This window comes from Molossus molossus, unplaced genomic scaffold (genome assembly GCF_014108415.1).
Source record: "Molossus molossus isolate mMolMol1 unplaced genomic scaffold, mMolMol1.p scaffold_m16_p_15, whole genome shotgun sequence".
In the NCBI taxonomy this organism is placed as follows: Eukaryota; Metazoa; Chordata; class Mammalia; order Chiroptera; family Molossidae; genus Molossus; species Molossus molossus.
The window spans coordinates 73,058,289-73,176,154 of record NW_023425350.1 but is presented as its reverse complement, the minus strand read 5'-3'; the positions used below and the strand labels follow the sequence as shown (position 1 = coordinate 73,176,154).

Sequence of the window (117,866 nt, the reverse complement as noted above, 5' to 3'; positions counted from 1 at the left end):
CTTCTGATAGCCTTCCAGTGATTTCCTTTATTGCGTATGTTTTCCAAAATTGGTCACTTTTGCTGGCAACCAAAAAACCATGACTAATTTCGGTCCTATTGTTTATCTTCAGCCATGGTTTATGGGGAGCCAATCCTTTAAAAGAGTATGTGGCAGAAACTACTGAAAATTCAGGAAAAGAAGCTGAGCCCTGGGTCTTCAGGAAACAAGAGAAAGCAGCCCAGGAGGTAGTGCGGGTCTGAGGGGTGCGGGGTACAACCCTTCAGGAAGGTCCGCTCCATCACTGCAGCTGTCAGTCACCCGGGGCGGACTTCCATCCAGGGCTTGTCCATTGTCCCACAGGTTGGCTGGCTTGTGATCAGGCATTTCTCACAAGCAAAGCCCTAGTGGTTCGGGCAGATACTGGGAAAAGGACAGAGGCTCAAGTCAGACTCTTCTGTTAGCAGTTCTGGTAAGACAGCGAGTAGGTGGGCATTGAAATCATGGGCTACAATGAGGCCTCACTGAAATAATCTAGCCATCACTTACCATGATATTTACTGTTACTACAAAATAATTATGCATATGTCATGTACATTTCATAGAAAATATATTGTGAACTGGGTAGATTTTTTTTTTTTTTTAATGCTTACTTGCATTCAAAGAATTAGGAAATACATTTTCTGTCATAATTGCAACCGTTCCTTTGGCAGTGTTGGTACAACACATCATACCAAACTCTCAAAAAAGGACCAGCTGAGCAGCTACCAACCTGGCCCACCTAGAGCTTTGCCTAGAAGCCCTGGCTTTTGTAGAATTTAGCTCGGGTGAGAATATCACTGACCAAGTCAGACTCTATGTCCATGGGGGTGACAATGGCTTTGCTTCCTGACTTAAAGGCTGAGAGACCACCTGAAATAAAACACAGAGGTTCAGATTGAAATATTAACTTTCAGCAAAAATAAGATATGACCATTCCCAGAATGTCAGCCCTCCAGGCAAATCTTCCCAAGCAGGCAGTCCCAGGCCCTCCCCCCCCTCCCTCCCTCCTGAGCACACCTACTACCTCAGGAACCACTGGGGAAATCCAGATCGCTTCCCTTCTCTCTCTCTTAAAGACTTTTACTGTTCTTGCTGCAAAAGTCAGATTTGCTTCTTATTTCGTCCAAGCCTGCAAAACTAGATCCCCAGCAAATCCTCAGTCTGAGAATGCTGATAATATTCTCTCAGTCATGTCATATTCCACTCATTTATTCATCCCATAAGTGTTTCTAAGCACCCACTCTGTGCCAGGATGGGTGCCACACTGAGTGCAGGGTGCAGAAAGCTACCCAGGTCGTCATCTCTCGGTAGGGATACGTATGTGATAAGCATGTGTGTGCATAAGTGTACTAAACCCTTGAATCTTCATCTTTAATAGTTATTTATGTATTTAACATAATTATGCTCTACTCTGATGTCTAGAGAAAAAGGTCCCTGCTCCTGATTCCTGCCTTCAAAGACCTTGAAATATAAATTTTTTTCTAAATGAAGGCCATGAAGTGTGGAGGGAGAGGTATGTACACACATGGGTCTTAGTAGGTAAGAACTGGTGGGGTTGGATACGAAGAGAGAAGGAACCAGGGAGCCTAAGGAAACAGTCTGGTTTTCTGTCTGAGAGGACGGGATATGTGATGGCACCTGTCACAGAGACAGAAAATGTAGAACAAAGCGCAGATTCACTGTGGGAGGCTAGTGACTTAATGCCATTGGGACATGGTGAACTTGCGGAGGTCTGTGATCAGCCAAGCACGGATTTCCACTTGGACATATCGTGGTACCTGAAGCCCGATGTCACTAAGAATGCTGACAGAGTAAACGTTTGTTCACACAATTCAGGAACTGATTAGTAGCTCCTTTTATCCGGAAAGACACCTGTCAGAGGAAGGCACACATTCCTTTAAGCTGCTGCATAACTTTCAAGGCGTCACTCGGGGGCTCACTAACCAGTGAGAGGTGTGCTGAGAGCTCCAGCATCCAGTAGGAAGGAAATGAACGCTGGGCAGGAGGACCACTCAAAGTAACTCAGGGTTTCCGAGGGCACCGTCAACAGTCCTTCCCAGGGAGGTCCACACACATCTTATCTTCAGGGGTCTCGCTCTCAGCTCTTTTAAAGAAAGCACCACAAATACGGCCTACCTTTGAGGTGTTGAGCCACACTCCAACTGGGGAATTTTCTCTGGATCGCCTTAATCCTGTCTGCTAGAATCCCAGCAGCCTGCAGCAGGTGTTCTTCGCTGTCCCAGGAACCAACGGGGCGATACATTTTCTTATCAAGCTAGAAAATTCAAATAGTAATGTCAGCATCCGAATGAAGCAACACACTTTTCTGCTGTTCCTGATTTCTCCTGCTTGTGTTCAAGTCCATAGCACTGGCCTTGGCCCCTGTCACCATACCCTTCTGACACCATACACAGTTATTACAATGTTCTTGCCTATATTCCCTGTGCTGTACTTTACCTCCCGTGACTGTCCAAGTCTGTCTACTAAAGGCGATAGAGAGCCTTTGCGTAAGTTGAAAAGTTTATTCTAACAGTTCTAGTAGTTCCTGGGATTATTGAGTTGTACCTTAAGACTACAGATATTTGTTGTAGGAAATTTTATTTCTTCAAATGATTAGCATAAAAAAAAAAGTGTTCTTTCACTTGGTTTTATAAATCCTAATAGAGGGGTGGGATTTCACCCATTCACCATAGACCTAGTTCTGATCAACTTCACAGTGTAAAGAGACTCTTAGAATTCGGCACACAAACAATGGAGCTCGTCCTTATCAATATTTATTTTAAAAGGAAAACAAAGCAACTTTAAAGATTAACTTTGAAAAACTATTTAATTGTTAAAAAAGACAAACTCACTGCTGGTGGGAATGCAGACTTGTGCAGCCATTATGGAAAACAACATGGTGTTTCTTCTAAAAATTAAAAATTTAACTGGCATTTGACCCAGTGATCCCACTTCTAGGAATATACCCTAAGAAGCCTGAAACACCAACCAGAAAGAATATATGTACCCCTACGTTCATAGCAGCACTATTTACAATTGCTAAGATCTGGAAACAGCTCAAGTGTCTGTCAGTAGACGAATGGATAAAAAAGCAGTGGTACATATACACAATGGAGTCCTATGCAGCTGTAAGATAGAAAGATCTCTTATCCTTTGAGACGACATGGAGGGACCTGGAAAGTATTATCCTAAGTAAAACAAGCCAAACAGAGAAAGACAAATATCATATGATCTGACTTATTTGTGGAATATAATGAACATAACTGTCTGAGGAATGGGGTAATCCCAGAGACATGGAAGTGGGGTACAGATTGACAATCCCCAGAAGAGGGAGTTGGGGGGAGATAAACCACAGAACTTATATGCATGTGTGCATGAACAATGGACATGGACAACAAAGCTGGGGACAGGGTGGGGAGAAAGGAAGAGGGAAGAATAAGTAAGGGTAAAAGAAGAAACATCTGTAACAAAAATAAATAAATTAATTAAAAATAAAATAAGTGTACATTATATATATTTTTAAAAAGCTGTGGTACATATACACAATGGAATTCTATGCAGCTTTAAGACAGAAATATCTCTTATCCTTTGAGAAGACATGGAGGAACCTGAGAGTATTATCCTAAGCAAAACAAGCCAAACAGAGAAAGACAAATACCATATGATCTCACTTATCTGTAGAATATAATGAACAAAACAAACTGGTAAACAAAATATACTCAGAGACATGGAAGTGGGGTGCAGACTGACAAACTTCTGAACAGGTGGATGTGGGGGGAGGGAAGAGATAAACCACAGAACTTTTATGCATGTATGTGTAAACAAGGACATAGACAATAATGTGGGGGAGTGAGATTAGGAGGAAGATGTCAATGAGGGGGACAAAAAGAGAAACATCTGTAGCAAAAATAAATAAATAAATAAATAAATAAATAAATAATTTTTTTTTAAAACTAAAAAACAAACAGGCAGTCTCATCACTCTGCAGGGGGTTTTGCAATAGGCTGTTGTTTCAGCATCATTTGTAACACGGAAGAATTGTAAACGATGCGAATATCATTACTATAGGGACTGACTGAACAGGGTAAGTTACCTCCACCCAACAGAGTACTACACAGCCATCAAAAGGAAAGAGGAAGAACTCTATACACTCCTAGGACATTATCTCCAGGAACAGAACATTATACATAGAATTATACTCTTTGTTTAAGAAAGGAGAAGAAATATGATTGTGTGTGTGCATGCATGTGTGTATGGGTGTGTGTGTGATTTGCTTATATTTTCAAAAGAAGCAATACAAGGATGAACCCAAACTAACAAAAATTGTTATTTATGGTGGCAGGTAGGAAGAGGGTACAGGGAACAAGGATAGAGACTAAAGCTCCCTAAATGTATCTTTTTTATAGCTTTTATTTTGGAGCCATGTAAATATTTTCATAATTTAAAAAATTAAATCAAATAGAAAAAAGATATCCTTAAAAATTTTTTAAAACACATAAACCTAACAGCATGTCAAACTGAAAACTTAACATATAGAGGAGATCTATTTCAAGTGACTTTAAACTATGTCAATGTAAGTATATACCGCTAATGGAACGCATCCTATGAACATACATAATCACAAGAAAAGCTTAAATGATATTCACAGTCTCGTTGGCTGGTAATACTGTCACAGTTATTTTGAAACTATTATATATACATAAGCAATTATGTTAATGTCATTAGGAACCAAGATATTTAGTGTAAGACTGCAGAGGTACAAATATAAAACCAACATAAAACTCTTGTACTCTTAAATATAAAAGCAAAATATCCATATGAATGCAGAATTATTTTTCTCTTTAAAAAATATGAATTTTCACTTCCGGTCAAGATGGCGGGTAGGTAAACGCGGTATCGCGTCCTCCCACAACCACATCAAAGTTACAACTAAACTAAAGAACAACCATCATTCAAAACCGCCTGAAATCAAGCTGAATGGAAGTCGTACAACTACGGAACTAAGGGGAAAAAAAGCAGCTACATCCAGACCGGTAGGACGGGCGGCGGCGCGAGGCAGGGCGGCGGCGCAGCGGAGACGGGCTGGTCCCACACCCACGTGTGGTGGATAAAAATCAGGAGGCTCCGGCGGCTGGGAAGGTCCTTCCTGAGGACTGAGGGGTCCCCGTCCCACACCAGGTGCCCCGCTCAGGGTTCCAGTGCCAGGAAGAAAAGTCCCCATAACTTCTGGCTGGAAAAACCAGCGGAAACTGAGGCTCAGGGAGGCTGAAGCGGCTGGAGCCCCAGGCAGCTCCCTAAAGGGCCCGCGCACGGACTTATCGGACTCTCTCCCTCTAAGCTTGGAGGGGAGGCAGCTCGAGGGGCGCCAGAGACATACAGGGAAGAACTGAGCTGTTTGGCACTGGAGCGAGCGCGGGAGAGGGGGGCTTCCTCGGGGACAAACGTGCTGTCAGAGGCCTTTGTTCCTTTGGTGAGCCCTTCCCGGGGCGGCAGACGGAAGCCATATCTGGGACTCCAGCAACCTGGCTCACACTGGTAGCCCCGCCCTGCTGACTCCCTGAGGCCCCGCCCCGCCCCGCCCCACACAACTTTCAAGCTGTTGCCACTTGCTTAACCATAGGATTGGCCTGTGTTGGATCCTGCTTCAGGTTTTTCCTAAATTCTTTCAAACGAGCAGCACCAGGTCTCAGCGAGCCCCATACCTCTCGTTAAGTAATACACAGAAACAAACACAGGGAGGCAGCCAAAATGAGGAGACAAAGAAACAGGTCCCAAATGAAAGAACAGAACAAAACCCCAATAAAAGAACTAAGCGAAAGGGAGATAAGCTACCTAACAGATGCTGAGTTCAAAATACTGCTTATAAGGATGCTCAATGAACTTAGTGAGAACCTCAGTGAACTTAGGGAGGGCCTCAAGAGCATAAAAAAGTACCAGTTAGAAATCATGGATATACAGTTAGAATTAAAAGAGGCATTAACTGAAATAAAGAATAATTTACACAGCCTCAATAATAGAGTATGTAGATCCAAGGAGCAAACCATCGATTTGGAATATAAGGAAGCAAAAAATGCCCAATCAGAACAGCAAAAAGAAAAAAGAATCCAAAAAAATGAGGATAGTGTAAGGAGCCTCTGGGATAACTTCAAGCGTGCCAACATTCGCATCTTGGGGGTGCCTGAAGGAGAAGAGAGAGAACAAGAAATCGAAAACCTGTTTGAAACAATAATGGCAGAAAACTTTCCTAACTTGGTGAAGGAAACAGACATACAAGTCCAGGAAGCACAGAGAGTCCCAAACAAGATGAACCCCAAGAGGCACACACCAAGACACATCATCATCAAAATGCAAAAGGTTCAAGACAAAGAGAGAATCTTAAAAGCAGCAAGAGAAAGGCAGCTAGTTACCTACAAGGGAGTACCCATTAGGCTGTCAGCTGATTTCTCAAAAGAAACTTTGCAGGCCAGAAGGGAGTGGCAAGAAATATTCAGAGTGATGAAAACCAAGAACCTACAACCAAAATTACTCTATCCTGCAAAGCTGTCATTTAGAATCGATGGACATACAAAAACTTTCCCAGACAAGAAAAAGTTAAAGGAGTTCATCACCACCAAACCGTTATTATATGAAATGATGAAGGGTCTTTTTGAAGAAAAAGATAAAATGTATGAACAAACAAAATGGCAATGAATACATATCTATCAACAATGTAATCTACAAACAAAATGAACAGGAAGAACAGAAACATTCTCATTGATACAGAGAACATTTTGTTGGTTGCCAGTTGGGAAGGGGGTTGGGGGAATGGGTGAAAAAGGTGAAGGGATTAAGAAGCACAAATTCATTGCTAGACTGACAAACCTCAAAGGGAAAGGGGTTGGGGGGGTGGGAAGAAATAAACCAAAGAATTTATATGCATGGCCAATGGACACAGACGTGGGAAAAGGTGAGAGGGGGGCGGGAGTGGGGAGGAGGGGGTCAATGGGGGAAAAAATGTGGAACATCTGTAATACATTTTACATCCAACAATAAAGATTTGGGAAAAAAGAAAAAGAAAAAAAAAAATGAATTTTCTAGTCCTCTCCAGTGGAAAGACCTGAAATGACAACCCCTAACACCCAAAGTGTGGTCTCAATCCCGTATCCTACTAAAAGGGATCCGTGCTCCTCAGGAAAAGGTCTGATTCCTGCTCCAGGGCAGAAACTGTTACAGATGAACCAGAAACATCTTGTGCCAGGCTGGTCCCTTTGTGTTACAGACACATACTGAACATTTGCAGGGGAAGTGTGTGATGTTCTGGACTGCTCTGAACATTCCAACACCGCCCCTTCCCAAGCAGGAATGAGGGACAGACTAAATAAGGTGGCACACTGTTACAACCATAGGAACTGGATGATGGCAACATGGGCGTTTATTATACTATTTCTCTGCCCACTTTGTAAGCTTGAAACTTTCTATAGCGAAGTTTATTTTAAGTTACCTTACTGGAAGGTCTTTCTGGTCTACTTATATTAAAAAGGCAACACACTCATGCCTCATTGCTTGTCTCCCATTACCTTACATTTTTTTTTTTTTTTTTTAAATATGTTTTTATTGATTTTTTTTTTAGAGAGAGAGAAAGGGAGAGACAGAAACATCGATGTGAGAGAGAAACATCGATCAGCTGCCTCCTGCACCATGATTGAGCCCATAACCCGGGCATGTGCCCTGACCAGGAATCGAACTGGGACCTTTCATTTCAGTCCATGGGATGATGCTCAATCCACTGAACCACACCAACCGGGCCTTTTTTATTTTATATCACTTGTCACCACCTGATATTTCTTTCTGCCTTTCTCTCCCTCTCTTTCTTTCTGCCTGTTCCCCTCACTAGAGGATGTTTTTCTCTGCTGTATTCTCCTCAGTACCTAGAATAGTGCCTGGCATGAAGCAGATATTCAGTAAATATTGGTGGAATGGATAAACAAATGGGTAAGTGAATGAATGAGAGGGAAAGAAATTATCTAAATTATGTGGATCAAGTGTCCAGATATCAACATGTTCAGTGTCCTTTTATGGGAAGGCAGGCTTTGCCATGCTCAGTGCGTAACCCACAGACCCCAGGCATCAGAGGGTCTTGGGATGCCTATTAAAAATGCATATCTTGGCCTGGCCAGTGTGGCTCAATGGATTGAGTGTCACCCCATGGACTGAGAGGTCCCAGTTCGATTCCCAGTCAGGGCACAAGCCCAGGTTGTGGGCTCAATCCCCAGTGAGGGGCGTGCAGGAGGTGGCCAATCGATGTTCTTTATCTCTCTCTCCCTCTCTCTCTCTGAAATCAATAAAGAAAAATACTTTTTAAAAATGCATGTCTCGGTCTCCTGGTTGAAGGCTGAGACTTCAGGACTCTCTTCCAACACGGCTTAAAGCCAACTCTCCAAACAAGACTGTAGCAGTGAATCATAGATGAAGCCTCTCCAATCTCACAAACGGTCAGCTGAAAATCCTCATCAAAGCATTCGACCAAAAACCTTACCCATGGTGCCAAACCAAAGCTTGCTTTAGAAATCAACTCTGAAAAATCTAGAATCCAGGGTTGGTTTCAGATAGAAAATCGAGGCACTGAGTCCAGAGAAGATCAGGACGTGAGGAGGACCTGGCAGCAAGCCGAGACCAAGCTCACCCTGTGGAGCAGATTCAAAGTAGAGAAGATAGACGGTGTGGGACCTGTCACACTTCCTGCCGATTACACACCTTCATCATGTCCTTTGCAACAACCCTCATCCTGGGATTGACTCCAGAGAGTAACTTGCCAGGGAGATTGGGATTCCAGAGGCAAGAGTCCAAACTTGGTTTCAAAATCAGAGATCTAGAGTCCATGTCCAGAGAAAAAGAGAACCTAATGAAACTAGAGTAGAAACAAGACCAGGAACAAGATCCCTGACATGAGAGAGTTCAAGAGAAAGAAACTGCACACCTGACACCAGTCTCATCAGCAACCGTCTTATTTCTTTGAAGCCAGAACAAGATGGACCAAGAGACCAATCAGTGTGTTTGATGTCACCAGCCCGAACTCCAAATCTCTCTCACTCTTCCTGAGAACAAACCCTTCTGAACACTCTCCAGAAGCTGAGCCCCTGCAGGTGGTAAACAGGACGTCAGGAGGCAGACGGAGACACGCACCACCACCGTCCTGCCAACAGAGCCTGCTCCGGAGTCCAGCAGATGTCAAGGACCATGAGAAAAACTTACTCATATTATTTTTAAGTGATCTTAGCATTGGCTGATTCAGGCAAAAGTCATAAAAGGATTGTGATACTGTGATTTAAATATCTGTCTATGTGGATGTAGATCTAGATATTTGCTCTTCACCAGCAGAGCTCCTACAGCCCGTGGAGTTTCCCATGATGAGAGCAGTAAAGTCTTCCTTGTTATGTAAATAAAAAAAAGAAAAAGGCTATTTCAGGGCTCTCACACTAGGTCTATTGAGCTAGAATCTAGGTATAAGGCCAAGGAATCTGCATTTTAACCAGCATCCCCAGCAGAGTCTTCTACATATTGAAGCTTGGGAACCACTGCTCTAAGGGGACTGGAAATGACATGGACTTAACCCTGCTTGTGTTGGCATCATAAGCAATTAGCTCCTTCTTAATTATAGTTACCTGTCGGTTAAACACAGCTAGCATGGAGGCTCATACCTGGTCTACTGGCTACACAACTCTGCTCCCACCTGAACGGAAGAAGGAGGAAAAATTTGAATCTATGTTTCCCTGTCTTTGACTATAAGTAACTGGAAATTATCACTTTGCAGTAGCATCATTTTTACAAATCGAGAGTGAAACATTAACATTTTTAGATTTAGAATTAAACATTAAACATTCTAGAAACACTTTCTTCTCAATCTTCACTTTATTAATTAAAGGCAACTTGAACAGTGTTTACAGCAGCTTTTCTTTTTATTTTTTTAGGCTGACGTTTCAATCTGTTCTTACTCAAGGTCCCTTACCATCTCACCAGCCTGCCTTTCCAGTCTTCCCCTCAGAAATCCAGCAGGTTAACACGGAGTCTGTGTGAGTGTCCTCTTCCCCCGAGAGCTGTCCTGGAGGCCTGTGCACTGCCCACCCAGCCCTCTGAGCACTGGGCTCCTGGACTGAGGACTGAGACAGGGTGTGAGCAGCCTGCTCCCCACGTCCTGTTCTGGGCCTGGCGATGGTGGTCAGGGGAGTGGGTGCAGAGAAAGCAGGCAGCGCAGGATGGTCTGTGGTGGGGATGGGACTCCTAGGGACAGCTCACCCAGCCTCCCCTCTGGTTATAAGAGGCCAGGAAGCCCACCCATAGTGCTCTCTGACCCTGTCCTCCTGGAGTGGAAGCCACCAGACCTCAGCCCTCCCTTGGGAATCAGCAGACGTGTAAGATCAGGGTTCTGCCAGCCCCTGTCCGCCCGCAGCCCCTCATCCTGTTGACACAGGAGGCCTCCTTCTGGACCCAAAGACCACTCACATTTTAAAAATTAATTAATTAATTTTTGTTACAGATGTTTCTCCTTTTTTCCCAACTGATTTCCTCCTCCTCCCTCCCCGCCCTGTCCCCAGCTTTATTGTCTATGTCCATTGTTTATGTTTACATGCATATAAGTTCTGTGGTTTATCTCTCCCCACAATGCCCTCTTCTGGGGATTGTCAGTCTGTACCCCACTACCACGTCTCTGGGACTATTCCGTTCCTCAGACTGTTGTGTTCATTATATTCTATAAATAAGTGAGATCATGTGATACTTGTCTTTCTCTGCTTGGTTTGTTTTACTTAGAATAATACTTTCCAAGCCCTTCCATGTTGTCTCAAAGGATATGAGATCTTTCCTTTTCTTACAGCTGCATAGTACTCTATTGTGTATATGTACCAAAGCTTTGTTATCCATTCATCTACTGATGGACACTTGGGCTGTTTCCAGATCTTAGCTATTGTAAATAGTGCTGCTATAAACATGGAGGTACATATATTCTTTCTGACTGTTGTTTCAGGCTTCTCAGGGTATATTTCTAGAAGTGGGATCACTGGGTCCAATGGAAGTTCAATTTTTAATTTTTTGAGGTAACACCATATTGTTTTCCATAGTGGCTGCACCAGTCTGCATTGCCACCAGCAGTGTACTAGAGTCCCCTTTTCTCCACACCCTCACCAACACTTGTTGTTTGATGATTTGTTGATGGTGGCCATTCTGACAGGTGTGAGGTGATACCTCATTGTTGTTTTAATTTGCATCTCTCTGATGATTAGTGATGTTGAGCATTTCTTCATATGTCCCTTGGCCATTTGTATGTCCTGTTTGGAGAGGTGTCTATTTAGTTCCTCTGCCCATTTTTTAATTGGGTTCTTTGTCTTCCTTTTGTTGAGTTGTATGAGCACTCTATACATATTAGAAATTTAACCCTTTATCTGATATGTTATTGGCAATTATGCTCTCCCATAGAGTGGGTTGCCTTTCCATTTTGATGATTATCTGATATGTTATTGGCAATTATGCTCTCCCATAGAGTGGGTTGCCTTTCCATTTTGATGATTGTATCTTTTGCTGTGTAGAAACTTTTGAGTTTGACCTAGTCTCATGTGTTTATTTTCTCCTTTGTTTTTGTTGCCTTAGGTGATGTATCAGTGAAAATTCTGTTGCGTATGATGTCTGAAATTTTGTTGCCTACATTTTCTTCTAGGATTTGTATAAATTCATGGGTCACATTTTAGTCTTTTATCCATTTTGAGTTTATTTTTGTATATAGTGTAAGTTGATGTCTAGTGTCATTTTTTTTGCAAGTAGTTGTCCAATTTCCCAACACAATTTATTAAAGAGGCTGTCTTTACTCCATTGTATGCTCTTGCCTCCTTTGTCAAATATTATTGAACTTAATGTCTTGGGTCCATTTCTGGGTTCTCTGTTCTGTTCCACTGGTCTATATGCCTGTTATTGTGCCAGTACCAGGGTGTTTTGATTACAGTAGCTTTGTAGTATAACCTGAAATCCGGTATTGTGATCCCACCTACTTTGTCCTTGTTTTTCAAGATTGCTGTGGCTATTCAGGGTCTATTTTGGGTCCATATGAACTTTTGAAGTATTTGTTCTAGTTCTATAAAATATATTGTTGGTACTTTGATGGGGATTGCATTGAATCTATAAATTGCTTTGGGTAATATGGATATTTTAATGATGTTAATTCTTCTAATCCATGAACAAGGTATGTGCTTCCACTTTTTTATATCTTCCTCTATTTCTTTTTTCAATGACTTGTAGTTTTCTGCAAATAGGTCCTTTACTTTTTTAATTAAGTTTATTCCTAGGTGTCTTAATTTTTTTGCCACGATGGTAAATGAGATTGTTTTTTCCGTTTCTCTTTCTGTGAGTTTATCATTGGTGTATAAAAATGCCATCAATTTCTTGATGTAAATTTTGTATCCTGCTATTTTGCCAAATTTATTTATTAAGTCTAGTAGATTTTTGATGGAGTCTTTAGAGTTTTCTATGTATACTATCATGTCATCTGCAAATAATGACAGTTTTACTTCCTCCTTTCCAATTTGGATTTCTTTTATTTTTTCTTCCTGTCTGATCACTGTGACTAAGACTTCCAGTACTATGTTAAATAGAGTGGCAAAAGTGGTCATCCTTGTCTTGTTCCTTTTCTTAAAGTAAATGCTTTTAGTTTTTGCCCATTGTGTATGATGTTGGCTGTAGGTCTTTCATATATGGCCTTTATTATGTTGAGATATGATCCCTCTATTTCCACATTGCTGAGCGTTTTTATCAGAAATGGATGATGGATTTTGTTGAATGCCTTTTCAGCATCTATTGATATGACCATGTGGATTTTATTCTTCATTTTATTTATGTGGTGTATTCCACTTATTGACTTGTAAATAATGTACCAGCCTTGCATCTCTGGGACAAATCCCAGTTGGTCATGGTGAATAATTGTTTTGATATATTGCTGGATCTGATTTGCTAGTATTTTGTTCAGGATTTTGGCGTCTATGTTCATAGACGGGATACTGGCCTGTAGTTTTCTTTCTCTGTAGTGTCATTTTCTGGTTTGGGAATTAGAATTATGCTAACCTTTTAAAAGGAGTTTGGAAGTCTTCCTTCTTCTTGAATATTTTGAAATAGTTTGAGGAGAATAGGTGTAGTTCTTTTTTGAATGTTCGGGGTAACTCCCCCGTGAAGCCATTTGGGCCTGGGTGTTTGTTTTGCTGGGAGAGTCTTGATTACATCTTCAATTTCCTTAGATGTTATTTGTCTGTTCAAGTTTTCTATCTCTTCCTTGTCCAGTTCTGGAGACTATGTGTTTCTAGAAATTTGTTCATTTTACTTAGATTGTCGAGTTTGTTGCCATATAATTTGGTCATAGTAGTTGTTAACAATCTTTTGTATTTCTGTGGTGTCAGTTGTTACTTCTCTTCTTTCATTTCTGATTTTGTGTATCTAGGTTCTCTTTGTTGTTTCTTGGTGAGTCTAGCTAAAATTCCATCAATCTTGTTTATCTTTTCAAAGAACAAGCTCTTTGTTTCATTGATCCTTTGAATTGCATTTTGGTCTCTATGTCATTTATTTCTGCTCTGATCTTTACTATTTCCTTCCTTCTACTTGCTCTGGGGTTTTCTTTTTGTTTGCTTTCTAATTCTTTAAGTTGTGAGGTTAGATAGTCTATTAGAGATTTTGCTTGTTTCTTGAGGTAGGTTTGTAGTGCTATGAACTTCCCTCTCAAAACTGCTTTTGCTGCATCCCATAGATTTTGTGTTGTTGTGTCTTCATTTTCATTGGTTTGCAGGAAGTTTTTAATTTCCTCTTTGATCTCCTCGGTAACTCATTCATTGTTTAATAACATGCTATTTAGCCTCCATGTGTTCAAATGTCTTTGCATGTTCTTGTTGCAATTGATTTCTAGTTTCATGCCATTGTGATCTGAGAAGATGCTTGATATGATTTCAATCTTCTTAAACTTGTAGAGATTTAGTTTGTGTCCTACCATGTGGTCTGTCTTTGAGAATGTTCCATGTGCACTTGGGAAGAATGTAAATTCTCTAGTTTTGGGGTGTAATTCTCTGTAGATATCTATTAAATCCATTTTGTCTAGTGCTTCATTTAGGGTCTCTGTTTCCTTGCTAATTTTTTTTGTCTAAAGGATCTATCCAGTGATGTCAGTAGGGTGTTGAAATCCCCTGCTATGATTGTATTGCTATCACATATCGTCCAGAATTTACAGTTGTCCCCACTGAGTAAGCTGTTTTGAGAGGAGCTTACTCAGCCACTTTAGAAGCAAGTAGGGTCTCATGAATCAGTTTTACAAAAATGCTTTTTATTTGTAGCAAAGCTTAGATTTATTAAGGAAGTACCCAAGTCAATAGTGTTAGTATTTATTCTATAATTTCTCAATTTGGAAAGTTGATGTAAATTAGTTTCATAAATTCTATTATTTTTATGTAAAATAACTTATTATTCAGAATAAAATTCCAATCTGTGTTTTATGTTCTCATATATGAGAACAGGGAGAGGTATAGTGAAAAGTATCAGACCAGATCCAAGGGAAAGAAGGCAGTTCATCTTTTCTCGGTCACTGGCGCCACCTACTGCTCATTTGTGGCAGTGGCAGGTACTGCGCAGAGCGTGGACGTGAGGGAGGGTCCCTGGAACACAAGTCTCCTCACCTACTCCCAGGCAGGAGGAAAGGAGGGCACTTTGCTCCTGCCAGGAGTCAGAAGTCTACCCGGAAGCAAAGCAGAACCCACCAACTCCTCCAGACTGATCTGCTTTCAGAGTCCGACCTCACTGAAGGTCAGCACCATGGAGACAGACCCGCTCTCCCTCACCGGCCACATCCAATCCACCGCCAAGTGGGGCTGGTTTTACCTCTCTCGTCTCTGCCTCCACCTCCCTGACCTAAGTCATCACCATCGTCTCTCACACACCCACGATGTTCTATGTGATTTTGCTAACTCGTTAACTAGCCCTCCCGCTGAGCCTGACGGGTGTGAACCGAATGAGGAAAGTGAGGCGAGGCCAAGTCCTTGGTCAGCGACCCACACTCGCAGCCCGTGGAGCCGGCCAAGCCGAGGCAGCATATATCCTCCTAGCAAATTCTCTCTCTCTCTCTTTTTCCTCTGGCTCATCCTTGCTGTGTCCTGCTTCCTCCCCTCTGCTTGGTTACTGGTAGGACTGTGCACCTGCTGCCCCTCTGCCTGGAACACTGTGACCCAGATCATTATGTGGCTGACTCCTCATCAGTCAAGTCTCAATTCAAATGTCAATTCCTCAGAGAGGCCTTCCCCAACCATTCATCCTAGCATATCAACATATTCCCTTGTCACTGTAAAAAAAAAAAAAAGTCATTTTGCCAGGCCAGTGTGGCTCAGTGGATTGAGCATCGTCCCATGAACTGAGAGGTTCCAGTTTGATTCCTGGTCAGGGCACACCCCCAGGTTGCAGGCTCAATCCCCAGTAGGGAGAATGCAGGAGGCAGCCAATCAGTGTTTCTCTCTCACATTGATGTTTCTATCTCTCTCTCATTCTCTCTCTAAAAAATCAATAAAAACATATTTTAAAATTTGTTTTGCTCATCCACCTGTTTCTTGTTTATCATCCGTCTCCCCACCAGACTCTGCTCACTCCATCTGACAGCAGGGCCCCTGGGTCTAGTTCACAGTGATATCCCCAGCGCCTGGCACAGTGCCCGCTCCTTGTTGAAGCAATGAGTGACATTACCGTTGATTAAAATGCAGTTATCTGGCCCTGGTCAGTTTGGCTCAGCGGTTAGAGCGTCGGCCTCCAGAGAGACCCAGGTTCGGTTTCCGCTAAGGGCATGTACCACGGTTGCAGTTTGTCCCCGGCCCTGGTTAGGTCGTGTGGGAGGCAGCCACTCAATGTGTCCCTTTCACGTCGATGTTTCTCTCTCTCTCTTTCCCACTCTATCTGTACAAAAAAATAAAAAAATATCCTCAGGTGAGGATAAAAAAACAATACTTTTGGCCTCATACATGAGGAACAAACATGAATACCCTAATCTGTCAATATATAATTTGTAAATGTTATACAACAACCCATATCATAATGAATACTGATTTAATGTCTATTACCCTAGACAAAATAAGAATGTAACTTTTGAAACCAGGGAGATGTGAAATTAGATTCTGACTGTGCTGTTTACTATGTGACTATGGCCAAGTTACTGAATTACCTAAGCTTGCATTTCTGTACTATTTAGACAAACCACCAACTCATTAGTCATTGTGAGGATTAAATGAACAGTACACATCAAGTCCCTAGTGCAGTGCCTGGCATTTCAATAAATAAAAAGTTGTCTAGTTTCCTTTCTCAACCAAGAAAAGACATGCATAAGAACTATGAATCTGGTCTAGCAGTCTAAAAAAACATTTTGCTTTCTTCTCAGCCCAACTTCTCGTAAGTATTATCTGTACCTATTATGTCAGCTTTCTCTCCTCCCACACTCCGTCTGTGGCAGATGGGCAGAGACTGCTACCTCAGTATTTTCCCTGCCCCTCTATGTAACAACAACGTGGCTGGGATGAAATGACCCATCCTCCTTGGCACACTGGTTATTCTAGAATGACCATATGATTAGAGGTGATCCACCAGAGGGGGGCCCGGAAGTGTGGTCTGATGGTTGAGGGAGGTGATCCACCAGAGGGAGGCCCAGAAGTGTGGTCTGATGGTTGAGGGAGGTGATCCACCAGAGGGGGGCCCAGAAGTGTCGTCTGACAGTTGAGGGAGGTGATCCACCAGAGGGGGGCCCAGAAGTGTGGTCTGAAGGTTGAGGGAGGTGATCTACCAGAGGGGGGCCCAGAAGTTGATCTGAAGGTTGAGGGTGGTGCTTGATGCAGGTGTGGTTTCTGGAAGTGCTGCAGGTGTCATCTGCTGAGAGGACAGCCGGCCTGAAGGGGAAACTGACAGGACAGAGTCAAGACTAGAGCTGAGTGAAGGAGTCAGATTCATATCATGTTGCAACTAAAACCTGCCTGATTGCTGTACTTTTAAGTAATGTGAATCATAAATAAACTTTTTCCTTTTTTTGGTACATGCCCCTAGTGGGAACCAAACCCGGAACTCTCTGGTCCACAGGCCAATGCTCCAACTGCTGAGCCAAACTAGCTAGGGCAAAAATAAACTTCTTTATTTTTATTTTATTTTACTTTAAAAAACCTTTTCCCAGATTTACTGAGGTATAATTGACAAATAAAAATTGCACATATTTAAAGATGTACAATATGATGTTTTAAATTAACTATACATTGTAAAATGATTACCATAATCAATTAACACACCCATCACCTTACATAGTTATCATGTGTGTGTGTGTGTGTGTGTGTGTGTGTGTGTTGAGAACACCCTTAGCATATTTCAAGTATACAATAAGTATAATGAACTATGGTTACCATGCTGTATATTAGATCATCCTACATAACCAAAACTTTGTTCCTTTTGACCAAAATCTCCCTATTTCCCCCAGCCTCTAGCACCTAACAACCACCATTAAATTCTCTACTTTTGTAAGTTTGACATTTTTTCACACATGTGAGACCATGCAGTTCTTGCCTTTCTTGTCAGGCTTATTTTACTTGGCATAATGTTCTCAAGTTTCATCCACGTTGCCACAAATGGTAGGATTTGTAATTTTTTTTAAGGCTTAACAATATTCCTTTGTATATATACATATACCACAGTTCTTTTTCTTTTTTTATACCATATTTCTTCATTCATTCATAGGTAGTCACTTAGGTTATGTCTATGTAGGCTATTGTGAGTAATGCTGCAACAAACATGGGAGTGCTGATATCTCTTTGAAATACTGAGTTCAGTCCTTCAGGTATATACCTAAAAGTGGTACTGCTAGATCATACGGTAGCTCTATTGTTAAATTTTTGAAGACAATCTATAGAATTTTTCATTATGACCGCACTAATTTACATTCTCACTAAGGCCGTGGTTCTCAACCTTCCTAATGCTGCGACCCTTTAATATAGTTTCTTATGTTGTGGGGACCCCCAACCATAAAATTATTTTTGTTGCTACTTCATAACTGTAATTTTGCTACTGTTATAAATCGCCATCGGAAATATGTGTTTTCTGATGGTCTTAGGCGACCCCTGTGAAAGGGTTGTTCGACCCCCAAAGGGGTCACGACCCACAGGTTGAGAAACGCTGCACTAAGGGTTCCCTTTCTCCATATTCTTTCCAACACTTGTCTTTTGATAAACTTTTAAATTTAATTTTATTTTGATAAACTTTTTTATTTTACAGGTAGCTTTTTGTTTTCTTTTTGCTACCTATAACCAAAAGCATTTTAACTTATCAATATTTCTATTTACTTTGATCAGAATTACTCTGTCACTCCACCAATACTGCTGTGGTAAAGGGCATCCAATAGGCAGCATGGTGGAGAATTCAGCAGATAGTTTTCCTGCTTCTCCATCTCACTTAGCCTTTGAAGGTTAAAGTTTCCATCAGATATGCAAGTGTGCTCCAGAATATTCGCTGTAGCACTGGGAATAATAGTGAAATGTTGAAAATAACCTATTGATATATTGAATACTGAAAATAAGCTGATGCACACAACTTTTATTTTATTTGTTTTTTATTATTTTTATTTCAAATATATTGTCATTTTCAAATGTATATTTTATACATTATTAAATTATTTTATTTATATACTATTTATATTTATTTTTATTATTTGTATATTTAAATTTTATTTGATATGTGCATTTATTTAATTACTAATTTAGTCATCAGTAGGAGACTGAATAAAATAAATTACATGTTTATTTTATGGAATGCAGCCAATGGAAGAGTAAAACAATTCTGCACATAATAATATGAAGTGGTTGCCAAGATATATTAAGTTAAAACAGCAACAAGGAGAACAGCATGAACTTGCATGCTAACATTTTAATTTCAAAAGATGACATTAGTGTTTGTGTATGTACAAAATAACTTTGAAAGAATTCATAAGGATCCATTTGGTTGCCTCTGACAAAAAAACTACAGGGTGGGAGGTTATGACAGTGGTGTGAGGAAAATTAACTTTGCACTGCATACTGTTTCTTAACTCTTAAATTTGTGTTGTGGCTACATAGTACCTATATTTAAAAAAAAATAAATTTAGGTTACTTTTAAAATAAATAAACACCCAATTTTCGGCAGATTATTACTGTTTATTAAAATTCCATCTTAAAATCTTTCATAGTCTTTTTCATACTCATGATTTTAGGAAATTTTTAATGCTAAAAAATCCCATGACTTTATATCTTCTCTTTCTTCAAACTTGAGATGTAATTGACATACACCATGTATTGTTTTTAGGTGTACACAATGATTTAATATATGCATATACTGTAAAATGATCACCATAGTATGTTTTGTTAACATCTATTACTACACATAATTACTGTAACTTCTCTTTTGAGTTTCAGACTCATTTACCTGTGGCCTCCTTGAATATCTCACAGGTATTTCAAAAACTGGCATAAGTGAGCAATTCTTCTTACCCTTTCTCACAAAACTGTTTCTCTCCAAGTCTTTCCCCATCTCAGTAAATGTTGTCACCCAGAAGCCTTATGCTCCAGAAAATTATCTGGGAATAATTCTCTCTTGACTCCATATCTAGTCAGCTGTGGAGTCCTATGGTCTATCCCATGTATCTATTTTCATTCTTGTCTCTGACTCTCCAGTGTGACCACTACAGTCCAAGCCATCAATCAGTCCCTTCCCCTAGTTTCCACACCTCCTAATGCCATTCCCTCAGAACTTTTAGTAAAACCACTTAGTTCAAAGTAAATCCTTCTATTATTCTAACAAGGAAGTAATTTTTTTATGTCTTTTTAAATATACAATTGCACGTATGTGTTTGCTGTTACTTGCGAATATTCTTTCTTGCTGGATTATAGTCTCAGTGAGGGCAGGGCTGTGTTCATTTTCTCAGCCTCCTATGCCTACAACCTAACACAATGCCTGGCACAGAGAATATGATTGATTAATGGCTCTACTCAAATTGATAAATATGTTAAAGAGTAGACGAGCTTTTACTGTGTAAACAGGTGATATTCTAGACATGGTCCTTAGGGGTGTAAATCTGCCTTAGGATAAGCATTTGCCCATAGACTTCTAGCAGGAACAGATACAAAATGAATGTGAGAGAAGAGTTTCATGTGTGAATAGGGTGATATGAGCAAGTTAGTTTGCTACGGCAGGAAGGGGCTCCACTGAGGGCATGTAGAGGTAAATGGAAAAGATGACGAATTCCCCACCTGAAAAATGAGGTGTGTGAAGTAGGTGATTTGCTATAATTATAAAGTTCTGCTTCATAATGTTTCCCAGACCCTGCCCTACAAGGTCACAACTGCCTTAAATCTTTCTCCTAGGGTGCGTCAGGAACACGCGATGCCTGGGTGGTGGGAATAAACATCCTGTTTGTAGGGCACCTGAGAAGGGCAAGTGGCGAATTGTCCTCAGTTCTGGATGAGCCCACGTGAGGCCGAAGCCATGGAGACCCCATCCCTCCCACCTCCAGGGGCTGAGCATCCCCGGCTCTACTGCTCAGGCCAGTGTGCCCCAGGCTGTAAGAGCAACTTTGTTTTTAAACCAACCAACCAAACAAACAATAAAATAAAATAAAACAATAATTGACAAATCCTCTTTATTAAATAACAAGCAAATAATCTATATACAGTCCCTGGCGTGTTGCACATGAGCACCCCTGTTCTCCTGGGGACCAAAGTGCAGAGAAATGCGAGCTCTGCAGCTGGCGCGAACGCCTGTGACACCTGCGAGGCTGACGGTGAGACCCAGTTCACACTCACAGTCCAAGTCACTGCGTGTGCAGGAGGAAACGCACCACTGCGATTCCCAAAGACTCTGTGGAGAATGATCAGCTTCATTTAAAATGCCTGTGTTGTGCCTTCCTTGCCTCTCTCCTAACAATTAAACCAGCTGTTACTCTTCAAAATATGTGTCACTTTCTTTGCATTTGGGTCAAACTCCAACTGTGAAGATCCACCGAAGAAATAGGAAAACCCTGCAAATACAGACAAGGGAAATAGTAAGATATTTTTTCAAATTTGGCAACATATAGAACTCAGAAAATAGATGACTAGAAATGGAAAGTGTTTATAGAATTTACTATGTGCCAGGGGCTATGTGTTAAGCATTTTACATGCTTTTTTTTTTTTCTTTCTTATTCATTTATTTCTGCAGCAGTCCTTTGAGTTAAGTATTGCTAACTCCACTTTACAAATGCAAGCTGAGGCTCAGACAGAGTTAAATGCTTGCTAGCAGTCACTCAACAAGAACAGGAAGGAGACAGCAGTCCATTCCAGCTCTGTTAGACAGCAAAGCCAGCCTCTGGGTTATTAGGTTATTCTGCTTCCAATCGGATACAATCCTCTGCTTCTTAGGAAATTATAATCTCTTTATTTTCTTTCTTCCTAGTAACTTCTCCTCCCTTTCCCTCACAGGGCAGCCTGATGGGCATTTCTGGCTTCTGAGGACCTGCTGTGCCTCTTCCTTCACGGTGCTCTGGTTAGTCTGCAGTAAAGAGCATCACCTCCACCCACCTATCCTTGAGCAGGCAAAACAAAAACAAAACAACCTTTTTAAAACGTTGGGTACATGGAAACGCAAGTATTTGCAACTGACTAATGTGGTCAACGACTCAAGAAAGGTAGAGAAAATGTCGCTGGGAGTTAGAAGGAGCAATAGCCTGGAGTGGAGGAGGAGCCAGCCAGATTTCAGTTGGGCCATAGCACAGGAGGGCGCTTTTATACTGACATGTCGTTTGCAAGGTAATAGCTCTAGATGTAAGGAAGTGGCACTTGACAACTTTGATTTTATCTGGATGTATAAAGTTAAGTACAGAAATTTGTGTTACATATTTTTATGATTTAGAAAAACTTATTATATAAAGTAGTTGTATGATTGGTTAAAAATTGGTAAATTTAAATTTGGGGAGGGAGGAGAGAACTGGTTAAAGAAAAGTTGTTATTAAAAGTTATTTTAACTCTTTTCCCTCTAATGCCATAAAATGTTTCAAAAGCCCCATTGCTAACAGAATCAGTATACTCTTACCAAATGTTTCAAAAACAGCACCAACCTTTGGGCCAACTCCTGGAAAGTGTTCCATTATTTGCCTGAAAAAGCTGGGATCCATAGACTGGTTTTTCTAATGAAAACTGCACTAAATAAAAGAATGCAGCTCAGCATCGCATAGAGGCCAACATCAGCAAAATTCATAAATCATGTTAGGTTTAATGTGGAATTCTAGTAAACTGTCCAGTTACTGCAAATAAATGTCAAACATGTATAGTACTATAGAAATAGGTGACTTTAGTGGTACTGCAAACTTAGCTCTTTTTTTAAAATTATTTTTACCCGGAACAAAGGCAACACTTGGGTCTAGATTAGAAGATGTTATTTGTTACTATATTTCTTAAGCCAGAGCAAAAAGAACCTTGAAGACATGAATGTGTGAACAGATAGATAAAATGAGTTGAATCATTCATCTAAATACAAATTTCAAGTTGTCCATCATACTTGGCTCATATATGCCCTCCCTGCCCTGCACAAGTGGATTTTCTATGCCAGTCTCTTAGAAAAAGGGATTAGAACACGAAGCAAAACACAGTGGATGCATTTTGGACTTCTTGGGTGAACTTGGTTGGTCTGCTCATATGTCTCAGAGTCTGGGCAGATTTCTCCTGTTGCACGTTGCACGCAAAGCAGAGGAGCTCACGAAACGCCTGTTAGCAGACGCTGCTGTGTTTCGGGCGAGCAGTCCCCACAGTCCCTAAAGCCCCGTTCTCCCTACTGAGAGGGGAGCAAAGCTCAGTGAGGCAGGCAATTTCCTTACAGAAAAATAATAATTTCCCTAGTTAGGACTGGTACAAAGTCATTCTGATCGCATATTATCTCCAGTATTTGTCCTCTACAAAGAAGTATGTTTTCTTCTTTTCCTTATCAAAAACAGCTACATCTATTTTCCTTACTGCTGACGGAAAACCCAGTGTTTGGATGTCGTAGGGTAACCTGCTTGTACTTCACTTCCTCTGATGGCCCAGAACTGATTTTCTGTTAAAAAAATAATAATTCAACCAAAGAACTTATATGCATAACCAATGGACACAGACAATAGTGTGGGAAAGGGTGGGAGGGGGGCGGGAGTGGGGAGGAGGGGGTCAATGGGGGAAAAATGTGGAACATCTGTAATACATTTTACATCCAACAATAAAGATTTGAAAAAAAATAATAATAATTCAGAGTCCCATTGAGTTTATAACAGTTAAACCTCTGAGCTTTAGAGATACTTTTTAGCACCTTTGATTTTATAGTAGAAAGGAAGACAGAACTTTATATTTAGCCACCAGCTCAAAGTGGACACTTAACAAAAATTTGCCCTTGATTGAATAAGCATAGATCAAATGAGGGAATATATAACTCTGAGTAATTTATATTACTGTGTTCATTTGTATCATCTATAAGATATATAAATAAAACAATACCAGTTTTGGTAATTTCATCATTACCTTAGAGTAACAAAGTTACAGGTGTTCTCAAAACAGAGAAAATTAAAGTCCTAATCCATTTTCCTGGGAGAGGGTTTATTTCAACAAGTTAAATAAATTATTGTATAATAATTACGTTTAAAAATGAAGACAGTGTCCTTGCTAGTAACTTCATACGCAGCATCCACTCCTGAAGGAAGGGATGGCCAAAACAGAGATCAAATAAAATCCAGGTTCAAGAGTCCTTAGGGATTTGTGCCAAAAATGTCTGGAATATATGAAAATCAAAAAATAGTCTTCTATCTTTAGCATGGTCTCCTCATTTTTCTGCCTCTCCCATTTTCCTTCATTCCTTTATCCTCTAGGCATGATGACAGGCAGAAATCAGATACATTGCAACTGGAAAATATATATATATATATATTTTCTTTACTTCAGGAAACTGTACTGGGCCTCTTGCCATAGGATTACAGAGTAACATCTTCTGTGAAATGACAATTATCCTACAATGCAAGTTAGTTAGCTGAGTGTAAACTTTAAATACTTATAATTCATGTAAAACAGTGTATATGTTATATCGTCCTTTACATTTTCACAAAGACAGGCAGATGTGTAAGTATATGAACTATGTAAGTATGTTTCCGTCCATGCATGGAACAATTCTGGAAGGAAAAACAAGGGTCTTTGACTACAGATGAGTATGGAGCGAATGAGGGAACTGAGGGTCAACGATGGAGGGAGACTTGCTTTTAACTGTCCTCCCGTTTGTGCAGTGTACACGTTTACCACGTGCATATTATCCAGCAGTGAGCAAACTAACTGATTAAATGTAATGCTATTCCGGTGTCCTTTTTAAGTCAGTAAAGACAACATTCTGACTTTAAAGTTCTACTTGTGCCTTTTGGAAACTGACCATGACTTATAATGTATGAAAACAATTAGAGGACAAGAATTAAATCATGCTATGTAAGTCTTCAGAAAAGAACTTGACGATCTTAGGAAAATGTGAGAATTGGAACAGATCTAATTAATTTCAGTTCAGAGGAATCAGTTTTGTTTATAATGTTTAAAAGCGCCTATTAAGTTTCTCTTCATTTTCATTTCTAAGCATTGTACATCAAAAGAATAAATAAGAAAGTATAACTTTCTGGTCTGACCTGTCTTTAAAGAACAGGATTTCTCCCCTCAGAGTGCTGACTGCGTCGAAGGACAAAGTGGGATCACACACGGCTGGTGTCTCGGGAGGGGCGGGTTCTGTGGGCACCACAGGTTCGTCAGGGGAAGCAGCGGGAAGTCCTAAAGAGAACACATGTGAGGGTGCAAACATTAGGAGAAATGTGATGCTCTGTCAGTGTATATACTTTCCAAACATGCTCAGAGTGCTTTGACCAGACTGCAAATGCTCTATGCAGCATTTTAAAGTTTTCCTGAAGATCATCATTGCAAAGCTACGGTGCCTCATTTCCCAGCATCACTCCCCATACAGGGACCGACTGCCATTCACATCATCTTGAGAAAGGCGGAACCTGGCCAGGTTTGTGAATGAGTTGTACATTGGGAACATCAAAGTTTCAGAGTTGTCTGGGTGATGGAGACTCAGGGAATGGCCAGGTTCATGAGCAGCAATGAGGAATAGATTGGTCCCTTTAAGAAATCACAAATAAGAGTTACTTATTTCTTAAATAAATGTACACCACACAAATTAGTTGTGTATTATATTTGTTTACTTTCAGGAAGCACACAGGCTTTATTTGCCTTGAGTTTTGTTTAACTGATCAATTGACTGATTACACACTTAATGTAAAGCCAACTGTTTTCAAGGACCATTATTGATATCAATCTTTGGAACAAAGGGTCCAGCCATATCCAACTACTCCTCTCTCTCTTTTTTTTTTCTTTCTTTTAATTCTCATCTGAGGACATTTTTTCATTTTTTGTTCAGATAGAGAGGGAGAGAGAGAGAGAAACATCGACATGAAAGGGACACATCGAGTGGCTGCCACCGGCATGACCCAACCAGGGCCGGGGACAAACTGCAATCGAGGTACGTGCCCTTAGCGGGAACTGAACCCAGGTCTCTCTGGACCACAGGCCGAAGCTCTATCCACTGAGCCAAACCGGCCAGGGCCAACTACTTCTCTCTCAAGAGCCTATAAACTTCATGAGAACCAAGTCCCTTTTCTTGTGCTCTGGAATAGAATGAACCTACTGGTTTAGCACATCAATAAATATTTCTTGTCATTTGTCAATGAAAAGCTAAACACTTTTAATATATTGACATTTGTTGGTTATAGTATAAATTAAATGATTCACAGTTTATTTATCTCAGTTCTAAAATCCTTAATCAATGTTGCTGCTATTTACCATTGGAATATTGCCTGCATAACTTTTCAGCCTCATGATGATTATTTAATACATACTTGGTCCAAAAATATTAATAGTGATAGATGTCATAAAACTTGTAAAATTGGTTTAAGATATAATGTACCCAATAGTGTCTAGCATTTGTCACAAAAGAGATTTTGGCTACACAAGCACTAGCTGTGTTCAGATTTTTTTCTTTATAGTATAAAAATAAATTAGAATGCTGAAATTGGAAGGCAAGAGATAATTGGGATTGAAATGCCAGGTAAGTTGACTTTACTTTTAAAGTTCTCATTTGAGACTTTGCAGGAAAGTTCCTTTGAAGGAAGAAGTTGTAAATTCAACCAACTAACCTCACATTTGTAATCTCTACAGGGATTCTGTTTGCATTTTTACTATAAATCTCAACTAAATTTTAGAAGTAGTATTATTTGTTTTAGCCAATTGTTTGAATCTTTAGAAGCCATACCTCAAAGTATCCAGTTATAAATTGAGAAACATTCTTCTACCTTAAAAGTTTGGGCTATTTGCCCAACCAGTGTGGCTCGTGGCTGAGCATTGACCCATGCACCAAAAGGTTGCCAGTTGATTCCTGGTCAGGGCACATGCCCAGACTGTGGGCCCGATCCCCAGTGGGGGGCTTGAAGGAGGCAGCCAATTGATATTCTGTCTCATTGATATTTCTATCTCTTTCTCTTTCTCTCCCTCTCCCTTCCTCTCTCTCTAAAATCAAAAACGAAACACACATTTAAAAAAAAATTTTGGACATTTTATTTGGGGGTTAGTCCTTTTTTTCAAAACAAGTCCATAATAACCCTTCTTAACCTAGAGAGAGTAAAATGTTATTCTAACCAGAAAACCTAAACTGAAACCTCAGTTTCTGGAATTTAATTCTCATTTCTATTTGGAAAAGTAAAGAAGTAATTGGGGGACATTTTCCCCAGGTGGATATAAGCAATATTCAAAGCACATGTTGGTGTAGATTCAAAACACAATACTACAAACTTGATATCTACAATTTGATTATATGAGAAATTGTTCTTAATGATGGTCTAAGATCACACAAGAATGAGAGTCAAGAAAGAAATGCTTGATGATGCTTCCTACATTGTTCTTACCTAGATAGAAAATAAACATTTTAGACATTTAGAAATGTTTTTAATATTGATTAAAACAAAAATATATTTTGCTGGTCCTTGACCCATTGGGAAATCCAAAACAACACATTTCTTGAATGTTCTTAGTTATTAAAAATTTTCCAAATATAGAAAAACACCAGAATCATTCCAGAGAGACATAACTAACCTGATATATCCTTTGTCCATTGTTCATCATCATCAAAGTGAGCATCTCCGTGAATCCCCAGCCCGGCTGGATAGGCGTGAGCCAAAACCTTTCCAGGTCCATCAAAAAGGTAAACGTCTCCATGAGCCAACAGAGAAAAAATAAAATTACTGGAAAGATAGGTAATTACAGTTTCTTTGGAAACTTTTTCAATAAAACACCATCAAGTAAATAGATGCATTTCATGTTTTTGTCGTTAATGTTGCTTGATTTTGTTTCTACCTCTAACTGCAAAAGTGGTCATTATGTCGGCCTCTCCTTCATAAATCCTGGAGAATGTTAGTGGAGTCACCTCTTCCCAGACTTGCAGAGCTTTCTCAGTGGCAGAATCAACAGCATCTCTTGGCAAGTCCAGGGTGTAATCCACAATCCTGAATGAGAACAATTGAAGATAATATTTTCTCCTGGGTTCTTAGTGTGAGAAGTCTCAGTATTATGTGAAAACTTCTTGGGACCCACTACCTGTAAGTAAGGTGAGTTCGCCTCCACCTTGGCATGCCAGGAAAGGTAGCGAAGGCTCCAACGTCAGGAACTCCGCACCTGGGCTTGTGCATCACCTCCAGCATGTCTGAGTCCAGCTTCCCCGTCACCGTCAGCCCCAGGAACCTCTGCATTTCTTGGATTTTTTTAACAACAGGGCTACTGTCCTTTCTTCTAACAAACTGATCTACATCTTTTGCAAGACTGTAGTAGTTCTCTAGGTAATGCTATTGAAATAATAAGTATAGTTTTCAGGTCATACTTATGATACTGTAGTTTTTATAGTATATCCGTGCAGTTGCACACAATCCATGTAAAGCATTCCTTCAGTTTGCTGAAATCAAAATATGTCATATTCTGTTTAATTTTTTAATTACAGACTCTTCACTTTTGTTTTATCTTTGTAACTAAATAACATCTACAGCTTAGTTTACTACCAAAGCAATTGAAATGAAGTAGAAAATTTAAATATATATGTAGTGAATTTAATGGAGAAAAAACAAACAGACTTCTTTGGCCATAATTGTATATTTTAGGTATATATATCCAATTTCCTCCATTTTCTATTTTATGTTTTTCATAAGGACTTGGCTTAAGAAAAGAAAGTGGTACAAATCACTGTGTCTAAACATGACACTGGCAACATAAAAATCTAGCTAATCTTACATTGGATTAAAATGCCCAAAGAAGTTCCCTGTGGAGGTCCAGAACAAATCACCCCAAGACTGCTGGTGTGCAGATTGTTTTGAGCTAAAGGCAACTTCAGTCACAAGCTCACGAGAAACTTCTGCCCCTCCTGCTCCCAACTCCCTGGAAGAATTTGAATTAGAGGGCTTGCCTGTAGGGGATTGTCAGCAATAACCTTTTGACCCTTGCTGCATGGCAGGGCATAGTTTTATTTACTAATCATCTCCTCTTCTCATCCTGAAAGGATCCTTTGAAGCTCCCAAGGTGCATTCCCCCACCCCCAGCTCAGGATGTCTTCTATACATACCTCCATCTCCCGTTCTCTCTCTGAGCCTCTTCCGCATGTGGGGTCTGTAAACCTGTCATGTATGCAGGGTTCCCATACATATGTATGTGTCAAATTTAATTATTTTCTCTTAACTAAAAATAATAAATACCTAAAGAAATCCCAAAGCAAGATACACTTCATGCACTCTTCCCACTGTGCTGTCTGTGACCTCAGGAAACATCCAATCCCCCTGGCCTTTGTTTCATCCTACATGTGAGTAGCCCAAATAGTGTGAAACTGAGACCCCTTGCCAACCAACACTTTATATAACTGTCCTGGCACCAGCCCTGCACTATAATTCGAGCCATTCTGCATGAGTGTTATGAAAGGGAAGCAGAGGTGGTTTCCCGCCTGGGCCTGTGAATTAACGTCAGGGCTGCTCCCTTGACTCCCGACCCCGTGCACCTGGTCCCCCCGCAGCTCCGTCCAGCGGGTGGGCGGAGCCAACTGCCGCCCCAGCAGCAGAGCAGCAGGGTCTTCATTTCTGCGGCCTCACTCAGATCCCAGCTGTCTTAATGCCTTGCTCTTTGCCCACCTTCTTCCAAGTCCACCCTCTGGAGCCCGACCTTTATAGGGTGACGATGTTTGTTTAGATCACCCGCAGCTTGACTCACGACTGCTGTCATCCGACTAGCAGAAATTCCAAAAATCCCAAATCTAAAATGGGATGATACAAGCTACTTTACTAATTTCTCTGAACCTTTCCAATTTTGCAAGTCAAAATAGTGATTAAGCTTCAGGAAATGCTTCCTGTCTTACTAAGGAGAAAACTGGGGCATTTTTTTTAATTCACATTTGTGTGTTTGAGAGAAGTAGGCCGACTTAGTAAAAAGTCAGAATTACACAGAATTTTTCAATGAAGTTTTAAAAAGAACATATTTAAAATCTAATGTTATAAGATGTAAGTTAAAAGATGTACATGTATAGCTATAGTATATGCTGTTTGATTTCATAAAAAAAGAAATAACATCTAGAATTAAATTGGAAAGGAGAATTATTTTTTGTGTCTTTGATTTGAAATACCTACTGCTGCTTTCTGGCTGGATTTGTTAGCCTTTGCGGAGGAAAAACTCATAGTATGGAGAAAGATTATGAAGAAGTAGTGTATCCATTCTCTTCGGTTGGTCTTAATTCTGTACCCAGTTTATTAATGGGCAACAGACCTGTAATAGCTGCTTGTTGAAGCTAGGAGAATTAAAATAAATGTGATTGCTCACTGGACTGAAATTCTCTTCTTTCTTTATCTTCTATACTTTAATTTTTTCTTTCAATTTCTTTTCCTTCACTGTAAATTCAAATTAGTAGATACTTTGAAGTAAAAAAAAAAAAAAAGCCATCCTAGATTCTTATTTCATGCTGTTCATCCCTTTTCTCTCCTCTCCTCTCCCTCCCCCTTCCCCTTCCCCCTCCCCTCCCCCTTCCCCTTCCCCCTCCCTTCCCCTCCCCTCCCCTCCCCTCCCCTCCCCTCCCCTCCCCTCCCCTTTCCTTCCCTTCCCATTTTCTTTGTCAAGTAGAGTATTGCTCTCATCAATTGTATATAATAAATGCCTGTAGGAAAAACCCTGAACATTCTAAGAGAAAGAAACTTTGTTAAAGTTTGTTAAACCTTTAACAATCCTCTCACCCCCTGCCACCCACCCACCCCTCCCACCAACCTCACCTTCCTCACCTTACACAATTAAAGGAAAAAAAAACAGGAAAGAAAAGGAAATGCAAAAGGACAGTAAATCAGAGGAGCAAAACTTACATTTATTAAATATTCAGTGAGTGCACATTTTTGTTCATCATCACACTTCATTTTTTCTTTGTTTACTTGCTTGATTATTTGTGTACTAAAGAGCAGAGCAACCTGGGAGTGAGCGTTAAATAACATGATAATAAAAATGTACACTTAATAAACATTTAATAATGTAAGTTTTTCTCTCTCCCACTTGTGTCCCTTATAAATTTCATTTTTGCACGTTTTTTTTAAAATAAATATTGATGAGATCTCCTCCAATATGTACGAAAGATGGACTAGGATTCCTTAGTGATAGTAAGATCCCTATAATAGAAGGTATCCAAATGCATAATGACCACTTGGCAAGGACTATACTTCTAACTTAAACATCTATTTTCACAGTAGATTCTGTCTAAAGACACTTCAAATCGGTGTTCTACATTCCTTTGGGGGAGAAAAATCTGTATCTTGTCTTGATTGAAATAAAGGGAAATATTTGTCCCACTGATATCAGGCTAGCTCAGCGTGTTGGCGTGGTCGCAGGACCTGTCCAGAAATGAAATCCAGAAAGAATAACAGAGTCAGACAGAAAAGGCAGGAAGAGATAAAAGCCAAGGAGCTGTGGCAGACCAAAAGTCTAGATTAAGATTTTTCCTTTGTAAATCTTCTCATAACTTATAAAACACATTTAAAGTTCATAGGAAAGCCTGACAGATATTATGTTTATTTTTTCAACTGTTCAAATGTGCTTAGCAAAATGAACCATGTTGTTCCTGAAATAAACACAAAAGTCTGCCAAATGCATAACTTTGTTTCTTTGTATAACAGCTTCAGACAATTCTTTAAGAGTCTTTCCCTAAGAAGAGCTCATTACTTATTTCCTAATGGTATCTTGTACCTGCCTCTGTTGCTGATTTTTCACACTGAACTACAGTGCATTGGTTTACTTATCTGCCTCCCCTATATTACTGTATGTTCTTGAGGGCAGGGACTACATCTCATTTATTTCTGAACTCCTAATACTTAACATGGAGCCTTGTATATAGCAGGTACCCCCAAATTGCTTACAGAATTAATTAATATATTAATTATGAATGAAAGCCTTATAGCAAAAGTCAAAAATTCACAAATCATGCATATGTTTCTAAATTCCTAGATTTTATATATGATGTTTACCAAATACTCTAATAACTGGATTTTAAAGAAGTTTTTCAGAAAAAGATTATAGCTACCATCTTAACTCTCTAATAAGAGAATTAAAGACTTACATACTCAAAATCCTCATTCCCAAGTCTGTTGAATAGCCAAACTAAGATTATAGACTCGGGGAGTTTCAGACAGTGCATGAGATAGTCAGTTTTCATTTGGTAAGTTAATTTAAAAAGGCAATGCATTAATGAGAAACGATAGATAAATTAAAGAGCAACTGAGTAGAAGAAGGAAAGGAGAGGAGCAGAAGGAAGAAAGGAAAACAGAGAGGGAGTGAAGAGGGAGAGAGGAAAGTGGAAAAGAAAGAAAGAAGAAATAATGTAGAGGGGAGCTATGAGCACTGGAAGAAAAGGATGGGCTTTTTTTTTTCTTTTAGCACAGAAATAAAAATTACTTCTATGGAAAAATCACAAGGTTAACTATCTATAAGAGTTAGATAATAACTAGTTTTGTAAATCTGACTTCCAGGAATCAGAGACCTGAAAGTAAAGTTAGATTTAATGTCATCCAAGCTTGGATGCAAGAGCTGGCAGTCAGCTCAAGTAATATTCTGTCTGATGACTTTTCACGTTTGCCTTCTATTTATCGTGCTTCTCATGACTAATCCGATAGGACACACACGATGCTTGCTCCCTCCAGCTGATACAGCCATTCCTTCAGCTCGACATTCCTTTATCACGTGTCTGAGTCTGAAATGCTTCATAATATCCAAACTAAGAGTGTAGATTTGGAGGTAATATCTAAAAGAGAAATGTAGAGAAAAATTGACCAAATTAGCTATTTACAAATAGAAAAGAAGGACAGAATGATGAAATGAAAGAACGAAGAAATGAAGGCAGGAAGAATATAATCTAGTAGAGGAGATGACCCCTGCATAAAGAATTCTATAAGGAATAAAGAAAGAAGTTGTATAAAATTATGCAGAAGAAAAGGTGTTTACTTTAGTAAATCTTATAGATAAATCCACAAATGAGTGGAGTCCAAAATGATTTGGACATGAAGCAAAATCAATGTCCAAACAGAATAACAACTATGTGGTTATGAAAGTGTAGTGTCTACACAGAAAATGGCAAAAAGTTAATTTTTTGTATCGAAGTAAAAAGTGTGTGATAGGTAGTAGAGCCCGTCTGTGGAAAGCCATTCGTTCTGTGTAAGTTGACTTAAGTGGAGCCATATGAAAACAGAGCTAGAGCACTCGAGAGAACACGCCTTGCACGTCTTACTCCTTGAGATGTTGCGATGTTTGAACTGGGAAAAATAACCTTTGAAGTGGGCCAAACCAACACTGTCTTACAACTGTAAAGCTAATAGGAGAGCAGACATCCTGACCACAGGACTGGTAATTTCAGACACTTTAGAATCAGTAATCAGCCATGTAGAGCTAAAGAGTGATCTAGCTTGTTAGCACCAATAGAAATTTATTTCTTCTATTTATGTAATTATTTCCTATTTTCATTAAAACCCCCCTTGCTTTTACTCCACAATTGGGATATAATTTGGGTTTCTGTCAGAATCAGTGCCCTCGGATTACCATTCTTTTTTATCTCAAATAAATGTTTGGTGCCTCTCATTTTGGCTTTTTATTTTTAGATTAACAGTCTGCAGCTAAGTTGTTCAGTTTATCCTGTTGGTGTTGGAAAGCCATGTTTTTATAAAACAATTTAGTTACACTTTTTATGATTCAATAAAGTTTTATATTTTTATCATAGAAAATTTAGAATGTAGAAGAAAGGTAGACAGAAGAAAATAAATCACTTATAGTCATACTGCAAGGAGAAAAATACTGTTAACACTTCATTGCATTTTATTCTAATTTTAAAATAACTATATTTTTTATATCATGATGATCATGGGAAAGTTATAAACTTTTTTCTCTTTTTTTCAATAGTTCAGAATCTCAGAATTCTAAATCAGACCATATATGATAATTTTATGCCTATTTTCCAGAGAAACTTTCAAACATTTTAGTTGGAAGGTGAATTAGGAAAGAAAAAGGAATTAAAAACAGATAATATCTGCACGTGGATGGTTCAGTCATTTTTCATTTATAAAAGCTTAATGACTCATATCACGCAACAAGAGTAGTAAAAAATGTTGAAATCCATCATTCCAATTCCTTTGTAATGATAATGGCCTGTATGTGGTTCTAGGCAACTCTGATTTTATGGAAGGAAGGAGAGCATTTTGTAATATTCTTGGCATAAATACTCCAATTGTGCAAACAGAATAACAATGAAAATTGTTAGAGGTCTTCCAACAGGCAGTATATTACATACATCTGATTGTAGGATAAAAAGTTGCTTGAGGCCCTGGCTGGTTTGGCTCAGCTTTTAGAGCATCGGTCTGCGGTCCAGAGAGACCTGGGTTTGGTTCCTGCTAAGGGCACGCACCTCAGTTGCAGTTTGTCCCCAGCCCTGGTTGGATTGTGCGAGTGGCAACCACTCGATGTGTCCCTTTCACATCGATGTTTCTTTTTCTCTCTCTCCCTCCCACTCTATCTGAACAAAAAATGGAAAAAAAATGTCCTCGGGTGAGGATAAAAAAAAAAGTTGCTTGAGAAACACGTTTCTCATATGAGGATTAGAGCGGAAACTCAAGAGGAACAGGCATGAGAAACAGCATGGACCAAGCAAAACCCTGACTACCAAATCCACCTGACAAGCCATATTTAAGTTGTTGACAAGCCAACTTTGTCAACAAAGTGAGGAAAATCACTATAGATTCACTGACGTTCTGAAATGTTCATTTTGAGTCAGTTCACAATTGTATGTCTTAATGTAAATTTTTCCCCCAAAGTGGTTCAGGAAAAATGTACTGATTCTAGCATGTCTAATCATCTCTTCTGTTAATGACTCAGAGGAGATATGTTGGATGGGTATAAAACTCTAGGGCCATAATTTCTCTTCTTACTTTCAAAATCAACATTTATCTAATAAAGATATGGCTTCAATGTTTTCTAGTTTATAGAAAAATAAATGTCTGGTTCCTGAGCAGACACATAAGAAGCAAAATATCATTCTAGGTCTTTCAGATGACCAGAAGTTCTTGAGATTTTACAAGACAAACATAGAGAGGTCTCCAAATCTTTTTATACAATACAGATTCACTGTCCTTATAAACAGTAGAAAAATTTATTGTAAAATAAGCAACTTTGTTTTCCGTGTTATAACATTTTTTTTTCCTTTCCATTTTATGTTCTTTGGTAAAAGTTTGAGAAAGGTTGCTTCAGTGGCTACTAGCCAGTGTCTTCTTTAAAAAAAAAAAAAAAAATTATATGTATTTTCTGTTTTACATTTAGGTCTGTGATCCATTTTGAGTTAACTTTTTTGATGGGCATACTGTTTGTGTCTCAATTCATTTTTTGCATGTGGATATTCAGTTGTTCCAGCACATTTATTAAAAATATTGTATTTGCTCCCTTGTACTGCATTTGTGGCCTAAGACATTTTTAAGGCATGCAAAGATTTAATAAGTTCACCACCCACAAACACTTCCTGAAAAAAAATTTAGATGAGGGCATATGTCAGAGACCTGGGTTCAGTTCCCACTAAGGGCACGTATCTTGGTTACAGTTTGTCCCCAGCCCTGGTTGGGTCATGTGGGAGGCAGCGACTTGCTGTGTCCCTTTCATGTCGATGTTTCTCTCTCTCTTACTCTCTTTTCCTCCCATCCTATCTGAACAAAAAATGAAAAAATATCCTCGGGTGAGGATAAAAAAAAATACAGTTATCTGTGTCCTGGCCAGGTAGCTCAGTTGGTTGGAGCATCGTCCTGATATGCCAAGGTTGTGGTTCAATCCCTGGTCAGAGCACATACAAAGGTCAACTAGTGAGTGCATAAATTACTGGAACAACAAATCTCTCTCTCTCTCCCTATCTACCTACCTACCTTCCTCTCCCTCTGAAATCAATAAATAATCAATAAATAAAACATTTAAAAAAATAGCCCAACCAGTGTGGCTCAGTGGTTGAGCATTGACCAATGCATCACCAGTTCGATTCCCAGGCAGGGCACATGACCAGGTTGTGGGCCTGATTCTCAGTGAGGGGCCTGCAGGAGGCGGCCAATCAATGGTCTCCCGTCGATATTTCTCTCTCTCTCTGTCCCTTTCTTTTTCTCTCTCTAAAATCAATAAAGAAAAATTAGTATTATTTTTTAAATATTTTTTAAATTGATTTCAAAGAAAGAGAAAGGGGGAGAGAGAGAGAAAGAAACATTGATGAGAAAGAACATCTATTGGCTGCCTCCTGCACGCCCCTCACTGGGGATTAGTCCCACAACCTGGGCATGTGCCCTGACTAGGAATTGAACCGGCGACCTCCTGGTACATGGGTCAATGCTCAACCACTGAGCCACACTGGCTGGACAAGAAAAATTATTTAAAAAGGAAATTTTAAATAAATAATAATAAAGTTTTCTGAGTGCTAAATTGACAGTATTAGGGCATATGTATAGTGAGGCAAAAATTGACCCACTTGGGAAATCCAGGCTCTTCCTGAAAAAACACTTCAGTTTTGTTAAATGGTTGGCATACCGGCAGAGGAGACCTTGGCACTGTTTTCCCTCAGTCCCTGCAGTGTATGCCAGCCTCCTGGCACGTAAAGACACTGCAGAAGCCCTACTCATACAGTGGGCCCCAACCTTGGGTCAGTGAGTACCCCTATATTCCTTATCTAGCAGGTGCTTTAGTTAGGGAAGTTCTTAGAATCAGCTCTGGTGGCGTCTGAGTCCCACCATCCTCTCCTACTTGTCCCTGGAGGAAGGAGACAATGTGGAAACAGACCAGGGGCTACAAGGCAAGAACTGTCTGCCATTAACTCTAACACCTCAAAATTGTTTCCAAAAAAAATAAAGTAAAACAGTCCAGAAGGATTGGATGTGAATCCAGGAGGTTCTGCATGTCTTAGCTCAGGAACTATGGGAAATACGGAAAGAAAAGCCGAAGGCTGTTGTCCCAGGGGGAGATTGACGTGTCAGAGACCAGCTGCCCGCTGGGTGCTCAAGGTCAAGAAGAGAAGCCTTCCAGCCGAGCAGGCCTTGAGCCCAGGCAGGAAGGAAGAGGAGAGCCCAGCAGAGACAGGGATCCCCCTCCTGCTCCTTAGGGAACTGCAGGGCCTATTCAAACAGCCTGAGAGAAGATTCTACTCACAAGAAAAATCAAAGACATTTTCTAAGTGAATGACAGTTCCCAGCTCTGTTCTATCCATTCTGCAAAGACGACAGCTGCCTTGATCAATATAATGAACCAAAATTAACTATTTTAGAAGACAGTTTTCAAAAATGCCTGCTGTTCATAGCCTTCTGTCCCAATAACAATTCCGCTGACCCACAGTCCCACTACCTCCCCGCCCCCAGCCCTATGCCCAGTGCTGTTCCTTCTGCCTGAGGAGAGGTTGGGCTGGGGTGGACCTAACCGAAGCCAATCGTGTTCCTGGAAATGATCTCATTGCAGATGTAACCAAATAGCACTGGCTCCACACTTCATAATTGATATACTCTTCAACAGCAATTGCATTTTTCTCCAAAATGTACAGGATTTGAAATAAAGAACATTTTTCTTCAGTTCTTAACTGGACATAAAATAATCCAATTCTGGTGTGTGTGGTCCCCTTACCCTTCTATGGCAAAAACCCCAGGCATTTGTCTTAGTTTTTCCTGAGACAAGTTCTTACAGATTCAAATAAAAAAAACAAAACATTTCAGTAGAAAGCTAAGGGGTACAGCAATCTGGGAGATTTGTGGGTTTTTTTATTTTTATTTTTCTTTATTTTAGAGAGAGAAAGGGAGAGGGAGAGAGATAGAGACATTGATGACAGACAACATCAGTTGGTCGTCTCTTGCATGCCCCTCACTGGGGATCAGGCCCACAACCTGATTTGAAATCAAACCAGCAACCTCTTGGTGCATGAATTGACGCTCAACCACTGAGCCACACCAGCTGGTGGAAATTTGTATTTAAAGGAAGTTTGAAACAGATGCAGTTAGGTTGATAAAAGTCTGTCTCAGGCCTGGGTTAGAGAGCAAAGCCAATGGCTCAGCAAAAACTGCTGAAATGAGAGCCCACTGTAACTCCGTGCGGCTGTGTGGCCCAGGAACATTAGATCCTGTCCCCAAATAGGGCCTTCCTGTGCCTGCAATGAACCTTGCCCTCTGCTTCATATTTGCTAGTACTTTAGGTCTCCCAAGTAGGATTCTGTGTCCTTTCCAGAGGAAAGTAACCACGAATACAAATCTTTGTAGCAAAGGACTCTGAGTAGCTTCTTATCCTTTCACTGGCTTCTTTGGTGAGGGATGGAACTGCAAGAACAAGTAAAGCAAATGCCAGTATCAATCTCCAAAGAGAGAAGAAAACACGCTTACCAAGCTTCCTCTGAGGATGCCAAGGTCCTCTCCTCTCTAGGTACAGTGTGCATCTAACTTCGTGCCAAGGGATTAGCAGACACTCGATGACTATAGCAGTGGTCTATCTCAATAGCAACAGATACTTACAGAAAGGGAGACATGGTGAATATAATTTGGATTGAATCAGCACCAGTCAAGACTTTCAATTTATAGTTATTTTGATTTCACAGTAGTAATCACCTCAAGAGTGATATTTACATTCTATATCAATTAAACATTGATGAGACTTCCTCTTACTTATAGGACCCTTAAGGGAACTCCAATTTTAATGGTGCCACTCAAACAATCAATTTTCTCATTCTGTGAAAATGTGAGATATACAATAGTGCCAATTCATTTAATTCCATCACCATGGAATCCCCTAAGAGAATGTTGACTCTGCCCTTACTTCTGACTTTCTAAATAATCAGATAGACACACAGGACAGGCTGCTATTTGTCACCCCTTCAGTAGGCGCCCTATTTCATCTCTGCCTTAGCAAGCAACTTGATTAAGGTACTTTTGGGATGGTAGACTGTATGATTTACATTGCAAAGCCAATTGGAGTCAGAGAGATTTCAAGGGATAAAACGAGAACTACTTGGAATAACTGGTCCCTGGTCAGGATTTGACTGAGAACGGATCCTGCCATCGTTGAGCTGGATGCAAAGCTTGGTTTAAATCTTGGTTTAAAAAATACCCTTAGAATTGAACATTTCAGGGGCTAAAAGAAAGAAAGAACCTTCCTGAGGAGGCCACTAGGAGCCATGCGAAGGAAGGAGCAGTGACCCACAGTGACCTCACCCAGGAAAAGGGGTGGATCCAAGTTAAGGAGACAGTGACCTCCAGAGGCCACCTGGCATTCAGTGGTGACACTACACCTAGAGCTAGCCAGAGGCCCAGCTCCATGGAAGAGTATAATCAGGCTTTTCAAGAGCTTCAGAAATATTCTTTGGATAGTCAGATAAGAGTAAGAAAAGGGTAGAACTTCCAGGACAGAGAAAGAGGGACATCAGGAGGGATGTTTGGAAAACTAGACCCTCCTGTTTCAAGCCCAGAAGGTGAGCACTTAAGTCAGTGAGGTGGGAATTAGGGAGAACCTCGAGGCCCAGAGAACACCCCAGGCTAGTTTGAGGAGCAAATGGGGGCCCTGAAGGACCTCAGACTCCACCAGAGCCCGCGCTGCCGGCCCCTCCTCTGCCTCGAGCTGAGAGCCAGAAGGGAGAGCACGAAGAGCCCATGTCTGCAATGACGACACCTGGGCGATTGATGGTTAGTTTAGGGCGAGAAGACTGTGCGCCGTTAGCTCAGCATTTCTATGCTATTTGTAAAAAATCTATAGTTTTACATTTCCGTGTGTGTGTGTGTGTGTGTGTGTGTGTTTTAAAGCTTTTTATAAAAGTTTAGTCTGTGTTTGTTGAACTGAAAAGGGATGGATTTGGGGCCATACTTAGGTTTCAGGGTGGCAGCAGTAGATATAAATTATTTCAAAACCATAAATACCCCCTGGCCTGTGTGGCTCAGTTGGTTGGACGTCTTGCCGTGCACCAAAAGGTTGTTGCTTCCATTCTTGGTCAGGATACATGCCCAGGTTTCAGGTTCAATCCCCAGTAGAGGGCATGCAGGGGCAGCCCATCCTCCTTCTGTTCTCACATGGATATCTTTCTCTCTCCCTCCCTTCACCTCCCCTTTCTCACTCCCTTAAAAAAATCAATTAACGCCCTGGCTAGTGTGGCTCAGTGGTTGAGTATTGACCCATGCACCAAGAGGTTGCCGGTTCGATTCCTAGTCAGGGCACATGCCCAGGTTGTGGGCCCGATCCCCAGTGGGGGGCATGCGGGAGGTGGCCAGTCAATGTTCTCTCTCATCAATGTTTCTATCTCTCTCTCCCTTCCTCCTCTCTCAAAGCAATAAAAATTAATTAATTAATTAACACCATAAATATTATAGACCCTTTTCCTTTGATCTAGGCTTTTTTTATTTTTTAAATCCTCACCCGAGGACATTTTAGCATTTATCTTCAGATAGAGAGGGAGGAAGAGAAAGAGAAACATCGATGTGAGAGAGACACATGGAGCGGTTGCCACCCACACAGCCGGGGATGAACTGCAACCGAGGTACGTGCCCTTAGTGGGAACCAACCCCGGACTCTCTTGTCTGCGGGCCGACGCTCTAACCGCTGAGCCAAACTGGCCAGGGCTGATCCAGGCTTTTTATTAAGCACAGAAAGTAGACATATATTTATGAGATTCAAGCATTTTCTGGTTAAGGTCATAACTCACTGCAGCTCCCTAGGTGTCCAGGTTATTCCTTTCCTACCCCAATGGGCTTACAGAATTCTAATTTTTACAGTGTTACAAACTCAAGACAAGTGTCATAGTTTTATTACACAAAATGGTGATACCCTTACATTCAGACAGTAAGAAATGGCTGCAGGGGCTCAAGTCTAGACTTGAAATAGTAAATGCAATTGGGTAGTTTAGTGGTGACAACCCATGGATATGAATCCAGCCAAAGCCCATTTAAGCAGCTGTAAATACAGAGAGTGAGCACAAGAGAGAATGAGTATCAACATATACAAAGAAATTAGGAAGCCAAAATGGAAACAGAAGTAAAGCACACTTTACCATAGGTCAGGAAATAGTGGAGGATGAAAGTGCAGTTGAGCACACCCAGTGGCCAGATTTTGGTTTCTAAGATCATTCTCCAATAAAGAACCAGGACTCCTTGGAGAAGTGGCTGATTCTAGGACGGGGGCACGATGACTCTGGAGTATCTTATAGAGCCAGAAAGTAAGGAGATGCTAGTGAATCAAAACCCCACAGTGACGGCGGAACGTCCAAGCGACAGAGGAGCCAACTGAAAGAGCTTCCAGTGGCCAGAGCTGGAACAATTACAAAAAAACAAAAAAAAAATTTAGTGGTATTGAATTATTACCCAAAGTATAAAATACATATCCATTAGTCCATACTAATATAAATAAATGATTGAATAAATAAATAGGGAGATAGATGTCTCCAATCATGTAGTGCTGCTACGTTGTCTTAGAATCTGGTAGTACCAAGGCCCTAATATTTTGGCACTGGTGGAAGAGAAAAAACTATATGGTTATTTTTACTTCTTTTTTCTTTATTGATTTTTAGAGAGAGAGGAAGGGAGAGGGAGAGAGAGAAATAGAAACATCAATGAGAAATAAAATCAATTGGCTGCCTCCTGCGTGGCCCCCACTGGGGATCGGGCCCACAACCTGGGCATGTGCCCTGACCAGAAATCAAACCAGCGACCTCTTGGTGCATGGGTCGATGCCCAACCACTGAGCCACACCAGCCAGGCTATTTATTACTTTTTAAATCCTCACCTTAGGATAGTTTTCTATTTATCTTCAGATTGAGTGGGAAGGAAAGAGAGAGAGACACACACATCAACTGGTTGCCTCCCAAACAACCCTGACCATGGCCGGGGACCAAACCACAACTGAGGTAGGTGTCCTTGACCAGAATCAAACCTGTGATTCTTTGGTCTGCAGTCCAGTGCTCTAACCACTGAGCAAAACTGGCCAGGGCTATATTGTTATTTTTTATTGTTGTTTTTTTCTATCCTCACCCGAGGACATTTTTCCATTTTTTGTTCAGATAGAGTGGGAGGAAAAGAGGGAGAGAAACATCGATGTGAAAGGGACATATCGAGTGGTTGCCACCCACAAGACCCAACCAGGGCCAGGGACAAACTGCAACCAAGGTACATGCCCTTAGTGGGAACCGAACCCGGCTCTCTCTGGACCGCAGGCTGACGCTCTAACGGCTGAGCCAAACCACCCAGGGCTTAAATTTTTTATTGATTGACTGATTTTTAAAGAGAGAGAAACATTGATTTGTTGTTCCCCTTATTTATGCGTTCACTGGTTGCTTCTTGTATGTGCCCTGACTGGAGATCGAATCTGCAACCAGCCGAGCTACCCAGCCAGGGCGTTACTGTACTTCTTAAATACAAATATAATAATTTTGGCTCCGCGTTGCCTATAGATCTCGTAGGTTTAGGTCAAACTCCTTAGCTTGGCATTCAAGGTCTTTACAATCTGGCCTTGAACCAACTTTGCTGTTGGTTCTCATATGTCCTGCATGTACTACGTCTGTGCGGTTCCCTTTGTTTGGAGTGTCCTTTCTGAGTGTCCTTTACCAGACAAAGTCCTTATTTTAATTAAAGGTCCAGATCATATATTACCTTTTCTCAGATCCTTCTCTGACCAACCCTGCCCCTACAGCAGGCTATATTAATTGTTCCCAATTCAAAGCTATTATGACCATTATCTTATTAGATTATAACTCATATGTCCTCATGCCTGCCTTTTCCATTGGATAGTGAACCCCTTGAGAACCAGAATGCTACTTCACCCACCAAGGTAACCCAGAGCACAACACATGACTGAGTACAAGACTCTCCAAAATATCGAACCGAACTTATCCATAGGTGTTGTCCTATAGGATTTGGTATAGTATTTTATTTTTTATTTATTTATTTTCTCACCCATTGATATTTTTTCATCCATCATCAGGTAGAGTGGGAGGGAGAGGGGGAGAGAGAGAGAGACAGAAACATCTATGTGATAGAGCCACATCGAGTGGTTGCTTCCCACATGACCCGACCAGGACCAGGGATGAACCACTACCGAGATATATGCCCTTGACCAGAATCAAGCCCAAAACTCATTGGTCTCTAGGCCAATGCTCTAACCGCTCAGCCAAACTGGCCAGGGCTGGTATAGTATTTTATTTCTTTTAATTGTTTTTTCTTTTTATTGAGTTTTAGAGAGAGGGGAAGGGGGAGGAAGAGAGAGATAGAAACATCAATGAGAGAGAACATCTATTGACTGCCTCCTGCATGCCCCCACTAGGGATGGGGCCCAAAACCTGGGCATGTGCTCTGACTGGGATTGAACCAGTGACCCTCTTGGTGCATGGGTCAATGCTCAACCACACCAGCCGGGCTGGTATAGTATTTTATCCTCACCTAAGGACATTTTTTCATTTTTTGTTCAGATAGAGTAGGAGGGAGAGAGGGAAGAGAGAGAGAGAGAGAAACATCGACGTGAAAGGGACACATCGAGTAGCTGCCACCCTTACAACCCAGCCAGGGCCAGGGACAAACTGCAAGTGAGGTACGTGCCCTTAGCGGGAACCTAACCTGGGTCTCTCTGGACTGCAGGCCAACGCTCTAACCGCTGAGCCAAACTGGCCAGGGCTGGTATAGTATTTTAAAAGGTGGCCAGGCCCTAGCCAATGTGGCTCAGTTAGCTGGATGTTGTCCCATGCACCTAGAGGTCCCAGTTTGATTCCCGGTCAGGGCACATGCCTGGGTTGTGGGCTCAATCCCTGATAATAGGGATGGTGGTGGCGTTGAAAGTCAGACAATCGACATTTCTTTTTCTATCCCTCTCTATTCCTCTCTCTATAAAATAAATAAATAAATAAAAACATTAAAATAAAAAAAATGGTGACCAGTATACAGGATGGGGCAAAATAGGTTTATGTTTGTGAGTATGAAAAATAATACAATAAATGATAAATAATAATATAAGAATAAACTCTGTGTTTCATGTACTCACAACTGTAAACCTATTTATTTTTTAATTTTTTTAAAATTAATTTTAGAGAGAGAGAGAGGGAGAAAGAGATAGAAACATCCATGAGAGAGAACATCGATTCTGCCTCCTGCATGCACCCCCACTGAGGATTTGGCCCACAACCTGGGATATACCCTGACTGGGAATTGAACCAGCGACCTCTTGGTGCTCAATCACTGAGCCACACGGACTGGGCTGTAAACCTATTTTTGCCCCACCCTGTCTGTTGCCATTTTTCTTGTAGCCATTATACACAGGTCTCAGAACCACAGATGGATTTGGTAGTGGTCTCTTTCACTATTCTACCAAATGAAACACAGGAGTTCGGGTTTTCCATCACTATAAACTTTGGATTGGTGAGTTTTGAATTCCTAGTGTCCTAAGGAGGTTTGATGCCACCATAAAAACAATCATTGCTTTTTTAAATTGAAAGTGAAGACTGGTCCCTTTCTATATTGTGTTCTTCATGTTCCAAGTGATCTTTTAAAAACATAGATCCCGCCCTGGCTGGATAGCACACTTGGTTGGAGAGTCCTTCCCCATACTCCAAGGTTTTGGTTTCAGCCCCTCTCAGGGCACATCCAAGAATCAATGAATGTATAAATAAGTGCAACAACAAATTGATGTTCTTTCCTCCCTTCCATCTCTTTCTCTAAAATCAATAAATAAAAATAAAAAAAAAAAGAAAAAGAAATATAGATCTCTATCACTCTCATGTTTAAATCCTTCCAAAGGCGATCCATTATACTTAGAATAAAATCCAAACTCTTTACCATGGCCTACCAGGCCCTACCTGATCCAGATCCAGCTCCTCTCTCTGACCTTATTTCCTGCCCACACGGCCTTCTCAGGTCATCATCAGGTCAAGCTGAGTCTTGGTTTGTGGACTTTGCACTAGCTTGTCCCTTTTCCTGGGATGTTGCTTCCCAGATGTTCCAGTGACTCACTCCATCCCATCATTTAGGTCTCTTTTCAGTTCTTTTTACTTTCTCTAGGACATTTATCCTTCTATCCTGGCATATCTATAGATTTATCTACTTGCTCATAGTCTGTCTTCCCCACTAGAATCCAAGCTCCACCAGAACAGGTACTTGGGCTATCTTATTCACTGGTGTATCTATCCTCAATGCCTTCAACGGTACTCAATACATATTTTTTTAATGAAAAGAGTATTTTTTTTTTTAAATCCTCACCCTAGGATATTTTTCCATTGATTTTCAGATAGAGTTATATTTTGTAGAACTTGAGACTCAGAGGTGTTAAGTAACTTGTTTAAGACTTTAAAGTTAAACAGCTAAACTAAGAGTGAAGTTTGGGCTTGTTGATGACAAGTTTGTGATCTGAACCATGCGACATAAGGAGGTAGAGGTGCTTTTGCTTTCTTTGAAGGTATAGGCTTTTCCCCACCCTTCTTCGTCTGGTTGGATGGATTCTTTCAGTCTGAAACATTTGCTGAAGTCCCTTATGTGCATACCTCTTCGGTATTAGGAGGTATAGAAGTTTCATAGACAAAGTCCTTTCCTGCTGACAGTTTACTAGAAGCTTCCAGGCAAATTATTCAACCTACTTATGTGTCAGCTCAGAAATGGAGTGATGGCAGATAAATCACAGTATGTTTTTAGTGGGATCTCCAATAAAAGGATTATGATAAACATCAGCTATGCAGTGTGCATAACAGAACACTTGCTTTTTTTTCTGGGTCAAAGAGCTGATGCAGGCTCACAATTTGACACAAGGTATAAAACCTTTGGGAATCTGAAACTTTCTTAAGTTAAAAAACAACAACAGACACCTGTTATTTGCATAGTGCTCTACGAAGCATTTTCAGATGCATCCTCACACCATCTGTGAAGTGGAATTAGTGTCCCCATTTTAATAGATGAAAAAATTTTCTTTTAAAAGATTTTAAATTTATTTTTAGAGAGTAAGGGACAGCCCTGGCCGGTTTGGCTCAGCGGTTAGAGCATCGGCTTGCAGTCCCGAGAGTAAGGGACAGGGAGAGAGAGACATCAATGTGAGAGTCTTCTTCACACCCCCTATCAGGGATAAAGCCCACAACCTTGGCATGTGCCCTGACCAGGGATTGAACCAGCAACAATTTTGGTGCATGGGATTACACCCAACCAACTGAGCCATACTGGCCAGGGCTGGATAAGAAATTTTGGTTCACACTGTCAATCCAGCTAATTCAGGCAAAGGGGCTTTATTTGTTTTATTTTTTTGCTTTGCCTCAGTTATCTAGAAAATATCTTTTCACCTCAATAATTTGTAATAGTAGACCAACACAAATGCCATCAACAAGCAAACAAAACACAAAGTCGGAGTCAACAACACATAACTGTAAATCACCAGAAACTCCAAACAATCCCTAACAGCAAGGGATCATCTTCAGGTTTATTATACAACAATGTCTGGGAGTAGTTTGGAATGGATCAGCTTTTGTAAAGTAAGTTATTTGTCTTCATTTGGGGGATAGCCAGCTAAAATTCAACTCTATTTATTTTTTTATTTCTTTATTTCTGTGAGGATATGAAGACCTAGCAAACGGAGAGTCTAGAGCAGTGGTTCTCAACCTTCCACTGCCGTGACCCTTTAATACAGTTCCTCATGTTGTGGTGACCCCCCAACCATAAAATTATTTTCATTGCTACTTCATAACTGTAATTTTCCTACTGTTATGAATCGTCATCGGAAATATGTGTTTTCCGATGGTCTTAGGCGACCTTTGTGAAAGGGTCTTGGACCCCCCAAAGGGGTCACGACCCACACCTGGAAAACCGCTGGTCTAGAGAATTAGCATGGGAAAATAGCAACCACATAAAAGCTTTAGGCACACAACCAAGTTAACAATCCACACTCAACAGGAAGCTGACTGACAGCATACCCTCCTTTGGGGGGGTGGTGAACTGTAGAGCCCAGTTCCCCTACTAACAAAGAACACCCTCCCCAGCCCCTCCTCCCAGCCGGGCAGCAGCTGGTACCTTAGGGCTCTCTGGAGGCAAGTCCTTCCGGGGTGGGGGAGAGGGTTCTTTCAGCCCAGTTCTAGGGTGCGTGCTGGTAGACCTGCCAAAGCAGTTAGGGAGCACTTGGAAGGGTGCCAGTTTTTCTAACCTGGTCCTCAGTGGGTCTCCTCTTGGGAAGCTGGAAGCCCCTGGGGTGGGGGTGGGGGTGGGGGTTCCTGGCCCCAGGGCCTATAGGCTCCAACGTGCCGCATTAACCTCCTCACCAGGAAGGCGCCCGCTGCGTGCACTTATTTGAAGCAAAGTGTTTGCATTGAGACAGGTACCTCGTGTTGCAGGTCACATTTACTTGGGCTCCCAGGGGCCATGGACCTGTCTCAGGGTGAGCAGGTGGCAGGGTGCCCTGGGTAGGGCGATAGGGGCTCCGTAGAGGCTGAGCCCTTGCCCCCACCCCAAATCCCTCATGCCCCCTGGTCCACACCTGCGCGTGCAGGCCTCCCCCGTTCAGTACCCTTGCCCCAGGAGCCTCCCCTCGGTCCCTCCTTCCCCTGCCCCTGTGGCCAAGCGGCGGCGGCGGCGGCGGTGGCGGTCCAGGCAGCAGGGGCTCCGCGGGCGGACGGGGAGGGGGGGGGGGGTAGGAAGGCCCGGCCGTTTGGGAGCGGGTTGCGGGCTGGGGGTCGGGGCGAGCTCACCATAACCGCTGGGAGCCAGGCCGGGCTGAGGGCGCGGCGGGCGGGGAGGGCGGGGCGCAGGGGTCCGGGCTCCCCCCGCCCGGCCCGGGGCGCGGCCACTGCACAGCCGCCGGGGTTCAGGGCCAGGCCTACACCTGGGGGTGCGAATTACCAGAGCCCCTCCATGAGACTCCCATGGGGTAGGGGCCATGGAGCCCCTAATAGGGTGGTCTTTCCTCGCCTGGCTTCTAGGCAGAGGGGCTTGGAGAGGACGGGGCATCCACCCCATCTTCTGCTCTCCCGTGGGAGTGGGAGGTGGGGGTGCGGGGGGCCAGCCAGAAAGGCCTGTTTGCGGGGACAGGGCTCAGCACCTCTCCTTCCTCACACCCCTTCCTTTTCTTGTCCTGCCCCCGAAGAATGGGGCTTAGTGGGGCCGGCCCCGCGGCCAGAGGTGGGGAGCTGAGCTCGGCCTGGACGGTCGCTCCCCTGTCCGCCTCCTTCCCAGCCTGCAGGAGAGAGAAGGGCAAACAACCTCCCCCTACTCAGACGCCCTCCTCCCTCTTTCCATAAAGTAACAGTTCAGAGGGGTGGCCTGTTTGTGTGGGAGACTAGCTTCTGCTTCTGGGCTCATCAGCCAGCTCCTGATGGATGGTGCTGGGAGCAGCCTGTCTAAATGAGGCCACTTTGCAGAAGAGTCGCAGGAGAGAGCTACTAAGCTAGACAGTAACAGTGCAGCCCAGCCTCTCAGATAAACACACAGTGGGAAGGTTCCAGTGAGCCTGTTGGAGAGGAAAAGCCACACTTGAAAATTTGTATCCTTTTCGTTAAAAGCCTGCAGCGATTTAAAAAATAACAGGATCCTAAATGGATCTGGATTACATGTGGTAAAATATATTTAAAAAAGACTGATACCACCTGGGAGAGCAGTGTCTCCCAGAAAGTGACTGTGACCCCCCCACCCCCTCCCACTTCCCCTCATCTTCCAGTCTAGATGGAGCTGTGGACAGGTTTGTCCATGTGTTTCCTCTTACCTGCTCCACTCACCTGATTGTTGTTTTTTTAAGTTGATGATTGAAATGTACTTTGAGCTGCCAAGCCTTTCAAGATGACCTGAATTTGTCTTAGGTCAATAGTTTTATGAGAAGCATACTTCAGGGCAAATTGGATTGGAGGGAAAAGATGTGGAAGCAGTTATAGTATGAAAGACACATGTTTAGTCAGCCCTGACTACTCTATGATGACAAGAGGTGTCTTTGTTTGTTATTAAAGAAATGACGTGTGTGGGACAGGAGTCCAGGAGAACTTGATAAAAAATGAATTGAAATAAAAATGCCAGGGAAATAGGGGTCTATGAATAGTAGGCACATGAGAGAATATATTAAGGTTGCATTACAAAGTTTGCTCCCCCCCAATGAATTACATGCTTCAATTTGAATGTGAATTGCCTATTATACAAAGTCACAGATCCACAAATGTGAACTTTATGTTGAAAAGATTAAGCTCTCTACTTTCTTTTATTACAGATTATGTCTACTTTAAGAATTCCTCCAACCCCTACCTAATCAGGAGGATAGAAGAACTCAACAAGGTATACACTTGCATGTTCTTGATTCTAATATTAAAAAATAATTGTTGTCCATTGAAGATAATTGGGTAAAGGGCATAAGAGGTGATTTTACTTTCAGTCTCTGAAAATAAAGGTTTCAGATTAGAGAATTATGTAGGATTCTGAATACTCTTTTCCTTTTTATAATTACTTCTGATAGTAAATGTTGTTGAACACTTAACATTTGCAGATTTCTTCAAATAGCTTAGAGCTTTTTGGAGCAGGACATTCCTATAACTCAGTCCCTTTTTATATTTAGAGTCATAATTTGGCCCTGGCCGGTTTGGCTCAGCAGTTAGAGCATTGGCTCACAGATCAGAGTCCCAGGTTCGGTTCCCACTAAGGGCACGTTACCTCGGTTGCAGTTTGTCCCTGGCCCCTGTTGGGGTCGTGTGGGTGGCAGCGTGTGTCTCTCACATTGATGTTTCTCTCTCTCTCTCCCTCCCTCCCTCCCGCTGTATCTGAAGATAAATGCAAAAAAAAAAAAAAAGTCCTCGAGTGAGGATAAAAAAAAGTTTAGAGTCATAATTTGTATTTCTCCCTTTTTAGTGAATTAATTTTTTTCTTTTCCTGCTTTAGAAGGAGGAAGCTAGGAAATACAGTGTTGAAGGGAATTTGTAAAATTCTGCCCTAGGCTAAATAGTGTAATATAAAGTGGCTTAGTACCTTAGGCTCAAATAAATAAAACTTTTACATTAAGGTTTGTCCGTGATCACAGGTGTCCAAGGACATCAGCATTATGACTGTTTGTAGTAGGTGAGCTTTTACAGAGGAGGCACACAATGGAAAGAGTCATAATCTACACAAATCATAGATATCTAATGATGCTTTGCTTTCCTCCAAACCACTTTGAAGGTTATTTGTGTAGCTTATGAGAATTCATAGTGTTGAATTGTTGTAGAGCTGTCTAGTTAATAGCTTTCCCCAAAAATACCATCTGGAGACTGGTCCTGTTCTGAGTCCCAGGAAACCAGGTCTGGTCAAGGACACTGCTGGCTTAGGAAGCTTGAGATCTTGGTTTGCTTCTGGGATTACAGCAGGGCCTTGCAGTTTTCATCATTCATTCATTCATTCATTCATCCTCATCATTTTTAATCTTCACCCAAGGATATTTTTCTGTTTATCTTCAGATAGAGTGGGAGGGAGGGAGAGAGAGAGGGGTAGAGAGAGAAACATGGACATGAGAGGGACACATCAATGTGAGAAGGACACATTGACGTGAGAGGGACAGACACATCGACTGGCTGCCTCCCACATGACCCCAACCAGGGCCAGGGACAAGCCGCAACTGAGTATGTGCCTTTGACTGGAATCGAACCCACAACTCTTTGGTCTGCAGGCTGATGCTCTAACCGCTGAGCCATACCAGCCAGGGCTGGCCTTGCATTTTAAAAACATATATATGTTTTTATTAATTTTTTTAGAGAGAGAGGAAGGGAGAAAGAGATAGAAACATCATGTGAGAACCATCGATTGGCTGCCCCCTGCACACCCTTCACTGGGGATAGAGCCTGCAACCCAGGCATGTGCCCCAACTGGGAATCGGACCCAGACCTTCTAGTCCATGGGGTGATGCTTAATCTACTGAACCACAACAGGTGGGCAGGGGCCTTGAATTTTTAAAACTTCGGTAATATTTTTGACCACTGTCTAATCGAGACGTTGGCTTCAGGATTGGATCAGACTTTGGGTGGGAACTGCCCCTCTTGGACCCCACCGTTGCTGCTCTTCACCTCCACCACTTGGCTCCCAGCCCGGTAGACGGGCTGTTTCTCACAGGTCCCACCTTAGGACCAGTTAGCTGTTACCATTCTCTTGGACCTTGCTCTTTGTTCCATATCTTTTATCTCCTTTGAATGTACTCAATTATTGTGTTTATTTTCATTGCCTGATTCCCCAAACTAGAATGTAAGCTAGAGGTGTGTCATGAATTTCTCTGTTCACTAATGCATCCCAAGTGTCTTAGAATAGTGGCTGGCCCAGAGTTATGACATTTAGTAAATATTTGTTGAATTAATGGATTTCTCAAATGTCTGCTCTTAATACTTGTACATAGTTTTACTGTTTACAGATTATTTTAATTCATTTGTTTTATAGCTATTTCTGAGAACCTGCTACTTGCCAGGCACTTTCAGATGTGCACTTTTAGGAATTTCGGGGTGAACAAAAATAAAGAAGTGGAGATAGACATTGGCCAAATAATTCCACATGAAGGGAATCGCAGCTGTGCTAAATTTATAAACACTACCGCATGATGCATTATGAATTGTAGTTGTGAGGCACACGGTGGTTAAATGACTGGGTTACACACTCAGCTTGAACCTGGATCATGTCACACTCCTTTATATTATCATTCACTTCAGAAGTACCCCTCACCCCAGTCCTCGCCTTCTCCCTGCCCTCTGCTTTCAACAAAGAGTCATTCATGTAATAACTGTCTTTTGGGGGCTAGGGATGACTGAACTGTGAGGAACGAGATTCTCTGTCATTTCAAGAATGGCAGTTTGACTGGATGGAGTATTGATAAACAAGAACGGAGATTGGCTATTTAAGTACTAAATGTTTATGTAGGGCCTTTTATTTTTGACGGGATGTGAAAATGATGTCTTATTTTTTTAATCCTCACCTGAGGATATTTTTTTCCCATTTATCTTCAGACAGGCAGAGTTGTAGGGAGAGAGAGAGGGAGAGAGAAACATCCATGAGAAAGAGACACATCAACTGGTTGCCTCCCACGTGACCCAGACCAGGGCTGGGGACTGAACCACAACAGAGGTACTTGCCCTGGACCAGAATTGAACCTGTGACTCTTTGGTCTGCAGGCCGACGTTCTAACCACTGAGCAAACTGGCCAGGGCTGTCAGTCACCATTGTTATAGAAAACTTACTTTTATATGCTGGCTTCTGGTTTTTTATTTATTTATTTTTGTCAATCCTCATCCAAGGATAAGGGGATGTTTGTTAAAGTTGGGGACAATGAAACAAGGAAAGGTTGGGAAAATGAGTCTAGGCTGGGCTGCTTTGGCTCATTAAGAAGTCAGAGAAAAGGGGGCCTAGGGGACAGATTCAGGGGGTTTGTCTGGGATGAATTGCTGCTTCCTGTTGCTGTCTTGGTTGCAATCTTGTGGGGTCCCTTAGAGTTAGGGGGTACGTGCCTGTGGGGAAAGAAGGGACGGGAGAAAGCATGGCCATGCTCCTGGAAGGAGAGTGAGCCCCAGGACATTTTTTCTATTGATTCTTTTTTTTTAGAGGGAGTGGAAGGGAGGGTGGGAGGGGGAAAGAGAGAAACATTGATATGAGAAGACACATTGACTGGTTGCCTACCAAAGGGCCTGGGATGGAACCTGCCCTTGACCAGGAGTGTTCAGTGCGACTGTTTGCGACTGTTCAGTGCGAGGGCTGACACTCTAACCATGGAGCAACACCAGCCAGAGCAGAAAACAACTTTTTGATGAGTTTTATTTAGTTACTACTTGGGTTGGGTGTTGCTCTTGCTTCTAAAGATTGAGTCTACGTACATGTTGAAGGAAATCCTTCTGCACATAGTAATGAGGTTGCAGTCTCGTAATGAGGACGTGTTGTAAGTTATGCTTGTGGATAAATTAATGTGTTATTTTATTTACTTTTTTTTGGTGTGTATATTATATAATTTATCTTTTCACATTCTGCATATTTTATTAATCTTCAGACTTGTTCTGAAATTTATTTTAATGTTAAGGGTCTTATCTCTTTTTGGTGGGGAGAGGGGAATCACTAATACCTTTTTATTTATTTCTTTTTTTGGGGGGGGGGTATGTGCTCCTAGTGGGAACTGAACCCGGGACTCTCTGGTCCGCAGGCCTGATTCTCCAACCGCTGAGCCAAACCAGCCAGGGCGACTAACATCTTTTCAAAAATATTTTTTTTTATCCTTACCCGAGGACATCTTTGCATTTATCTTTAGCGAGAGGGAGAGAGGGAGGAAGAGAGAGAGAGAAACATCTATGCGAGAGAGACACATTGACTGGTTGCCACCCACATGACCCCAACCAGGGCTGGGACAAACTGCAACTGATGTACATGTCCTTAGTGGGAACCAAATCCAGGTCCGCGGGCCAACGCTTTAACCGCTGAGCCAAACCAGCCAGGACTAATTTTTTTTTTTAATTTTTCTTCTTTATTGATTTTAGAGAGAGGAATGGAGAGGAAGAGAGACAGAAAGAGCAATGAGAGAGAACATCGATTGGCTGCCTCCTGCATGCCCCCCACTGAGGATTTGGCCCACAACCTGAGCATGTGCCCTGACCGGGAATTGAACCAGTGAGTGCATGGGTCACCATTGAGCCACACCAGCTGGGCATCACTCACATGTTTCAGCATCTGATGACCCCTCCCATCTCCAATCTCATATGCACATACAGATTTTGCACATAATTTTAGTAGATTCCTTCAAAGTCCTTTTTTCTTTTTATCCTCACCTGAGGACATTTTTGCATTTTTCTTCAGATAGAGTGGGAAGGAAGGAAAAAGGGAGGAAGAGAGAGAGAGAGAAACATTGATGTGAGAGAGACACATCGAGTGGTTGCACCCACGCAACTTCAGTCGGGGCCAGGGACAAACTACAACCGAGGTACGTGCCCTTAGATGGAACGGAACCCAGGTCTCTCTGGTCCGTGGGCTGATGCTCTAACCGCTGAGGAAAACTGTCCAGGGCCCAAAGTCCTTTTATGGAACTCAAGTTAATACCCATCCTGTCATTTCGAATCTTTTGGGACTAAGGGCAGAAATTTGGGAAGGAAAGTCTCTTTCCACTTGTTCTTTACTTTGGGTAAACCATGGACTTTCTGAACTGGAAAGTGTTTTTATTTACTTTAAAAAAAAATGTACTTTGTAAGTATGGGACAGAAACAGACATGAGCCAGACCGGTGTGGCTAATTGGATTGAATGTCATTCCACGGACTGATAGGTCCTTGTTCGATTCCTGGTCAGGGCACATGCTCAGATTTCGGGCTTGATCCCCAGTAGGCAACTGATGGACGTTTCTCTCTCTGTCTCCTTTCCTCTCTCAAAAATCAATTAAAAAAAACATTGAAAAAAGCCCTGGCTGGATTGGCTCAGCAGTTAGAGAGTCAACCTGCGGACCAATGAGTCGTGGGTTCAATTCCAGTCAAGGACATGTACCTTGGTTGTGGTTCGTCCCGGGCCCTGGTTGGGTCGCTGCAGGAGGCAACCAGTCGATGTGCCCCTCTCACTTCGATGTTTCTCTTTCTTTCCCTCTTCCTCCCTCTCTTCCTCCCTCCCACTCTGTCTGATCATAAATAGAAAAATAGCCCTGGCTGGTTTGGCTCAGCAGTTAGAGCATGGGCCCAATGACCAGAGAGTCCCGGGTTTGGTTCCGCTAAGGGCAAGTACCTCGGTTGCAGTTTGTCCCCAGCCCCAGTTGGGGTTCTGTGGGTGGCAACCACTCGATGTTTCTCTCTCTCTTCCTTCCTCTTTTCTTCCTACTCTATCTGAAGATAAATGCAAAAATGTCCTCGAGTGAGAATAATAAAAAAAGAAAAATGTCCTCTGGTGAGGATTACCAACAAACAAACAAAACATTAAAAATCAAAACAAAACAGACATGAGTAAGAGATTGACTAAAATGGTTTTAGAGCTTAAGAAAGCCTCTTAATTGCTCGATGTGTTTGACAGAATAGAGATTTACGATGCTGCACCTAAATGGAAAAAAAATCCAGGAAAGAAATCGATGTTCATCATGGTTCTTATTTATACATTGTCCCCACTTTTCCCACCTGTGGGTTTTTGCTCAGGGTCTTTTCTTTTTCCTTAGACAACTCAGTCCTCCAGGTGTCACGGGTTGAGGTCCCTCTCCCCCGTTTCCTGCACTGGGCTTTCCCGTCCTTTCCCCAGCAGGCCTCCGGGAGTGAGAGAGGGAGTCTGGAGGGACAGGAAGCAAAGGGAAAGAGGGCTGGGAGCATTCTCAGGGGTGTTTTACCTTATGTGTTACTTGTGGAGAACTGCCGAAGGGTTCTCATTAGGTGAGGGACAGATTGTAACTGGGTTTTGGAAAGTTTGGAGAGGAGATAACATGTGACCAGGAATCCTTGCTGGAGTGGAGGCTTAGTGAGGGCAGGCACCATGAATCTGCAGTGCTTAGCTCAGTGCTTGGGCTCCTAGTACGGGCTCAAAAAAAATGTGGTGAGCCCTGGCCCATTAGCTCAGCTGGTTAGAGCATCATTCCCGATACGCCAAAGTTGCAGGTTCCATCCTTGATCAAGACACATACAAGAATCAACCAATGAATACATAAATGAATGGAACTACAAATTGATATTTCTCTCTCTGTAAAATTTGGTGAATAACCAAAGAATATATTTATCTCCAGACTTTATATATATCAAATATTTAACTTAGGTCTTAGAGCAGTGCTTTTCAAACTATTTGTGGTAAAGAGTTTTCACTATCTCATAATGCTTTAAGTAAAATTAAAAAGGTTGAAAAATTAAATTTAAAATAGGCTTATAAAAGTATAAGCCTCCATTTTTCATTGTAAAGTTCAATAGCTATAAAATTAACTCTCATATTATAACACACTTGCTCCCAATCCTGTACTCATTTTATTACGTAGTATATAACAGCATGGACTGGGCCTTGGATCGTAATTTGGGTAGGTCAGCTTTAGAGAGATGCTTGAGGTTTTGTGTGTGTGTTTGTGTGTATTGTAGAGGAATACTGTGGTTGTAAACTACTTAATAGCAAAGTGTGTACATAGTTCAGAAGAGAATATTTATTTTGAACTATGCCTTCCAACCCAAGCAGGTTTCATAAGAATTTAATTAGTTCCTATGGAAGGAACTCACCGGTGAGGCAAAAAAAATTTCTTGAAACTTTTGTTTTGGGTATTTAACATATTTTGTGTCATCAAGAAGACAAAAATGGCTCTGGCCAGTTTGGCTCAGTGGTTTTGAGTGTTGCCTGTGAACCAAAGAGTCGTGGGTTCGATTCTGGTCAGGGGCACAAACCTCAGTTGTGGTTTGGTCTCTGGCCCTGGTTGGGGTGGTGTGGAAGGCAACCAATTGATGTCTTTCTTGAATGGGTGCCCCCCTTCTCCCCCACCCCCGTTAGAAGATAAAATGGAGAAATATACTCAGGTAAAGATTAAAAAAAGAAGACAAAAATAAAGAGTTTATAATTGAAGTCATTGATAGATTGTACTTATATGTAAATGTTGGCTTGTTCTTTTAGCAGATTGCTGGATCATTACTTCTAGAGGATGTATTTGATCACAATATTGGGAAATATAGAAGCACTTTGGTTAGAATTTAGTATGATTTCAATTTTAAGGGGCAGTATTTCTATAAGACTATTTTTCACTCTCAAAGTGCTGCTGAACTTCATAAAATTGACAAATTTACTGTAGCACATATATATTCTATTTCTTTATAGTTTGATTATATCTGTAAGCCTAGAGAAATTCTGAAAATTTGTTTTTAAATGTGTTTGAAATTAAAAATCACAGTAGCTTTTTATTGTACTCTATATATTTTTTTAAGGAACTTTGTAGTGAATGATTGACCTCCTCAAAAGCTCTCAGAATTCATAATGAACAGAGTTGGAGCCTGGGCCCCAGCTGCAGTAAATTACAACCTAACAATATTGATTGTATTCTAGACTGTAGTCAGAAAGAAAGAAGAGTTTCAGTGTTCATAACCCAAGGTTTTTTTCTTTTTTTATCCTCACCTGAGGACATTTTTTCATTTTTTGTTCAGATAGAGAGGGAGGGAGAGAGAGGAAGAGAGAGAGAGAGAGAAAGAGAAAGAAATAAAGAGAGAGAAACATCAATGTGAAAGGGACACATCGAGTGGCTGCCACCTGCATGACCAACCAGGGCCAGGGACAAACTGCAACCAAGGTATGCACCCTTAGAGAGAACCGAACCCGAGTCTCTCTGGACCGCAGGCCAACACTGTGACTGCTGAGCCACCCGGCCAAGGCTAACTCAAGGTTTTTAATACTTTCATATGGGAAGGTAAAGTAAGTACTACTAAAATTATTGACTATTAGGATTCCTAGACATCCTTGGGCTGGAGAATGCTTTTCCAAGTAACTCACCTGGTCCAGCCTGCATGATGGCTGCCCTGTACCTACAGAGCTTCATCAGTCCAACGTGGGGGTGGTTCAGGAGAGGGCTGGTGGTTTTACTCTCAGCCTGTTCTTCTGGGATGGTTTTGGAGGAAGTAAGGTCTTAAGTAAGTTCTGTTGTGGCTGCTGAAGTTTTTGTGATTAGTTTCCTAAGGCTAATCAGATTTAACTGTCTCTGACTTTGTTCATTAAAACGGTCTGATTGCTTTAGTTTAATTGATGCCAGTAAGTTATTTTACATTTGACATTTTAGTTTCACTTGGAACCTGAACAAATGTTGCTGATCCTTATTTGGGTATTTAGCTCTCTGATTATCCTGCAGTTGTGATTAATACAGTGTAAATGAGAGTGATCTTGTAACTGTGCTCTATCTAGTTTTGTTTCATAAACTGTTTGAATCTAACATTCAGTACAGATGTCTTTTATTTTCTTATTTCTTAGACTGCAACTGGCAACGTGGAAGCAGAAGTAGTGTGCTTTTATAGATGATGAGGTGTTTCCAACACGCTTATAATGCTTGCAGACAAGCATGCTAGTGAGTTGTTTTTTTTCTTGGATTAATAAAAAAATGTTTAAGTCTTTCGTTTTCTACAATGTGAGAAAAAACAACCTTTTTTGTTACCTGTAGCTTTTTGCTTTCTCACTGTCTTCCTCTTAGTTTAGATGGCAGTAGTTTAGTTTGGGTGGTGCTTGGTTTTATTTTATTTATTTATTTTTCTTACAGATGTTTCTCTTTTTTCCCTCATTGACACCCTCTTCCCGAGCTGGTGCTTGGTTTTAGTGTATTTTTTAGGTTCATTATATGTTTCTAAATTAGTCAAAATGTTGAACTAGAAACCTTTGCAAGTAGGCTTTAGCAGACAATCAGGCCAGTGTTTTGCCATCTCTCATTTTTGATGATGGTTTGAGTGTACAAATAGAAGGAAATTTATACTTCACTAGTATTTTCTTGGAGGACTTTTTTCCCCCCTCTCTAAATAACTGGATAATTTTTATATCTTTAAAAATTCTGAATATTTATTATGTGTTTATAGCATTAGGCTTGTATTAAAAATTGCTAGAAAAAGAAATGCAAAGTGATATTTAGATAGTCATTCCTATAAATAACAACTCTGAGCACTAATAGTTAAAAAATGTTTTAAAATTTAAATATAGTTGGTATACGTCTGACCACTTGTTTGTAGTTTAATCTGTATTGTGGGGTTTTTTTTTGTTCAATCAATAGCTTTAACATATTTTAACACCTTTGTTTTTTAAACAACAAACATACTGATTAAAAAGTGATTTAAAATTTGAGAATGAAGGCCTGTATGGACTCTATATGTACTTTATTCTGAAAGCACTTTGCAGTTGGACACTGTGATCTGTGACGGGTCTCGGGATCCGGAAGCTCTAGAAGGGCTGTGCTGATGGGTAGGGGGCTGTTGTGCGCAGGTTTGTTCTCTTCTGTTGCCTTGAGAATTATTTTTTCACTGTGTTGCCAATTTAAACAGGCAGGTGGTTGTCTCATAAGTTAAATTCCTACTATATATCCTGCTGTATAGTTATAGTGTTTTTAAATTTCTATTTTTGTATACAAAATATTCATTATGATATGGGTTGTTGTATAACATTTACAAATTATATATTGACAGATTAGGGTATTCATGTTTGTTCCTCATGTATGAGGCCAAAAGTATTGCTTTTTTTTTTTTATCCTCACCTGAGGACATTTTTTCCATTTTTTGTTCAGATAGAGTGGGAAGGAGAGAGAGAGAGAAACATTGACCTGAAAGGGACACATTGAATGGCTGCCACCCGCACGACCCAACCAGGGCCTGGAACAAACTGCAACCGAGGTACATGCCCTTAGCGGGAACCATACCCAGGTCTCTCCGGACCGCAGGCCGACGCTCCAACTGCTGAGCCAAACCAGCCAGGGCTATATTTGTTTGTTTTTAATTATTTTTAGAGAGAGAGAGAGAGATAGAAAAATCGATGTGAGAGAGAAACAGAGAAACATCGATTTGCTGCCTCCCATACGCTCCACTCTGGGGATCAAGCCTGCAACCCAGGCAGGTGCCCTGACTGGGAATTGAACTTGGACCTCTCAGTCCATGGGACGATGCTCAGTCCACTGAGCCACACCAGCTGGGCTGTGTGTGTGTGTGTGCGTGTGTGTGTATGTATTTTTTTTACCACATAAGTTGTGTTTTTATATATGTAACTTCTTATGAAGTAGATTTTATGTACTTGAGACTGAAATGCTTTTGTGTGTGTGTGTGTGTATGTGTATAAATATATCAATATATCTTTATCCTCACTCGAGGACATTTTTCCATTTTTTGTTCAGATAGAGTGGGAGGGAGAGAGAGAGAGAGAAACATCGACGTGAAAGGGACACATCGAGTGGCTGCCACCCACACAACCCAACCAGAGCCGGGGACAAACTGCAACCGAGGTACACGCCCTTAGTGGGAACTGAACCCGGGTCTCTCTGGACCGCAGACCAACGCTCTAACCGCTGAGCCAAACCAGCCAGGGCTGCTTTTGTATGTTTTTAATGACAGTTTAGAACTAATGTTTGAACTTATGACTGCCTACTAAAAGTATCTGATGAACTATTAGCTTTTTAAAAGTAAACCTCGCCCTGGCCGGTTTTTGTTCAGTGGTTAGAGCATCGGCCTGTGGTCCAGAGAGTCCCGGGTTTGGTTCCCGCTAAGGGCACGTACCTTGGTTGCAGTTTGTCCCGTGGCCCTGGTTGGGCTCATGTGGGTGGCAACCACTTGACGTGTCTCACATCACTGTTTCTTCCTCTCTCTTCCTCCCTCTCTCCCTCCCGCTCTATCTGAAGATAAATGCAAAAAAGTCCTCGGGTGAGAATAAAAATAAAAAAAAGTAAACCTCATTCTTTTGACAGAGAAAGTGAGGATCCTGTAATTTTTTTTTCTTCCCTCACCTGAGGATATTTTTGCATTTTATCTTCAGATAGAGTGGGAAGGAGAGAAAGAGAAAGAGAGAGAAACATCGTTATCGAGTGGTTGCCACCCCAATGACCCCAACAGGTGCCAGGGACAAACTGCAACTGAGGTACGTGCCCTTAGCGGGAATCAAACCCAGGACTCTACGGTCCGCAGGCCGACGCTCTACCCTCTGAGCAAAACTGTCCAGGGCTGTAATTTTTTCAGAGAAAGTTATCAAAGGAATGAGGATCAAGATTTCTTAGATACTAGAAGAGCAAATTATTTTAAGTTGAGAATTCAGTAACAGTATGAACAAGGAAATACAGGTATTTTTCAACACACAAGAAGTATGACATAAAGCAATAATTTAAGAATAAAATTCCAGATTATCAGAACACTGGAAAGGGGAAGGGAAGTAAAAGTCTACAAACCTGTTATCTGGGGAAAGGGGAGGTTATAGGCACTGTTCAATTTATTATATTGCTAGAAAGTTCATATTGGTTATGTCATAATTTAAGAGTAACTCGTGGAAAGATACAGATAAATCATTTGATTTTACTTTATCTTCGTTACTAGGTTAATAGATACATTTAAAGTGGTCCTAAATAGACTCCCAACTCAATAGAAGAGGGAAAAGAACAATAAGATGACCAGAATGAGTCCAAACGTGATTAACAAAAATGTGAATGGAGTAATTTCTGTTAAAAGGCAGACTGTTAATAGACTGTTAATTCATAACATTTATCTATATTTTAAAAATTTTCTTGTTGCCCTGGCCGGTTTGGCTCAGCAGTTGGAGCATCGGCCTGCAGACCAGAGAGTCCCGGGTTCGGTTTTTGCTAGGGGCATGTACAAAAAAACATTCTTTTTCTTGTTATTTATTTATTAATATCTTTTTATTTATTTTTAGACAGAGTAGAAGGGAGGGAGGAAGAGAGAGAGAGAAACACATTGATGTAAGAGAGACACATTGATTGGTTGTCTCCCACATGAGCCCGACCAGGACCAGGGATCAAACCTGCAACCCAGGTACATGCCCTTGACTGGGAATCGAACCCAAGATTCTTTGGTACAAAGGCCGGTGCTCTAACCACTGAGAAAAACCAACCAGGGCATAACATTTGTCTATAAATGAGGCCCAAAGAAAACTTTTAGCAAATACCGAAAGCAAGAGCTGCACAAGTATTCTGTCTATAAAGCGATGATGTAAACAATTAACAATTAAAGGAAAACCAGCTGTTACTATCCAGTTTGGAAATCTAAAAAACATGCTTATAAATAGTTTTTGTGCTACAGGAGAAATAAATTCTGCAATTGTGGTAATTCCAAACCACAATTCTTTAAAACCTATAGAATGAGGCAAGAGTGATTGATACTCATAAGAAAATTTAAAGCCTTCAAAACAACCCTTGAAAAAAATGACCAAAAATAATTATTAAATCCAGGCATTCAAGATAGAAGAAAAAAATCAAAGTAAGGAAGGAATTAAATATAAAAGCGGAAATTAATGAAATTGGGAAATTGTGGAAGTTATAAAATCAGAAGCCGATTCTTTAAAATAGTCAATATTGTGTTTGAATTTTCCCCAAATTAAGCTTTAATTTTAATGAAATTCCAATCAAAATCCTAATAGGATTTAGGTAGTTCTATCATATACTGGGAGAAAAAATTGGGTGGTGGGGGAGGCAGATTCGTTTGTTTTCTCTTTCTTGCTTTCTAGTAAATGTTTGCTTTCTTTTCTTTTTTATTTTGTTTGTACATCCTTACCCGAGCATATTTTTATATTTTTCCATTGATTTTTAGAGTGAAAGGGAGGGAGGGAGGGGGAGAGAGAGACACACACACACACACACACACACACACACACACACATTGATGTGAGAAAGAGACCCATGGACTGGTTGCCTTCCTCATGACCCTGACCAGAGTCAGGGATCGAACCTGCAACCCAGGTACATGCCCTTGACCAGGAATTGAACCAGCGTCTGCAGGCCAGTGCTCTAACTGCTGATCCAAACTGGCCAGGGATAAGGTTACATATTTTTCTTTGAGAACCTGTGCTTGCCTCCCATAGGTTTTGTGTAATGCTTTGTTATTCACTTCTGAGTAGTCAATTAAAAAAATATATATATATATGAGCAGAATGAAACTTCACTTAACTGTCACCAACCTTCAGTAGTTTCCTTCACCTCAGACACCAGTTCATATCTCATTCAGGACATATTTTCCTCTATAAATACATGTTGTTGTTTTTTTAACCTAATAAGTTTTCACATGAATAAGCTTAATTCATTTGTCTGATCTGTTGATCGCTTCTGTTTGGTATATCAGTCCATGTCCCCTTGCTTTTCTAACTCTTTTTGCAGTTCCCATGTCAAGTACATAAAGGTTCTTCCAGATGGATTCTTTTTAAAAATAGGAGAAAATATCTTTCTCAAAATGGTTTTCACTTGAATTCTTTCTTTTTTTAATGTGTGTGGTAACTACTCTTATTCTCTCTTTTGTCATTGGCATTTGTGTAGTCCATATATTTATAAAAAAGAGAAGAGATATTTAATTGATTTTTAGAGAGAGAGAAGGGGAGAGAGAGAGAGAAACATGGAGGTGAGAGGGATACATCCATCGGCCCCTCCTCCACGCCCCCTGCCTGGGATAGAGCCTGCACTCGGGGCACGTGCCCTAATCGGGACGGAACTGGCAACCTTTCCACGTGCGGGATGTCACCCAGCCAACTGAGCCACGCGGCCAGGGCTCCCTTAATAATTTATAAAACTTACTCTCATATACATTTTAAAGTTGACATCTAAAACTTTTCATCTATGGTTAAATAGTTGCAAAGATATTTCTAGTGTGTTGTAAATACTGACATTTAAAAATTGTTATGTCACACTTTTAAGTATTCTGGTAAAAAAGAAATATTGCAACAATTTAACCACTATCACAGGTTTAAAAAATGCACGCACAAGCTCTTCTTTAATAGTTTAAAATTTTACATAATCCCCTATTCTTGAACTCCTTTCCATTTGTTTTCCCCAAGAATTTTAGCCTGATGTATTTTATGTTTGATGGTTTTCATCATTGTCATGTCATTCTCTGTAACAAAAATAGATGTGTAAATTAAAATCTAAAAACTGTTTTTATTTCCAATGTCCATAAGGCTCAGAGTCTTAATTTCTTTTGGATTTATAGTTGTAGTACAAATATTAAAATTTTTGATAATTACTAAACATAAAAATACATTTTACTGTAAATTATTTCTTAACAGGATAGATGGGGCTTGCTCTCATCCAAATTAGTTAATGAGTCCTTGCATTACTGTAACTCATTGCTAGAATGAGGCAGGGTTTGGCACTGATTCCTTCTTTTTCTTTTTTTTTTTTGTAAGTCAAATGTTTAATCATGATCCAAAAGGCTCGGAAATGTTGGAACAGTAGCAGGAAGAAACCAAGGCTTAAATGTTCCGGCTCCTGATGCTCAAATGCTCTGTAGGATCCCAGGACAGGGAGGCAGCAGGTGCCATCCTCCATTCAAAGGACACAATGGGCAGGATTCTTGCTCTGGCCTTCCTAACAGGGGGGAATGTTTCTAATCTGCCCCAGAACACCCATCCCTGAGCACCTGGAGAACGCAGTCAAGAAGAACTGATTGTTAGAACCTGGTGATCCTGGTAGGAAAGGACCACAAGAGAGCTTAGTAGAGCCAGTCACCCCCAGAAGATACGGCTAAACCACGGTGACCAGTTCCCCAGGAGGGGAGCCTGAGGCAGAAGTGGAGGGAATGAGAGTCCAGCTGGTCAGCTCCTGTGAATGCGCAGTGGTGGGGCTGTCGGGCTGTCACGCCTGCACTGCCTCCTTCGTGATGCTGTCCTTCCCTCACTTCCTGCAGGCGGCAGGTCAGGCTGGGTGTCTGGAGGAGAAGAGGCCCCAGGGAGTTCCGGCTGCCAGAAACTCAGGAGCAGAATCAAGTGAGTGTGCAGAAGAAAAGGGCGTCCAGGGCTGTGCCCTCAGAGCAAGGTCTTTGTTTGGGTTCCTCCAGGGGTGTCGCAGAGTCTGCCGGGTGCTGGGAGAAGAGCTGGCTGTGCAAACGCATCTTAGCAGCAGTGGCCTCCATGAGGCAGGGGTTGTGGGAAGAGACTCTTCCAGCCGCTCGCAGTCCGCCTGCAGGTTGCCGCTGCCTCGGCAGGGACAGCTTAAGGCACTGATACTGCTGACACAGTTGGGGGCGTGGCAGGCCCAGTCATTCCCACGTACTTGCAGACGTCTGGACTGCTCGCAGCACAGGTCCCTGGGATGTCCCTGGGATGGCAGTGGGTCTGAGAATCGGCCAGGCGTGACCTTCCACACCTTGTTGGAGCGTGTTTAGTTTGCTGGATTCATTTTCCAGGGTTTTCTGGTCACGGCGTCTTCACAGGGAGGCCTCTGGCTCATAGTCACCAAGGCTGCGGGCAGGTGAGCGGTCCGGCAGATGTCCAGGCAGGCAGTCTGCTTCTTCCTGTGCCGGTGGCGTGTGCAGTCCTCAGCGAGCTGTTCCCGGGCGGTGTGTGCCTGCAAGCAGTCCGCAGAAACTGCGGCCGGGGGTTTGTACGGAGGTGCAGGACCCAGGTGGTGGAAGCAGCGATGCACGTGGGATGGGCCTGGCATGTCCTCCCGGCCTGGGCACAGTTGTTCATGAGCCGGCCCGGCTCCATGAGGCTGCTCCTTTAATTCCGTCGCTGTAGGACTTCATTCAGCTAGACCTCGGGCGGTTTGAAATGATGGTTTCTGTAGTTGAGTTGTAACTTTGATGTGCTTGTGGGAGGACGGATGCCGCGTTTACCTCCCCGTCATCTTGACCGGAAGTCCGGCACTGATTCCTTCTTGATTTGGGTGTTCATAGGTATAGATTTTGACAAAATGTTTCATTTAAGTAGATGAGGATGGTGGAGTTTCGCTGATTATTTGATTTTATCAAATAGATTTTGAGCCCCTGGTGTGTTCCGGACACTCTTGTAGGCTCTGGTGGTGATCAGTGAACAGAGCAGCCGAAACCCCCTTCTCATTCCTTTTGTTCTTCTGAGTTGTATGTAAAAAATCATATAGTAGTTTTCATCAAAAGTGATTTTTGAGTCCGGCCGGTATGGCTCAGTGGTTGAGCATTGACCCGTGCATCAAGAGGTCGCCGGTTCGGTTCCGGCCAGGACACATGCCCAGGTTGTGGGCCCCACCCCCAGTGGGGGGCATGTGGGAGGCGGCCAAACAATGTTCTCTCTCATCGGTGTTTCTATCTCTCCCTTTCACTTCCTCTCTAAAAATCAATAAAGGAAATAAAAATTTTAAATTAAAAAAAAGAGTGATTTTTGAAATGATTTAGCAGCTGACAATTTAGTTAGGACCTCCTTCAGTTTTTTTTTTTTTTAATCCTCACCCAAGGATATTATTCCATTTTTTTGTTCAGATAGAGTGGGAGGGAGAGAGAGGGAGAGAGAAACATCAACATGAAAGGGACACATCGAGTGGCTGCCTCCCGCACGACCCAACCAGGGCCGGGGACAAACTGCAACCGAGGTATGTGCCCTTAGCGGGAATTGAACCCGGGTTTCTGACATATACCCTCATCTAAATTTTTTTTCAGAAAGTGTTTGTGGGTGGTGAACTTATTAAATCTTTGCATGCCTTAAAAATGTCTTCAGCATGAGGGAGTGGGAGTAGGGTGTAGAGGGTCAATGGGGGGTAAAAGGTAGGACATCTGTAATACTTTTAACAATAAGATAAATTTAAAGTAAAAAACAAAAAGCCTTTATCTTACCATCACACTGCACTGTGAATTTGGCTCTTTATAGAATTCTGGGTTCAAAAGTTTCCCCTTAGAATTCTGAAGCAGTTGTATTGTTGTCTTGTGGAATACAGTGTGTTGACAAGAAGTCTGCCGTCAATCTCATTCTTGTTCTTTTGTAGGTAACATATTGTTTTCCTCTGGAAGTTTTTCTCTTAGAATTGGCATTCTGAAATTATCTTAACATGTTTACATGTTGGATTTATTTTGGTAACCATTCTATGCATTTTTGGTGAATACGTTAGTGTGAGGGAGAACCTTTATTTTTCAGCTCAGGGATGTTTTCTTCTAAGATTTCTGTTTCTGTGTTGCCCCTTTGTCCTCTGTTCTCTTTATGGAATGCCTTGTGACTTCTGTTAACTTGGTTTTATTCTTTAATTTCTTAGAACTTTATGTGGCTCACTGGCCAGGTTGGTTTATTCATCATTACAAGGGCTTGCTAATACTTTGTACCTTATTGCCCTCCTTGTCTTAAGGGTTATAGAAATTACATAAAGTGTCTAGTAAATCATGAGATGCACAGAAAATGACAGCTCTTTTTAAAAAGCTTTTCATTAAAATTTTGTGTGTGTGTGTGTTTTTTAATAGGATGATATAACCTTTAAAGCTTTTTAAAAATATTTTTTATTTTCTTTATTGATTTTTTTTTTTTTTTTTTTAGAAAGGAAGAGGGTGAGAGAGATAGAAACATTGATGAAAGAGAGAACATCTATTGACTGCCTCCTGCATACCCCCCACTGGGGATTGGGCTGACAACCTGGGCATGTGCCCTGACCAGGAATCAAACTGGGACCTCTCAGTCCATGGGTTGATGCTCAACCACTGAGCCTCATTGGCCGGGCAAAATTTTGTGTTTTTAAAATACATTATTTATCTATCTATCAATCATCTGTCATCTATCTATCTAGCTATCTATATTTTTTTTAAGAGAGAAAGGAAAGGAGAGAGAGATAGAAACATTGACTTGAGAGTGCTGCATTGATCAGCTGCCTCCTGCATGCCCCCTACTGGAAATCAAGCCTGCAACCTGGGCATGGGACGATGCTCAGTCCACTGAGCCACACTGGCCAGGTTATATATTTATTTTTTTAAATTGTATTTATTGGAGTGACATTGGTTAATAAAATTATATAGGTTTCAGGTGTACAGTTCTATAATACATCTTCTGTGTATTGTATTATGTGTTCACCACCCCAAGTCAGGTCTACCTCCCCCAACCCCTTTCCCTCTGGTAATCACCATACTGTTGTTTCTGTCTATGAGTTGTTTTTGCTTAATTCTTTCACCATTTTCACCCAGCCCCACAATCTCCCTCCCTTCTGACAGCTGTCAGTCTATTCTCTGTATCTATGAGTCTTTTTTTTATTTTGTGTTAGTTTATTTTGTTCATTAGACTCCACATGTAAGTGAAATCATATGGTACTTGTGTTTCTCTGACTGGCTTATTTCACTTAGCATGATACTATCTAGGTCCATCTATGCTGTTGCAAAGGGTAAGATTTCTGTATTTTTTTTTTTATCTTCACCCGAGGACATTTTTTTCCATGTTTTGTTTACATAGAGTGGGAAGGAGAGAGAGAGAGAGAAACATTGATATGAAAGGGACATAGGAGTGGTTGCCACCCACATGACCCAACCAGGGCCGAGGACAAACTGCAACCGAGGTACACGCCCTTAGCAGGAACCAAACCCGGGTCTCTCTAGACCGCAGGTCAATGCTCTAACCACTGAGCAAAACCGGCCAGGGCAGATTTCTGTATTATTATTATTTTGTTTGTTTGTTAGTTTGTTTTACAGCTGAGTAGTATTCCATTGTGTAAATGTACCACAGCTTTTTTATCCACCCATCTACTGATGGGCACTTGTGTTGCTTCCATTGCTTGTATTATAAATAATGCTGCAATGAACATAGGGGTGAAGCTCTTCTTTTGAATTAGTGTTTTGGGTTTCTTTGGGTATATTCCCAGAAGTGGAATAGGTGGGTCATAAGGCAGTTAGTTCAATTTTTAAGTTTTTTGAGGAAACTTGATACTGTTTTCCACAGTGGCTGCATCAATCTGTGTTCCCACCAACAGTGCACAAAGGTTCCCTTTTCTCCACATCCTTGCCAACCCTTGTTGATTTATTGCTGATAGACAGCCGTTCTCGCAGGCATGAGGTGATATCTCATTGTGGTTTTATTTTGCATTTCTCTGATGATTAGTGATGTTGAATGTTTTTCCATATTTCTGTTGGCCATCTATATGTCCTCTTTGGAGAGGTGTCTGTTCAGGTACTTTGCCCATTTTTTAGTTGGATTTTTGGGGGGTTTTTTTGGTTTTGAGTTTTATATGTTCTTATAAATTTTGGATATTTAACTCCTTATCAGGTATATCATCGGTAAATATGTTTTTCCATTCAGTGGATTTTCTTTTCATTTTATTGATGGTTTCCTTTGCTGTGCAAAAACTTTTTAGTTTGATGTAGTCCATTTGTTTTATTTCCGTTGCCCGAGGAGATATATCAGAAAAAATAATGCTACGAGAAATGTTAGTCAGTGAGAGAAACAGAAACCAATCTGGTTTTGATCTGTTTAGGAATTAGGTGCTCACAAAATGATGGGATGGTTGAAGGAACATCCTAGGTTGGGCCTTTGGAAGACACCCAGAAACACAAAGAGAACTGTCCCACACGGGAAGCCGGTTCCTCTGAAACTCGCTTTGGAGTGAAATTAGCCTACGGTATTGAGAATAGTGATATTTGTATTGCCCCTTAAACTTCATACAATCCCTCTGTACAGTTTTCTTCTGTACTCTCTCCCCTCCTTGCCCCATTGCCTTCTTGCTAGTGAACTGTGTGTACTGAAACCTTTCCAGCTGTAAGGAAACTACATTAAATAACTTGGTATCAGTCTCTTCTGTCACTGTGTATAGAATGGGACTTCTATATATATATGGGACTTCAGATAATTTTAGAAGGTATTTGATAGTGCATCAAGCTTGGTAAAATGATTTTAGAACATTATAATATATTGCCATGTATGTAATTTAATTTAATTTTTAAAAGAAGAGTTTATTGATTTTTAGAGAGAGGAAGGGAAAGAGAGAGAAACATCAATGCCAGAGCACAACATTGATTGAGCCTGCAACCCCTGGCATGTGCCCTTGACTGGGAATCAGCCTGACAACCTCCCGGTGCACAGAATGATGCCCAACCAACTGAGCTGTACTGGCCAGGGCCATGTATGTTTTTTTGACAACGATAGCTATATTTAGTTTTTAAAAAATTTTCATTGTCTACATGCTAGTTTTTGCCATTATCACTGTTAAATGTTTTTTAGGATGTTAATGACATGAGAGGCATTACTGTTTAGAAGCCAGTTCAAATTTATAGAAATATTTAAATGAAATTTGACTACTACATTTTTAAAAATGGATTTCGGACACTCTTGTGGTGATTTCTGTCTTTGGTTGGGTTGGACGTCAGAAATTTTAGTCCTTTTCACCCTGTACCAAGAGGATGTATAAGAAATTAAAAGTTGCGGGAGAGGGGAATCAGTGAGGGAAAAAGGAGAAACATCTGTAACAAAAATTAATTAATTAAGTGAAAAAAGGAATTAAAAGTTACTGCTGTTACCATTATTTGTAGAGCTTGTTGCTGTTTTAGCTCCATAGGGTACACATTAGAATTCAGTTAGCTGTGTTTTACAGAATAATTATCAAATCTTAATTGAGTAAAGAGTATAATTTTGTGTGTGATCTTTGCTGTTACTAATAGTGCCAGATCTCTGCTGGTGAAATGTTACTAACTTGCAAGTACATGGCTCTTTCATCGATGTATTTTTCTTTGAGTAGTTCATTTAAAAAATCCTAGGAATTTTAAATCACTTTATTCTTTTTTTGAGCTAGGTGAGTCTTTCTAAATCAGTTTTTCAGGTTCATTTTTTCCCATTCAGAGCTTTCAAAATTTGGAAGTGGAAAAGATCTGACACTTAGCCCATTCATTACCCTCACACAATTCAAAAGGACTGCCACAAACAACAAGGTATCGCCTCACACCTGTCAGAATGGCCGCCATCAACAACTCATCATACAAGTGTTGGCGAGGGTGTGGGGAAAAGGGGACTCTAGTGCACTGCTGGTGGGAATGCAGACTTGTGCAGCCACTATGCAAAACAATATGATCTTACCTCAGAAAATTAAAAATTGAACTTCCATTTGACCCAGTGATCCCATTTCTAGGAATATACCCTAAGAAGCCTGAAACACCAACCAGAAAGAATATATGTACCCCTATGTTCATAGCAGCACTATTTACAATAGCTAAGATCTGGAAACAGCCCAAGTGTCCATCAGCAGACGAATGGATTAAAAAGCGGTGGTACATATACACAATGGAGTGCTACGCAGTTGTAAGAAAAGGAAAGATCTCATATCCTTTGAGACACATGGAGGGACCTGGAAAGTATTATCCTAAGTGAAACAAACCAAGCAGAGAAAGACAAGTATCACATGATCTCACTTATTTGTGGAATATAATGAACATAACAGTCTGAGGAACAGGGTAGTCCCAGAGACGTGGAAGTGGGGTACAGACTGACAACGCCCAGGACAGGGGGTGCTGGGGGAGAGATAAACCACTGAACTTATATGCCTGTATGCATAAACAATGGACATGGACAACAAAACCAGGGGCAAGGGGGGATGGGGAGGAGGGTGTCAATGGGGTAAAAAAAGAGAAACATCTATAACAAAAATTAAATTTAAAAAAACTATACAAAAAAATAAAAATAAAGCTAAAAAACAACAACAACCACAAAACAAACAAACAAACAAAAACCAACAAAAGGACTGCCACAAGTAGGGGATTGATTATATGTGATAAAAAATTAATTGTGGTCCCCGGTCTATAAATAAGGACTTCTAAGAATTGTGAGGAACAGAAATGCGTTGTGTGGGTGTTGCCAGTCAGTGTTCCCAAATTAAGGCCTTAGAAGCCTGAACGTCGTCCTTTCTGACCTTCATGCTCCTGCTGGTCCCGCAGTCCCACGTGTTGGGTTAGATAAGGTTGCAGAGGATCTGTGAGCCCCTAAGAGATACTGTATTTGAAAGAATTTTGGCTTTATTTATTTAATTTTTTAATCCTCACCTGATAATATTTTTTTATTTATCTGCAGATAGAGTGGGAGGGAGGGCGAGAGAGAGAGCGAAACATCGATGTGCTCAGCTGGTATGCCTCACTGGTTGAGCATTGACCCATGCACCAAGAGGTCGCCAGTTCGATTCCCAGTCAGGACATATGCCCAGGTTGTGGGCTCAATCCCCAGTGGGGGACATGCAGTAAGTAGGCGGCCAGTCAATGTTCTCTCTCATTGATGTTTCTGCCTCTCTCTCCTTCTCCCTTCCTCTCTCTCTAAAAATCAATAAAGAAAACCACCAACGTGAGGGGGACAGATGGACTGGTTGCCTCCCGCATGACCCTGACCAGGGCCAGGGATGAACCACAGCACAGGTACTTGGCCTTGGCCCAATCAAACCTGTGACTCATTGGTCCACAGGCTAATGTTCTAACCACTGAGCCATACTGGCCAGGTCTATTCTCTCTTTTTTTAAATCCTCACCCAAAGGATATGCTTTCACTAATTTTTAAAGAGAGAGAGAAAGGTAGGGGAAGGGAGGAAAGGAGAGAGAGAGAGACATTGATTGGTTATGTCCTGTACGGGCCCCAACTGGGAACCAAAACTGCAACCCGGGTGTGTGCCCTGACTGGGAATAGAACCCGAAATTCTTCTATGCATGGGTCGATGCTCCAACCAACTGAGCCACACCAGCCAGGGCTGATTATTCTTTTTTGTTTGTTTTTGGTACGTGCCTCTAGCGGAAACCGAACCCAGGACTCTCTGGTCTGCAGGCCAGTGCTCCAACAGCTGAGCCAAACGGCAGGGCCGATTATTCTTTTTAAAGAGTATTCTTTTTGTTTCTGTGTTGTAGATAGACTTCCAACCCTTTCCTCTTATATTTTTAGCTTTTGTCCCACTCTTCTTTCTCTCAACTCTTGGTATCTTTAAAAAAAAAGTTTTTATTCCTGGCCTATGTGGCTCAGTGGCTGAGTGTTTTCCCATGTACCAAGAGGTCACCGGTTTGATTTTCAGTCAGGGCACATGCCCAGGTTGTGGGCCCAATCCCTATTGGGGTCATGCAGGAGGCGGCCAGTCATTGTTCTCTCTCATTGAGGTTTCTATCTCTCTCTCCCTCTCCCTTCCTCTCTCTCTCTAACATCAATAAAGAAAAATATGTTTGTGTTGCTCTTTAGAAACAGAGGATGTGGGTGGGTGGGGAGAGAGAGAGAGACATGTGCTTGTTGTTCTCCTTATTTATGTGCCCTTTGGTTGAATCTTTTATGTGACCTGTCCAGGGATCAAACCTGCAGCCGTGGCATATTGGGACGATGCTCCACCTGAGCTACTTGGCCAGGGCCCATCTGCCATTTTTTTTTCTTTATTGATATTAGAGAGGGAGAGGGAGAGATAGAAACATTGATGAAAAAGGACATTGATTGGTTGCCTCCTGCGTGCCCCCATTGGGGATTTGGACCATTACCTGGGCATGTGCCCGGACAGGGAATGGAAACCTACAGACTCTTGGTGCATGGGTTGCTGCTCAACCACTGAGCCACACCGGCTGGGCAGCACCTGCCATTTTTAAATTGTGGTTCTTCCTCTTCCTTTGAGGCCCGTGTAACTTAATTTTATGAGAGTAATTCAAATGAAAAGCTACATATGTAAATTTAACAATTAATATGAAGAAAATATTGAATGAAAGGTTGATTTTTCTCTCTTAATATCTGGATAGAGCCCGGATGGTATCGCTCAGTGGTTGAATGTCGACCCATGCATCAAGAGGTCCCTGATTCAATTCCCAGTCAGGGCACATGCCTAGGTAGGAGGTTTGATCCCCAGTAGGGGGTGTGCAGGAGGCGTATTGATGTTCTTTCTCATTGACATTTCTATCCCTCTCTCCTTCTCTCTTTCTCTCTAAATTCAATAAAGGAAAATATTTTTTAAAATATACAGATAGATAATGTACTTTGTAATGAATTCTTTTTTTATTTTATTTTATTTTTTTATCCTCACCCGAGGACACTTTTCCATTTTTTGTTCAGATAGAGCGGGAGGGAGAGAGAGGAAGAGAGAGAGAGAGAAACATCGATGTGAAGGGACACATCGAGTGGCTGCCACCCGCACAACCAACCAGGGCCGGGGACAAGCTGCAACCGAGGTACATGCCCTTAGCGGGAACCGAACCCGGGTCTCTCTGTACCGCAGGCCGACGCTCTAACCGCTGAGCCAAACCGGCCAGGGCTGTAATGAATTCTTTGAATTTTATTTGTGTAGAAGAAATTGAGGAAGAATCTGAAACTACAATTGAGGCTGAATTGACTGATAAACAGAAACATCAGCTGAAGCATAGAGAGCTCGTTATTGTCGCACCAATATGAATCTCTGCCTGCAACACATATCAGGTAAGAACTTTTTAAGAAGTTGATTTGAAGTACTCAGTAATAATGTGACAATTAAAAAAAAACAAAAAAAAACCCAAACAATGTTCTTTGAAGCATTTTCCAAACTCTGCTTATGATTTTGCTCAAATTAGTTTGCTAGATACTTCATAAAGGAATCTTATCTTGGAAGTTTATGGTGTGTATTAGTTTATTAAAGCCCTAAGAATGTTCTGCAGTAAAGTAACCATTTAGCTTTATTTGAATCCGGACTTTTCCAGTTTATTTGGGTATGTCTTAGCATCCTTCAGAAAAGTGTCCAGCAGACACCATTTTGGAAAATGCTGGTCTTCTCTAGAGTCCTAGAACATTATAGAGTCATTGGAATCCAAGAACTAGGACTTAAGGTTCCCAGGCAGGTGACTTTTAATCTCATAGGGTATATGACCTTTTAGTTTTCTTTTGAGGACCTCTGGGCTGAAAACTTTAATATTCTTTATTACTTTCTTGCATCTGCTTTCTGCCTTAATAGGTTGCAAAAGTGAGAAAATTCAGTCTTGATTTGTAGTTTTAGAAGCTGTGGAGGAATGATGGCAGTCTTATATGATTGGCTAATAGTGGTAACATTTAAGCGTAAACACAGTGAAACTGTTTCTCATTGTAGTATGTAATGTGTGCATCTTGGAGGTATAATAAAATGTTTGACCTCAAAAAACAGTTAGTGCCCTGGCCGGTTTGGCTCAGCAGTTAGCGCGTCAGCCTGCCGTCCAGAGAGACCCGGGTTCAGTTTCTGCTAAGGACGTGTACCTCGGTTGCAGTTTGCCCCGACCCTGGTTGGGTCATGAGGGTGGCAGCCACTTGATGTGTACCTTTCACATCGATGTTTCTCTCTCTCTCCCCCCCCCCCATTCTATATGAACAAAAAACAAATAAACAAAAGACAGTTAGTTCCTGACCCTCAGGGTCAGGAAAAACTTCAGAAGGAGTTGGCATTTACTCAGCCTTTGGGAGACTAGGGGGCATGTTTCAGGTAGAGGAAACAGGTGAATATAGGTGTGTGCTGGGAGCAGGGTGTGCAGGGTGATGGGTAGGAGGGAATGTAGTGTTTTTATCTCTTGAGGTTAAAGGAATTCCTTCAGTTCTTGTTTACAATCTCTTTCTTTAAAAATTTTTTTTATTGATTTTTTTTTTTTTTTTAGACAGGAATCTGCTACCTCCAGCAAGCCCCTTGCTGGGGATCGAGCTCAAAATCCGGGCATGTGTCCAGACCGGGAATCAAACCAGCAACCTTTTGGTGCATGGGATGACACCTAACCCACTGGGCCACACTGGCCAGAAAACAATCTTTATTTCTTTTATTCCGCTCTCTACCAGTCATGGTTCTCTGAAAAACTATTAATATATGAAAATAAAATATATTCATTGCTTGTTTCAATAATTGCCCTCTTCTCTTTAGCCCCCAATGTCAGTATTAAATTTAAGTCTTCCTTTTTGGCATCAGACAGGTGTGGAGAGTCCCTAAACCTCTGATTTGGTCCTTGTACATCACACCACACCCACACCGCTGCACCTCAACTCCCAGATCCTTTGTGCATACTTCTCTTTTCAAAGTAGCGGAGAGATCTTCTAAGGCAGGAAATGTATGACAAAGGTACTGTAATTCTATTTTCTCCAAGTCTTTTAAGAAATATCTTGACCCCCCTCCCCCACCAATATAATAAATTAACACTATATTATTGCTTCATTTAGTTTTTTTTAGGGGACACTATGTTTAGATTGGCTTCAGTCAGTATATTCTGTAATAATTAGGTCCTCTGCTGGAAAAGATAATCAGGCTAGGTAAGTTAGCTACAGTCATTGTACGTACCAATAGGGGTATTTCAGGAATTAGGAGAGTAAGTGAATTTTTGCTCAAAGAGATAGAACATGAAAACATTTAATAATTTTCTTAAAGATATATGTAACTAATAAATGCTAAAGATCCATATTAATTTATTATTTAATTGAAAGAAACTGAAATATAAAGATTCATTTTAGGCCCTGGCCAGTTTGGCTCAGCGGTTAGAGCGTCGACCTGCAGTCCTGAGAGACCCGGGTTCGGTTCCCGCTAAGGGCGCGTACCTCGGTTGCAGTTTGTCCCCGGCCCTGGTCAGTTGTGCGGGTGGCAGCCACTCGATGTGTCCCTTTCACATCGATGTTTCTCTCTCTCTCTCTGTTCCTCTCTCTCCCTCTCACTCTACCTGAACAAAAAAATGGGAAATTGTCCTCAGGTGAGGATAAAAAAAAAAAGATTCATTTTAGGCTTAAGAAGTGATGTGGCCAGTTAGAAGAATCTTGCCAGAACAAGCATCTGACAAATGGTTTTTAAAATGTATTCAAAACACATAAGTATATTCTTAATTTACCCTTCTGACAGCTTGGAGTCTGTTTACAAGTAATGTTGGTTTCCTTTGACAGATTGCTTGGAATGGAAAAACTGGTGATGTGTTTTTCATCTTTCATAAGAATTGAGAGAGTATATGGAAATATAATGATCAAGATACCCCTGTGTTGAACATAGAAATCGCATAGTATACATGATCAGTCACTGCTGAACACATTTCCTGAGAATATTTTAGATTAGACTGAGGCGTCCTGGGCTTCTTTGTAGTTTGTGAGCTATTTACTGGTTGCTATGAGCTTCTCAGAGTGACACACGGAAGCCACTCTTCCTTCTGATTCTACCAGGAGAGAGAGATCCGGACAGTTCTGGGTAAGGTTACTGATTCACCTGTTGTTTGTGAGGTAGATAGGGCTTGAGCAATGAGAATGCTTTGGAAATTTTTTTTTTTTAAACAAAAGACAGCGGCAGCATGCTTCACACACAGTGCCTTAGGTCATTATAATAGATAATATGCCGCATACACTATTTACAAAGCACTATAAAATTGATTCTTATGCAGACTACTAAACCCATTGTAAGTAAGTAAATATAGTACTATATTCAGTGTTATAGATAGCCCATGTTTACTGAACTTGGCTTTTAAAAATCTAACATTTATTGAACCTTTATAATCGCTGCTATTCCACTTGCTTTACATGTATCTTATTTCTTATAATAACTTGATAAAGTAGGTCCTGTTATAACCCCCATTTAACAGATAAGGAGACTGAAGCACAAAAAGGTTAAGTAACTTGTCAGACTCACAGCTGTTAGATGGCAGATTCAGAGATCGAACCCAGACTGCCCAGCTGCAGAGATACAGCATTATGATGTTACATGACTGTAAGTTTTAAAAAGCATCAGACATAGAAAGAAAGCTGTTAAGTAATTTGTTGGATAGGTAGGCTCTTTGATTTTCTTTTTTTCCACATAGTTTTTCTATTTAGATGCTCAGGTCAAATGAACAGAACTAAATTAAAAACTGAGTTAAGCATATGAACTATATTATTATACTAAAAAATGATCTTACAATGCTAAATATATAGTAGCAGCTGGAAAGTACCTACTTCATTGGGTGCCTGAGTTTATAGATGTGTCTTGTATGTGGTCCAATGTCAGTTTTTCCACATCTTGAACATACAAAGCCTGGCTTTTTAAAAGCTGCCAATTACAGCATTGTATGTGTAATGATTCATGCCTCTTCTTCCCAGCCTCTGGTGCAGCTAGCTAGTCATATTTGAAAAGAGCCCATCCTATCCTCTGGCCAGCCTTGGGACCTGGAACACAGCCTCTGGAGTTATGCTTCAGTGTGTCTTAAAAGCATTTCCTTAGGTACTTGTTAATTGGCCGCAATTTGTCCTACAGTGAGGGGCTTTGGACCCGATGCTTTCTTGTCTGAACCTGTCTTGTTATATGAGGAGTGAGCGGTAGAGGAACGAATGTATCCACGCCGGCAGTCCTGGCCCCATTAGAGCCCCACGGCGAGGATCCTGTCCACCTCACTGCTTCACCTTCACTGTGCTTTTATTTTTTTATTTTTTTTAAATCCTCACCTGAGGATATTTTCCCATTTATCCTAGATGGAGTGGGAGGGAGAGAGAGTAAGAAACATCGATGTGAGAGAGACACATGAACGGTTGCCTCCTGCATGACCCTGACCAGGACCAGGGACTAAACCGCAGCCGAGGTACGTGCCCTTGACCAGAATCAAACCCGCAACTTTGCTCCTCGGGCTGACATTCCAACTTCTGAGCCAAACTGGCTGAGGCATTGACTGTGCTTTTAGAAAAGGCCAGAAAAGCCATTTCAGAACCTAACTTTGATGTCAGGAGTGGCATAGATCTTAAAGACACAGGCGCACATGGTGTTCCCGCAGTCTCTCAATGGCATGGTGTTTCAGAGAAAGCCTTACGTGCTTTTCCTTTTAAATAATGTTTAGGTGAGGATTTCAGAATACAAACATCGTTGTCATCAATATGATCATTATTATTGCCCTGTAGAGGACTGGCAACAGCCACTATTTGTAGTGAATCTGTCTTACTGGAGTGATGCCATATTGCTTCTAAGATGGTTTCCTCACCACCAAAATGTGGAGCTTTCTTTCACTTGAAAAAGCATCTTGAGCAGCTGATAGAGATCTTGGGGCTTATGTAGTATTTGTGTAGGTTGTTCTGGTCAGACCTTGTCTTAGAGTGCGAGTCTTGAGGGTCGGTATCTTTTTCCCCTTTCCTGCCTACCGTGGAACATGGTGAACAATCGCCAGTTAGAATTTGAGGCTCACATAGTTTCCATTTAATTTAATTTTTGTTCTTTAAGGAAGTAAAAGTCATCAACAGATAATAGAATAATCTCTTCTCAGTTACCACTCACCTTAAATAAAATTTTAGATTGCTTACCTTTTCTTTTATGAGCATTAAAGATTGACATATGGAATCACAAGTTGGCCCGGGCCTCTGAGTGGGAGAATGAGTTACTCTGATAACATTAGGCTTGTACATGGAGGCCTACCAGAGGGTAGGCAAGCTTCTCGTGTATACACACAGGGGTGGGCAGAAGGGCCAAAGTAGGTTTACGTTTGTGATTATGCAAAGCATGGAGTTTATTCATGCATTATTTACCATTGTATGGCCAATACAAACAGCTGTAAACCTACTTTTGCCCAATCCATATTGTTACCCCCGACAAATGAATTCATGAGTATATAGTAACCCTGAGAAAGGAAGGGAGAAATGAAAAGTCTCTAGCCAATAAGTGTTAATGTGGCAGATGGGAATGCGATAGTTCTGGTCTTAATACCCAGTGTTGGTGAGGGTGCAAAAATAGGTTAATTCTTCTATATTAGGGTGTGTTAGTATAATCAGAAAAATGAGATTGTAATAAGTGTATATCCTCTGACTCAGCAATGCCACTTATTTTGATTGTTGTTGTTAATCCTCACCTGAGGATATTTTTTCAATGACTTTTAGAGAGTGGAAGGGAGGGAGGGAGGGAGTAGGGATGGAGAGAGAGAGAGAGACATCTATGTGAGAGAAACACATCTATTGGTTGCCTCCTGCATATTGAACCTACAACCCAGCTATGTGCCCTTAACCAGGAATTGAACCCACATCACTTTGGTCCCTGGGCTGATGCCCTAACCGCTGGGCCAAACTGGCCAGGGAAGCAATTCTACTTTTTGGATTTTATCTAACAGAAGTTGTCATACAAGATTGTAGAAATATATATATTTATCTGTTTATTTCAGACTTGTTTATTTTATTTTTTTTAGTTAATGATTTTTACTTTGTGAATACATGAGATGATTTTCATTAATAAGCAGGCGTCTACATCACAAATGTACATAGGAACCTGGTATTTGATCAATTTCAGATTTTTTTTATTGATTTTTTTACAGAGAGAGAAAGAGATAGAAACATTAATGTGGGAGAGAAAGATTGATTGGTCACCTCTCATATGTCCCCCACTGGGGATCAGGCCTACAACCTGGGCATGTGCCCTGACCAGGAATCGAACTGGCGACCTCTTGGTGCATGGGTCAGTGCTCAAGCACTGAGCCACACTGGCCGGACCAGAATTGTTTGTTTTTTTTTTTTTTTGTACAGATAGAGTGGGAGGGAGAGAGAGGAAGGGAGAGAGAGAGAAACATCGACGTGAAGGGACACATCGAGTGGCTGCCACCCGCACGACCAACCAGGGCCGGGGACAAACTGCAACCGAGGTACATGCCCTTAGCGGGAACCGAACCCGGTTCTCTCCGGACCGCAGGCCGACGCTCTAACCACTGAGCCAAACTGGCCAGGGCCGGACCAGAATTGTTTTAATATCAGAAAATATAAGCAACTTTCACCTTATGCTTTTCTATATTTCTAGATTTTCTGAAATTTAAATACTTTAAATGTATAATGGGAAAAAGTGTTATTTAAAAATTTGAACATTAGGAGGGGCAATGCTATTTTGTATTCATTTTTATCCCCTTCCTTGCCTGACAGTGGGGCTGGTCCATTTTTGTTGCAAATGTTAAATTTCCTTCAAAAATTATTCTGCCAGCCTGCTCTTCCGCAGCCTGGTCGTCTTCCATCTTCCCTGCGGCGCGCCTCCTCTGCCTCCCTTTTTTTTAAAAAATATTTTTATTGATTTTTTTAAAACAGTTTTTAGAGAGAGAGGAGAGGGAGAGAGAAACATCAGTTGGCTGCCTCCTGCACGCCCCCTACCGGGGCTCAAAGCCCACATCCCAGGCATGTGCCCCAACTGGGAATCAAACCTGCAACCTCTTGGTGCACGGGAGGGTGCTCAACCACTGAGCCACATTGGCTGGGCTCCCCACGATGTTTCTCTCTCCCTTCCTCTCTCTAAAATATTGATAAAAACATTTTAAAAAATTCTGTCAGTTTAAAATGATACCATTTATAGTATTATCAAATAAAAACCAAATACCTAGAAATAAATCTAAAGAAAAGTTTGTGACAAAAGGGAAAGATGTAAAAATCCTATCTAGAAACTAGAAAGTAGAAAGTATTGCTGAAGGAATTAAAGACTTAAGCAAATACATGACAATAATGTCGGTTTTCCCTACATCATTCCAAAGATTCGATATAGTTCCAAAGAAAAGCTCAGCAGAGTTTGCACGCGCGCACGCGTGTGTGTGTGTGTGTGTGTGTGTGTGTGTGTAAAATAAGGTGATTGCAAAATGTATGGATCTATGGCAGTGGTTCTCAACCTTCCTAATGCCATGACCCTGTGATACGTTCCTCACCTTGTATGTGGGGGAATCTGCATGTGGGCGGAACCACCTGGAGACGGATAGAGGGGCGGTGTCTTGGTTCCTAGACACCGCTATGTCTAGGTGACCCCTGTGAAAGGGTCATTCGACCCCCAAAGGGGTCGTGACCCACAGGTTGGGAACTACTGAATGGGAATGGAAAGGATCAAGGAAAGTGGAAATAAGGAATTTTCGAAGCATGGTTCATGTACTTTGGGGTATTCCCTTGGACCCTTTCAGGGCTTTGTGAGGTCAAAGCTATTTTCAAAATGATGTTAAGATTATTAGCCTGTTTTCTGTGTTGATTTGGCAAAAGCAGAAGGCATGTGCAAAAGCAGCGGTGGAGAAACCGCTTCCACCTTAGCACAAATCAGGCAGCGGCACCAAACTGCTGTAATTGTCACTGTATTCTTCACTTCTCTGCATCTGCAGTGCCAACAAAACAAAACTACACTAAAGAATGTTCTTGACAAAGTAGTATAATTAATTTTTAAAAATTGACCCTTCATGGCTTATTTTAAAAATTGAGAAAAAAAAATCACACATCATATTTACTATTATGTAGTGTACAGGGTACAATTCAGTGGCATTCAGTACATTGACAATTTTGTGAAACCATCTACCACCTTGTTTCAAGAGATTATACATCTTTTTAACATTTTGTGTGATAAAATTGAAAGTATGCATAAAGTAATTATGCTCCATATGGAAGTAGGATGGTCATTAAAAAAAAACACAAAAAGAACAAATAGCCCTGGCTGGTTTGGCTCAGTGGTTAGAGCATCACCCTGCTGTCCGGAGAGACCTGGGTACGGTTCCCGCTAAGGGCATGTACCTCGACTGTGGTTTGTCCTGGGCCCTGGTTGGGTCGTGCGGTTGGCAGCCACTTGATGTGTCTCTTTCATGTTGATGTTTCTTTCTCTTTCTCTCTTCCTCTCTCTCCCTCCCAGTCAACCTAAACAAAGATGGAAAAATGTCCTCGGGAGAGGATAAAAAAATAAATAAGTAAAACTCATGGGATTATTTGAAATGTAACCCAAATTAACTGCCTTTATCATGGAACACCAGTTTTACTTGAAGAAACCACTGAAAGACAAACTGGTTATTTGACATGAGTATTTGGTGGATTTTTTTTTGAAAATGAAGTGAACTTGTTACTCAGGAGAAAATCTAGTTGTCTACTAGGCCAGACTTTGAGGAGATTTGCAAAAACATAAAACAGTGCCACTGTTTGCATTAATTTTTTTGTTTTAAAAAATATAGTAATTATAACAAATGTTTACTAATATATAATGTTTCATTTTAAATTAATTAGTAAATGTTAAAATTTTCTTTCAATATCATTTTTTTTTCTTATCCTCACCTGCGGACATTTTTTCATTTTTTGCTCAGACAGAGTGGGAGGGAGAGAGAGAGAAACATCGACGTGAAAGGGATGTTTCATTGAGTGGTTGCTACCCGCATGACCCAACCAGGGCCGGGGACAAACTGCAACCGAGGCACGCGCCCTTAGTGGGAACCAAACCCGGGTCTCTCTGGACCGCAGGCCGACACTCTAACTGCTAAGCCAAACCGACCAGGGCTTGATATTAATTTCAAACATGGTAAATAAGTATTGACAAATACAAAAGGCAAAAGTTCTTTGAGGCCCTCAATAAGTTTTAGGAATGTAAAAAAAATCTTGACAGTTTGAGAAGTCCAGCCGGTGTGGCTCAGCGGTTGAGCATCGACCCATGCACCAGGAGGTCGCTGGTTCAATTCCTGGTCAGGACACATGCCCAGGTTGTAGGCCCAGTTCCCAGTGGGAGCATGCAGGAGGTGGCCAGTCGATGTTCTCTCTTATCGCTGTTTATCTCTATATATATCTCTCTTCCTTCCTTTCTCTCTAAAATTAATAAAGGAAAGGGTAAAAAAAGTTTGAGAATCATTGACCGTCATTCTCAAAGAACAAAAATATTAGAAGCTTATATCATTAGGTATATTAAAGACACTTGCTTAGTTACAATGATTAAAGTAGGGTGGTATTAGTAAGTATATTGTGAACTTAACTGGTGGAGCATAATAGACAAGCCAGAACAGACCCACATGTATAATACAAATTTGTATTTGCTGACAGCACCATTGCATGTGGTGGGGGAAGGGTAGTCTTAGGAAATGGTGCAGGGATTTGAGTGGCCACAGGGGAAAATACAGGAAGGTTTCTTCCTCCGCCTTGTAATGTTTGTTGATGAAATGAAGGTTTTGTTTCTTACTGTTGGGATTTTGCTGATTGTATCCCCCTGGTGTCCTCTACCATGTTCTTCTCTCCCTTGTATTTCCTATGAATCGCTAATTAAATAGAGAGGATGCGGTTCAGTTTCTTTCTTTCTTTCTTTTTTTTTTTTTAAGTGGGGAAAAGGGACATTTGTATCAGGAGATATATAATATTTCTTTTCTGAATGTTACTGGTATTTGATGATTATTGTTAGAGATTCATTAATCCATAGTTCTTATACAGTGGTGGTAATATTCTAATTATACTGTTTCTTCTTCATATACCAGTTGGAAGAGTTCTGTACTTTCTGGTTCTTATTTTTTTTAATCCTCACCCGAGGATATTTTTGCATTGATTTTCAGGTAGAGTGGGTGCAAGGTTGGGAGAGAGAGAGAGAGAAACATGGATCCTGGACCTGGGAATCAAACAGTAACCAAGGTACGTGCCTTTGACTAGAATCAAACCCGAGACTCTTCAGGCTGATGTTCTAATTGCTGAGCCAAACCGGCCAGGGCTGTTTCTGACTCTTTTTTTTTAATCCTCATCTGCGGATATTTTTCTATTTATATTCAGATATAGAGTGGGAGGGGGGAGAGAGAGAGAGAGAGAGAGAGAGAGAGAGAGAGAGATATGAGAGGGACACATCGACTGGTTGCCTCCTGCACGACCCCGACCAGGGCTGGGGATGAACTGCAACACAGGTATGTGCCCTTGGCTGGAATCGAACCTGCGACTCATCTGTCCATGGGCCAGCGCTCTGCCGCTGAGCCAACTGGCCAGGGCTGGTTCTGATTCTTAATTTTAGTTTTATGTTTTAATGTATACTACCTTATAGCAGAGGCTCTCAATTTTATCAGATTCAGCCTGTCTTTTACATATTTTGAAATACTTCCTTAATTGCTCTGGAATGAAATTTATAGATAATTTATTACTACTCACATGATACATACATGTTATTGAATTTTGCGTTAAAAATTATTTTCTCTCAAAACATCCCTCAAACATCTATTGTCATTGAACACTAGTTTTATATTATGTAAAAAATTATGCATACTTTTACATAGTACCTGTTTTTTCCCCCACCTCTCTTATATTTTTTTAGAATTCTCATACCCATTGTATTCTGAAATTTCAGTGATGCCTCAGTTGTGAAGATATTCAATGGACCATTTTAGATACCTGTCTTCCTTTATAGCTGGGATTGTACCCCCTAATATTTCTTTCATATTTTTTTCTCTTTCCAGTATTTCATTTGTTTGTATGTTAGATCTCCTGGATTGATAATCTTTGTCTTTTCTTTCTTTTATTATTTTTGGTTAATCCTCACCCAAGCATATTTTTCCATTGATTTTTAGATAGAGTAGGGAAGGAGGGAGGGGGAGAGAAACACTGATGTGAGAGATGCATTGGTTGGTTACCTCCTGACCCCAACTGGGGTCGGGATTGAACTTGCAACCTGGTACCAGCCCTTGACCAGGGATTTATCCCAAGACTCTGCTCCACAGGTGGATGCTCTAACCACTTAGAAAATCAACCAGGGCTCTTTGTCTTTTCTAATATTTTCCGTTTGTGATTCTGAGCTAAATCTTTGACTTTTATCTTCCAGCCCATCTCCTGATACTTTAATTTTGCCAGTGATGTTTTAAAGTTTCAGAGGCTCGCCCAGCTGGTGTGATTCCGTGGATTGAGGGTTGTCTCAGGTACTGAGAGGTCCCAGTTCAATTCCTGGTCAGGGCACATGCCCAGGTTTTGGACTCAACCCCCAGTAGGGGGCTTGCAGGAGGCGGCTGATAGATGTGTCTCTCTCACATCGATGTTTCTATTTCTCTTTCCCTTCCTCTGTCTCTGAAAAGTTAATAAGAAACATTTTAAAAAGTTCAGAGGCTCTTTTTTGTCTCCTTTTTTGCATTTGATTTTTGTTTTATGAATTCATTGTCCTCACGAATCTTTTTTAAAATACTAATTTGTAACTTCAAAGTTATCTGGTTATTTATTTATTTATTTATTTATCTATTTCTTTTTTATCCTCACCTGAGGACATTTTTCCATTTTTTGTTCAGATAGAGTTTGAGGGAGGGAGGGAGGGAGGGAGGGAGAGAGGGATAGAGAGAGAGAAAGAAACATTGACATGAAAGGGACACATCGAGTGGCTGCCACCCACACGACCCAACCAGGGCCGGGGACAAACTGCAACCGAGGTACATGCCCTTAGCGGGAACCAAACCCGGGTCTCTCTGGACCGCAGGCCGACGCTCTAACCACTGAACCAAACTGGCCAGGGCGTTTTTTGCTTCTTATATTCCAAATCAATGGTTTGCTTATTGGCTTTCCCTACTCTACTATTGATTCCCTGTAAATTATTCTTTCAGTTAGTGCCTCCTTCACTTCTGACTGGTCCTTTTTTATGCTCTCGAGGCCCTCACTAAGTTACTTGATGTTCTCATCACTAAGTTCCTTGAAATTCTCACTAAGTTCATTGAGCATCCTATAACCAGTGTTGTGAACTCTGTATCTGTATTGCATATCTCCATTTCCTTTTGTTTTGTTCCTGGAGTTTTGTTCTGTTCTTTAATTTGGGACATGTTTCTTTGTCTCTCATTTTGGCTGTTCCCTGTGTCTGTTTCTATGTATTAGGTGCAGCTGCTCCATGTGTCCTAGGCTTGGGAAGGTGGCTATTGTAGCAGGCGTCCTGTAGGGTCCAGTGGCACAGCCTTCCTGATCACCTCAGCTGGGCATTTGAGGTACCCCCAGTGTGGCCTGTACGCTCTGTTGTAATTGAGTTTTGACTGTTGCTGGCATGTCAGCGGGAGGGATTTACTCAGGCTGATCAGCTGCAAGGACTGGCTGTGCCCACTGACCACTGACGTCTGTCTGCCTTGGAGGACCAGCTGTGCAGGGCCCCACGCAGAGCAAGACGTACCTCAGCAGGGTTCTGGTACCACTGAGTCCACCCCCTGAGTGTGTCAGTGTGGAGGGGGTTGGGTGCTGGTGCTTTGACATGGTCTGAAGCTGTCCACTGGGTGTGCTGGCTCTGGGGCAAGGTCAGCCACTGCCTGTGTTCTACCTGGGGCCACCAGGCATAAACTATAAAGTGATCTGCTGATGGCTGCTTCTTGTGCTGGGCTTGGAGGTGCCCAGGCAAAGCCAAGCTGTAAACCAAGGCTGGCTGTTTCTAGTGCCAGAACTGGGACCAGTTAACGAAAGGTATGGGGCTAGCTGAGACCAGATGCTGTTTGTTTGAGAGAATTTAGAAAAATCTGAAGCAGGAGCCAAGACAGGCCAATCCTATGGTAAAGCCCCTGGAAACAGCTTGGGTGGGCCTGAAAGTTGGGTGGGGCAGCACCTCAGGGAGTCACCAGGGCAGAGCGAACAGTGTGAGCCAGGCTGCTGGAGTCCCAGATGTGGCGCCCGTGTGCTTACCCTGCGGGGGAAGGGCGCACCGCAGGAACCACAGCCTCCACCAGCACGTATGTCTGGGAGGAAGCTCTCTCCAGCTCTCACCCTGATGCCAAACAACTCAGTTCTTCCCCGTCTGTCTCTGGTGCCTTCCAAGCTGCCTCTTCTGTACTGGAGCCCAGAGGGATTGAGTCCCGGTAAGTCCACGTGCTGGCCCTTTAAGAGGAACTGCCTGGAACCCCAGCGGCCTTAGTCTCCCTCAGCCTCAATTCCCTCTGGATTTTACAGCTAGAAGTTATGGGGACTTCTCTTCCTGGCACTGGAACCCCGAGCTGGGAGGCCTGGTGTGGGATGGGGACCCCTTGCTCCTCAGGGAGGACCTTTCTAGTCAAGGTACCCCTCCTGATTTTTCTCTGTCACATGTGGATGTGGTACCAGAGTGTCTGGGCCTGTGCCCTCCTTCCAGTCTCCATGTGGCTTCTTTAATTTCATAGTTGTAAGACTTCCCTTCAGCTGGATGTCAGGCAGTTCGGAATGATGGTTGTCCTGTAGTTTAGTTGAAATTTTGATGTGGTTGTGGGAGAAGGTGAGGACAATGTTTACCTATACTGCTATCTTCAAGAATAAACTTTTACAATGACGTATCACCTCACACCTGTCAGAATGGCCGCCATCAACAAATCATCAAACAACAAGTGTTGGCGAGGGTGTGGAGAAAAGGGGACTCTAGTGCGCTGCTGGTGGGGATGCAGACTGGTGCAGCCACTGTGGAAAACAATATGGTGTTACCTCAAAAAATTAAAAATTGAACTGCCATTTGACCCAGTGATCCCACTTCTAGAAATATACCCTGAGAAGCCTGAAACACCAGCCAGAGAGAATATATGTACCCCCATGTTCATAGCAGCACTATTTACAATAGCTAAGATCTGGAAACAGCCCAAGTGTCCATCAGTAGACGAATGGATAAAAAAGCATGTGGTACATATACACAATGGAGTACTATGCAGCTGTAAGAAAGAAAGATCTCTTATCCTTTGAGACTACATGGAGGGACCTGGAAAGTATTATCCTAAGTGAAACAAGCCAAACAGAGAAAGACAAATACCACACGATCTCACGTATTTGTGGAATATAATGAACATAACAGTCTGAGGAACAGGGTAGACCCAGAAACATGGAAGTAGGGTACAGACTGACAATCCTCAGAAGAGGGGGTGGTGGAGGGAGGAAAGAGATAAACCACCGAACTTATATGCATGTATGCATAACCAACGGACATGGAAAACAAAGCCGGGGATGAGGCGGGGAATGGGGAGGAGGGTGTCAATGGGGTAAAAAAGGAGAAACATCTGTAACAAAAATAAAATTTAAAAAAACTTTTAAAAATTAAAAAAAAATAAACTTTCATGTACTCAACTGTAAACCTACTTTTGCCCCACTCTGTATTTATGACTTAATCTTAATTGATGTATATTTGGTTTATTTTAGTCTTTTGCTGTGAAAATTAATAAACTTGTATGTGGATTCTTTCACATAGCGTGATTGTATGGATGTGAACAAAACAAATTGTACTAAATAAAATAGATGAAAATGTCCTAATTAAGCTTTCTGGATTTTGTATTTTTTCATATTTCTGTATTGATCTATGCAGGGAGATTCAACTGAAAGTATTTGTAATTTGTTAATTTATGATGTGTTGTAACATTTTTCATTATCTTCAGAGAAAACAATTTAAAAAAAAAACCTAAGTTGATTGAAAAAATGCTAACTTTTAAGTATATATGTAACAAAATAGAACTTGCCATGAATTAGTAGTCTCTCTTCAGTTGGCTACTAATGTTAAAGAAACTTATTTGGAATTGAATTAAAAAAAAAATTCTTATAAATGCAGTTTTCTTCTTCACATTTCATTATGCTTATATTTTTATTTTAAGATGTTAGATTTTTGCAGCTTTCTTGCTGTTTGTAAACAAAATTTGAATTAGCCTAAAGGGCGCTATTGGTGACTATAATTAGTGCTAGTTAAGAAATTAATTTAACCTAAGGAAGTTAATTACTTAGTATGCTTACACTCATTGGGTTGCTAATAGGCAAATTAGAGAAAAAATTATACCACAATTTAGCATTCTTTTCACCCAAGGATATTTTCCCATTGAATTTTAGATAGAATGGAAGGGAAGGAGGGGGAGAGAGAGAAACATAGATGGGAGAGAGACACATCCATTGATTTTCTTCCATATGACAGGTGAGGATCTAACCTGCAACCCAGGTTCGTGCCCTTGACCAGGAATTGAACCTGCAACCCTTTAGTCTGCAGGCCGGCGCTATAACCACGGAGCCAGGTCAGCCAGGGCACAATTCAGCATTGTAAAGTCTACGTGTTTAGCCCTGGCCAGTTTGGCTCCTCGGTTAGAGCATCAACCTGCAGTCCAGAGAGACCCGGGTTCAGTTCCCGCTAAGGGCACGTACTTTTGTTGCAGTTTGTCCCCCGCCCTGGTTGGGTCCTGGAGCCACTCGATGTGTCCCTTTCACATTGATGTTTCTCTCCCTCTCCCCCCCTCCCACTCTGTCTGAATAAAGAATGGAAAAATGTACTCGGGTGAGGATTAAAAAATAAAAATATAAAAATATAGTGTACATGTTTATATGCCCTGGCCAGTATGGCTTTGTGGGACATTGTCCTGTGCAACAAAAGGTTTCTAGATTGATTCCTGATCAAGAGCGCATGCTTGGGTTTAGGGCTTGATCCCCAGTAGAGGGCGTGCAGGAGGCAGCCCATTGATGTTCTACTCCCACATCAATGTTTTTACCCCTCCCTCTCCCTTCCTCTCTGTGGGGAGAAAAAAAATTTCAATTAAAAAACTATTTAAAAAACGTCTACATGTTTACAGCATACTTTTTTTTGGAATGTTGTGTTCATACCATGTGCTTTCCTTTTAAATGATCAATTTATCCTCTATGGGTTGAAATGTTTTCTTCTCCAACCAAAACCACAATGCAGAAAAGCCATGGACTAGATAACAGTATATCTTGCATATTGTCTCTAGTACTGATGTTCCACACCATTGTGGAAATGCCTGTGATTTATTGGTTTTTAGACGGAGGGAGGGAAGGAGAGAGAAGAGAGAGAGAGAGAGAAACATCAATGAGAGAACATCAATTGGCCACCTCCTGCATGCCCCCCACTGGGGATTGGACCCACAACCTGGGCATGTGCCCTGACCAGGAATTGAACCGGTGACCTCTTGGTGCATGGGTCGACTCAACCACAGCCACACCAGCTGGGCTAAATTCTACTATTTTTAAAGTCAAGTAAATGTGTCTAGCTGTCTAATAATATTGAACAGTCATATGCCCGTTTCCCCAGCTGCAGGCATTTTCAACTCCGACAGTGGCTTCTGCATGTTTACCACTCTTAACACTGCTACTGTTAATTTTGTGGTTCTCTTCCTTCCCTTCTCTTTCCCTTGTATTTCCAATATATCAACTTTTATTTACCTTAACTATCAGTCTTTGTATGTTGTGACCACATAAGTATTTCACATACTCTTTCTTGTACAACCTTTTGTTTTCTTTGAAGTATAATAATTGTTTTGCCTTTTCCTTTCCATTAGTCTTCTAAAGTGTAAAGACATTTTAGTTCTTGCTTATCTGAAAATGTTTTTCACAGTTGGATGGAGATTTGTTTAGGTGTATAATTCTGGTTTAGAAATTATTTCCTTCAGAATTTTGAACCTTTCCTTTTGTCCTATTTTGCAGTGTTGCTGTTGAGAGATGTGATTTTCTGAAAGCATGGTGGATCTTTGAACTTCATTATTTTATTTGGTTGTTCAATTTATTTAATGGGTGCAATGCTGTATAAAACTATTTGCTGAATTTCCAATCACAGAAACTAGCATGGTGTTTTATATGAGGAAATCTTCAGAATTTAGAACAAATGTAAACTCATAAGGCCAATGAGAAAAAAAGCCTTTTTTAAAATGAATAAATAATGGTTTTCATCGAAGAAGGTCAGTTTAAAGGCAGACTCGGCATCTGTGGTAGTGGTATTCCAAGTTCAGTGTGTTGAAGGCTCACCTGGTGATGCTTGTTAATCAGGTAGATTTCTGACCTTTCCCTAAGATACTTGGATTCATTCAGTCTGGTGTGGCTGAGAAATTTTCATGTTTCCAAGTAGGGATGGTGAATTCTGAATCATTCTGTAAGGTGCAGTTATATGAAACTGAAGGAAATTCTTCAGGCAATGTGGAAATGATGCCAATTTAAACTTTCTCTTTCTCATTTATCCAGATTGGTAACAGCTTTAGAGAAAAGAAATATATTATCTGTATGCACATGTTTTGACATATGGTTTTTGAATCTGTGGGGTTATACAGGACATCCTGTTAAGCAAGTAGAAGGCTGATCAGCACTTGCCATTAAACATGGGACTGGGCTGGGCTGTAATTATGCACAGTCTCTCTGTCCCAGCACAGTCTCTGAAACAGCATGTTTTAAAGAATGTTTTGAGTGATCTGTGGAATAGTATGTTATCTGTATAGAAATTCCTTGCTCTTGCGTGGTTCCCTGTAGAAAAGCAATATGAATAATTACATGGGCCTAGAGTGTTCTTTTCTTGTGTTATGGTCTTTGATATATTTTATCATCATGTTTGGGTATCTTTATTCCTTAAAGGTTAAAGTATTGTGATGAGGACAGTTAGGATATTGCTTGTGATTCACATACGTCTATTATCTATATTCAGAGTTTGAGAACAATTCCTTCAGGTTGGGGTTTGCTTAGAATGCAGCATGTGGATCTAAGTGCCTCATCCGTTCGGCATAAAGGCAGACGACGCTTGGCATGTAGGACATGTGTTAATTATATAATCATATTTACTTTATAAAGTAACTCAGACTCAACCTCCTGCTTTGTTAGCTGTTAATATATGTACATGAAAATTTTTGTGTTGGACTTTCATTTTTAATTTGGGAAAAAGTATAGTATAGCTACAGTAAAGAAAATTTAAAAACCAAAATCACCTGTTATCTTTTCATCTTTGCATAAAAGCTAAATTTCCCCAAATAATTTATATTTTAGATTGGCTCACATATTCATTGATTTAAAAAAAAAGTCATGTGTCTCTGAAACAGTATAACCAGTGTTTTCTATCTAATATAATTATGAAAATAATAGTTTAATTACTCAGTTTAAATTCTCTTGTCATTTCACACAGTATGGAGACTTTACGTATGCTATATTGTTTATATGAATTTTTAGTGCCTGTTACCCCTTAAAATTCAAGTGACTATTAAAGAAAGTGGTATCTATTAAAATAACATTTAGCAGCTTTTGCTCCTCCCATTAAAAAAATACCCACTTTTGAGAATTAAAAAAAAAAAGATTTTACTTCTTCTAGGTGATTAAATATTAAATGTTAGAAACATTGCTTTGTTAGCTGTTAATGAGGCCAAGAAAATGGAACTTATTTTTGGAAAACCCGCTGGTGAGGTGAGCAGGCCGCGGAGACTCCCAGGTCCCGGAAGGTCCGCGGCCGCGCAGGTGCTCACAGCAGCAGAGCCCTGCCCACTCGTGGTTCTGTCCTGTGGGGCCTGTCGGACATTCGGTGCCTTTGAGTGTTGGTATGTGCACTGAAGTAATGTTAATGTTTCTGCTGCAGTAATACGCATGCATAAAATATGTTATTGAAAACAGAAAACACCCACACACTTACCACCACCCAGCGGAAGAAATAGAGGCTGTGCTTCTAAAGCCCTGGGTGCCCCAGCACAGCCCTCTCTCCCCGGTGCCAGCCACTCTTTTAAATGTCACGTCTGGCATGTCTCTGATTTCCCTCAGACGTGTGCCTCTCTAAGCAATAAAGCACGTTAAATTATGAACGGGTTCCAACTCCATGTCAACGATGTCATACGCTGGCTCTCTGCATCTTGCGTTGTCTGCTCAACTTGGTTCTGACGTTCATCTCCAGGGCGTGTGGCTGCAGCTGACTTTTCACCAACATACATTCCTCTGTGTAGACTACACCACATTTTATTCTCCTGTGCAGGGGCACCTGGATTATCTGAAGTGTTTTGCTCTCACAAAGGGCAGTGCTGTGAGCATCCCCGCGCAGGGCCATGCTGACCTCTGTACCGTTCCCATCCTAGTCTAGGTGCTGCCAAGCGAGCACTGCCCAGGTTGGTTTGACTGCATGTCACATTCTGGGCCCAACGAGGAAGAAAAATGATTAAGTGTCTAGTAGACGTTGTTCTTTTGAATCATTTTAGTTGCAACCAACGCAATGCTCTTTCTACCCCTAGTGACTTTACATGTTGTTCGTAGCTGCTCTAGTGGTTATTGCTGCTCAAATAGCAAATCAAACTGAACACTGAGGGAAGTAGTTTTGCTTTTAATAAAACCATCTTAATGAGACCATTTCAAGATATAAAACAGCATTTAGAAAAGTTTAGAAAGATATAATTGATAATGGTGAGATTGTTGAACTTTAAAGACTGTTTTTTTTACTCCTCACCCAAGGATATTTTTCTATTTATCATTAGATAGAGTGGGAGGAAGGAAGGGAGAGAGAGTCAGAGAGAAACATCAGTGTGATAGAGCCACAGCGACTAGTTCCCTCCCGCACGTCCGGACCAGGGCTGGAGACTAACCGCATCCTAGGCACGTGCCCCTGACCGGAATCAAACCCGCGACTCATTGGTCCATGGTCCAACGCTCTAACCTGAGCCAAACCAGCCAGGGCTAAACTTTAAAGACTCTTAAAGTGTAATATATAAAATATTTAGTCTTGCCTCGGCAGGTGTGGCTCAGTTGGTTGAGTGTTACCCTGAGCACCAAAAGGCTGCCGGTTTGATTCCCAGGCAGGGCACATGCCTGGTTGTGGGCTGGATCTCTGGCGGGGAGGGCAGGAGGCAGCCAGACCATGTTTCAGTCTCTCTTTTCCTCCCTCTCTCTCAAAATATATACACCACCTTAACATGTCTGATAGTGAATATATGATTCTTATACAAAACCTAGAAACTATACTAAGCAAAAAGAGAAGAAACCATTACCTCTAGTAGCCCACTTGCTGGAGTTCATGAGTGTTAACATTTTGGTGTATATGTATCCACATTTTAATTCTCCATTTTATCATTTACATTTGTTTAATTATCAGAGAAATTGAATCTGTTTTAGAAGTTGTTAAAAGTGTACTGCAGCCCTAGCTGGTTTGGCTCAGCGGTTAGAGCGTCGGCCTACGGTCCGGAGAGACCCGGGTTTGGTTCCTGCTAATGGCACGTACCTCGGTTTCAGTTTGTCCCCGGCCCTGGTTGGGTTGTGCAGGTGGCAGCGACGCGATGTGTCCCTTTCATGTCGATGTTTCTCTCTCCCTCTCTCCCTTCCACTCTATCTGAACTAAGATGAAAAAATGTCCTTGGGTGAGGATAAAAAAAAAGTGTACTGCAGAGTGAGCATGCTTCTACATCTAGCGTGTACATGTGTACAATGGATTATGTGCATGTACATCAGTAGGTATTGTCCACACATATTTTTAATAAACTTTATTTCTATTTGTTACAGAGTATATAATTTAATGAAATATACTTTATATAAACAGCCTGGTATTGTAGGAAATTATAGTTTTTTGCTATTATAAATATATTGCTGGGGTGCAGTCCTCATTTATTTAGGATAATTGCTCAGGACTCTTAAGACAGCGAGACTCAGGGCTTGGGAAGCAGAGAGCAGCCGCCTCCACAGCGGCTCCAGGTACCGCCTCAGGCCAGGCCAGGCCGGGGCGGGGCCTCTCGCTGGATCCTGCGCGCTCCCCGGAGCAGGCCGCTCCTCGGGCTCTGGAGCAGGTGGAGAGACAGGGTCAGGCACATGCCTGGCTTCCCAGGGCCTTTCCAGACACAGGAGAGATGCCACTGCCCTTAAGTGACCCCGCCCCTGAGCCTCCCCTTGCCCAGGTCATCTTCCCAGACTGCAGGCCCCTCACCTGCTGGCTTTGCCTTCGTGGGTTTTAGATGCTTCAGCTTGACACAGAAAACGTGGGCATAGCCCACCTGGTGTGAGGCAAGAACGCTGACTTGCACCAAGGCCTGCTGCACCTCGCACCCGGGGAAGCATAGTGGTGGGCCGATACCCTGCACCTGGTCCGGCCAGGCTCCCATCACAGAAGCTACGGCCCTGGGGGAGGCAGGAAAGCAGCGGAGTCAGAGTCCTGGTCTCTCCTCCCCCACGGCCCTCCCATGGCACCCTGGTTTGGGAGCGGGCCTCTGTGCCTGCCTGGCCCATCCAGGGGTCAGCCCCATCCCTGGCCCCTGGGGCTGTCCTGGGAGTCACAGGCCTGGTGACCCAGCAGGCTAACACTGAGTATGCGTGAGTGTCCTCTACCCCCGACTGCTGTCCTGGAGGCCTGTGCACTGCCCACCCAGCCCTCTGAGCACTGGGCACCTGGACTGAGGACTGAGACAGGGTGTGAGCAGCCTGCTCCCCACGTCCTGTTCTGGGCCTGGCGATGGTGGTCAGGGGAGTGGGTGCAGAGAAAGCAGGCAGAGCAGGATGGTCTGTGGTGGGGATGGGACTCCTGGGGACAGCTCAGCCCAGCCTCCCCTCTGGTTATAAGAGGCCAGGGAGCCCACCCACAGTGCTCTCTGACCCTGTCCTCCTGGAGTGGAAGCCACCAGACCTCAGCCCTCCCTTGGGAATCAGCAGACGTGTAAGATCAGGGTTCTGCCAGCCCCTGTCCACCCGCAGCCCCTCATCCTGTTGACACAGGAGGCCTCCTTCTGGACCCAAAGACCACTCACTTTTTCAATTGGTCCTGGGGTGTGTCACCCTGGTCGTTATATGGCTGCATATTTCCAGATGTAGAGAACACCTGGATGGCATCAGATCTGATGGATGGTGGGCAGCACCTGCAAATGACATCTAGTGTGACAGTCTGACTCGCTGACTAGAACTGAGGCCCAGGCACTGTGTCTGCTTCGTTCCCTGAGTCAGGCTAAGTGTCTCCAAAGTGGCTACTGATGGTAGGAGCTCAATGCACATTGTCCAGTCAGTGAACTCCAACCAGAACCATGCAGATGTCTGAGTGGGCCTGGGGCCCCTGCTGTCCCCAGACATCTCTAATCTGGCCACACCAAGGACCAGGACAAGGACCAGCCAGGTGGAATCTCAAACTGCTTGACAGGCATTTTCCCATGAGCTTTTCCAAACTCAGATGCCACAGGCCACCCACCGATGGGTGAGTCAGGGCACTTCTCATGGGGAGAGAAGTCATTGCCAAGAACGGCCACACACGTGCCACAGCCATTTCTGCAGAGCCAGGCAGCAGGTCAGACCTGCCATGGCTTGTCCCCACAGTAGTCCTTGCAGGAACCCCATGAGGTTTATTCTCTATCATCCACTTTTCAGAGGAGCAAACCTAGGCTAGGCAAGATGTGGTGACATTTTCAGGACACAGGGCTAGCAGTGGGCAGAGTCACCACTAGGGGGCGTGTGCTCACCTAGTTAACAGCGGGTCCAGGAACAGCTGGGCTCTGGAGAAGGCCTGGTGGGTGGACATGAAGGTGGAGATGTGGGGAATTTTTCCATGTGGGAAAGCTGGTACCATGGACACCACCATCTTCTCCAGTGTGCCTTCCTGGAGGGCACGCATCCTGCAGGCCTCACGGAGGTTAAGAGTTAACTCGGCTGCACACTGGGTGGGACAAGGAGGGACATTCAGTCAGCGGCATCACTATGAACCCAGGAGGATGGAGGTCTGGAGCTCACCCTGGACCTGCCAGCCCTCAGGACATGTGAGAGAGGAAGGACAGGGTGCCCATGCCCAGTGAGGTTCAGCAAAATGCAAATGTTTTAAAAAACTTTTAAGTTTGGTGAGTGGGGGATGTTTATACAATTGTGACCTGAGCATGTTTTTAGCTGAGGAACATCAGACCTCTTGTATTAATAGTTTGTATGAAGGACATTGTCCCCATGAGTCCTCAGCAGACATCCCCACCATGGAGATGTGAACCCAGAGGCTTAGGATGTCAGATGGCTGCTCAAGGTCATACAGGTCAGAACTGAGAACTGTCCTGCATGATGCTCCCTCTCAGCTACCTGAGACTCATCTCTCCTGACATGGAGGGAGAGGGTCTGGGACCCTTGTCACTCCTCGGTTTAGAGAGAGTGTACAGGATTCACACACCTAGGAAAACCATTGACTTCAAAAAAGACACTTATTTCTCCTCCTTTTACATTAAAGTGTGTTTTGAGACTCTCATTATGGAGATCCCAGATTTTAAAAAAGGGCCAATGCCTGGAGACTCCAGGCTGGAGAAAGCCGACCACCAGGCTGGGATCTGAGCAGATGATGCAGGAAGAAGCAAATCCACGTGGCTGGTGAAAAGCTGACAGTCAGTCCAGGTACCCCAGAGGCAATCGCCAATCAAGGAACACTGATTGCCTTGGGCAGCTTGACATCAGATTGGTAAACATTTCAATGAGTGAGAAATCCCCGGGCAGGGCAGGAGCAAGGCAGCAGCCACCACCAGAAAGTGCTGTTGGCGACCTCACTGCCACAGCCTCTGGATGTGGATCCGCCTGCAGCTGTGAGGACTGGACATGTGCACGTCCTCCCCTGCACTGCGTGTCCATCTCCGGGGGATGGTATATACTGTGGTGTGGATTGTGTCACCCTAATTCCATGACTTTGGAACCCTGGAACTTCAGTGTGTGATTGAATTTGAGTTTTAGTCTTTAAGCAAGTAACTAAGGTCATGGAATTCAGTGGTGTGGGTGTTAATCCAATATAACCGGTGTCCTTTGAAGAGGAGGGGTGGACACATGGAAGTGCAGAGGGCAGTCCATGTGACACAGATAGAAGCTGGCCAGCTACGAGCCCAGGAGAGAGCCCTTAGGAGGAACCAGCCCTGCTGACACCCCACCTCCAACTTCTAGCCTCCAGAATTGTGAGAAAATGAATGTCTGCTGTTCACACAGCCAGTGCGGGCCCACGTCACGGCAGCCCGAGCAAACTCCCACAGTCCCTTCGGACACACTCGGTGTTCCCGGCCGCCCTGCTGACATGGCACCTGGACTGCACCACGGCCAAGGTCCGGCGGCACTGAGAGGGGCATCGCTGTGGCAGACGCCCTCCGTGTTGGAGGAGGTCTGCAAGGACAGTGGAGCTGCCTCCACAGGACCCCTGGGCCTGCAGTGCAACAACGAAACAGCAACATGCAAATGTGCTCCTGGTCTGCTGGGAAGGGAAACAACTATTTTCTCTGTTGTTCCTGCAAGTACGTAAGGAGTGGCTTTCTACCCTCCCTGTGGCTGGTGGGGGAATGGAGGTCCAGGTTCCTTGGTGCACAGGACTGTGGACAATTCGGTGGGAAGCCCTGGAGGTCCCCCAGGGTGTCCCCAGATGTGAGTCTGGGTCTTGACCCTCTCTGGCATCTTGGGGGTTTGGGTGTGGAGACTGCCCTGGGCCAGCTCTCACCTCAGACTGGCACTGGCCGGCGTCGTTGGCCCGGTGCACCTGCACCCTGACCTGGTAGGTGGTGTAGTTGGGCCCACGGGCCAGCACCTCAAGGATGTCCTCGCTGGAGCTCTGCAAAGACCAAGCAGGAGGATCAGGAAGCTTCTCCCCCACCTGTGGTCCTGGGAAGTGGCAGACCTAGCAAACTGACACAGTCTGTGAGGACACAGTGAGGCTGATCCCAGCAGCCCCGCTGAACTAGCAGCAGAACCGAATCATGTCAAGGTCAGCAGCACTGAAAGGCTGAGTCACTGAGGAAAACGACATCCTTCCTGGGCTGATATGGAGATGAACAAGGCCACACTCCGGACCTGGCCCACCTCCTACTTGCTCTGTGAGATGACAAGTTGCAGAGACATGTATCCAATCCCTAATCCCCCCCCATTTTCCTTTGCTACGAAACACTATCAAGTGTGAGGGTGTGTAAGGCTTGGACACGGTCTGCAAGGACAGTCCAGCCGACTGCCCCACAGAATACCCGAGGCAGCTAGTTAAACAATAAAAACCAGCAAAATGCAAAGACAACATTTTTTTCTCTTCTATTCCAACAAATATAAAGACTATTTCTACCCCAGCAGAAACCTGGTCAGGAGGATTGGAGGCACAGACTTCTTTGGGAGCGGGCCTGTGAAACCTTTAAGGCCCTTAGGGTCCGGGGTGTGGCCAACCCTACCTCAGACCGGCTCTGGAAGGGCTTCCTGGCCTGGTGCCCTCCTGTCTGGTACCGGTTGAAGGCGTAAGTGAACCCGTCAGCCAGCTCCTGCACGGTCTCTGGGGCGGGCCTCTGCAAAGACAGGCCCGGGAGGGTCAGGGGCCTGCATGGCCATTCCCATGGGGGGAGATGCCCACTACAATATCTGCGCCTCAAATCGGGCACAGAGGGGCTTCTGCAGAGACCTCCAGGCAGACAGGGAAGGAGATGATACCTTGACCCCAATTAACAAGTGGGCAGATGGACTTGGCCCCAGCACTCGCCTTCCCTTCCTGCCAGCCGTGACCTGGGCCATGAACATGACAGACCCGCCAGGCTTCCGACACCTAACAACCTGCTCCTGCCCAGGGCGAGTGCCCCTCATCCCACGCTCTCCCGCACCACCCCCGACAACCATACATACCCAGGAGGAGGGGTAAGAGGTGTGGGGCTGCCGGGGTGGGACCCCAGTAGGGACCTGGCCTGGATGGGCCTGTCCTGGGCTGCCCTCGGGTAACTGAGGCTGCCTCGTGCCAGAGGACGAGGGCTGTCGGCGGTGGCGCCTGCGCCAGTTTCTACAGCAAGAGAAACATCCCTCACTCCGGGTTTTCTTTAGCCCAGAGCCTCGGGAGCTCGGGAAGCAACAGAGAAACATCCTAGTCTCCTGACTGTCTCCAGTCAACTGAACTGGATGGGAGGTTGTCTCTAGAATGAGGGTGCCTGGTTACCACTTCTAATTTCAGTTGGGGATCTGTCACCAAGGAAGTGAGGTCACTCCTTCAAGGTTCCGTGACCCGGGCCCCTTCCTCCAATCAGAGCCACTTAAAGCCCCCTCTGGGCTGTTGGCCGCTCGGCCTTCTCCCCCAGGTCATCTCCACACCTGTCCACCATAACCTACCACAGCCTCCCCACAGCTCCTGGGACTGTCCCAGGTCCCCGGCTTGGAGAACGCTGAGTTCACACCTCCCTTTTCTTATCAGTTCTGTGCCCTGGGGAAGCCTTTGTTTCTCTAGGAGCCTCCCCAGTCTCCCCACCTGCACAGTGAGGTGATGCTAGACCCCATTTCCTAAGGACGTCATCAGGTGTGGAGGACATAAGCCTCTAACACCTGTGGGCAGGTGTCCCATGAATCTGATGCACAAACGTAGAGGTGGAAGGGTGACAAGAATGAGTGGACGCAGCACGAAACCCCAATCTAAACAGGCCTGGGGGCCAGCGTGGGGTCTTGGGGAAGTCACTGCCCACCTTGGCCTCATTTTAGGTCTGCAACTCTAAGAGAATGAAAATACAGGAAATTCAGATATTGTCATTCACTGGCCTAAAACCTTCCAGTGGTCTCTTGTTAAACCAGGAATCAGACCAAGTGCCTCATGTTGGCCATGTGGTGGCGCCTTCACAGAGGCTCTAGTGATCCGCCTCCTGGTGGGAACACCCTTGTGTGTCCGCCGAGTGCCTAGTAACTGCTTCTGAACAGCTGAGAATCAGCCCAGGTGAGGGCTGTCAGGGCTGTCACTTCTCTCGTCCTCTCATTCTTGAGTCCCCTCCTTTCTCAGCCTCTATTTCATTTTCTGTGCGTGTGTCTGACTCTGTCTCTGTCATATCTCTGGACCGGGCAGAGCTGCGCCCATGCTCTGCGCCGCCCTATGCAGATGCCCCATAGGAGCGAGCCGAGGGGGAGCCCAGCCAACAGGCAGGAACGCGGGCTCTCGGGCCCAACTGCGTCCTGACGGAAACCAGGCGAGTGACCTCGAGGGGAAACCTGTCCGTCGAGCCTCAGCTGAAACACATCTCCTGCTTCATGGAGACCTTGAGGCAGAGGCACCAGCCAAATCTGCCCGGATGCTGGTCCACAGAAGTTCTATGGTGTTCATGTCTGTGCTTACAGGTGCAAGGTTAGAGAGCAGTTTTGTTTGTGCCTCAGTTTCCCCATCTGACACTCGGCAATAATAAAAAAAAATACCCTTCCTGAGGGTATGGAGAGTGTTAAAGAATTAATGTTTGAGTCGTGGCCAGTTTTGCTCCATGGTTAGAGCATCGGCCTTTGGACCAGAGAGTCCTGGGTTTGGTTCCAGCTAAGGACACGCACCTCGGTTGCAGTTTGTCCTTGGCCCAAGTTGGGGTCATGTGGGTGGCAACCACTTGATGTGTCTCTCTCACATCTGTTTCTCTCTTTTTCTTCCTCCTTCTCTCCCTTCCTCTCTAACTGGAGATAAATGCAAATAAATAAATAAGTGTCCTTGAGTGAAAATAAAAAGAACAAAGAATTAATGTTTGAAAAATGGTGGGGACACCTGGCACATCACAAGGGCGGTGTGTACATGTTGTAAATCAGTCTGAAGGTTCTTCCAGGGTCTGTAAGCGCCTGAGGGTGGGGACTAGCCCTGACCGAAGGTAGGAAGCCCTCCATACACACGATGAAGGAGGAGTGAGTGACACTTAGGAAGGCCTTGCAAATGTCCCCTCCTGCCCTGGCCTCACATCACCCATGTGAAGGGCTGGGGCAGCCCATAGGTCTGTGCGAGCCTGTCATGGTTTGAGGCCAGAACTTCTCAGGATCCTGGGGACTTCTAGAGAGTTGGGGCTTCCTGGGTGGGAGTGGAGGTGATGGTCAGGTCAGCCAAGCCTTCACGGGGGCAGCAGCTGCTCTCTGCTATGGGTGTCCTAATGGCAGGTGCACCTGTGGTTCTCACCATCCCCTCCTACATCTGTGTGGCCGCTGCAGGGCTATAAATCTGCTCAGCGAAGGGCAGGAGGAGAGCCTTCTCTACATGTGGCTGCGTCTCACTGTGGTTTGCCTCTTCTGTGGAACCGGTGTCTTCACCTACATGCATCTGGGTTCAGAGGGGGCTTCGGACAAGGATAAAGGGGTTGGGGTTTTCAACACAGTTATCAACCCCATGCGGAACCCACTTACCCACAGCCTTAGAAACCCTGATGCTCAGAGTGCCCCACGGCAGGTCCTTGTGGGGAGGTGGTTGGTGACCTAAGGGGTCATAAGTTCTCTTCTCTCCTTCAATTTTTGGGTTGAGGAAAATTTCCCATGAAGGCAGTAAACTGGAGAAATTGTTATGATACTCTTCTAGATATAGAAATTATTATAGATACTGACATAGGAAAACTTTTGTGTTACGTGTTTTTCCTGCAAAGAAACCCTATAATTATTTCATTTATTCATACAATAAATATTGATTGAATTGTTTCTACATTCTCAACACTGTTCTAGGGCACTGGTGAACAAAATAGACAGATGTCTTTGCACTTGTGCAATGCACATTCTAATGAAGGGACCCAAAATAAATAAACAAATGAGTGTTATATGTGATATAAAACACATACTGGTACATACTAAGTTAAATTAGAGCAGCCTGAGAGTGAGAGAAAGAGACAGAGCAGTTAGCTTCTTATCAGCTGGGAGCCAGCTCACAAGAGACTGCTCACATTTCTGAGTGCTGTGGGGATGTGGAAGGAACTTCCAGGGGGCTATTTCCAGGATGACCTAAGAGAGACAGAACAACCCTTCTCTGCTGGAAGGTGAACCAGCGCCATTGGCTAAAGAAGCGCAAGGTTGCTTTGCCTTCCTAGTGCACTGAGAGCTTCCTCTCCTTTCTGAATCCAAACAGGCAAATAGACCCAACCAAACAAAAGTAACAGCTTCTGTCCCTCCTGGGGAGAGTGCAGGCTGCATTTGGAGAGGTTGTTTTTGAGAAATGTATCAATGCTCCCAACAATAGCAACATTTGGCTCAGCAAGTCCACTGCATCAGTTTCGCCTAAGAAAACAAACAGATAAGAAAAGGAAGACATCTACTGACAGTTATAAAGTGTGGGAAAAAATATAAGCAAGTAAATATTAAATAATGGGAAGTGTGTTCAGTGAAATTTAATTATTTACTAAATTGCACACTGAAATACTGCATAGGCATTAAGCAGTAATATAGCTCAATATTGACTAACACAGATGTTATGTAAAATATATTTTCCAAAACAATAGAATTTATTCTGAAAAATACCTTATTTAGTAGACATCAAAGTTCCCAATTTAAATACAGGTAATTATTTTTGGCTTATTTTCACTGTAATATTTCTGCAATAATGCACATTATTGATTTAAAAACAATAAAAATTAAAAATAGACAACATTTAATGGTGTTTTATGTCTACAGAACATATTCCAAGCTCTTCAACAGGGCATGGGTGGCCCACCCCCAGCACGTCCTCTTCAGCTGCAGGGCATGCTGCTGCTTGGCCACAGTGACACTCAGCTGGGACAGTCCCTGCACACCTCAGGCTGTTTCCTGTCTCATTGCCTTTGTCCAGCTGTTCCTGCTTAATGACAACTGCACTGACTCTGGGACAGGCCCTCTGCCAAAATTTTATATTAATCTTCAATCAAAAATATTTCATCATTAATTTTTAGAGAGAGTGGAATGGTGGGAGGGAGATAGAGAAATATTGATGGGAGAAAGACACATTGATTGCTTGCTTCCCGCAGGAGCCCACCTGGGTCAGGGATCACACCCGTAACCCTTCGGTCCAAGGGCCAGTGCTCCAACTGCTGAGCGAAACTGGCCAGGGTGGCTATTGCATTTTTGATTCGATGCTTTTTCAGTGCCTATCACTTGTTATTAACTTTTATAAATATGTTTATTTTTATTTTAGCATTTTAATTCTTAGGTTTAATTTTCTAGAAAACCTGCAGCATCTGAGAAATTTCTTTTTATTTTTATTTTCTTTATTGATTTTAGAGAAAGAGGAAGAGAGAGGGAGAGATAGAAACACTGATGAGAGAGAACACCGATTGGCCGCCTCCTGCACATTCTCCCCTGGGGATCAGGCCCACAACCTAGGCATGTGCCCTGACCGGGAATCAAACCGGTGACCTCTTGGTGCATGGGCTGACGCTCAACCACTGAGCCACACCACACAGGCAGAAAAAAAATTTTTTTTTTTAAACTTACTTTATATATAAGTGTGGTTGATATTCAATATTATATTGGTTATATTTCAGGTGTACAATATAGTGATTTGACAATTTTATATTTACAATGTGACCATCCCACTAATCTTAGAATCATCTGTCACCATGCTAACTTATCACAATATTACTGACTATATTTCCCTTTCCCTTTTTCACGCAGCCCCCAGTCCCTCCCTTCTGGTAACCATTTCTTTGGTCTCTGTTTCTATGAGGCTGTTTTTGTTTTGTTTTTTATTGTCTTTAGATTCCACACACAAGTGAAACCATATAGTATTTGTCTTTCTCTGCCTGAGTTATTTCATTGAGCTTAATACCGTCTAGATCCACCCACGTTGTTGCAAATGGCAATGTTTCATTCTTTTTTATGGTTGATTAATATCCCATTGTATATAGGTACCCACCTTCTTCATCCATTCATCTTTGATAGACACCTCGGTACTTCCACACCTCGGCTATTGTACGTAAAGCTACAATGAGCACAGGGGAGTGCATGTCACTCCTAGTATTAAACCATACGTGTCCAGTGTAACCTAATGAAGTTGATATGTTGTTAATGTTTTATTTAGGCTTTTGCAGTTATACTTATCAATAAGTTGGATCCACAGCTTCTTTTTATACCTGCCAATTGTGCCTACTTTGTATTATGACAATCTGTTGTTAACTTCCATATTGAACTTGCATTTGCTGAGTTTTAATTTCTACAGTTTGGAATTTGTTGTATTTTCTCTAATACCCTTAAGTATAAAAGGTAAAAAAAGTTAAAATCACCCCAGACTTCATTAACATTTTGATCTAAATTCTTCCAATTTTGTGATTTTATTTACTCCATATGCTAGGGAACATACTCTAAGTCAATATTTTCATCATGTGTAAATGGCTGCATGCTATTGCATTTTATGATTGTACCTATACATTTTAATCAATATTGTGATGATGGGTGTTTGCATTTTCCTGTGAATCCTGCTGTGCTGATGTCTGCAAAAGAAATTATTTGTAAGTCATTCACACACTTTATGTATAGACTGAACAACTTTCTTTTAAAGGCATTTTCTTATATTTCTCTTCTTGTAAGTTCATATGCCAAATTTTTGCCCACGGACACAGGCTTTTGAAGCATCTGTGCAGCTGGCATTTCACTCCCTGGCATTTTACTCCCTGTGCACTTGCTCACAGGATCAGTATAAACCCTAGAAGAATGCCAGTGCCCACACCACACGAGTAAAAATAAAACCATATTGTCCCACATTGGCCCTGTGTGTCTCCCTTCTTACTGTCCCCGCACTAGGTCCCTCTGCATGGCAAAGCAGGATGCTCAAGCCCATGGACTTGTTTTGATAGACTTAAATAAGTTTATGCATTTAAATCATTTTGATGTCTTGCATGACCCTTTATTCTTTGTCTATATCGCAATAGATTACTTTGTTATTATTACTGTAACTCTGGTTTGCAAGTGACAGAAACCAACTGAAACCAGCTTACTTGAAAAGTGGGGATTATGACAGGGATTTAAAAGTATTTCATAGAAACCAAAAGCAGAAAAAGACTCAAGAAGGACTGGATCCAGGCATTTTAATTCCAGCCTGTTGTTTTCTTCATTATGCACCCTTTTTATTTTATCTTATTTTTAGATAATATTTTTTTGCTTTTTATTTCATGCAGCAGAATTTCTTTACATTTTTTTTATGTTGACCAAGATCATAGGAAAAATATAAAATCATATTTTTTAAATTATATGTTCATTACTAGTGAAGGTGAACATATTTTATTTTTTATCTTCATTTAAAATGTTTTACACTTTTATGGATTTTAGAGATAGAGCAAAAAAGAAGGAGAGAGGGAGAGAAACATTGATGAGAGAGAACATCAATTGGCCGCCTCCTGCATGCCCCCCACTGGGGATCAGGCCCTCACCCTGGGCATGTGTTCTGACCTGCCATTGAACTAGCAACCTCTTGGTGCACGGGTCAATGCTCAACCACTGAGCCACACCTGCTTGACTTATGTTTATTTTTTTTTAATTTATAATTATTTGTAAACTGCCCCTTTACATACTTGGTCTATTTTGATGGGGGTAAGAATATTCGTAATTTCAAAAATTTTATTAGTTTTTAGGATTTTTAAAGATATTAACTCTTTCTGTAATACATATTTCTACTTTGTTACTTTTGTTTTTAAGTTTTTGTGTGATATTTGGCATAAATAAAAATTTTAATGGATTTATTTTTTAGTTTCTAACATCATGTACAGAAGTTTTTAATGATTACATAACTATTTTTCTATATTATATCAAGTAATTCTATGAGATTTCAAAATATTTACATCTTAAATGTGTCTGAAATCTATTTTGTAATATATGAGTATATGTCCATTTTTTAAAAATTTTTTTTGATGCTTGCTTTAATCATTTTAATATTTGATCTTTGGAAATAGAACTTTATCATGGTCACACACACACACACACTTTAGTTTGTGGTGCCACATAAAATAACCCCCCTGAAGCTCAGTGCTATCAAATAGCTCTGCTCATACTGTGCGGCTCCCTCGGGAGGCTGGGCGGGTTGGCTGGTGTCTGTGGCATCAGCTGGAGTGGCTGGTGTGGGAAACCCAACCACAGGAACCTTCTCTCCCTGTCTGGTGCTCTCCTGCTCCCCAGCTTCAGCGCTCACAGAACAGCACCCCAGGGGTCCCCGGCTGAGGCGCTCGCCCACGCGGTGGGGGTGGCCCTGTGCCCTGGAGCTGCCAGGAGGCAGGAAGGAGGGGCCCGGAGTCCAGCACTGCACCCAGACCAGCACTGAGTGACTGCCCTGAACTGTCCTGCTCGGCGGGTCACAGAACTGTCCTCTCACTAGATTCCACAGGATGGCGACGTTGACTACATGTCCTCCTGGGGAAGAGGCTTCTCGGGGATGTGACTGCAGCTGCTGCTGCCTCCAGGCAGAGCATTTATATGTCAATTTACCTGAATAAAGTGTTTTTCAAAAATCATGCTGACATATAAATCAGAAACTAAAAAATTAAATAAAACAATAAGATAAAGACAATACAATCTATTTACTTTCTTGTAATCAGGTAGATAGATACAAATAATAATAAATGGACCTCTTCCATCTTTAACAATAAAGGTTAAAATAAAATTAAAATACTGTAGGGGGTCTAAAAGGAGGGTGGAGATATTGAGCAAAAAAGAAAACATAAAGAGAAAGAACTCAAAAAAGTGTATTGTGTTCACATAAAATTGAAATAGCATTAATACTGATGTTGATTCGTTAGTACGCCCCCTTACTAGACAATTACACAAATGCATTATTTATGCATTAGATGGATGTACGGTGCATTATTCTACATTTTGTGCTGTTGTTACAAGCTACTAAACTCTCCAGCTCACTGTTCCATCTCCCTTCGGCTGATACTGAGGCAGAGCGCTAAGTGGTTCAAACGGGCCGGTTATAAACCGGGTCACCTGGAGCAGCACAGTGACATCATCGGTCAAAGGCCCAAACAGTGGGTCAGTTCAAATGAGTCATTAACTAATTTCCCTCTGATCTTTTCAGAGAAAGATGCTGGGGCCCAGATTACTGGGACCCAGTCATGTACTTTACAGTTAAGCAGTGATGACCCATCGAGGCAGAATCCTTCGCCCTGGGCGGGGGGCAGCGGCGGGGCAGGAGGAGAAGCCGGTTACCCTGCGGGGCAGCCCTGCTCTCGCCCCCGGATGGAGCCCGGCCGGCAGGAGCTGCACCAGGCGGGTGGACAGGAGATGACGTGTCAGGGGCACCGAGGGTCAGCTGGCCACTAGAGGCCCAAGGGCTGGCCCGTGGGGACAGGGGCGGAGGCAAACCCCAGAGGGAACCTGGTCTGCAGCCAGGACCCTCTCCCCCCACGGGGCGGCTCACAAAGCGCCCGCATTTCCCAACCAAACAGCCAGACACAGGTTTGGACCAAAAAAAATGATATTTTCATTCATGAATTTATTTGAATGTCCTAAAGAGGTTTCAGAAACCCTACGTATTTACATGTTCATGGATCGGTTTATTACAAGAATAACATTTTACAAAATCAGAAAAGTGTCCTCGCCTGGAACTCACCCCACTCGCGCCCGTGGGCTCCCAGACCTGGTCTCCGGGGGACAGGGCACCTGTCAGGGCTGCGGGCCGGGGGACAGGCGGCTGAGCAGGAACATCCTTTCAGAAGGCAGGAGCCAGGAAGGAAGCTGACTTAGCCAGTGTGACCAGGGAGCGGCAGGGACTGTAGGGCTTCCTGTCCTTGACCGGTGACCTCAGATGGAGGGGCCCACACCACAGCGTGTGGTCCAGGCGCCGGGGTCAGAAACCTGAGGTGGGTTCATCGGCTGCGATCCTCCCCGGAAGCCCGGGGGCCTGGTGCCCTCCCCACGGGACAGTCTCCCTCCCCGTCCCTGACAAAGCCACTCCAGCTTCCAGGGCCACCCGGAAACCTTGTCCTGTGTCCCTTCCTCCAGCCTCACAGCTGACAATGTGTTTGAGTCCCTCCCATGGCCTCTCTGAGCCACCCTCCTGCCCACGTCCCAGTGTCAGGAACCCCTGGTCACTAAGGGCCAGGACCTCGGGTGGGGCTGCCCCTTCTGTGTGTCCTGTGCAGGGTCTGGGGTCGGTTGTGCTCAGTAATGTTCACTCGCTGATTTAAAAACACAACAGCCCTGGCCGGTTGGCTCAGCAGCTGGAGCGTTGGCCCGAGGACCAGAGAGTCATGGGTTCAATTCCGGTCAGGGGCACTCACCTCGATGTGGTTCAGTCCCCAGATCTGGTCAGAGTAATGCAGGAGGCGACCAGTCGATGTGTCTCTCTCACATCCATGTTTCTCTCTCTCTCCCACTCTGTCTGAAAATAAATGGAAAATATCAAAACTAAGAACACCAACACCTGGTTACCTTGGCCCACCTGGCTGACCTGGGACGGTTGCCAGATCACCTCTGTGACCTGTCTTACCACTGTGACCTCTCACCTCTGTGACCTGTCTCACCTCTGTGACCTGTCTCACCTCTGTGACCTCTCACTTCTCTGACCTGTCTCACCTCTATGACCTATCTTACCACTGTGACCTGTCTCACCTCTGTGACCTGTCTTACCTCTGTGACCTGTGTCATCTCTGTGACCTCTCACCTCTGTGACCTGTCTCACCTCTGTGACCTGTCTCACCTCTGTGACCTCTCACCTCTGTGACCTGTCCTACCACTGTGACCTGCCTCACCTCTGTGACCTGTCTCACTTCTGTGACCTCTCACTTCTCTGACCTGTCCTACCACTGTGACCTGTCCACTTCTGTGACCTCTCACCTCTGTGACCTGTCTTACCACTGTGACCTGTCTCACCTCTGTGACCTGTCTCACTTCTGTGACCTGTCTTACCTCTGTGACCTGTCTCATCTCTGTGACCTCTCACCTCTGTGACCTGTCTCACCTCTGTGACCTGTCTCACCTCTGTGATCTCTCACCTCTGTGACCTGTCTCACCTCTGTGACCTGTCTCACCTCTGTGACCTGTCTCACCCCAACTACTGTACCTGTCCCTCACCCTGTGACCTGTCTCACCTCTGTGACCTCTCACCTCTGTGACCTGTCCTCAACCTGTGACCTCTCACCTCGGTACCTATCTTACCTCGTGCCGGTCTACCTCTGTGACCTGTCTGACCTCTGTGACCTGTCTCACCTCTGTGACCTCTCACCTCTGTGACCTGTCCTACTACTGTGACCTGTCTCACCTCTGTGACCTGTCTCACCTCTGTGACCTCTCACCTCTGTGACCTGTCTCACCTCTGTGACCTCTCACCTCTGTGACCTGTCTCACCTCTGTGACCTCTCACCTCTGTGACCTGTCTCACCTCTGTGACCTGTCTCACCTCTGTGACCTCTCACTTCTGTGACCTATCTTACCTCTGTGACCTGTCTGACCTCTGTGACCTGTCTGACCTCTGTGACCTGTCTCATCTCTGTGACCTGTCTACCTCTGTGACCTCTCACCTCTGTGACCTGTCTCACCTCTGTGACCTGTCTCACCTCTGTGACCTCTCACTTCTGTGACCTGTCCTACCACTGTGACCTCTCACCTCTGTGACCTGTCTCACCTCTGTGACCTGTCTCACCTCTGTGACCTGTCTCATCTCTGTGACCTGTGGCCATATAATACCCCACAGGGCAGGGTTGGGGCCACTGCAGTGACTCCCCAGTAGGCTCAGGAGAGGGCTCCCTAAGACCTGGTCATACCTAACCTCAGACTTGGCGATTGAGACCTAGCTGCCACCTGGGGACATGGGAAGCCACCCCCACAGGGACAGCACGTGCCCCGGAGCGGGGACAGCCAGGCGGGCTGGGGTGCCGGGAGAATGAGCAGGCAGGTGGGTCCAGGGCCCTGGGTGGGTGGGAAATGCTCTCAGAACATTAAGACTGTTAGGCCAGAGGCATGATCTGATTTATATTTTTTAAAGATCACTCTGTGATTTGACATTTGAAATGATATTTGAGATGCGTCCTGAGAGCACAGGGATTTGGACAGAGGAGGAGGTGGGATGAGCTCCAGGTACAGAGCGGACACGTGGCCAGGAGGCAGGAGAGAAGAACACCGGGGACCGGAGCCCACCCCTCAGAGGCCTGTGAGTGAGGGGGCAGGGCAGGGGCCAGGATCCTTCAGGGGGACAGGGGAGGGGACAGAGGACCCTCCATGGAGGGTGAGGGCAGGGGACAGGATCTTCCATGGAGGGGACAGAGGAGGAGAGACAGGACACCCTCCATGGAGTGGGCAGGGCAGGGGGACAGGGGACCCTCCATGGAGAGGGGAGGGCAGGGGGCAGGGGACCCTCCATGAAGAGGGGAGGGCGGGGGGCAGGGGACCCTCCATGGATGATAAAGGGCAGGGTATAGGGCCCCCTCCATGGACATTAAAGGGCAGGGACAGGGCCCCTTCCATGGATGAGTAAGGACAGGGGACAGGGCACCCTCCATGGACAGGAAAGGGCAATGGACAGGGCACCCTCCATGGACGAGTAAGGACAGGGGACAGGGCACCCTCCATGGACGGGAAAGGGCAGGGGACAGGGCACCCTCCATGGATGGTAAAGGGCAGGGGACAGGGCACCCTCCATGGAGAGGGGAGGGCAGGGGGCAGGAGGTAGGGGACCCTCCATGGAGAGGGGAGGGCAGGGGGCAGGGGACCCTCCATGGAGAGGGGAGGGCAGGGGACCCTCCATGGAGAGAGAGGCAGGGGGCAGGGGACCCTTCATGGAGAGGGGAGGGCAGGGGGCAAGGGACCCTCCATGGAGAGGGGAGGGTGGGGGGCAGGGGACCCTCCATGGAGAGGGGAGGGCAAGGGGCAGGGGACCCTCCATGGAGAGGGGAGGGCAGGGGGCAGGGGACCCTTCATGGAGAGGGGAGGGCGGGGGGCAGGGGACCCTCCATGGAGAGGGGAGGGCGGGGGGCAGGGGACCCTCCAGGGAGAGGGGAGGGCAGGGGACAGGGCACCCTCCATGGAGAGGGGAGGGCAGGGGGCAGGGGACCCTCCATGGAGAGGGGAGGGCAGGGGGCAGGGGACCCTCCATGGAGAGGGGAGGGCAGGGGGCAGGGACCCTCCATGGAGAGGGGAGGGCAGGGGCAGGGGACCCTCCATGGAGAGGGGAGGGCAGGGGCAGGGGACCCTCCATGGAGAGGGGAGGGCAGGGGCAGGGGACCCTCCATGGAGAGGGGAGGGCAGGGGGTAGGGGACCCTCCATGGAGAGGGGAGGGCAGGGGAGAGGGGACCCTCCATGGAGGGGCAGGGCATGGAGGAGAGGGGCATCCTTTAGGAAAGAGGAAGGGCAGGGGCACAGGGGCCCCACAATAAGGATTCAGAGCAGGAGGGACAGTGCAGGAGGGACAGATGACAGGGGACACTGACACCTCCATGGACCTTGTGCTGTCCCGCCATGGAGGGTCCCCTGTGTCCCCAGTCCTGCCCCTTACCTGAGTCCCTGGCCCTCCCTGCCCTGATCCTTCCCAGGGACCCCTGTCCTCCTCTCCTGTCTCCTCATGGAGGAGCCTCCTCTCCCCCTGCCCTGTCCCCCCATGGAAGGTCCCCTGTTTTCCCCTGCCCTGACCCTTCCCAGGTCTCTTGTCCCCCCGTCCTGCCTTCCCATGAAGGGCCCCTGCCCCTCTGTCCTGTCCCTCCTGGGAGGCCCTGTCCCTGTCCTGCCTGTCACTCACAGGCACCTGAGGGGTGTGCTCGGTCCCCGGTGTTCTCTCCTGTCTGCAGCGGCCACGTGTCCGCTCTGCACCTGCAGCACATCGCACCCTCCTCACCTGTCCAAACCCCTGTGCTCAAGACGCATCTCAGAGATCATTTCAAATGTCAGATCACCAGAGGTCTCCAGAGGGAAAGGTGGGGGCAGAAGAGGGTAGACGGGGACAAATGCTGACAGAAGGAGACTTGACAGGCGAGGTGAACACACAATATACAGATGATGTACACCTGAGACTGTGCCATTTTACTAACCAATGTCAGAGGTTGGAGCGTCGGCCTGTGGACCAGAGTCCCGGGTTCGGTTCCCACTAGGGGCATGTACCAAAATAAAAACACAAAAAAATGAATAGGATTAATACAAGTTTAAGAGATCCCGTACTAGACGTATCAGGGGATCTCTTTGTAAGTTATATTAATGTCTAACTAGTATGCTGTACACCTGAACCTAATGTGGAATGTCAGTGCTAATTGGAAAATACTTTAATTGTTTAAAACTTTCAAAAATAAGCATATAAATATAGAGTGATCTTTAACAAATATAAATCAGATCGTGACACTCTCAGGTCTACAAGATCAGGGGCCCCAGCAGGGTCAGCTGTCCAGCCAGCACCGTGGCCACGATGATGACCCTGCGGGAGAGCAACGCCCCGTCTCCCCTCCAGCGGCCTCCGTCACTGTTCTGGGGCAGCGGCCCGGGCCGGCCGAACTCTGCTCCCTTCCCAGTGTGCTGGGCGGCACTTCGCTGTTAGCTCTCATGGGAGCAGACTCAGAAAAACTTTTAAACCCTTAATGGTTCTATAACATTTTCAACCCACCCAAGGGAACTTTATCCACCCCCTTCCTTTTCCTGCACCCCAGCCTGGCTCCCCCTGCCTTGAGGGAGAGCCTGGGACGGTGCTGCCCAGGCGGCCAGTGAACATGCATCTGCTCGGCCATCTACCGAGAACTGCAGTTCTCTTAGGAAGGACATGGGGGAGGCACCTGCTAGGATCAGCCACGCACGAGGAGACTCAGCTTTTCATGACACAGTGACGGGATCACAGCTGCATGACCCCACCATGTCTCTCCCCGCTGCATCCCAGGGGACCCATGGATCGCCCACAACAGGAAGCCGCTCCCTGGCTTCTGAGAACCCACAGACCCTCTGCGAAGCCCTTGAGCTCACATCGCTGATCTCACACTACAGATCCCAGACACTTTAAGTCTAATTTTCACTTTTTAATTCCACTCTTAAAAAGCCAAGTCTGTGTCTTTTGTACACTTCTCAAAGCTGTGTGAGCACCCAGCGGGTGGCAACTAGACCTGGTACACCCTGGGACATTTGCTGGGTGGCCTCAGACCCAGCACTGACACCAAGTTTGAACCTGTATCAATCTGGTGAACACCACTTGACCCTTCCTGGGGACTCACTGAGAACTACCACATGCAACTGGAGTGTCTGCAGAGATTTTTTTGTGACTGAGCCTAACAGGCAGCCAGCAGGTGGAGGCAGGCAAAGACAGACCTCAAGGTGCCTTGGGACCTTTGCTGACCTGCCCCCAGGCTAGGAGCTGTAAAAGCCAGGCTTGGTGCACAGCTTGGACCTTCCCATGCTCGCCAGGCCAGCAGAAGCATCCACATACTGTGAATTGTTTTGTATCTCCAAATAGATCTCCCAGCACCAGTCACACACAAAAAAACACAAAAAACAAAAAAACACGTCTGACATTGGCCATCACCACAGTCTCTCCCAGGAGGCCCTAGAACCAATGTACCTAGTGACCAGCTTCAGACATCAGAGCAGAATCCAATTAGGTTCACAAGCACCGTATCCAGAGGAAGATCGTGGCAGGCACCAGACCCTGCTGAGGTGAGTTCTGCTCCCCATGTGGTCAGCACCAGGACAGCAGCTTGTACCCTGTGTTCAGGGTTGATCCTCACAGCCAGCCAGCCTGAGGGTTGACACCAGGCATGAAGAAGCTGATAGCAAACAAGACTCAACCACAGCAGGAGGGCCCATGTAACACACACAGGGACATTCCTGGGCACCCAGCTCAGGTGATCAAGAAAAGCGCCACTGTGTCCCACAGGACACCTACCACGTAAGGCCACATGGCCAAGACTGGGAGTGACAGCAGATCCACCTAATACAGAAAAACAATCACACAGAGGTGGTCAGCATGCGAGACAAAGAAACATGCCCCAAATTAAAGAACAGGAGATGGCTCCAGGAAAAAAGCTAAATGAAGTGGAGACAACAACCTACCAGAAACAGAGTCAAAACAATGGTTATAAGGATGCTCATGGAACTTAGGGCAAGAATGGACGAAATCAGTGAGAGCTTAAACAAACAGACCATAAGCATGAAAAAGAACATATAAGCCATAAGAAAGAACCAGTCAGACAGAGACCAAAAAAAAAACACAAAAAAAACAACAATTCAAAAGATCAATAAAACAAAGAGCTGGTTCTTTGAAAAGATAAACAAGATTGATGGACCCTTAGCTAGACTCACCAAGAATCAAAGAGAGAGAACCCAAATACACAAAATCAGAAATGAAAGAAGAGAAGTAACAACTGACACCACAGAAATACAAAGGATTGTTAACAAATACTATGAACAACTATACAGCAACAAATTGGATAATATAAGTGAAATGGACAAATTTCTAGAAACACAGTTTTCCAAAACTGAACTGGGAAGAGACAGAAAACTTGAACAGACCAATAACAACTAAGAAAATTGAAGATGTAAGCAAGATTCTCTCAGCAAACAAAAGCCCAGGCCCAGACAGCTTCATGGGGGAGTTTTACTGAACATTCAAAGAAGAACTAACACCCATTCTTCTCAAACTATTCCAAAACATTCAAGAAGAAGGAAGATTTTCAAACTCGTTTCATGAGGCCAGCATAATTCTAATTCCAAAACCAGATAAAGACACTACAAAGAAAGAAAACTACAGGCCAATATCCCCAATGAACATAGATGTCAAAATCCTGAACAAAATACTAGTAAATCAGATCCAGCAATACATTAAAAAAAGTATGCACCATGACCAAGTTGGATTCATCTCAGGGGTGTAAGGTTGGTACAATATTCGCAAATCAATAAATGTGATACACTACATAAACAAAATGAAAGAAAAAAACATGATTATATCAATAAATGCTGAAAAAGCATTTGACAAAAATCCTCAGCAATGCGGGAATAGAGGGATCATATTTCAACATAATAAAGGCCATATATGAAAAACCTACAGCCAACATCATACTCAATGAGAAAAAACTAAAAGCATTTTCCTTAAGAACAGGAACAGGACAGGGATGCTCACTTTTGTCATTCTTATTTAACATAGTACTGGAAGTCTTAGCCACAGCAATCAGACATGGAGAAAAAATAAAAGGGATCCAAATAGAAAAGGAGGAAGTGAAAGTCATTATGTGCAGAGGACATAATACTATATATAGAGAACCCAAAAGATTCCTCCAAATATCTACTAGAACTGATCATGGAATTCAGTGCAGTAACAGGAGACAAAATAAATATCCAGGAATTAGTTGCATTTTTATACACCGTTAGAGAACTATCACAAGGGAGGCTAAGAAAAACAATCTCATTTCACAATTGCATCAAAAAATAAAATACCTAAAAAATATATTTAACCAAGGGTGTAAAAGACCTGTACTTGGAAAATTATAAGACACTGAAAAAATAAACGGAAAAAGATACAAATAAGTGAAAGCACATATGGTATTCATGGATAGGAAGAAATAGCATCATTAAAATGTCCATACTACCCAAAGTAACCTGTAGATTCAACGCAATTCCTATCCAGATACCAATGGCGTATTCATAGAACTACAACCAAATTCCAAAAATTTATATGGAACCAGGAAGACCCCAAATAGCCACAGCAATCTTGAGAAAGAAGAGCAAAGTTGGAGGAGTCACATTACCTGGTATCAAACTATACTGTAAGGCCATAGTAATCAAAACAGCCTGGTACTGGCATAAAAACAGTCAAAGATCAGTGGAGCAGACTAGAGAACCTAGAAACAAATCCACAGCTTTATGGTCAATTAATATGTGACAAGGAAGACAAGAAGATACAATAGGCTAAAAGAGTCTATTCAATAAATGGTATTGGTAAAATTGAACAAATAAGTGAAAAAAGAAAAAAAAAAAAAAACTAGACCACCTTCTTACACCACACACAAGAATAAACTCAGAATGGATTGAAGACTTCAATGTTAGACTCAAAACCATAAAATTTCTAGAAGAAAACATAGGCAGTAAAATCTCAGACATTTCTTACAGCAATATTTTTTCTGACATATCTCCGCAGGCAAGAGAAACAAAGAAAATAAACAAATGGGACTACATCAGACTGAAAATGTTTTGCACAGCAAAGGAAACCATCAACACAATGAAAAGATGACCCACTGAATGAGGGAACATATTTACCAATATATCTGATAGGGCTTAATAGCCAACATTTATAAAGAACTTATGGAACTCAGCACCAGCCCTAGCGGGTGTGGCTCAGTTGGTTGAGCACTGTTCTGTGAACTGAAAGGCTGTGGTTCAATTCCTGGTGAGGGCACATGCCCAGATTACAGGCTGGATCCTTGGTCAGGGGGCATGTAGGAGGCAGCTGATAAATCTACCCCCCCTCTAAAAACAATAAAAATGTATTTAAAAAAAACTCAACAACAACAAAAAACTAACAATCCAATTAAAAACTGGGCCAAGGACCTGAATAGACACACCTTCAAAGAGGACATACAGATCGTCAGTAGTCATGAAAAGATGCTCAGTGTCAGTAATCATCAGAGATGCAAGTTAAAACCACACAGCAGTCAGAAGGGCTGTCATCAGTACATCAACAACGAAGGAGCTGGTGAGGGTGTGGAGAAAAAGAACCCTTGTGCCCTGCTGGTGGGAATGCAGACTGGTGTGGCCACTGTGGAAGGCAGGGTGGTGTGACTTCAAAACGTTAAAAATGACCCTGGCCAGCATGGTCAGTGGTTCGAGTGTCGACCTGTGCACCGAAGGGTTGTGAGTTCTATTCCATGTCAAGGGCAGGTTCCTGAGCAGCAGGCTCGATCCTGGCCCTGGTTGAGGCCTGTGCAGGAGCAACCAATTGATGTTTCCTTCTCTCTCTCTCTCTCTCTCTCTCTCTCTCTCTCTCTCTTCCCCTTTCCCTTCCACTCTCTCTAAAAATCAATGGAAAAAAATATCCTCAGGTGAGGATTAACCAAAAATATTTAAAAAAATATTAAATTAAAAATGTAACTTCCATACGACCCAGTGATTCCACTTCTGCAAATATATCTGAAGAAACCCAAACACTAGTTTGAAAGAACATATGCTCCCCTATATTCTCTGGAGCATTATTTACAGTGGCCGAGATGTGGAAGCAGCCACGTGCCCGTCAGTAGATGAGCGGAGAAGAAGCTGAGGTACAATCACTCAGTGGAACACTACTCGCTGTGAATGAAAAGAAGGAAACCCTGCCTTTGGGACAGTGTGGATGGACCTGGAGAGTGTTATGGTGAGTGAGATGAGCCAGTCAGAGAAAGATTAATACAAGATTTCACTTTATGTGGAATCTAATGAACAAAATATACTAACAAACAAAATAGAAACAGACTCACAGATACAGAGAACAGTCTGACCGCTGTCAGAGGGGAGGGGAGTGGGCGTTGCCTGAAAAAGGTGAAGGGATTAAGCAAAGAAAGATAACCCACTCAGACACAGACAACAGTGTGGTGATTTCCAGAGGAAAGGGGGTGGGAGGTAGAAGCGGTAAAGGGGGACAAATGGTGATGGAAGAGACTTGACTTGGGGTGGTGAACACACAATGCAATACACGGATGATGTGGTATAGAACTGTGTCCCTGAACCACTGTCACCCCGATAGATTCAGTTTAAAAAGGAAGGGCATTCTGACACCTGCTACAACCCGGATGGACCGTGCGGACATTATGCTCAGTGAAAAGCCAGTCACACAGACAGACGCTGTGGGCGTCCACTCACGGGAGGTCCCGAGGGCGATCGGAGTCAGAGACAGAGGTGAGACGGACGACACCCGGGGTGGAGCGGAGGATGGGAAGTTGTTCAGTGGGGACAGTTTCAGTTGGAGACAATGGGAACAGAGATGGAGATGATGTGGTGACGGCTGCACAACAGTGTGAATGTACTTACCACACTGAACTGTGCGACAAAAGAGATAAAAGAGTAAATTTTACTGTGTATATTTTACATGATAAAACTATCAAAAAAAAAAAAAAAGAGAGAAGGCCAGGCCTTGCAAACAGAGCTGTGGTGGGACGTGCTCAGGCCACCTGAGCTGCTCTC

The 117,866-nt window shown here is 43.0% G+C and overlaps 1 protein-coding gene and 1 pseudogene across 1 annotated transcript; both read right to left on the bottom strand.

The window, feature by feature from the left end:
• Positions 1–20,969: 20,969 nt before the first annotated feature.
• On the bottom strand, positions 20,970–28,740 carry LOC118630592 (annotated as a pseudogene).
• A 9,116-nt stretch (positions 28,741–37,856) lies between these two features.
• Positions 37,857–98,692, bottom strand: LOC118630591 (ral guanine nucleotide dissociation stimulator-like). The gene is made up of 7 exons (XM_036262448.1): positions 98,543–98,692; positions 98,290–98,400; positions 97,578–97,688; positions 95,599–95,792; positions 94,900–94,986; positions 94,086–94,276; positions 37,857–37,981 (listed from the first exon to the last, which is right to left on the bottom strand). The coding sequence occupies exons 1-7, from the start codon at positions 98,690–98,692 to the stop codon at positions 37,857–37,859; spliced, it is 969 nt and encodes a 322-aa protein (XP_036118341.1).
• Between the last annotated feature and the right edge of the window lie 19,174 nt (positions 98,693–117,866).

What these genes read in the sequence shown, in the direction of transcription:
- LOC118630591 (XM_036262448.1), bottom strand. Translation starts at nt 98,692, where the DNA reads ATGAGGGGCACTCGCCCTGGGCAGGAGCAGGTTGTTAGGTGTCGGAAG. An exon ending in ACTTGTTAATTGGGGTCAAG is followed by an intron (nt 98,401 to 98,542) that starts GTATCATCTCCT and finishes CTGTCTTTGCAG; the next exon opens with AGGCCCGCCCCAGAGACCGT. An exon ending in CCCCAGGACCAATTGAAAAA is followed by an intron (nt 94,277 to 94,899) that starts GTGAGTGGTCTT and finishes TGCCTCCCCCAG; the next exon opens with GGCCGTAGCTTCTGTGATGG.